General features: G+C 42.8%; 3 protein-coding genes, 1 long non-coding RNA gene and 2 pseudogenes across 6 annotated transcripts; 2 read left to right on the forward strand and 4 right to left on the reverse strand.

Annotated features, from left to right (window-relative positions):
* The first annotated feature begins 25,490 nt into the window (after positions 1 to 25,490).
* Positions 25,491 to 40,333, forward strand: LOC123067359 (uncharacterized). Its single transcript, XM_044490186.1, has 8 exons — positions 25,491 to 25,797; positions 26,168 to 26,241; positions 26,356 to 26,478; positions 37,379 to 37,417; positions 37,870 to 38,246; positions 38,462 to 38,620; positions 38,758 to 39,783; positions 39,873 to 40,333. The coding sequence occupies exons 1-7, from the start codon at positions 25,491 to 25,493 to the stop codon at positions 38,948 to 38,950; spliced, it is 1,272 nt and encodes a 423-aa protein (XP_044346121.1). The 3' UTR covers positions 38,951 to 39,783; positions 39,873 to 40,333.
* Positions 40,334 to 40,987: 654 nt separating this feature from the next.
* Positions 40,988 to 48,399, forward strand: LOC123067361 (probable LRR receptor-like serine/threonine-protein kinase At1g06840; annotated as a pseudogene).
* Positions 48,377 to 51,006, reverse strand: LOC123068844 (WUSCHEL-related homeobox 8). Its single transcript, XM_044491525.1, has 3 exons — positions 50,515 to 51,006; positions 48,841 to 49,371; positions 48,377 to 48,757 (listed from the first exon to the last, which is right to left on the reverse strand). The coding sequence occupies exons 1-2, from the start codon at positions 50,795 to 50,797 to the stop codon at positions 48,890 to 48,892; spliced, it is 765 nt and encodes a 254-aa protein (XP_044347460.1). The 5' UTR covers positions 50,798 to 51,006; the 3' UTR covers positions 48,377 to 48,757; positions 48,841 to 48,889.
* Positions 51,007 to 51,417: 411 nt separating this feature from the next.
* LOC123068845 (WUSCHEL-related homeobox 8) lies at positions 51,418 to 56,268 on the reverse strand. Of its 3 annotated transcripts, none has more exons than XM_044491528.1 (5): positions 55,972 to 56,268; positions 54,886 to 55,051; positions 52,549 to 53,080; positions 52,303 to 52,465; positions 51,418 to 51,697 (listed from the first exon to the last, which is right to left on the reverse strand). In XM_044491528.1, exons 2-3 carry the CDS (start codon positions 54,998 to 55,000, stop codon positions 52,602 to 52,604), a joined length of 594 nt encoding a protein of 197 aa, XP_044347463.1. In that variant the 5' UTR covers positions 55,001 to 55,051; positions 55,972 to 56,268; the 3' UTR covers positions 51,418 to 51,697; positions 52,303 to 52,465; positions 52,549 to 52,601. The 3 variants fall into 3 exon arrangements, with proteins under 3 accessions (XP_044347463.1, XP_044347461.1, XP_044347462.1); XM_044491526.1 differs by having other exon boundaries at positions 55,967 to 56,268; XM_044491527.1 differs by lacking the exon at positions 51,418 to 51,697 and having other exon boundaries at positions 52,113 to 52,465; positions 55,967 to 56,268.
* Positions 56,269 to 83,132: 26,864 nt separating this feature from the next.
* Positions 83,133 to 85,953, reverse strand: LOC123068846 (uncharacterized). The gene is made up of 3 exons (XR_006432062.1): positions 85,447 to 85,953; positions 83,618 to 83,706; positions 83,133 to 83,489 (listed from the first exon to the last, which is right to left on the reverse strand). It is a non-coding gene; the product is annotated as an uncharacterized lncRNA (long non-coding RNA).
* A 13,096-nt stretch (positions 85,954 to 99,049) lies between these two features.
* LOC123067362 (uncharacterized) lies at positions 99,050 to 127,521 on the reverse strand (annotated as a pseudogene).
* Between the last annotated feature and the right edge of the window lie 16,658 nt (positions 127,522 to 144,179).

The following is a 144,179-nucleotide window of genomic DNA, read 5'->3' on the forward strand; positions in this document are numbered from 1 at the left end:
CGCTTCCGCTTACAGTCTACGAGGGTACGTGGACAATACTCTCCCCTCTCGTTGCTATGCCATCACCATGATCTTGCGTGTGCGTGGATTTTTTTTTGAAATTACTACGTTCCCCAACAGTGGTATCCGAGCCTAGGTTTTATGCGTTGATGTTATATGCACGAGTAGAACACAAGTGAGTTGTGGGCGATACAAGTCATACTGCTTACCAGCATGTCATACTTTGGTTCAGCGGTATTGTTGGATGAAGCGGCCCGGACCGACATTACGCGTACGCTTACGCGAGACTGGTTTTACCGCCGTGCTTTGCACACAGGTGACTAGCGGGTGTCTGTTTCTCCAACTTTAGTTGAACCGAGTGTGGCTACGCCCGGTCCTTGCGAAGGTTAAAACAGCACTAACTTGACAAACTATCGTTGTGGTTTTGATGCGTAGGTAAGAACGGTTCTTGCTCAGCCCGTAGCAGCCACGTAAAACTTGCAACAACAAAGTAGAGGACGTCTAACTTGTTCTTGCAGGGCATGTTGTGATGTGATATGGTCAAGACGTGATGAGATATAAGTTGTTGTATGCGATGATCATGTTTTGTTGAAGTTATCGGCAACTTGCAGAAGCTCTATGGTTGTCTCTTTGTTGCATAAGATGCAAGTGCCAAATAATTGCTTTACTTTATCGCTATGCGATAGCAATAGTTGCAAGAGCAATAGTTGGCGAGACAACCATGTGACGACACATTGATATAGATCAAGATGCTGAAGATCATGGTGTCGTGCCGGTGACGATAGAGATCATGACAGTACTTCGAAGATGGAGATCACAAGCACAAGATGATGATGGCCATATCATATCACTTATATTGATTGCATGTGACGTTTATCCTTTATGCATCTTATCTTGCTTTGATTGACGGTAGCATTTTAAGATGACCTCTCACTAAAATTATCAAGAAGTGTTCTCCCTGAGTATGCACCGTTGCGAAAGTTCTTCGTGCTGAGACACCACGTGATGATCGGGTGTGATAGGCTCTACATTCAAATACAACGGGTGCAAAACAGTTGCACACGCGGAATACTCAGGTTAAGCTTGACGAGCCTAGCATATAACAGATATGGCCTCGGAACACAGAGACCGAAAGGTCAAATGTGAATCATATAGTAGATATGATCAACATAGTGATGTTCACCATTGAAACTACTCCATCTCACGTGATGATCGGACATGGTGTAGTTGATATGGATCACGTAATCACTAAGAGGATTAGAGGGATGTCTATCTAAGTGGGAGTTCTTAAGTAATATGATTAATTGAACTTAAATTTATCATGAACTTAGTCCTAGTAGTATTTTTCAAATTATGTTGTAGATCAATAGCTTGCGTTGTTGCTTTCATATGTTTATTTTGATATGTTCCTAGAGAAAATTGTGTTGAAAGATGTTAGTAGCAATGATGCGGATTGGATCCGTGATCTGAGGTTTATCCTCATTGCTGCACCAAAGAATTATGTCCTTAATGCACTGCTAGGTGACAAACCTATTGCAGGAGCAGATGCAGACGTTATGAACGTTTGGCTAGCTCAATATGATGACTACTTGATAGTTTAGTGCACCATGATTAACAGCTTAGAATCGGGACTTCAAAGACGTTTTGAACGTCATGGACCATATGAGATGTTCCAGGAATTGAAGTTGATATTTCAAGCAAATACCCGAGTTGAGAGATATGAAGTCTCCAACAAGTTCTATAGCTAAAAGATGGAGGAGAATCGCTCAACTAGTGAGCAGGTGCTCAGAATGTCTGGGTACTTCAATCGCTTGAATCAAGTGGGAGTTAACCTTCCAGATAAGATAGTGATTGACAGAATTCTCTAGTCACCATCACCAAGTTACTAGAACTTCATGATGAACTATAGTATGCAAGGGATGACGAAAATGATTCCCGAGCTCTTCGTGATGTTGAAATCGACGAAGGTAGAAATAAAGAAAGAGAATCAAGTGTTGATGATTGACAAAACCACTAGTTTCAAGAAAAGGGCAAAGGGAAAGAAAGGGAAAGTTCAAGTGTAATGGCAAACAAGTTGTCACTCCCGTGAGGAAGACCAAAGCTGGACCAAAGCCTGAAACTGAGTGCTTACACTACAAAGGGAATGGTCACTGGACGCGGAAATGCCCTGAATATTTGGTGGATAAGAAGGATGGCAAAGTGAACAAGGGTATATTTGATATACAGGTTATTGATGTGTGCTTTACTAGTGTTTATAGTAGCCCTTGAGTATTTGATACTTGTTCAGTTGCTAAGATTAGTAACTCGAAACAGGAGTTACAGAATAAACAGAGACTAGTTGAAGGGTGAAGTGATGATGAGTGTTGGAAGTAGTTCCAAGATTGATATGATCATCATCGCACACTCCCAATACTTTCGGGATTAGTGTTAAACCTAAATAAATGTTATTTGGCATTTGCGTTGAGCATGAATATGATTTGATCATGTTTATTGCAATACGGTTTTTTATTTAAAGTTAGAGAATAAATTGTTATTCTGTTTACATGAATAAGACCTTCTATGGTCATGCACCCAATGAACATAGTTTGTTGGATCTCGATCCTAGTGATACACATATTCATAATATTGATGCCAAAAGATGCAAAGTTAATAATGATAGTGCAACTTATTTGTGGCACTGCCGTTTGGGTCATGTCGGTGTAAAGCGCATGAAGAAACTCCATAAAGATGGATTTTCGGAATCACTTGGTTATGAATCATTTGATGCTTGCGAACCGTGCCTTTTGGGCAAGATGACTAAAACTCTGTTCTCCGGAACAATGGAACAAGCTACTGACTTATAGGAAATAATACATACCGATGTATGCGATCCAGTGAGTGTTGATGCTTGTGGCAAGTATCCTTATTTTCTGACCTTCACAAGATGATTTGAGCACATATGGGTATATCTACTTGATGAAACATAAGTCTGAAATAATTGAAAGGTTCAAAGAATTTCAGAGTGAAGTGGAAAAATCATCGTAACAAGAAAATAAAGTTTCTGCAATTTGATCGCGGAGATGAATATTTGAGTTACGAGTTTGGTCTTCAATTAAAACAATGTGGAATAGTTTCACAGCTCACGCCACCTGGAACACCACAACGTTATGGTGTGTCCGAACATCGTAACCGCACTTTATTGGATATGGTGCGATCTATGATGTCTCTTATTGATTTACCATTATTGTTTTGGGGTTATGCATTAGAGACAACTGCATTCACGTTAAAAGGGCACCATCTAAATCCGTTGAGACGACACTATATGAACTGTGGTTTAGTAAGAAACCCAAGTTGTCATTTCTTAAAGTTTGGGGCTACGATGCTTATGTGAAAAAGTTTCATCCTGATAAGCTCAAACCCAAATCGGAGAAGTGCGTCTTCATAGAATACCCAAAGGAAACTGTTGGGTACACCTTCTATCACAGATCCGAAGGCAAGATATTCGTTGCTAAAAATGGATCCTTTCTAGAGAAGGAGTTTCTCTCGAAAGAAGTGAGTGGGAGGAAAGTAGAACTTGATGAGGTAATTGTACCTTCTCCCTAATTGGAAAATAGTTCATCACTGAAATCAGTTCCAGTGATTCCTACACTAATTAGTGAGGAAGCTAATGATGATGATCATGAAACTTCAAATCAAGTTACTACAAAACCTCGTAAGTCTTCCAGAATATGGTCCACACCAGAGTGGTACGGTAATCCTGTTCTGAAAGTGATGTTACTAGACCATGATAAACCTACGAACTATGAGGAAGCGATGATGAGCCCAGATTCCACAAAATGGCTGGAGGCCATGAAATCTGAGATAGGATCCATGTATGAGAACAAAGTGTGGACTTTGGTGGACTTGCCCGATGATCGGCAATCCATAGAAAATAAATGGATCTTCAAGAGGAGGATAGACGCTGATAGTATTGTTACTATCTACAAAGCTAGAATTGTCGCAAAAGGTTTTCGACAAGTTCAAGTGTTGACTACGATGAGAGTTTCTCACTCGTATCTATGCTTAAGTCTGTCCAAATCATGTTAGCAATTGCCGCATTTTGTGAAATCTGGCAAATGGATAAACAAGACTGCATTCCTTAATGGATTTATTAAAGAAGAGTTGTATATGATGCAACCAGAAGGTTTTGTCGATCCTAAAGGTGTTAACAAAATGCGCAAGCTCCAGCGATCCATCTATGGACTGGTGCAAGCATCTCAGAGTTGGAATATACGCTTTGATAAGTTGATCAAAGCATATAGTTTTATACAGACTTGCGGTGAAGCCTGTATTTACAAGAAAGTGAGTGGGAGCACTACAGCATTTCTAATAAGTATATGTGAATGACATATTGTTGATCGGAAATAATGTAGAATTATTCTGCAAAGCATAAAGGAGTATTTGAAAGGAGTTCTTTAAAAGAAAGACCTCAGTAAAGCTACTTACATATTGAGAATCAAGATCTATTGAGATAGATCAAGACGCTTGATAAGATTTCAATGAGTACATACCTTGTCAAGATTCTGAAATATTTCAAAATGGAACAGTCAAAGAAATAGCTCTTGCCTGTGTTTGCAAGGTGTGAAGTTGAGTAAGACTCAAAACCCGACTATGGCAGAAGATAGAAAGAGAATGAAAAGTCATTCCCTATGCCTCAGTCATAGGTTCTATAAAGTATGCTATGCTGTGTACTAGACCTATTGTATACCTTGATCTGAGTTTGGCAAGGGAGTACAATTTTGATCTAAGAGTAGATCACTGGACAGCGGTCAAGAATATCCTTAGTGAGGACTAAGAAAATATTTCTCGATAATGGAAGTGATAAAAGAGCTCGTCGTAAAAGTTACAACGATACAAGCTTTTACACCGATCCAGATGACTCTAAGTCTCAATCTGGATACATATTGAAAGTGGGAGCAATTAGCTAGATTAGCTCCGTGCAGAGCATTGTAGACATAGAATATTTGCAAAATACATACGGCTCTGAATGTGACAGGCCCGTTGACTAAACTTCTCTCACGAGCAAAACATGATCATACCTTTGTACTCTTTGGGTGTTAATCACATAGCGATGTGAACTAGATTATTGACTCTAGTAAACCCTTTGGGTGTTGGTCACATGACGATGTGAACTATGGGTGTTAATCATATACAGATATGATTATTGGTGTTAAATCACATGGCGATGTGAACTAGATTATTGACTCTAGTGCAAGTGGGAGACTGAAGGAAATATGCTCTAGAGGCAATAATAAAGTTATTATTTATTTCCTTATTTCATGATAAATGTTTATTATTCATGCTAGAATTGTATTAACCGGAAACATAATACATGTGTGAATACATAGACAAACATAGTGTCACTAGTATGCCTCTACTTGACTAGCTCGTGAATCAAAGATGGTTGAGTTTCCTAGCCATAGACATGAGTTGTCATTTGATTAACGGGATCACATCATTAGGAGAATGATGTGATTGACTTGACCCATTCCGTTAGCTTAGCACTTGATCATTTAGTATGTTGCTATTGCTTTCTTCATGACTTATACATGTTCCTGTAACTATGAGATTATGCAACTCCCGTTTACCGGAGGAACACTTTGGGTGCTACCAAACGTCACAACGTAACTGGGTGATTATAAAGGAGTACTACAGGTGTCTCCGAAGGTACATGTTGGGTTGGCGTATTTCGAGATTAGGATTTGTCACTCCGATTGTCGGAGAGGTATCTCTGGGCCCTCTCGGTAATGCACATCACTATAAGCCTTGCAAGCAATGTAGCTAATGAGTTATTTACAGAATGATGCATTACGTAACGAGTAAAGAGACTTGCCGGTAACGAGATTGAACTAGGTATTGGATACCGACGATCAAATCTCGGGCAAGTAACATACCGATGACAAAGGGAACAACGTATGTTGTTATGCGGTTTGACCGATAAAGATCTTCGTAGAATATGTGGGAACCAATATGGGTATCCAGGTCCCGCTATCGGTTATTGACCGGAAACGTGTCTCGGTCATGTCTACATAGTTCTCGAACCCGTAGGGTCCGCACGCTTAACGTTTCGTTGACGATATAGTATTATATGAGTTATGTATGTTGGTGACCGAATGTTGTTCGGAGTCCCGGATGAGATCATGGACATGACGAGGAACTCCGGAATGGTCCGGAGATAAAGTTTGATATATGGGATAATAGTGTTTGATCTCCGGAAGGGTTCCGGAATTCATCGGAAGGGGTTCTGGATGTTTCCCGAAATGTTTGGGTACGAGAACACGTTATTTGGGCCAAAGGGGAAAGCCCACGAGGCTTATGGAAAGTGCAAAAGGAAGTTTTGCGGAGACCAGAGGCTAGACGCCAGGAACCCTGGCGTCTAGGGGGTAGACGCCGGGAACCCTGGCGTCTAGCCCTGGAGTCCGTGTAGGACTCTTGCCTTTCGGGCAAAACCGACTTTGAGGAGGCTTTTACTCCAAGTTTCGACCCCAAGGCTCAACATATAAATAGAGGGGCAGGCCTAGCACCAAAGACACATCAAGAAACACCAAGCCGTGTGCCGGCAACCCCGTCCCCTCTAGTCTATCCTCCGTCATAGTTTCGTAGTGCTTAGGCGAAGCCCTGCGGAGATTGTTCTTCACCAACACCATCACCACACCGTCGTGCTGCCGGAACTCATCTACTACTTCGCCCATCTTGCTGGATCGAGAAGGCAAGGACGTCATCGAGCTGAATGTGTGCAGAACTCGGAGGTGCCGTGCGTTCGATACTTGGATCGGTCGGATCGTGAAGATGTACGACTACATCAACCGCGTTGTCATAACGCTTCCGCTTACGGTCTACGAGGGTACGTGGACAATACTCTCCCCTCTCGTTGCTATGCCATCACCATGATCTTGCGTGTGCGTAGGAATTTTTTTTGAAATTACTGCGTTCCCCAACACACTGCTGGACAAGGCTCTCGACCAAGTCCTCACAAGAAGCAGGTCGCCTTCCAGGTGCCGTCTGATGAAGGCGAAGCTAATGATGAGGAACTTGCCGAAATCATCAGAGACAGGCAACTTAGGGCTGCTAGAGCCAAAGGCACAGATGTGCCTCTGCTTTTGGATCCAAAGTTGATACTTGACTACATTGATATCTGACACAAGGACCCCAACGCTCCTATGCATGACTTCAAGCTGACTCCTGGCCAAAGTCATATGCTGACTGCCTTCATTCAAGAAGAGAAATGGAAATTTGAAAAGGTCGGGCAGATCAAGAAAGCGCAATACAAGAAGGAGCGCTACCTGAAGAAAAATGTTGTCTCCATGTCAACTAATGAACTTGTAGCTATTCAAGCTGAGATCAAGCAACTCAGTGATGAATTTGACGTGTGTCGCGCTGATTGGCTGGGAGCCAAAGTCCGTTTTGTGAAACTTGCTGATAAGTTCACTTCAAATATGGCAGCCCCGACGCAACAAGCAATTCCTCAGGCTGAAGCATCTCCTCAGCCTACTGAAGAACATGCCAGCACCGCTGATGAAAATCAGGCTGCTGAAGAAACTCAGAGTACCGGGGCTGATGACTGCATTCTAGCCGCTGAAGATATTGCCACTGCTTCCACTAGTGTTGTGCCTGAAGAAAATGTCAGGACAACTGAAGCTTCAATGGTTGTGCCTGAAGAAAATGAAGAAGTCAGGGCAACTGCATCAGTTGTGCCTAAAGAAATTCAACCAAATTCCTCTGCTCCTCCTGTGCCTACCCCAACTCCAATTCTTCCATCTGCATCAGATGCGAAGAAGACCAAGGCTGCAGAGCGTGCAGCGGTGAAGAAGAGGAAGGCATCAACTTCATCAGATTCTTCGGCGCCGAAGAAGATGAAGCCACTGACTAGCTCATTTGACAACCCAATTGATGTTGTTCCTCTCTCAACCATGCCATCAAAGGCCCTAGTTCCTTTTGATGAAGAATATGTGATCCCCAGTGGATCAGATGATGACATTCCTTCTGCTGCTTCATCAGATCAGTTGGATGAAGAAATTGAAGTGGATGCAATCCCTTCAACCCCACTAGTCTCATCGCCCATGCCTCAGTTCACTGCTGAAGAGGCCGGTGTTGAAGAAATGAGCGAAGAAGAGGAACATGTGGACATTGGAAGCACTACTCCTATGTTGAATGATGACTTTTGGGAAAGTCAGCATCCCAACTCTCCACTGTTCACACCATTGCAGCAAATTCCTCAGTCCCCTGTTGCTACTGAAGTACAAATAGGATCTGAAGAACCTCGTGCAACCCCATCTGTCCATGAAGAAATTCCAGCCACTAGTGCTGATGAAAATGTAAATGAAGAATTGAAGACCCAGGCTGTCACTGAAGAAGAAGCTGAAATTCCTCAGCCTGTGGAACCTGAGATTACGATTCCTGAGGTGGTGATGCAATTGACTGACACTCCTCACCCTAAGCCAAAGGATCCATTCTCGAAGAAGCAGAAATTCAAGGTTGATGACTTCTTCTGTGAGCATGTGTTCTTCACTGACTATAATCCCCATGATTCTGCTCGTCTTAGAAGGAAGCATTTCTGGACCGCCAGCCAGGCCAACTTCTATTCTTCACTGCTCTTCAACAAGGACAAAGTCTTCGACCACGAGCATATTCCTCATGTGTATATGGAATCACTGCCATGCTTCTCACCAGTCCTCAGTGTGCTTCATGATGTAGGTGATTCTGCTCGTCTTAGAAGAAAGCATTTCTGGACCGCCAGCCAGGCCAACTTCTATTCTTCACTGCTCTTCAACAAGGACAAAGTCTTCGACCACGAGCATATTCCTCATGTGGATATGGAATCACTGCCATGCTTCTCACCAGTCCTCAGTGTGCTTCATGATGTAGGCCTCCTAAATGTTTGCTTAGATATTGTTGATTGGAATGAAGAACTCATTCTTCAATTCTACGCAACGCTGCACATCACAGGAGATGCTGACGATATGAACTCCTGGGTTTTGGACTGGATGACCGAAAACACGCACTATAAGGCACCAGCCTCTAAATTACTTCACGCCCTGCCCATCAGTCCTCCACCTGAAGGAGCTCGTTGCCTGTACCAAGAGCCTGAGTTGACTGCTCATTATATGCAAGTTCTTATGAAGCCTCTGAAACCTGGTCAAGCTCCAAGGACCAAATTCCTCGTGAGGGAATTGCTTTATGTGCCAAGAACAGTCTATCGCATTCTGACGAAGACTTTGAGTCCAATAAAAGGCCACGACTCGAATGATGAAGAAGTCATTGGCATCATGAAGAATCTGCTTTTCAATATCATGCATGGCATTCCTATCAACTATCATGATTTCATCATGAGGACTCTGGCAAATGTTGCACTCTCTTCGTTTGAGCTGAAGCCTTATGCTCCCTGGATTATGAGATTCCTCAGAACAAGGTCTTCACTCAACTACAAGGCTGATTTTCAGAATCACCTCAGCTACTTGCCCCCGATTGAAGTCCTCAAGCGGACCTATTCCTCAGCTGATGAAAAGGGCAAGGCACCTGCTGTCATTGATGAAGGCATTCGTCCACTGGATGGTCAGTTCCACAAAGCTGCATCTTATTCCACCAATGATGACTCTGCCACTCATGATTCTGCTGCCAATGCACCCAAGTCTACTCCTCAAGCCATAGCTCCAAGAGTGATGACTGACTACGAGCTGCTTCTTAGTCTTCACCAGAAGGTGGATCGAAACCATAAATGGGTTAAGCGTCAGTTTGGTTCTATTCTTCACAACATGACTGCTACACATAATCCAGCAAAGAAAAAACATTACTACCTCCATGAAGTCTTCGGTCGCACCTGGGCTATTCTGTCACATATATATGGTGAAGAAGATCTGAAGCAAATGGGTCTCAAGGAAGATTTTAACTGGTATGCTCCTCCACCGAAGAAATACAAGAAGGTCAAGGTTCCTTCCTTGGTGTCCATCTCATATTCTTCATCGCGTGAAACCGACGAGCATGAAGACTTGGACGACACTGCAGCAGGCCCTACTACGACAAACAACCCCAACAACGCTGGTGCTCCTCCATCAACATGATATTCTTCAGGGGCGTTAGTCCTCATTTTCAACCCTTTTGGTCATTCGATGACAAAGGGGGGGAAATTTGAGTTAGTCTTCAAGCGGGTCTATCTTATATGGGCGTTTTTACTAAGTTACAACTCTCGTTCTTTTGATGACTTTGCTGGATCGAGTTGTAAACTTAAACTCTATGGTGGCCTGATACTTTTGTTGTGTTCTTCTGCATGCTTATTCCTCGTTAATGTTAATGCACGCATGCTGAATTACATCAGTCACCATATTTCATCATGCATTTCACATTCTTCATATTATATGTCAAATGCGTGTATGAATTACAAGATATAGGGGGAGATCTCCATGATTCTACTCTTCAAGTCTGCATTGCTTCAAAAGAAAATTCCTCACTATGCACATCTTCAGGGGGAGTTCTTCTATATCTTGCAATCAAATTCCTTAATATCAGTATTTACACTTCATATGTTTATTCCCGTTGAAAACTTAACCTATATTGTCATCAATCACCAAAAAGGGGGAGATTGTAAGAGCATCTAGTGCCCCTTAGTGATTTTGGTGTATTGAAGACTTATAGGTTAAGGGACTAATGTGTTTGTGAGTGTACATAGGTCTATAAGTCTATGAGGAGTTTGATATTTACAGAGAAAGTCGACCCCTAAAAATGAAGTTCTTCGACTGAAGACTTTGGATTTCTGAAGACTTTCTGAAGACTTTAAAAGTGAAGAAATTGGTGTGACCTTGAAGACTTGGCATTCATGCGAGGAACATGAAGCGTGAAGACTTTTGTATTCGTAGTTTCATTTTATCTTTCTTGAGTCATAGGAAACACCGTATTGTTAACGGGGGTCGAGGAAATACTAAGGAAAAATTTCCAAGTGATGCTCAACTCAAAATCCTACACCTACCAATCCCTTCAAGTGAAGCCATTGGAAATCTCATATAGTTCAGTCATATTCTTCAATGACAGAGACGAAGTTCTTCTGGTCTCTGAGGAATTTGTTCTGACTGAGGAGTTAGGAATTCGCCACTGGGGATTGCCTACACAGTGAGGAACATGATAGCCCTGAGGAATTAGACACTCAAAATTCCGACCGTTGTTGTGCTAACACGCCAGCTGTCCCAAAATATCTACCCACCTAACGGTCATATCATTGAAGGGCATTTATGTCTTATCATGTCGGGCTGCTCCCTAGGCTATAAATAGCCGCCCCCTACAACCACTAGCTAGTTGGTTGCTCTGCAAGAAACTGACACTTGTCATTTGAGAGCATCCCATCCTCCGAGGACTCTGAGTGAAAATCATCAAGTGAGGAATACCAAAACCCAAACCCAAACACCTACAAACCCAAAGTGATTGAGCAACACTGAAGAGATTGATCCTGCGTGGATCTAATGCTTGTTACCTTTGAAGATTGTGCTTCTTCTAGATGGTTAGGCGTCATGGTCTGAGCATCCAAGAGGAAATTGTGGATCGTCGAGTGACCAAGTTTGTGAAGGTTCGGAAGTCACCTGAAGACTTACCACGAGTGATTGGACGAGGTCTGTGTGACCTTAGTTCAAGGAGAATACGGTGAGGATTGTGTGTCCGGGACTGTCTGTCCTCAGGTTTAAATACCTAGCCGCTCCAACCAGATGTATAACTGAGACATCAGTTGGAACTGGTCTACCAAATCATTGTCTTCACCGAGCTTACTGGTTCTATTTCCTCAACTCTTTCATTTCCTCATAATTGTGTTGTGTGCCAGTTCATATCTGTGTTTGAAGACTTTGACTAAAGACTTTCTCAATTTCCTCAGTTCAATTTCTTCAGTCTGTTTGTCTTCATCCTGTGTTATCCTATGTTTACGCTTTATGTACTCTGTGTTTGTCTTCATTTCATCATGATGACCATGCTTGTGTTCTGTTATGTTTACTTTTGAGTACTTATTCCGCTGCAAGTAGTTCTTCGCTAAGGAATTTCCTCACTCGCAAATTCCTCAGTGAAGAATTCTTAAAAATCGCCTATTCACCCCCCCCCCCTCTAGTCGATATAACGCACTTTCACCTGGTTCCTACAGACGATCTGCTCGGCGTCATCTAGGCCGCCACCAAGGCCGGCGCCGAGGTGTGTTTCAGATTCCCTCCAGATCCGCCGGAGGCGAGTCCGACGAGGATTGCATCGGATCCGTCGTTCTCCATCACAGGAGGAACCAGAGGACAGGAGGAGCCTTGGCCTTCCCATCATGGTGCCTTCTCCCCTCCCCCAACCCCCCTCATCGCCACTCCCATCATGGTGGCCGAGCTCAATGTCAGGCAAGCGCGTCCCCACCTTTTGACGAACACAGAGACTACAAAGGCAACGAACTCGTCGTAATGTTTCCATCCTGGACCGTGCTCCTCCTCTCCTTCCTCTGGCTGGCGGTGGACTATGATGCATGTCTTACCCCGAGCGCCATCTTCACCACACCTTGGCCTTGGACCCGCCTCCTCTTCCTCCAGGTCACCTCTACCAGCCGGTGGTGGTCTTGATGCAGCTATGTACTCATGTGGAGGAAGGTCACCTCTACTGTAAGCTTGAGCATAACACAAGGGCAATGAAGTAAAATATTCTATATTTCCAGGTGAGGTAGCTGCTGATTCTATTTTCCAATTAGTCTATTTGATACATAGTGTTATTCAGTGTAACATGGTTGGGACAGAGGTTCAAAGTTTTGTTTGTGTCCTGGTATATATGTACAAGCTTATTTTAATATCATGTTCTATTTCTCCCCATCGGTTGTGCAACTTTGTTGATATACGTCTCCATCGTATCTACTTTTTCAAACTCGTTTGCCCTTGTTTTGGACTCTAACTTGCATGATTTGAATGGAACTAACCCGGACTGGCTTTGTTTTCACCAGAATTGCCATGGTGTTGTTTTTGTGCAGAAATAAAAGTTTTCGGATTGACCTGAAAATTTACGGAGAATATTTTTGGAATATATAAAAAATATTGGCGTAAGAATCAACCAGAGGGGGGCCACCCAGAGACCTCCTCTAACCTCAACTCCAACTCTATATAACCCTATTCGGCGAGAAAAAATTAGAGAGAAGGGTTCATCGTGTTTTACGATACGGAGCTGCCGCCGCCTCTTGTTCTTCACCGGGAGGGCTGATCTGGAGAGGGGGATTCGTCTCCATCATCATCACCAACCTTTCTCCAACACCAATTTCATGATGCTCACCGTCGTGCGTGAGTAATTCCATCATAGGCTTGCTGGACGGTGATGGGTTGGATGAGATTTATCATGTAATAGAGTTAGTTTTGTCAGGGTTTGATCCCTAGTATCCACTATGTTCTGAGATTGATGTTGCTATGACTTTGCTATGCATAATGCTTGTCACTAGGTCCTGAGTGCCATGATTTCAGATATGAACCTATTATTTTTTCATGAATATATTTGTGTTCTTGATCCTATCTTGCAAGTTGTAGACACCTATTACGAGTTATGATCTGCATACCACAATGTGACAATAATTGGGATTCTTTCCGGTGATTACCTAGTCTGAGGAGTTCATGTATTCACTAAGTGCTAATACTTTGTTCTCATTCTCTATTAAAAGGAGGCCTTAATATCCCTTAGTTTCCATTAGGACCCCGCAGCCACGGGAGGGTAGGACAAAAGATGTCATGCAAGTTCTTTTCCATAAGCACGTATGACTATATATGGAATACATGCCTACATTATATTGCTGAATTGGACTAGTTCTGTGTCACCCTAGGTTATGACTGCTACATGATGAATATCATCCGACACAATTATCATTGCCGATCCATTGCCTACGAGTTCGTCTCATATTGATCTCTGCTAAGTTACTTTCGTTGCTACTACTGTTACAATCACTACAAAACGGCTACCATTACTTTTGCCACTATTACGTTTACATCCATACTACTTTGCTACTAAATACTTTGCTATAGATATTAAGTATTTCAGGTGTGGTTCAATTGACAACTCAACTGCTAATACTTGAGAATATTCTTTGGCTCCCCTTGTGTCGAATCAATAAATTTGGGTTGAATACTCTACCCTCGAAAACTGTTGCGATCCCCTATACTTGTGGGCTATCAAGACCTTTTTCTAGCACCGTTGCCGAGGAGCATAGCTCTATTCTCTGAGTCACTTGGGATTTATATATGTTGATCACTATGAAGAATATGAAAGATACCAAAACCAAGATATTTCCCTCTAGAACGAGGGGAGGTAAGGAACTGCCATGTAGCTCCGCACTTGATTCACCTTCTGTTTTGAGTAAGCTTGCAACACCTACACCTACTAATGATTCTGATATGTCGCATGTTATTGATGATGCTACTTCTGCTATACATGATTCTTATGATGATACCACTGCTTTGTTTAATAATACTGTGCCACTGGGTGAATTTCTTGATGAACAAATTGCTAGAGTTAATGATACTGAGAATGCTGAAAGTGATGACTGATAACCCACAAGTATAGGGGATCGCAACAGCTTTCGAGGGTAGAGTATTCAACCCAAATTTATTGATTCGACACAAGGGGAGCCAAAGAATATTCTTGAGTATTAGCAGTTGAGTTGTCAATTCAACCACACCTGGATAACTTAGTATCTACAGCAAAGCGTTTAGTAGCAAAAGTGGTACGATAATAATAGTAGCGGTAGCAAAAGTAAAGATAAATGTTTTTGGGTTTTTGTAGTAGTTGTAACAGTAGCAATGGAAAAGTAAATAAGCGAAGAATAATATGTGAAAAGCTCGTAGGCAATGGATCAATGATGGATAATTATGCTGGATGTGATTCCTCATGCAATAGTTATAACATAGGGTGATATAGAACTAGCTCCAGTTCATCAATGTAATGTAGGCATGTATTCTGTAAATAGTCATACGTGCTTATGGAAAAGAGCTTGCATGACATCTTTTGTCCTACCCTCCCGTTTTCAGCGGGGTCCTTACGGAAACTAAGGGATATTAAGGCCTCCTTTTAATAGAGAACCGGACCAAAGCATTAACACATAGTGAATACATGAACTCCTCAAACTACGGTCATCACCGAGAAGTATCCCGATTATTGTCACTTCGGGGTTGTCAGATCATAACACATAATAGGTGACTATAGACTTGCAAGATAGGATCAAGAACACACATATATTCATGAAAACATAATAGGTTCAGATCTGAAATCATGGCACTCGGGCCCTAGTGACAAGCATTAAGCATAGCAAAGTCATAGCAACATCAATCTCAGAACATAGTGGATACTAGGGATCAAACCCTAACAAAACTAACTTGATTACATGGTAAATCTCATCCAACCCATCACCGTCCAGCAAGCCTACGATGGAATTACTCACGCACGGCGGTGAGCATCATGAAATTGGTGATGGAGGATGGTTGATGATGACGACGGCGACGAATCCCCCTCTCCGGAGCCCCGAACGGACTCCAGATCAGCCCTCCCGAGAGAGATTAGGGCTTGGCGGCGGCTCCGTGTCGTGAAACGCGATGAAACTTTCTCCTTGATTTTTTTCTCCCCGAGACGGTATATATGGAGTTGGAGTTGAGGTCGGGAGGTGTCCAGGGGACCCACGAGATTGGAGGGCGCGCCCTAGGGGGGGCCCCTGTCTCGTGGACAGCCCGTGGGCCCCCTGGCCTTCATTCTTTCGCCAAAAATTCTTATTAATTCTGAAAAGTGCCTCCGTGGATTTCCAGGACATTCCGAGAACTTTTCTTTTCTACACATAAAACAACATCATGGCAGTTCTGCTGAAAACAGCGTCAGTCCGGGTTAGTTTCATTCAAATCATGCAAGTTAGAGTCCAAAACAAGGGCAAAAGTGTTTGGAAAAGTAGATACGTTGGAGACGTATCAACTCCCCCAAGCTTAAAACTTTGCTTGTCCTCAAGCAATTCAGTTGATAAACTGAAAGTGATAAAGAAAAACTTTTACAAACTCTGTTTGCTCTTGTTGTTGTAACATGAAAAGCCAGCATTCAAGTTTCAGCAAATATTATGAACTAACCATACTAACAATAACACATAGGTCTCACAATTACTCATATCAATAACATAATCAGCTAGCGAGCTATAATAATAAAACTCGGATGACAACACTTTCTCAAAATAATCATAACATGATATAACAAAATGGTATCTCGCTAGCCCTTTCTGAGACCGCAAAACATAAATGCAGAGCACCTTTAAAGATCAAGGACTGACTAAACATTGTAATTCATGGTAAAAGAGATCCAGTCAAGTCATACCCAATATAAACCAATAATAATGAATGCAAATGACAGTGTGCTCTCCAGCGGGTGCTTTTAATAAGAAGGGTGATGACTCAACATAAAAGTAAATAGATAGGCCCTTCGCAGAGGGAAGCAGGGATTTGTAGAGGTGCCAGAGCTCGATTTTAAAATAGAGATTGAATAACATTTTGAGCGGCATACTTTTGCTGTCAACGCAACAACTATGAGATGGCTGTATCTTCCATACTACATGCATTATAGGCAGTTCCCAAACAGAATGGTAAAGGTTTATACTCCCCCAACCACCAACAAGCATCAATCCATGGCTTGCTCGAAACAACGAGTGCCTCCAACATACAACAGCCCTGGGGGAGTTTTGTTTAATTATTTTGATTTGCTTTGATCTTTTTGGATCATGGGACTGGGCATCCCGGTTACCGGCCCTTTCTCGTGAATGAGGAGCGGAGTCCACTCCTCTTGAGAATAACCCACCTAGCATGGAAGATATAGGCAGCCCTAGTTGAAACATGAGCTGCTCGAGCATACAAAACAGAATTTCATTTGAAGGTTTAGAGTTTGGCACATACAAATTTACTTGGAACGGCAGGTAAATACCGCATATAGGAAGGTATAGTGGACTCATATGGAACAACTTTGGGGTTTAAGGAGTTTGGATGCACAAGCAGTATTCCCGCTTAGTACAGGTGAAGGCTAGCAAAAGACTGGGAAGCGACCAACTGAGAGAGCGACAACAGTCGTAAACATGCATTAAAATTAATTTACACCGAGTACAAGCATGAGTAGGATATAATCTACCATGAACATAAATATCATGAAGGCTATGTTGATTTGATTCAACTACATGCGTGAACATGTGCCAAGTCTAGTCACTCAATTCATTTAAAGGAGGATACCATCCCATCATACCACATCATAATCATTCTAATAGCATGTTGGCACGCAAGGTAAACCATTATAACTCATAGCTAATCAAGCATGGCACAAGCAACTATAATCTCTAAATGTCATTGCAAATATGTTTACTTCATAATAGCTGACTCAGGAACAATGAATCATCATATTTACAAAAACAAAAGAGGTCGAGTTCATACCAGCTTTTCTCATCCCAATAAGTCCATCATATATCATCATTATTACCTTTCACTTGCACGACCGAACGATGTGTATAATAATAAGAGTGCACGTGCATTGGACTAAGCTGGAATCTGCAAGCATTCAACTCAAGAGAGAAGACAAGTAATATGGGCTCTAAGTTAAATAAACAATCATGCATATAAGAGCCACTAAGCATTTTCAATATAGTCTTCTCGACCCCCAAAAGAAAGAAAAGAAAAGAAAACTATTTACACGGGAAAGCTCCCAACAAGTAAAATAAGAACGAGAAATCTTTTGGGGTTTTCATTTTAATTTCTACTACAGGCAAGGAAATTAAACTAACTAATTTTTTTTGGTTTTTATAAAGGTCTAACAAACACACAAGAAGAAAGCTAGAAAAAGAAATTTAAACTAACATGGATAATACAATGAAAGAGTATGAGCACCGACGACTAGTGTGTGAACATGAATGTAAAGTCGGTGAGAAATACGTACTCCCCCAAGCTTAGGCTTTTGGCCTAAGTTGGTCTAATACCAATGACCGCCGCTACTCTCCCCGGTGTAGTACTGAGATGAAGAGGCGACCGCCTCCTGAGCAGCAGTGTGTTGGCGAGCTGCCTCCATTCCCCTCTCATATTCAGTGGCTTCTTCCCTGGTGACAACATATCTTCCTTTTGTCTGATAATCACAAAGGTAGGGAGCAGAAAGAGTAACAGGGACGAAGTTGCGTCTGTTAAAGGTTAGTCGATAATGGAGGAATTGTTCATTCTTCTCAAGAAAATGATGATCAAACATAGCTTCTTTATCCAAATAAACAGGAGGTACAATCATATCCCCCTCTCGTGGAGCTATATTAAGAAAATTAGCCACGCGGGTTGCATAAATTCCTCCAAAGAAATCTCCCCTTCTATTATTATTATGCAACCTACATGCAACTATTGCCCCCAAGTTATAACCTCTATAACTTGACACAGCACTCTTGAGGACACAAAGATCAGGGGCGCACATGTGACATACTTCATCCTTACCGTTAATGCATCTACCAATAAAGAGAGCAAAGTAATGTATAGCAGGAAAATGAATGCTCCCTATGGTAGCTTGTGTTACGTCCCTAGATTCTCCCACAGTAATACTAGCAAGAAAATCTCTAACTTCAGATTTGGGAGGATCATTAATATTACCCCACTGCGGGAGTTTGCAAGCAGTTGTGAAATCCTCTAAATCCATGGTATAAGATGTATCATAAATATCAAACATAACACTAGGGGAATTTCGCGAAGAAATATATTCGAACCTCCGCACAAAAGAATCAGTCAATTGATAATATTGAGGACACTTATCTTGTAAGAAGTCCTCAAGCTCAGCATTATGCACATACGCGTCAAATTCCCCCTTGAAGCCTGCTTCAATCATAAAATCATCGGATGGCCACTCGCAAGCCCGTACATTTGCGTCCCCTGGCAAATTAACATCTTGTTCACGTATAGCGATCCTTGGCCCTTTCTTTGCCGAGGAACCACCTTGGTACATTCTTCTAAGCATATTTCTTTTTCTGAAAATTTCTGAAATTTTAGTAACTTCAAAATAAAAGTGAATAAAATTAAACAAGATTGATAGCAACTACGCCTACAAGTGCCTAGAGCCTATATCATGCATTGGAATTGCTTGGGACCTCAAAAATTTAACATGCAAGCTCAAGAACATGGTCACCTATGCAGCAAAAATTTGCAATGAATAAAGAACTAGAACAAAAACTAATTGGTCCAATGGAGGAGTCACGTACCAAGCAACAATCTCCCAAAGCAGTTTTGTGAATGGAGCTTCGAGCTAAGAGATCGAAAATCGTAGCAAAATGAGCTAGAACTCGGGCTTGAGCTGGATGGGGATTTTTTTGGGTAGAAGATGAAGTGTGTGGGTGCTAGCATAAGTGGAGGGGAGCCACCAGGGGCCCACGAGATAGGGGGCACGCCCTACAGGGGGGACGCACCCTCCTCTCTCGTGGCCTGGTGATTGCCCCTTTTGCAGTGTTTTCAGTGCCTAAAACCCTCAAATATTCTAGAAGAAAACATACTAAATTTGCAGGGTATTTGGAGCACTTTTATTTTTAGACTATTTTTTTAATGCACGGATAATTCAGAAAACAGAAGGATAATACTATTTTTGCTTTATTTATTCTAAATAACAGAAAGTAAAAAGAGGGTACAGAAGGTTGTGCCTTCTAGTTTCATACATCTCGTGATCATCAAAATGAACCCACTAACAAGGTTGATCAAGTTTTGTTAACAAACTCATTCCGAATAACACGGAACCGGAGAAATTTCAAATAACACTAAGTTACCTCAATGGGGATATGGAAATCCCCAACAATAAGAATATCATACTTTTTCTTGACAAAACCCCCAAAAATGATGGTTGGAACTTTTTCAATAGAATTGATGCTATGAACTTGAGATTGTTTCCTCAGAAAGTGTACTGTATGCTCATTACCATTAACATGAAAAGTGACATTGCCTTTGTTGCAATCAATAACAGCCCCTGCAGTATTAAGAAAAGGTATACCAAAGATAATAGACATACTATCGTCCTCGGGAATATCAAGAATAACAAAGTCCGTTAAGATGGTGACATTTGCAACCACAACAGGCACATCCTCACAAATACCGACAGGTATAGCAGTTGATTTATCAGCCATTTGCAAAGATATTTCAGTAGGTGTCAACTTATTCAATTCAAGTCTACGATATAAAGAGAGAGGCATAACACTAACACCGGCTCCAAGATCACATAAAGCAGTTCTAACATAATTTCTTTTAATAGAGCAAGGTATAGTTGGAACACCCGGATCTCCAAGTTTCTTTGGCATTCCACCCTTAAAAGTGTAATTAGCAAGCATGGTGGAAATTTCAGCTTCCGGTATCTTTCTTTTATTTGTGATGATATCCTTCATATACTTAGCATAAGGATTTACTTTCAGCAAATCAGTTAAGTGCATACGTAAGAAAATAGGTCTAATCATTTCAGCAAAGCGCTCAAAATCCTCATCATCCTTTGACTTGGATGGTTTAGGAGGAAAGGGCATGGGTTTCTGAACCCATGGTTCTCTTTCTTTACCATGCTTCCTAGCCACAAAATCTCTATATCATAATGTTGATTCTTTGATTGTGGGCTATCAAGATCAATAGCAGGTTCAATTTCTACATCATTGTCTTTGCTAGGTTGAGCATCAACATGAACATTATCATTAACATTATCACTAGGTTCATGTTCATCACCTGATTGTGTTTCAGCGTCAGAAATAGAAATATCATTGGGATTCTCAGGTGTGTCTACAGTAGGTTCACTAGAAGCATGCAAAGTTCTATCGTTTTTCTTTTTCTTCTTTTTAGAAGAACTAGGTGCCTCTAAATTGTTTCTCTGAGAATCTTGCTCGATTCTCTTAGGGTGGCCTTTAGGATACAAAGGTTCCTGAGTCATTCTACCAGTTCTAGTAGCCACTCTAACAGCAAAGTCATTTTTATTATTTAATTCAGCAAGCAAATCATTTTGAGCTTTAATTACTTGCTCAGCTTGAGTAGCAACCATAGAAGCATATTTGCTAACGCGGTGAAGTTCATCTTTAACTCTAGCCAGATTATCACCTACGCGTCCTATCTTGAAAGCATTATTCTTTAACTCTCTACCAACATAAGCATTAAAACTTTCTTGTCTAGCCATAAAGTCATCAAATTCATCTAAGCATGGGCTATGAAATTTAGTAGAGGGGACTTCAACTTTATCATATCTATAGAGAAAATTTACCTTTACTACCTGTGTCGGGTTATCAAGACAATGTGGTTCTTCAGGCGGTAAATTAAGACCATGTATTTCTTCAATAGGAGGTAAATTCTTAACATCTTCAGCTTTAATACCTTTTTCATTCATTGATTTCTTTGCCTCTTGCATATCTTCAGGACTGAGAAATAAAACACCTCTCTTCTTTGGAGTGGGTTTAGGAACAGGCTCAGGAGTTGGCTCAATTGGTTCAGGAATTGGCTAGGGAAGAGTCCATTTTTTTCATTAGTCAACATATTATTCAATAATATTTTAGCTTCATCGACTGTTCTTTCCCTGAAAACACAACCAGCACAACTATCCAAGTAGTCCTTGGAAGCATCGGTTAGTCCATTATAAAAGATATCAAGTATTTCATTTTTCTTAAGAGGATGATCAGGCAAAGCATTTTATGAGCAGGGAAATATTTAGCAGAGAAGTAATAAATCATATCCTGGGGACTACACACACAACGAGGAGCAAGAGAATTATACCAAGTCTTAGCATCACCCTTTAATGAGAACGGAAATATCTTAAGGATATATAAATAGCGAGACTTCTCATCATTAGTAAACAGGGTGGCTATATCATTCAACTTGGTGAGATGTGCCACAACAGTTTCAGATTCAAGGCCATAGAAAGGATCAGATTCAACTAAAGTAATAATATCAGGATCAACAGAGAACTCATAATCCTTATCAGTAACACAGATAGGTGAAGTAGCAAAAGCAGGATCGGGTTTCATTCTAGCATTAAGAGACTGCTGCTTCCATTTAGCTAATAATTTCTTAAGATCATTTCTATCATTGCAAGCAAGAATTTCCATAGCAGTTGTTTCATGCATAACATAACCCTTAGGAACAACAGGTAAAACATAATCATTGGGGGGGCCTTCATCATCACTATCATCAATAATAGGTTCTTCAATATTTTCATTCCCCCTAAATCTAGCAAGTTGTTCATCAAGAAATTCACCTAATGGCAAAGTAGTATCACGCACGGAAGTAGTTTCATCATGCATAGCAGAAGTGGCATCATCAATAACATGCGACATATCAGAATTCATAGCAGTAGCAGGTTTAGGTGTCGCAAGCTTACTTATAACGGAAGGAGAATCTAGTGCAGAGCTAGATGGCAGTTCCTTACCTCCCCTCGTAGTTGAGGGCAAAATAGTAGTTCGATCGTCTTTCAAGTTCTTCATAGTGATCAACAGATATAAATCCCAAGTGACTCAGAGAATAGAGCTATGCTCCCTGGCAACGGCGCCAGAAATTAGTCTTGATAACCCACAAGTATAGGGGATCGCAACAGCTTTCGAGGGTAGAGTATTCAACCCAAATTTATTGATTCGACACAAGGGGAGCCAAAGAATATTCTTGAGTATTAGCAGTTGAGTTGTCAATTCAACCACACCTGGATAACTTAGTATCTGCAGCAAAGCGTTTAGTAGCAAAAGTGGTACGATAATAATAGTAGCGGTAGCAAAAGTAAAGATAAATGTTTTTGGGTTTTTGTAGTAGTTGTAACAGTAGCAACGGAAAAGTAAATAAGCGAAGAACAATATGTGAAAAGCTCGTAGGCAATGGATCAATGATGGATAATTATGCCGGATGCGATTCCTCATGCAATAGTTATAACATAGGGTGATATAGAACTAGCTCCAGTTCATCAATGTAATAAAGGCATGTATTTCGTAAATAGTCATACGTGCTTATGGAAAAGAACTTGCATGACATCTTTTGTCCTACCCTCCCGTTTTCAGCGGGGTCCTTACGGAAACTAAGGGATATTAAGGCCTCCTTTTAATAGAGAACCGGACCAAAGCATTAACACATAGTGAATACATGAACTCCTCAAACTACGGTCATCACCGAGAAGTATCCCGATTATTGTCACTTTGGGGTTGTCGGATCATAACACATAATAGGTGACTATAGACTTGCAAGATAGGATCAAGAACACACATATATTCATGAAAACATAATAGGTTCAGATCTGAAATCATGGCACTCGGGCCCTAGTGACAAGCATTAAGCATAGCAAAGTCATAGCAACATCAATCTCAGAACATAGTGGATACTAGGGATCAAACCCTAACAAAACTAACTTGATTACATGGTAAATCTCATCCAACCCATCACCGTACAGCAAGCCTACGATGGAATTACTCACGCATGGCAGTGAGCATCATGAAATTGGTGATGGAGGATGGTTGATGATGACAACGGCGACGAATCCCCCTCTCCGGAGCACCGAACAGACTCCAGATCAGCCCTCCCGAGAGAGATTAGGGCTTGGCGGTGGCTCCATATCGTAAAACGCGATGAAACTTTCTCTCTGATTTTTTCTCCCCGAACGTGAATATATGGAGTTGGAGTTGAGGTCGGTGGAGGTCCAGGGGGCCCACGAGACAGGGGGCGCGCCCAGGGGGAGGGGGCGTGCTCCCCACCCTCGTGGACAGGGTGTGGGCCCCCTGGCCTTGATTCTTTTGCCAAAAATTCTTATTAATTCTGAAAAGTGCCTCCGTGGATTTCCAGGACATTCCGAGAACTTTTCTTTTCTACACATAAAACAACACCATGGTAGTTCTGCTGAAAACAGCGTCAGTCCGGGTTAGTTTCATTCAAATCATGCAAGTTAGAGTCCAAAAGAAGGGCAAAAGTGTTTGGAAAAGTAGATACGTTGGAGATGTATCAATGATATTTCTGAAACTGATAAAATTATTGAGACTGAAAACTTTGAAACACCTGACAAGACTAGCTCTCCTAGATATGAACTTCCTGTTATACCTAAGGGTTTATGTTATGGATGGAGAGGTAGCTAGGGACATTTTTGCTTGTAAGGATAGAGATGATCTTAAGAAATTATTATGCAAGTGGAAAGAAAAATCTTTGAATGCTAGAATACAATATGATCCTAAGTTTGCCACTTCACCTATCTTTGTTACTGATAAGGATTATGAATTCTCTATCGATTCTGAGTTGATTACTTTGATTGAATCTAATCCTTTCCATGGTTATGAATCTGAAATTGTTGCGGCACATCTTACTAAATTGAATGATATAGCCACCCTATGCTCATGAGGAAAAAATTCGCTATTACTATATTCTTAAGTTGTTTACTTTCTCATTAAAGGGTGATGCTAAGATATGGTTTAATTCTCTTGCTCCTGGTTGTGTGCGTAGTCCCCAGGATATGATATATTACTTCTCTGAAAAATATTTTCCTGCTCATAAGAAATAAGCTGTCTTACAGGAAATATTTAACTTTGTGCAAATTGAGGAAGAGAGTCTCCCACAAGCTTGGGGGAGGCTTCTCCAATTACTTAATGCTTTGCCTGATCATCCTCTCAAGAAAAATGAAATACTTGATATCTTTTATAATGGACTAATGATATGTCTCCAACGTATCTATAATTTTGATTGTTCCATGCTATTATATTATCTGTTTTGGATGTTTTATATGCATTAATATGCTATTTTATATGATCTTTGGGACTAACCTATTAACCTAGAGCCCAGCGCCAGTTTTTGTTTTTTTCCTTGTTTTAGAGTTTCATAGAAAAGGAATACCAAACGGAGTCCAAATGGAATAAAACTTTTGCCATGATTTTTCTTGGACCAGAAGATACCTAGGAGACTTGGAGCGCAAGTCAGAGGAGCCTCGAGGCGGCCACAAGGGTGGAGGGCGCGCCCAGGGGGTGGGGTGCGCCCCCCGACCTTGTGAGCCCCTCGAGGGTCTCCTGACCTAATTCTTCCTCCTATATATACTCTTGTACCCTAAAAACATCCAGGGGAGCCACGAAACCACTTTTCCATCAGAATGGAGAGCCATCTTAGTTATCTAAATATTCTTTAGGCACCTCATAGGTATCATGTTATGTTGTATTTTGCTTTGATAGCGGGTTGGGTATGGTTGTACCTGGCAGGGGTGCGGCAAGCCGCACTTGCTATCTATTGTTTGGAACAATTCACGAGGTCAAATATTTGATGAATTACTTTCGATGTCGAACAATGTACTACTGTATTGTTTTGGATTTTGTGGCTCTACCGGTCAACGCGCACCAAGGTGCAATACCTATCTAGTTGAATTGAATTGGAGAGAAGAGAAAGCACGGCCATCTACCTAATGACAACGACAAAATCCTTCTTTTTAAGAGACCAATGATCCTTTAACTACAACTGAGCTGAGTTTGATGCGTCCTGTTCCTACCCAACAACTTAGCTAGGCCAGGCGAGGAGGAGAGAATGAAAAATAGGAGCCATGGCTTGGCACAAGGGGTGAGCTTTCTCCTCCTCCTCCTCCTCCTCCTCCTCGATGTCACCGCACAGAGTGAGAAGAACAAGACCACTGTGGTGAGCCATCTCCCTCGCTTCCATGGCCCCCTTCCCTTCTCCCTGGAAACAGGCTATGTGCAAGTGGACGACCGCAATGGCATCCACCTCTTCTACTACTTCATGCAGTCGGAGAGGAGCCCGGCGGAGGACCCCGTCTTGCTCTGGCTCACTGGCGGCCCCGGGTGCTCCGCCTTCTCTGACCTTGTCCATGAGATCGGTGTAGAAGTGCATGCTCTAGACAATGCAACCAAAAAACTGATATAATGGAAGAGACTAGGCAATACATTTATACGTCAACAATCCCCCTCACGTGTGGCTCCCTCAGGCCTAAACATGGACCGAAAGTGGTCTGCAATTTAATTGCGCTAGTCGGGTCTTGAACTCAAGACCTCTTGGCTCCGATACCATGTAGAACTACATGCTCTAGCCAGTGCAATCAAAAGACTGGCCTGATGGAAGAGACTAGGCAATACATTTATATGTCAATAATCGGTAACTATTTGCTCAACCATTTTGCACACCCATCATGGTGTGATTGCTGCCCATATTCGTAAAACCAACCAACTTGTTGGCTATTGTTGTTGCAGGTCTCAGTTTTCAGACCAATTCCTATAATGGTGGTCTGCCAGAGTTGGTGTACAGACCAGATTCTTGGACCAAGGCTAGTATATATTCCTCTTCTTTCAGCCACCCATCCGGGACTTTATTCGATCACTAATCAATAATGTAAGCATAATTACATCTTCTAATTATGATTATGTCCAATGACCACTAGGTTGCCAATGTTATCTTTCTGGATTCCCCTGTTGGAGCTGGCTTTTCATACTCTGCAACAGACCAAGGGTACAAGTCCCGCAACACCAAAGTCGTTGATCAAATTGCCATCTTCCTTACCAAGGTCTGTCAAATCACATATTTATCACCGTCTTATCACTCATAGTAATAAGCTTTGCTTTACTCCGTCGTACGTGCTTCTTATAATACTACATGCCACTACTTCTGAAACTCCCAATCCTCAGACATTTCCTACTACTTTTACATGTTGTGCTGCATGTACACAATATTTTGAATTCATATCTATTTTTTAGGTAATTATTCTGAACTCCAGTGCTTATGATCATTATTTTCTCCATCTGCAATGGTATGAGGAGCACCCATATTTCTTACCGAATCCACTTTTCCTTGCCGGAGACTCGTATTGTGGCTTAATTGCGCCACATCTAACCTTTCAAATTGCTAAGGGTACGTAGAATCTTCCTTATTCTTGGTTCTTATTACAAATATTGCATATTTGCATTCTTCCTATAAAATTGGAAACTTTGGACTGAAATACTACATATCTCTACTCAAAATAACCCTTGACTTTAGTGCTAAACCCTCAATGTTCTGCTTCAGATTACCTATCCCGTGCCTCTTTTCTAGGTATAGAAATGGATGACAAGCCACTTTTTAATCCGAAGGTCAGACAACCTTTCTTTACTCTTGGAACAATTAACGCGGGTTATCTTTGTGTTGCCTTCTAAGTAGGTGCTAATGTTCCAACATATATATTTCCTCAGGGTTACATCATAGGTAACAAGAGGAAGCCTTTCCAAGGTGGAAAGGGCGGCCCCACGTGGTTGGACAAAATCTTGGATCAACCCTATGGCATCCACGACACCCCTGATAAACCAGCCACCCATACCAATCGGAACTGTTGGGTGATCAAGCAGGCCAGGAAGATCGTAACCGAGAACCAGAGCAAGGGTCAACCTCGTAACGAGGAGACAGGCCAGCGCGAGCCAAGAAACGTTGGGCAAAAGAAATTCCTTCCTAAAGTGAAGGAGGTGAATATGATTTACATCACCCTTCTCACAAAGGAGAGGAAGTGCGCTCTCCATGACGTCTATACCATGGAGCCTTACTAGCCAACATATAGCCCATGGTCAAAAATCACGATCATCTTTGACCGGCGTGATTATCCGACCAGTGTCCGCCAAGGCGGAACGGTGAATTTGGTCCTCGATCCCATAGTTGATGGCTTCCATCTAACCCAAGTTCTAATGGACGGCGGCGGCAGCCTCAACCTCATATACGAAGACACTGTGAAGAAAATGCACATCAACCAAGCACGGATGCAACCCAATGGTACCACCTTTAAGGGTATCATACCGGGCGTCGAGGCGTAGTGCTCGGGTCGGGTAAGCCTAGATGTGGTCTTTGACACACCCGACAACTTTCGAGGCGAGGAGTCGACCTTTGATATCATCCCTTTTAAAGAGTGGTTATCACACGCTCCTCGTCGGAATTGTGTTTGCTCATTTTCACGTTGTCCCGCACTATGCTTATGTAAAGCTAAAGATGGATGGGTCTTATGGCGTCAAAATGGTAAATGGCAACACAGAGTGCTCACTCCGTACCGAGGAGCAAACAGTGGCCATCGCAAGCGAGGTGCAAGCGTTCGACAAGAGGTCCAGGGCATAGGCTGGGACAGGCAACCTCAATCCTTCAAAATACCCTCATGCAACTCATGATGCATCCAACAACGCCTTCGACATACGTCACGCACATCACGAGGATAAGATGAAAGCCACCTCAGATGTTGTGTGTGACAACCCCAAATACGGACTGTAGAATTGTATTGAATAATTGTTGATGCAATATTGTGCCAGTACAAGAGGTATATATAAGAGCCAAGCCGCACTTGACCTAGCCCATTACAAACCGAGTAGGAGTCCTAATCCTATTACAAGCTGTATTCTAACATCCCCCCGCAGTGTCAACGGTAGGCTCGACGACGTTGAGACTGAAACGAATGTCTTGAAACGGAGTAGTCGCCAGGCCTTTAGTAAAGATATCAGCGAACTAAGCAGAAGTAGGCACGTGGAGAACACGAACTTGACCGAGAGACACCTTCTCTCAAACAAAATGAATGTCGATCTCAATATGCTTGGTGCGACGGTGTTGAACTGGATTCCCTGACATGTAGACAACTGAAATATTATCACATTAAACAATGGTAGCTTGCTCAATAGCACGGTGCAGCTCCGACAGCAACCGGTGCAACCAAACCGTTTCAGCAATCGCATGAGCCACAACGCGGTACTCAGCTTCAGCAGACGAGCGGGGGACCGTAACCTGCCTTTTTGAAGACCAAGAAACCAAATTGTTACCAAGAAAAACACAAAATCCGGATGTGGGCCTACAAGTATCTGGACAACCAGCCCAGTCTGCATCAGAGTAAGCTGTCAAGGAGGTGGGAGAGGATTTTTTGATATGAAGACCTAAGTCTAGTGTGCCTTTGAGATATCGAAGAATACATTTGACATGATTGTAGTGTGGAATACGAGGATCATGCATGTATAAACAAGCTTGTTGGACAGCAAAAGAAATTTCAAGACGAGTGGGAGTAAGATACTGAAGTGCACCGGTAAGACTACGATAAAGGATCAAAGAAAGGATCACCGTCGGCAGAGAGTTTGGAACCTGTATCAATAGGGGTACGAGAAGTTTGACAATCAAGCATACCAGCACAAGAAAGAAGATCCAGAGTGTACTGACATTGAGACAAGAAAAGACCAGAGGAGTCATGGATAACAGCAATACCTAAGAAGTGGTGAAGAAGACCCAAATCTGTCATAGAGAATTCGTGGCGAAGAAGAGAGATAATATGATCTAAAAATTGTTGTGAGGAAGCTATGAGGATAATATTATAAACATATAAAAGAAGGTAAGCAGTGTTGTTGTTGTGATGAAAGGTGAAGAGTGAAGTGTTAGAACGGGAAGGATAAAACCAATGGTTTGAGCATAAGTAGAAAAACGTTGGAACCAGGCACGTGGTGCTTGTTTAAGACCATAAAGAGATTTTTGAAGAAGACAAACATGATTAGGATAGGAGGAATATTCGAAGCCAAGAGGTTGTTGACAATAGACTGTTTCTTGAAGAGAGCCATGAAGGAAAGCATTTTTGACATCTAGTTGATGAATTGGCCAGGAAGAAGAGACGGTGATGCTAAGGACAGTGCGAATAGTGTTGGGCTTGACAACTGGAGAGAAAGTCTCATCATAATCGATGCCGTGTTGCTGAGAGTAACCATGACATACCCATCGGGCCTTATAACATGCAAGACTCCCATCAGAATTAAATTTATAGCGAAAAACCCATTTGCCCGAAACAATATTTGTATTGGAAGGACGAGGAACTAACTGCCACGTGTTATTCTGCAGAAGGGCATCATATTCATCTTTCATAGCTGCGACCCAATTAGGATCTAGGAGAGCTGATTTGTAAGATTTGGGTAGAGAGGAAGGAGATAAAGATGCATGAAGATTGAGATGATCTTTTGCAGGTAAACAAAACCCGGACTTGGCACGTGTGCACATGGTATGATCGTTAGTAGGAGCTAGAACGGGAATAGCATGAGAAGGAGGGGTGGGGAAGATGTGGTGGACGCGTCCGGCGCAGCGGAGGAAGCGGACGCGGGGGATGGTGGTGAAGACTGCGACTGCAGGAAGTCTGCCGCGTCAGAGTGTAATGTGTTTTCTTCTGCTGGGATAGAGGTGATGACAAAAGTGGTGGTGGCAGGATCTGCTACTGCGGATGGTTTCGCTGGATTGGTCGGCGGGTGAAAGAAGGGAAGATGATTGCGACGAGAGGGACTAGTGGACGGCGCGGGTGAGTTGGAATCTAATTGTTGACGCTCGGAAAAGGAAAAAATGTGTTCAGCAAATGTTACATGACGAGACACATGAACACGACCACTAACAAGATCTAGACAACGATAACCCTTGTGGTCGTCAAAAAAACCTAGATGGACACACGGGATAGAGCGTAGGGAAAGTTTGTTAGGAGAAGTGGAGTAGGAGTTTGGAAAACAAAGACAACCGAAGACGCGAATGTCGGAGTAATTTGGATGAGAGAGAAATAAAGAGAAGTAAGGAGTAGTTTGTGGGTTAACTTTAGATGGACGAATATTGAGTAAATATGTGGCCGTGTGGAGTGCCTCTGCCCAGAACATCGATGGCATAGAAGATTGAATAAGCAGAGTGCAAATGATGTCATTAAGAGTACGAAGAGAACGCTCGGCTTTGCCATTTTGAGGGGAGGTATAAGGACAGGAGAAACGTAAGAGAATTCCATATTGTAGAAAGAAATTTTGATTTTTAAAGTTGTCAAATTTCACGATCATTATCACATTGTATGAATCTTATAGGGAGGAAAAAGTGGACCGAGACATAGCGCTGAAAGCTAAGGAATATATTATGAACGTTGGATTTGTTTCATAAAGGAAAAGTCCAAACATAATGAGTAAAAACATCAAGAATCACGAGATAATACTTAAAGCCAGATACACTTTCTATTGGTGATGTCCAGAGATCACAATGAAGTAATTCAAAAGGAAAAGTACTAGAGGATTGAGAGGAACTAAAGGGAAGGTGAACATGTTTGCCCAATTGACATGACTGACACATAGAAGAATTATGAGAATCTCTATTACAAGGTATTGAAAATTCACTAAGAAGTGTGTATAACACATTTTTATTGGGATGGCCGAGACGTTGGTGCCACAGATCAATAGAGGCCACCATAGATGTTGGAGGAGCAGCGACCGGAGCACCATGGAGAGAATATAAATCACCGGAGCTATTGGATCGAGCGATCTCGGCCTTGGTCGGGTAGTCCTTCACAGACAAACCAAAGGGGTCAAACTCAACAGAAACATGATTATCAGTGGTGATTTGGCGAACAGAAATCAGATTTTTAATAAGAGCAGGAGCTACAAGAACATCACGAAGAAGCAAAGGCTTAGTTGGGGATTGGATTTGAGCCTGACCGACACAGTAAATAGGAATAGAGGATCCATCACCGAGAGTAATGGAGGGAAAAGGCGAAGGTGTGCAAGAAGAAAGCAAATTACTCGATGCAGACATATGACGAGAAGAACCAGAATCGAAAATCCAACCCGTACCTGAGTTCCCTTGTGCAACAAAGTTGTTCATGGCTTGTAGAAAAGCAGCTTGGTCCCATCTCGGAGTCGAAGTAGAGGCCCGTGTAGTCATGGGAGCTTGCGGGTGTGGTGGCGTCGGCAATAGGGCCGGCATTGGCGTAAAGAGAGAGGCACCATCATTGTACTGCTACATGTAGGGGGACGATGGAGCACCATAGGATGCATAAGGACGGGTGTTGTAGATCGGTGGCGCGTAGGCGGGAGCAGCGTGGTACGCGGTCGTCGGCTGTCGGGGCGCGAGGACGGGCGTGTCGGTGTGAGGGCGAGCACCGGGCTGCCAGCCACCGGTATAGGCAGGCGGGGCACCAAATGTCGTAGGGGCGGACCAGGGCATAGGCCACGCCTGGACTAGCCCTGTCCACGGATCAGGAGATGGGCGCCATCCGGGCGGCGGCGGTGGTGCAGTTGGTGGAGCCGGGGACGGAGCAGGAGCGGGCGCCGTGCGGAACTGCGGCGTCCTAGGGTTTTTGCCCCGGTAGTTAGGACTTGGATGCCAGCCGGATGGTTGAGGAGGTGCTATTGGTGGAGGTGGCGGTGGCGGCGTCGACGCAGGCGGGCGAGGAGAAGCAGTGAAGACCTAAGGACGGGAGTCCTTCGTAGTTAGGGCACGATCGGCCTATTGGAGCATCGAGCGAACTTGGGCGAAGGAGGGACGCGGACACATCATAGGGATGAAGGAGACTTGCTTCTCGAACCGCTCACTGAGGCCGACGAGGAGGACGTTGATGAGCTGGCGATCGTCAAGCGGATCACCAAGTTCGCGGAGTTTTCATCCGCGATCGCCTTGAGGCGTTGGCAGTAGACGCTGACTGGTGAATCACCTTGCATCGTATTTCGAAGCTCGGTGTGGAGATTGTTGGCGCGAGCGTCGATGTTTTCCTAGAAGAGCTGACGAAGGGTCGTCCATAGATTGGCGGTGGAGGCACCGTCATAGTGGACGAGATTGAAGATCTCTGTGGAGACTCACATGTAGATCCATTGAATAATGGCGAGATCATCCTTGACCCATTGCGGATCAGGAAGTTGAGGAAGAGAGTCGTCGGCAATGTGAGAGCGGAGATTGCATCGCCCAAGGTGGACGTTGAAGAGGTGACATCAATGGTAGTAGTTGTGTGCAGCAAGGTCTAGGGTTATGGGGGTGTAGGGGCTAATATCGGAGATGGTGTCGGTGAAGGAGATGGAAGGGGGTATTGGTGGGGGTAAAGCTAGAGTAGAGGTAGAGGTGGAGGAGGCCGTGGCCGCAGCGACCTTGCCAGCGATGATGGCGGCGTGCCGCTCGAAGTAGCCGGGCGGCGGTGGTGGTGGCGGGGCTAGCGGGTTAGCCATGCCCTAGGATCGAAAGTCTGATACCATGTAGAATTGTATTGAATAATTGTTGATGCAATATTGTGCCAGTACAAAAGGTATATATAAGATTCAAGCCGCACCTAACCTAGCCCTATTACAAACTGAGTAGGAGTCCTAATCTTATTACAAGTTGTATTCTAACAGGGACACACGCTGCACCTCCCCTGATACCCGATCGAGGACTATGTTCCTTGGGTCCACAATTTTTCTCTAGAAATTCCATAGGGGACAGTAGAGCATATACTAGAGGAGACACGTTGGCTTAACCAGCATCGTGCTAAAGTTCTCGGGCATCAAGCATATAGCTCGGAATTCACAACCCAATTTTTTAATCTAAATACTAAATCTTTTCTTGGAATTTCTTATTTGGCGCCTAGTTTTTCCCTAGCAAGCGCACACCACTGGACCTAAACCTAATCATGGACAACCGACCCAGCCGTGCTTGGGTTTCAATTTTTAGGCTGAAAGGATATTCGGGTGGGGCTCGGGCTTTCAATTTTTTTCAACCTTTTGGGTCGGTCTTAGACATTTTTTTTGAGTCCAAACATACTTGCTTTATTCAACTAAAATGTTCATGGGGATACAACTTAAATTTGAAGGATTTAAGAGCCACACATGGCGTCCTAAACCGAGTCTAAAAGCATGTTTGGTGAGGCTATGTGCCTCTTGATTAGTCTCATGACCCTCAAAGATGAAGGTACAATGCTGAAATTGCGTAGAAGTAGCCGTAATTTCCTTTACGATGCTAGCATACATTCCTCCGCAACCTTGGCCAATATCGCGAACCACCCCCTGGCAATCAGAAGCTATAACAATATGCAATAATGCAAGATCTTGTGCCAGCGCAAGTGCCTCTCTGCAAGCAAGAGCTTCGAGAGTAGCCGGGTCTGTAACTCCATGGCATCTGATGGCCGACGATCCCATGAAGATGCCTTCTGAATTCCTGCAGACGGCTCTAAACGCTCCTTCATTAACTGACCTGGCGACAACCCCATCAACTCTGATCTTAGCCATCCCGCTCGGCGGTGCAATCCACTTGCGCTTTTGTCGGGTTGCTGTAGGAGTATACACCGGTGGGGGTTTCTTCAGTTTGCACTCTTCGAGCTCATGCAAATACTTCATAATGAAACCATGTGTTGCTTGTGGGCTCTAAAAGATATTTTCATGGAGCACTTTTCGCCGAGAATGCCATATGGCCCATAAACTGATCAATACCTGATTAAATTCTTTGGATGGAAGAACTTCCATAAGCTAAAAAACCTACCGTTTAGCATCTAGTTGTCTGGTATTGTTGACGGCTTCCACAAGGTCAGGACTTTGGAGAGCCCATACACATCTCGCAACCGTGCAGTCCAGCAGAGAATGTTGCCAAGAATCCTTCGCTCTACATAGGCCGCAAGTAGATACCGTAGACATATTTCTATGATGAAGGAGGTCCGCTGTCGGAATTGATTGTTGGGCTAGACGCCACAAGAATATTTTGATCTTTGATGGAACCTCAATCTTCCACAGCTTGGACCAAGCCTTCTGCTCACCCTCCTCGTTAGTTGAATCAGATCGCCCCTCAAGCTAAGCTTCTTGTCTCAGTTTTGTAGCAACTAACATCCGGTAGGCCGAATGGACTGAGAATAGTCCATTTTTCTCATGCACCCACGTACAGAAGTCATCCATTTGTCTTGTACAGAGTGGTATCGATTGGTCTGCAATGGCATCCGTTGGTATGAAGATTTCTTCAATGGCCTCTCTGTCCCATTCCGCCGCTGGAAGAATGAGATCTCGCACTAGCTGGGGGGATTTGGGACTCTACTCATAATTGGACGCATGTTGTGCGGTCTAGGTAACCAATTCTGCTGCCATATGAGTGTACTTTGTCCATCTCCTATCCTCCGCACCAGTCCTTGGGTGAGCGTATACCGCCCGTCCAATATTGATCGCCACACATGTGATGGGGCCGAGCCCAACTCAGCTTGCAGGAAGTCACACGTAGGGAAATACTTTGACTTAAGAATACGTGCACTTAAGGAGTTTGGTTCCATCAATATCCTCCATGCTTGCCTTGCTAAAAGTGCAAGGTTAAATAGCTCAATATCACGGAACCCTAATCCTCCGCATTGCTTAGGCCTAGTCATCGTGCTCCAAGAAACCCAACTAGCCTTCCTCTTTCCCTCCTTGCTTCCCCACCAAAACTTTCGGATGAGCGAGTTGATATGTTCACAAAGTCCCCGTGGGAGTTTAAAACAAGACATAGAGTAAACTGGTACAGCCTGGGCCACTGATTTTGTAAGTACTTCCTTCCCTCCTGCAGAGAGGATTTTTTCCATCCAACCTTTTACTTTGCTCCACACCCGATCCTTAAGGAATTTAAAGGCTCCATTTTTGCTACTCCCAACATCAGAAGGCATGCCGAGGTATTTATCAGACAAGGTTTCATTGGCAATATTCAATGTAAGCTTTACCTCTGCTTTGAGATTGTTTGGACACCCCTTGCTGAAAAAGACTATAGACTTTGATAGATTGATCCTTTGCCTTGATGCATTGCAATAACTCTCCATCAAAGAGGATAGCTCATTTGCTCCATCAACACTAGCTTTTACAAACAGCAGGCTATCATCCGCACATAACAGGTCACACGTAGCCGATGAGGACACTCGTATTCCACTGAGGTGCGATGATTCATTGGTTGTTTTTAAGAGGCACGAAAGGCCCTCCGCTGCAAGCAAAAATAGGTATGGAGAAATAGGATCCCCCTGACAGATTCCCCTAGATGGCCTAAAACTTTCCAACTTGCCACCATTAAAGAGTACTGTAAATGTTACCAAGCTCACCATCCTCATGATCAAAGAAACCCATGATGGCGCAAAGCCCAGTTTCAACATTATTGCCTCCAAATACTCCCATTCAACTCTATCATAGGCCTTCATCATATCCATTTTAACGGCACAAAAACGGTTATGTTGAGCTTTGTTCCTCTTCATAAAATGCAGACATTCATAAGCCGTGATAATGTTGTCTGTTATAAGCCTCCCTGGAACAAAGGCCGATTGTTCTTCGGATATAATGTTTGGCAATATTTGTTTCAACCTGTTTGAAAGGACCTTCGAGGCAATCTTGTACAAACGTTACAAAGACTTATAGGCCTGAATTGACTTAGCAGGGTGGGATTCTTTACCTTAGGGATGAGGACAAGAATAGTTTCGTTATCATCTCCGGGCTCTCTTCTCCTCGCAAGATACGAAGAACAACTTATGTAACCTCCGTACCACATATCTCCCAGTGCCAATGGAAGAAGTGGGCAGGGTATCTGTCCGGACCAGGTGCCTTTGTTGGAAACATCTGGAAAAGAGCTCGCTTTATCTCCTTCCCATTGAAAGGAGCAGTTAGCATGGCGTTCATGTCTGGTGTAACTTTTGCTGGGATAGATTCGAGGACAACCTCCATGCTCGAAGTGCCTTCCCACGTAAACAGATTTTGATAAAAAGTATTCGTCATTGCTGTCATCTCGTTCGGATCTTGGGTCACAGACCCATCATTCCTTTGAAGTGATTTAATCAAATTTTTCCTCCGCCTCATGCTTGCATGCCTTTGGAAATACTTGGTGTGTTTATCCCCATACGTAAGCCAATCAACACGTGAAAGCTGCCTCAATAAAATTTCTTCCATATGATAAAGCTCAACTAGCCTTCGGGTCAGGCTTTTGGGCTTTAGAATGGGCTTAGATTGAGAACATGCATTTTTTCAGGCTTCATGTCAGTCTTGGCATTGCAGTTTGCCATTTGGGCTTTTTGATGCCGAGCACGAAACCCGACCCGACATATGATTACGTTTACCTGGAGCATTGTTTAGTTTGATGGCCGACCCACTTAGAGCTCGATTTGCACCGGTTTGTGAAGCTTGTAGAAGATTTTCCCGTGTTCTTTTGTTTTTATTTGATTTTTTGTTTGATTTTCTAAAAGCCGAGCGAGTGAGAGAAACGGACAACCGAGCAAGCATGTTAATGGGTTGCGGCCTGCCGAGCGTTCCACGCGAGCGCTATATGGCTTGCCACAAAAACCCTATGGTTTCTCTCGCTCGCGAGCGCCGCCACCCGGCTCGACGTTATATAACTTGCCACAAACAAATCATGTTTTTTTCTAAAATTTAGGGTAAATTTTAAAATTTATGATCTTTTTCTAGAAAAAAACAAGTTTTTTTTTGCAAATTCCCTAACATTTTCAATTTTGTAAACATTTTTTAATTTAAAAACTTTCTTTAACATGATGAACATTTCTAAAATTTGCGAACCCTATTTAAAATTGCGGGCATTTTACAAATTCGTGATTTTTTGTTCAAATGCATAAACTTTCTTCTAGCTATCACATTCTTTTTCAAATTCATGAATATTTCTTAAATTCATCAATATTTTTTAATTCACAATTTTTTCGAGAATTTTTCAAATTTGTAAACATCTTTTATTGGAATTTGCAGTCTTTCCATGGCAAGCGCACATCTTTGGAGCTAAACCTGGTCAGTTTATGGGCTCGAGTTTTGTGTTGCAGCCCGAAAGGCTCGCGTGGGGCTTGGGCTTTAATTTTTTAACTTTTCGGGTTGGTATGCGACGGCTGACAAGTAGCATTCATGGGCCGCGGCCCGCCGAGCGTTCCGCGCGAGCGGCTATACGGCTTGCCACAGAAACCCTATTTAGGGCATGTACAATAGTGCTAGCTTAGGAGTGCCATGTAGGATAAATAATGAGGTGGAGGAGAGAGAACTAATAAGAAAAGGCTTGTCTTCTCTTATTTAAGATAAGACAAGAGATGATATCTTAGCACAATATGTGTCACCACATTTTTAGGAATAACTAGTTATGAAGATAAGGCTAAGAAATGACCCATTGTAGACATCTTTTTTTGTCATCTCATAATTACATGCAAGACATAAGATAAGACTATCTTATCAACCATTGGACATGCCCTTAGTCTCTCCCAAGCGAGCGCCGCCGCCACTCAGACTTCCCCCACTCGACTTCAGAGGAGCGCCGCCCGCCGCCCGCCGCCCGCTGCCCTCTCCCCCGCCGCCCGCCGCCCGCTGCCCTCTCCCCCGCCACTATGTCTACGCCCGACGGCCGTAACAGGAGGTCCGTCACGCCACCTTCTGCTGATGAAGAGCTGGGTGTTGAGTTTAAGGATGAGGAATTTCCGACTCTGCAAAAGAGTCTGGGGAAAGTACGTTCCCCGGGAAGTAACAGGCCTTCTCCTCAGCGAGGTGTCCGTATCAGCCCTCCCCAACAAGTTCCTGCTCAGCCCCTCACGCCCGATGAAAGAAGGCAGCGCCAGTTCATGGATGTACTTTTGAAGTAAGTGTATTTCTCGTAACACTATCTTTTTCTCGCAACACTATCTTCAAATATCTGTTGATTCTTATCCAATAGCCACTGAGCAATATCGAGTTAGCCACTGTTTGTTGATAGCTTATTTAAAAATGCAAGAGTAATAAGACTCCATCCAGAATAAATACTCGTCTGCCTAAATGAAAGATCTTATGTGGCATTTTGTTCTTTTTTTGGTGCAGCTGCAATAAGAAGGGAAACAAAAGCTTGTATCAGATCAAGGCTCTTGCTATAGTTCCTTCCAAAGATTACACTTTCCACGTCCAATTTGAGCATGTTCTTGAGAGGGGTTATTTCGACTTGGCAATTTGGATCGTGGAAAGTCTCTCATCTCGCCTAGGGTGAGCGACTTTCTTGAAAACCATTTCCTTTTGTGTCTATGAATGATCATTCATGAGAGATTTGCTTGTGATTTTTTTCAGTTTAAGATCCCGCTCCATTAAATCAATATTCTTATGCCTTTTGTTTTTTGTACCAGTGTGAATTTGCTGAGGCTGACGCTAGCAGATTTCTTGGAGGCGGAACTTCCGGGTCAGATTCCCCGAGTGAGGGAGGATATCTTCTTGATGTTCGTGGGTACTCCAACATCCATGAAGCCATGGTCTCAGTTCTCATCAGAAGATGTGGTGCAATTGGATAGTACCGTGCTGGGAAACACAAACAGCTTGTGAAAGTTGTGTACTTGGGTCGCCTGGTATACTTTGCTGGCACTGATTATCTCTATGAGGAGTGGAATGCTGGAAAAAGCTGGGGCGGGAAGTTTGAAGCCAAGCATATTCACTTTCTGGAGTACAGAGATGGTAGGGTAGTATGCAGAATCAGTGCTACTCCTACTGCCACAGGAAAGGGTTGTACCTCAACAAACAAGGCACTTGATCTTCAGAAGCTGGTGGCAGAGCTTATCGCGAAGTACAAAATCGGTGATCAGTTGCCTGCAAATTTTGAAGCGCTGAAGCGTGACTTTGAGGCTTTAAATGGTACCTCCATCTCGACAACACCCGTTTTACAGTATCTGCCATATCACGTGGCTATGATGCCGCTTGCTGCAACTGAGTTTCTGACCACAAAGCTTCATACTGTTCTTCAAAGTGTCCGGATGTCTGCGGCAGAGTTCACCGTGTACAGGATTGTGTTTCTTGCACAACCAAATGGTGAACTTGATTGGAGGATTGAGTATTTCGACTCGCCTGACCAAGTTCTTCGGGGGGTGTATCGACATGATAGGAGGGGTACGGTACCTGGTGTGCAGAGACCGGGTCAAGTGAGGGAAGATCCAGCAGGTATTGAGAAGTTCAGGCAGACTAGAGAAGGTAAACTGGGCTACAAACGGCATATTAATATGCACGTGCATCAGCATCTGCCTGGCAGCACTCCAGGGCAGCAAAGGACCCTAACAGATGTGTTCGAGGCTTGAGCTGTTTTCCTCAAACAAGAATGATATCCTTGCTGAGATTTCAAGTGAGCTCTTCCGTGGTGAGGACGAACAGATGAGGCTGGCCTCCAAGTAAGTAGACCTCCTCCCTCAATAAACTTTGCAACTACATGTTGGATGCCACTGTTTTGTTAACAGTTTCATCTTTTGTGTGAAAACAGGCTTGGCATCATCTATGAGTCGTACCGGGCGATGAGGTACATTGAGGACAATGTTGCTGCTGCTGGTGCTGATGCTGGAACAGTATGATTGCGAGAAGAGGCATGACGTAGAACGTAGTGGGCGTAGGTAGTTGGTTGTAATGGTATGTCCATGTCTTCGGTGGAGAGGATGAGACTGACAGAGGGCCTTAATTTGTTCTTCTTGTAGTAACTAAGCTGGATCCTGGAGGATGTGCATGCTATGCACACAGCTGGTGGTCAGTTGTTGATTTTGGTGTGCGATGCTGTGGGTGTTTGATGTCTTGAATGGTAGCGCCGTGTCCCATGTCTTATTTTGCTGCCACTGTAGTAACTTGTGGATCCTGGAACCTGGATGATGTGAATGTTTGCACAAATGTTATGTACACAGTTGGTGACTGGTTGATTTTGGTCTGTGGTGGTGCTGGTGGCCATTTGGTCTTTCTTGTGGGGATCTTTTGTTGTTTCATTTATTGAAGTTAGCTGGATATATATCCTGATGATTTGCACGCATCCTTGCAATGAGATTAGTGCACACCATTGGCTGAGGGCTGCCTCGATGGTGCCTGACGTTGCCTTTTGAAACCTCTCGCCACCCATCAGACGCCGAGCTGCGGTGTGTCTGACCAGTGAAGCCTATGGGTGGGTGCCTTCGAATCGATTCATCAACCGAAGCCGGTGGCCAACAACCACATACGGGCGTACTCGTGTGTGTGGCTTGTCAGGTGCGTACTCGTGTGTGTGGCTTGTCAGGTGCGACTATGTGTTGCTTCTGCTCGTCCCGAGCGCCGCCCAGTTCACCCTCCCGAGAGCATGCGCGCCACGCTGCGTTCGCCTGGCCCCTTCCCGGTCTATTTCTTCATGTCTCAGGCTTCCCGTCGAAGCTTCAATCATCCCTCACTCTCATTTGAGTCCCCTAGGACACGCAAGGCTTCTCCTTCTTCCACCTTTCTTCTCCCGAGCTGCCAGTCTTTCTGTCGAGCACATTGCACGCGTTGAGCTCCGTAGCCACCCCCTCCTCCCCCCGCTTGCCTTGCTGCTCCCCTTGGATTTTAGCCGCGCCACCGTGCTCCTGGAGCACCTGAGGGAGCTCCGGCATGCCCTTATCCGAGTGCCTCTTCCTCTGCTTTGCACACGAGTCCAGCGCGCATGCAAACCACTCCGTGCCCGCACGCTGCACGCTGGCTAACGGCGTCCTGGCACCCTCCTCCCTCGCTGGTCTGAGCCTCGACCTCCTCCCGGGTCTTGGAGCTTGCCTCCGTCGCCCGGAGTCGACAGCCGCGTCCCTCTCTCCGCGGTGGACGCCGCGCATCGAGCGGACGATGTGATCGTCACCAGCCCGGACTGAGAGCCCCCGTGCTCAACTCATGCGTGGACACCATCCCTGCCTCGCGTCTGCACCTCAAGCCGTGCCCGATTCCACCTGAGTGAGACCGGCCGCGTCCAGGCGTCCAGCTCCAGCACATGACTGCGCCAACCGTCTGTGGTCCAGTCCGTCGCCGTGGCCAATTACCCATCCGGTTCTTCCTCTCCACGGCACTGGCGCGAGCTCACTAACCTCCTGGGAACGGCTCCGGCGGGCGCCCCGACGAACTCCTTCGCCGTCGCCGTACGGCCACGTCGCCTCCGCCGCTCCATCCGTCCCCACCAACGACGAGGGACAGCCCTGGACTAGAGAAGAAGCCCTCGTCCAGGACCTGCTACTCCTGCCATGAGAACCGCCGCCGTTCACCGCCGGCAACCACCGGCAAGGCTTCTTACCCTGTTCCCTTTGGCTTTCCCACGAACCGGTGATTAACCGAGCAGACAGGCCCCGTTTCCTTTCGGCCACTGACCTACGGGCCCCGCATGCTCGATTCATTTTTAAAACCAGACAGAGTCAGCTGAACAAGTTGTAAGTATTACTATTTGATTATAATAACAATTAAAATTGCTAACTGAATTTACTGCGTTCAAGTGGTTTTTCAATATTACCTGAAAACGAAAACGTGTTTTCTTCTTCAATATTGCACCTCATGGGCTCCGCTTATTATTTTCTTCTTGGACAGGAACCACTTCATGTTCTTTGCATATTTGTTTTTGAGCAACTACAAAAATGACATAACCAGACAGAAAAGTGATATATTTTTCTGCATCGGTGCTTTTCAGGTTGTGCCATTTGGTACCAAACATACGTGAGCTAACTGCTATATTTTTCTGCTTTGGAAGGAATTTTATGTGGAACAATTTGACTGGTAACATCCCGAAAGAGATAGGCAATATCACAACACTTCAATCTTATCATCTTATGTGAGTTCGTCTTATCTAAGCTAACTTTTGTACTCCTTTGTCAGTGTGGACATGAACCAATGGAACTGTTTGTCCTGTCAAGCCACAGAAGTTTAAGCACCGAACCCTGCATGTTGAAAACGACATAACATTTATATCATTTTCCAGCAAAAAAAAATAGAGGCCCATGTATCTGATCCAGCATTTGGGGTTAGCATTTGTGTTTTGGTCTCATCTTTTTAATGTTGACAGCACAGTGGTTCAATTCTATTTTTTATTTTTATCTAAAAGCTGCAGTAAATGGGCTTAAATAACGTGGCTTTGGACGTAGCACAAAACCGTCAAATGCATATTTTCTCTCGAATATATATGCACATAAGTTCCTATGCAGTTTTGTATATATCTGATTTTTACCTTGTCTTAGTTAGTGTAGCAGATCTTTGATTATTTTTCATCTTGTCGGCTTGTGGCAATATTTGGTGTGCGTTTTTCCTCGTCTTGTGGCAACATTTATTGTGTGGGTTACATTTCTTACCCTTCTACATTCCCCTTTTGTCGAGAGATAAATATATGTTCTTCAATTCTAGCGTGGAAGATGAGTACAATATCTCTAGATACAAGTAATAAATATTCATAAGATACAAGTAATAAATATTCATAAGAATCTTCATTGCTACTACCTCATTTTTTGCAGAGCTTTGAATGTAATCAACTATCCGGTTCCCTACCAGATGAGATTGGCTATCTCAAGAACTTAAACAGATCACAAATCGACCAAAATCAATTATCTGGACCCATACCTATGTCGTTTGCTAATTTAAAAAGCATGGAGCATCTGTAAGTTCAACAATATTCTCACTTTCATTCCGCTGCTGCCTCTTATTTAAGCACCGTCTTAATCTTGACTCTCCTTTTGACCTTTAGTTACATGAACAATAATTCATTAAGTGGGCAAATTCCATAGGAGTTGTCCAGATTGCCTTGGCTCCATCTGTAAGTGGACCACTGCTTCTATTTTAAGTTCGGCCTTTTCTTTCTCCCTGTTATGCAGTCTAGAGCATGGGTTGTGTTTAAAATTGTTTCATGCTGTTAACTTTGCTGTGCAGGCCTGTGGATACCAATAATTTATCTGGACCTCTTCCTCCAAAATTAGCAGAGACGACTAGTTTGAAAATATGGCACATTTTATATACCCAATGAGACTTCTTTGGCGTAGAGAATTACTTTATTTCAGAATGTGTTCTGGTTTCTTTCAGAGAATATCCGATGCTGGTTGTGTGATGACTACGTTAGTTTTGCTCGTCTGAGAATATTTAGTAATGCTACAAAATTCAGGAGTGTACTTAAATGTTACTTAAATATAATTTGGTTTTGCCTTTCTTGCGTTACTAAACAATACAGCAGCAAATATGTTTCACTCAGAATGTATCTCTTATTTAAGATTATTTTGATACTGCTGTCAGCTAACAGTGCTCATTTCTTATAAGTTATAAATGCATCTTTCTGCTTCTAGTCAGGCTGATAATAATAACTTCAGTGCAAGTTCCATCACTGCTGCATGCAACAACATACGGACACTTTTAAAGCTGCAAGTACAATGCCTTTCCTCATAACGTCCTATCCTTTATTTTAACACTCCCACTGGTGATCTTACATTTGCTTACAGAGAGAGCATTTGAGAAAGAGAGCGATCAAATTAGCACCTTTGGCGATCTTGGAAAACTCCAAAAGAGTAGTTGACAACACTGACACAACTGGCTTCTGCCTCTTTACAAAACTTCAACTCCAAATCTTATTTACACATGGTCAAACAAAGAGAGAAATCATGCTGTGGGTACTGGATAGGACCAAACTTAAAATTCTTCTGTGTATCTAACTATCGCAGCAGGATTGTAATTTCCGTTTCTCGATGTGGATAATTTAGATTTTTAAATCTTGGGCATGGTAGACCGGATCCAAACAAATGCAGACCGGATTCAAACAAATCATTCAGAGTTCAAAGCCGATCGGACCCAAAAAAGAATCCACAGGGGAGACATCTCCACTCACCATCCACCGGAGCGGGGAGGACATTATGCCGACTCTGGTACGTTGCCACCGCCACCACAGTCCCCCCCTCCCAACGTCAACGAGACCGACAGAGGAGAGGGGAGGCCGGCCGGTGATGCGATGGAAGGAGTGCCAGATCAGGACGCACTGAATCCACATCTCTAGAAACCTTTATAATTCTAAATTTCTAGTTACATACTCATCCAAACAGCCCTCAAGGGGAGTAGGTTATTATGTTTCCCTCGAGGGCTGTTTAGATGAAAGACTTTTCTTTTGGGTTTGTTGAGATTTAGTTTAAACAAAAAGTAAATCTCTAGTATTTTTTTATCATACTTAAATTCGAATAGAGATATATGTTCAAGTTCGTAATCCTTTTTCATGTCACCAGGAGTCTTAGGAATTGCAGTTTGCAAGGAGTTATTGGCATACCTGAACTTGGCTATTTGTAAGTCCAGATCAAGATGAATGCTGCACTTTCTCTTCATTCTTACTATTGTTGGCATCCTTCTATCAGAGATTATCCTTTGTTTGTTGTTCATAGCTTTGCTTAGAATATATTTCTAAGTAATTTTCTTTCAGTAAGAAAACCACCCCTCCTATTATATAGTTCGCCTTTTTCTTTCTTTCTTTTCTTTTATTGTTGTTGTACTTTCGTGTCATCTTGGCGATGCGATCTTAGATGCGTGTCCGAAAAAAAAGATATCCATGAGATTATTCTGCATCTCTTTGCTAATTCTGGCATGCACTTTCAGGGATCTTAGCTGGAACCAACTGACAGGATCTATAGCAGCCGATAGACTCGCTTCAAATATCACCACAATGTATGTGGCTCTTTGTAACCAAACTAACTTCTAGTTTCTGTCAGTGAGTTATCGCATAATTTTCTGAATGGAACTATTCCGGCAAACTTCTCCGGCTGCCTAATCTTCTATTCTGGTAAGTAACGTTTAACTTAAAGCACTGCTCGAATCCTTAACTCTGCTTTTCTGTAGTGCTAGGTAACTTTTCATGCCATTGAAGATGAATGCTTTCCCTATTGAACTATAGATTAGTACCATGTTCTTTCTCAAAACAAATAGCGAGTGAAAAAAACAAGTTTGCGAAAACTGATACTAGTGTGTCCGTGTTCTCCAGATTTGTGGAGGTTTTTCCTTACCTTGTGGTAAAAACCTTTTGTCATTTTCTTGTAAATTAACTTGCTTTTCTTCTTAACGAAGGTAAGCAAAATTTTGCACATCCTCTAGTTTGTTATACTAGTTTGCTACTTATTTTGTGAGAGATATATGAAGATGCCATTTTACAAGTCATTTGAAGCAAATAGTCTTGACGGTGCTGTTCCATCAGCAATATGTTTGTCATATGCATGTGTAATGTTTTTTTATATAATGCAGGAACTTTGAAAGCAACTTCCTTGACACAATTCCAGCTGCATCTGAGCCTCCAAAAGCTGTCATTGTACTGTATGTTCTTTGCCTTGGAAAATTTCCTTGTCAGTTTGCACTTGTATATTGAGCCTCCACAAGCAACTGTATTTGGATGAGCCTCCAGAAGCAACTGTATAGTTTGCTGGGAATATGCAAATTTCATTGCTATTACGAGTGCATAGAGAATAACCAATAATACGGAAAAATATAATATTGATCACAGGAGCTTCATAAATCAAATCATTTCTCTTTCTGGTGTGACAAATAACCGTTGCAATCATTATTCTGCAGGCTTTCTGGAAACCCCGCATGCGACAATCCAGCTCGAAGCGGGACTTTGTCAACCCCAATCTGGAAATGAAGCACAAGTTACTATAGAGTGTGCTTCTTTCTCAACGGATAAAATTTACGAATACAATCCATTATCTCCTATATACCTTGCATTTGTGCTGCGCCTCTTGGAGTTTGATATAGGCTGAAAGAGTCAAGGGATCTCAGACTTCCGCTCCTACAACCTATGTATTGGACCTGAGTATTTACTAGCTATACATTGAACGGTACACATGGGAGGCTGATCCTAGACTGAATATGTATTTGAAGCTATTCCCGAATAACACTAATTTATTCACCATGTCGGAAGTTGTGCGGCTCAGGAAATTACTTGCTGGATGGAAGATTACTCTGTTAGACATTTTCGGCCCTTACGAGCTTCTCAATTTTACGCTTGGTTTCTATGCAGATGGTATGTAGTATTTACTTTGCACCAAAGGATGCCATTCATAATTCTACCATATTAAATAAATAGTTGAAATGTGTGGTCCTTACGTATATTTATTTTGCCAAGACAGGTGATAGCAGAGCTTCTGTGGCTGTTTTAATGCTAGTAGAATCATAAATCCATGAATTATTAATTTGATTCTCCTAGCATATGGAATATGCGGTATATAGTTCATACGAGTTTAGTGTTATTATGTTAAAAATTGATAAACTATTGTACACAACATAATGATTCTTAGTTATTTCTTTGTCTTCTTCCAGCCTGTATGCCATGATTTTTTATTGTGTTTTTATAAGGTTTTTTTTGAGGAATTTTATAAGGTAATTTCTTAACAACATAATTTGAAAGTGCGACTACCCTTGTTCGTATCCCTAGAATTTCTCAAAGAGGGGGTCCTTCACAAGGGGCTCACGATGGTAAGGGGGATTGGGGAATTTACGATCCATACCCTAATATATGTCTCCTAGGGTTCATGGGAACCCAAACTCTCCTAAGAGATGGGAGGAACCAACCACAGAAATGGAAAATTGCCAAGATCTTTCCAAAGGGCATACTAACTTAAGGAGGAGCCAGTACATACTTTTTCTTACTTTAAAATTTACTACACGCATACTGGTACTTTAATACTCTATCCAGCTTTATGATCCACTTGTTCTTTTGCCGCTTATTTTATTTTATTTTTTCGCAGAATTTCCAAGAGAGGTGTCATCGGTTTTAAAAAAGGGCACACTAGCTGGGATTTTAGCAGGAACAATTATTGCTGCTATTGCAGTTTCTTTGCTTTCTACATTTGAGAAGACGTTCAAAACACGAACAGTTTCAAGGCCTTCATGTAAGTCAGTATATTCCTTTAACAAACAGTTTTTATGTGCTACACATAAAAACCTTGCTGTCTGACAAATTAGAAATGCCTTGCTGCTTTATCTGGTAACTAGTAGTAACATATAGGAACCCGTCAAAAAAGTAGTAACATATAGGAGCATCATTTTTTTTAAGTCGGAAGCTACTCGATCGGTCTTTCTGTAATACTGGAAACTGGATTTAAACTGTGAACATATTATATCAGCCTCATCCAAATACATTAGATTCGAGTTCTAAAGAGACATCATCTGATATGTTTCAACTCTACAGCAAAGTAAACTTTAAAGTTACAGTAGACATTAAATTCAATCTACAACAACTTAAGAAGTAGATAATTTTGCAGTACTGTTGAGGTTTTCTGTCAAGGTTGATGGTGTGACATCTTTCACGTTGGAAGAAATGGCTACAGCGACAAATAATTTCAATGATTAAGCTGAAATTGGTCAAGGAGGTTATGGGAAAAATCCATAAAGGAAATCTAGATGATGGAGCAACCATTGCAATCAAACGAGCACATGAAGATTCTCTGCAAGGCTCAAATGAATTTTGCAGTCCGGTTCCGGATGTGGAAGGAACATTGCCAGCTCATATCTCCACTGTTGTTGAGGGTACTCCGGTAAGTCTTATTACACCTAGTAATGTAGCAAGAACTGCACTCACCATGATCTAGTTACTGCTGTTCCATGCAACACAATATCGAACTTGTTTTCTTTTGGCAGGGCTATCTTGATCCAGAATACTTTCTAACAAATAAATTGACAGAAAAAAGTGATGTTTATAATCTTGGTGTTGTGCTTCTTGAAATATTAACTGGGATGAAGCCAATCCAGTTTGGTAGAAACATCGTTAGAGAGGTACAGAGATTCCCACCCTGATCCGTATTTGAATGTACATGATATTCACATTTGGGCTGTATGTAGACCACGGACAGGGTACATAATATTACATTTAGCTTTCGAATCTTTTCTGGCTGTTCGGTAAGAGTGTCAGCGATTCAGTAGAATTTTATCAGTTAACTGTTTTAACCTGATCCTTATTAATGTAGGTAAAGGCGGAGCAATGTGTGAACTCCGTGGATTTTTCTATGATTTCTGACCATATTCCCCGAAGAGCAATGTGTGTGCAATAATCACTGGTTCTTACAGGCTTACACTGTAACACTGAGTCTGACATAAACGAATACCCAGAACAGCTTACCTACTAAAACTGCAAACCGTGAGCGTGCATACAGACACCTTGAAGAAAATATATATAGGCTAAGGGCAAATGATACTATATCAGCTTCTCAAAACTATTTCCACGAGAAAATCAAACGAATTCCACTCGAGCTAAATTACTCTCAGGAGGAGGTCAACAAGACCGTGATAACCAACGCATGCTGCCTTTTTTTACAGGGGTATGTTGTCAAAGTGCGACAAACCAAACCACGTGTCACCCAGACATGTCGAAGCTTTCGCCCGTCTGGTACTGGAAGAACTGGTCGATTCCTGCACACACCAACCAATATCAGATCAAATTCAGTAGGTTTTTCAGTGGAGTTATACTGAGATATGGTGTTTGCTCAACATACTTGGATTCAACATGACATTCTCATAGAAGGACATCTAGACCAGACCACCCTACGACCTTGAGGTGTCGTTGCTGGACCCATACATCATTGGACCACGGACCTGCTCACGCTCTGCTGCGTCGAAGTGGCGGTGCATCTCTGAGATCCTCTCAGGGTTGTGAGCTCTCACAGCCATGTTCTGCTGCTGTGACCCATCTGATCTAGGCTTCTTGTCGGTCAGGGACTCCTCATCCCCCTCGGCTTCGGATTCAGCGTTATTTGGTAGAGAAGAAGCTGCTTGCTTCCGCTTCGAGCGTGCACGTCTGTTTTGGAACCAGTTGTAGACGTTGGTCTCCGAGATCTGGCCATGCTGCGAGAGCTCCGCTGTGATGTCTTTTATCTTCTGCTTGCTTGGTGTTCCATTTCCTTGGTTGAAAACGATCTCGAGGATCTGCAGCTGCATCTGGGTTGGTGTCCATCGCTGCCTCGCTGTGATCTTCTGGCCTCCATGAACCATTAGAGGATCACAGTACAGATTACCAAGACTCATACCTGAAAGAAATAAAGAGATCTTAGTTGACTACACAAAGAAAATAAACTAAATGCTAAAATACAATAGACCAAGAGAAAAAGTGAGAATGTGCAGAGGCTCAGCAAACTGTATTTCGGGAGCTTGTCTAAAACAACTCCTGCCATAGGTCCGTGTTTCAGGAGTGCCATAAAAGCACAATCTTTCAGCGGTACTTGTGAATTATCATAAAAATATATCCTAGGATGGTTCAAAAATTACTAATGTTTCAGTACCAAATGGGCAAGTGTGCAAATCGTATGTAAGTCGTAAAATTATTGGGATGACAGAATAAGAATTAGTGTTGGACCCAGTAGAAAGATAATTAGGTACGTAACATGCTATGAAATTCCTGCATGTCAGAATTGAGGAACCATTCGCGTGATGGTTGAATCTCTCACATCAGAGTATGGGAGGAGAGATGTTGTACTACTCCTCGCTCTTTTGTAGCTCAATGGATATGCAGGCAGAATTGAGGAAGAAAAAATGTGGGCCTTTTTGAGTGAGGGAGCTCGCTGGCGGAGTGCGGCTTGAGGTGAGGAGGTCCGAGATGTCATGGCGGGGCGAGGATGAGGTACGTAGGGCAACAGCAACTGCGGCGGGCGGCCGAGGACTGAGATGGTGGCGGCGGCGGCCAAGACGCACGTATGTAAGTACAATTCTGCGAGAGGACCCCATAGTCATAGACATCGGCGCACGCCGTTTCATATTCTCCTTCTCGTTTGAAATTTTGCACAGAAAAAGAACAGATTTTGTGAAAAATAAACCCTTTCCCTTCTCATTTGTTAAAATAAAAGCACAACTAACAAAGCCAACAGATAAAAAAGAGTCTACAACAACAAATTCTAGCTAGTTCTAGAATGAACAGACATGCATGTTAAGAAAAAGAAATTTGTCAACAGTTAGGAAATCTCGTTGTCACCAAGATAAAGGCGTCGGTCGGTCGGTTTTCAAGTCATATATGAACTTGTACTACTTATAATGAACCAACATATTGATTGACCTCATATGATAAGATTAAACTAGGCTCATGCCATGGTATACATCGATCTCAAATGAATTTGAGCAATACATATTGATCGACCATATGTTATCATTAACAGGGAGGGGAGGCGATGGTACAGTACCTGCAGCAGCTGGCATGAGATAGCTGGAGATGCTGGTGGCCATGTAGGAGCTGGGTCTTTGCATGTCGAATTCCTGCACGTCCAGCAGCGTCTTCTGGTTGAGGTCAAGAGCAATCACCTTCGACGTCCTGGTGTTGGTGTTTTCGCTGCTGGCATTGGTCAAGAGGTAGAGGACGCCATCACTGTGGGAGCTGAGGATGGGGTTGGAAACAAAGAGAGACTGGGGCAGGTTGTAGCCGTGGATATCTCCAGAATGGATCTCGTGCTCCTGCCGGAAAAACATGGCGTCCAGACCGCCATTGAGCCCCTCCAAGGTCCACGTGACCACCGTCCAGCCGCTAGGCGTTTGCGAGCGCGGGCTGGGTTCGGCGTGGACCTGAAGGTCGACGAACCTGATGATGCCCCGGAACGGCGGATGGTGATGACCTTGCTGGACACAAAGTCGTCAGGCGGCGGTGGCTGTGGAGAGGCAGTGGGCGTGCGTCTCCACCGAGGGTCCTTGGAGTCGTAGGTGCACAGGTAGTATCCGGAATGGCCGGGGTGGAAAGGGTCGTAGGCGAGCGCCGCGATCCTGTAGGCATCACAGGCATCATCCTTGGGGCTGTTGCTGTGGTAACGCAAGACACCGATACTGCCGGTAGGGAAGCAGCGAGTTCCAAAAGCTGGCAGCATGTCGGGTTGGGGCCGCGGGAGCCGGGTGAGCTCCGGCGACCCCGCCGGCGAGGCTGCTGCCTGGTAGAGGAAGTAGTCGTAGTTGCTGTTTTCGCCGTAGAAGGCACGGTTGTGGCCGTGGCAGAGGGTGAGGAGGGCAAGGTCGCCCGCCGTGGCGATCATCCAAGGCTCGCGGACGAACAGGCGGGGGGCGTCTTCTTGTTCCCGGTGCTCGTCGTCGGCGTCGTCGGTGCGGTTAGCGGAGCAGCAGAAGTAGGAGACGCGAGGCGGCGGCGCCATGAACAGGCTCACCTGCATCTCCACCTTCACCTCCCTGCCGCGCAGGTTCCTCCGGAATCGATGGCAGGCGGAGGTATGGTTTTTCTGGTGGTCTTTCTTGTCGACCATGTAGGCGGATCTGTCGAGGAGGGCTTCCCCCCAGTCCCACTCCCACTCCTCCGGCGCCGCCGCATCGTACGCGGCCGGCGGATGCAGCGAGGCTTCGTGGTAGCCTTTGAGCGACATGGTGGACCTGGATATCACACAGACGACACAGGGTATTTAGATTAGAGGGGAGAATAAGGAGGAGAATAAGGTCGTAGTCGGAGCCGGATTCAGGTACAAAGACGAGTCAGAGAGGAAACTGACTATTTGTGTTCCAAGTTCCTTGCAACTTAATTATAACTACTAGTACAAAGTTGATTTTGATAAAATATTACAAATGAGATATGCAGTGAGTTTTTGCCATGCAGTGTACTGTACAACACAATTTTGGCATGTTATGTACTCGTATATATAAGTGTTTGCCATGATGTATACTCCCTCCGTCCCAAAATAGGTGTCTCAAGCTTAGTACAACTTTGTACTAGAGTTAGTGCAAAGTTGAGAAACTTATTTGGGGACGGAGGGAGTGCAAAACAACAATTTACGATCTGCTACTATAAAAATGCCAAGAAAATCATGCCATCATAAAAATTGCCATGGGAAGTACTAGTAAAGAAGCAAAACTTAAGTTTTGCCGTATGGTTAATAATAAACATGATGGCAAATATATATGCTAAGGGCAAATGATACTATATCAGCTTCTCAAACTACTTCCACGAGAAAATCAAACGAATTCCACTCGAGCTAAATTACCCTCAGGAGGTCAACAAGATCATGATAACCAACGCATGCTGCCTTTTTTACAGGGGTATGTTGTCAAAGTGCGACACACCGAACCGCGTGTGTCACCCAGACGGATCCCACCCAGACATGTCGAAGCTTTCGCCCGTCCGGTACTGGAAGAACTGGTCGATTCCTGCACACACCAACCAATATCAGATCAAATTCAGTAGGTTCTCCAGTGGAGTTATACTGAGATGTGGTGTTTGCTCAACATACTTGGATTCTGACATGACGTTCTCGTAGAAGGACATCTGGCCCAGACCGCCCGACTATCTCGAGGTGTCGTTGCTGGACCCATACATCGTTGGACCACAGACATGCCCACGCTCTGCTGCGTCGAAGTGACGGTGCATCTCCGAGATCCTCTTGAGGTTGTGAGCTCTCACAGCCATGTTCTGCTGCTGTGACCCGTCTGATCTAGGCTTCTTGTCGGTCGGGGACTCCTCATCCCCCTCGGCTTCGGATTCGGCGTTGTTTGGTAGAGAAGAAGCTGCTTGCTTCCGCTTCGAGCGTGCACGTCTGTTCTGGAACCAGTTGTAGATGTTGGTCTCCGAGATCTGGCCATGCTGCGAGAGCTCCGCTGTGATGTCTTTTATCTTCTGCTTGCTTGGTGTTCCATTTCCTTGGTTGAAAATGCTCTCGAGGATCTGCAGCTGCATCTGGGTTGGTGTCCATCGCTGCCTCGCTGTGATCTTCTGGCCTCCATGAACCATTAGAGGATCACAGTACAGATTACCAAGACTCATACCTGAAAGAAATAAAGAGATTTTAGTTGACTACAAAGAAAAAAAAGTAACTGCTACAGTAGAATAGACCAAGAGAAAAACTGAGAATGTGCAGAGGCTCAGCAAACTGTATTTCAGGAGCCTATCTAAAACAGCTCTTGTCATAGGTCTGTGTTTCAGGAGTGTGTCATAAAAGCACAATCTTTCAGAGGTACTTGTGAATTATCATAAAAACATATCCTAGGATGGTTCAAAAATTATTGCAAGGCTTACAAGATGTTCACAGAAGTTGCTAACTAGAAGAAAAAAATACATGCTTGAGATTTGAAGGAATCTAGCTAGTTGACTTGAGAGTAAGGTATCAACTAATGTTTCAGTACGAAATGGCAAGTGTGCAAAACGTATGCAAGTCGTAAAATTATTGGAATGGCAGAATAACAATTAGTGTTGGATCCAGTAGAAAGATAATTAGGCAAGTAACATGCTATGAGATTCCTGCATGTCAAGCTTACATTCTGCAGAATATCAGAAGATTGCGGAACAAATGGTGGAGCACACGGGAACATGGCACAAATCATAAATGGTCCCACATGACAATCTTGTGTCCCTATTTCATTTATTTTGCAGCATTTAAGGTCCTCTCTGGATCTTATTGTAATGTTCCCACAGTCCCATTAATAAAAGTATAAAACTTAACACATACTGCCCACGCCCCATGGTGACTGATCATACAGTTTTGTACAGTGTGACATAAACAACAAGGCCATAGCCATAACCTAGAGCAAATAAATTCTCCCAATGTATGGTGTGAGCCCAACCTGTTGTCATCATAATAAGTTACAAAATTAATGATCTGGCACTTTCTTGTACTAATTTCTATGGTATTCAGCTTACTTTCACAGGAACATGGAAATAACAAATGCAAGGAGTATGGTTTCGCAACAAGCTGTGCAGTAAATTTTGCAGTCATTTCCGTAAGAGAATGCCAGTTAGTAAGACCTCAGAAAACTGAATTGATTTTGCACTGTGATTTAGAAAAATTAGGAGCCCCGCCCTCCCATGCATGCCCACTCGACAGCTAGTCTTATTTGGCACATCTGTTCTTTGCTCTTTTCATTCCTCTTTCTTGCAGTTATGTATTTATTGTAGGGTTTTGTAGTCGAGCTTTTGCTCTTGTTGGTCTGCGCCACCAATGGAGTGTTGCTTGCAAGTGGGTATAATTTAGGTAAGTAAGGGAGTGCTTTCAATGGCCTAATAACACAATCTCTCAAATGTCTCGTTACATTCATCAAGAGGATGCCAATTCCTATCTTGAGGAGTTATGAGTATGCTAAACAAAGAAGACACATTAACAGGACCCTGCATAATTAATGATAGAAGATGACACACCATGAACCATATCTTACCACCGGTCCCCTGCATTACCATCACAATCTCAACCAATCTATAACAAGTTAACAACACCAGATAATCTCAAAGGATGGTACATAGCCACAACTAAGCATCTACTAGCATGAATAGCAATGTGTGGGGCTTGCTCATGCATGAATTGGCAAACAGCTAAAAGCAGCATTCTCACCAAGAAATTGGTAAAATGGATAAACAGATCCTAATCATCATACTACCTATTCCATCAGCTCATAAGAAAGTACTACTAGTACTTTTACAGATCCGACAAAGCCTTGAACTTTACTCAGATAGAAACAACGCTGCGTCCTTGAAAGAAAAGGAGGGAGAGAGACAGAGAGAGAAAGCCTTTTACTCTCTTTACACAGAAAGAGTAAACCGAGCCGTCAAGTGTGTGTAGTTGGTGTACGGGTGTGCATACCTGCAATGGAATCCTGGTGCGCCGTGAGGGCGCGGTGCATCTCGACGAGCTGCTCGCAGATGGTGGCGTAGATGGAGATCTGCTTCCGGAGCACCTCCATCTGCTCGTCCGTCATCACCTTGACACAGTGGCGGAGCCAGGATTGGCTGATGCACCGGGCAAGAAACTAAGGGGGAAAAAACCAGTTTCAAGGCAACAAAAAGTCAAGCTATGTTGCATAACTCATAAGAAATCGTAACAAAAATGGTAGTTGAATCAGAATACGCTGGTAATGGAAAAGGAGTGGGGAAAACTCAACTTTGTTTGTTTTGCAATGTAACGGTATACAAGTACAGTGCAATGTTCAGTTTAGAAAACAGTTAGGAAAATCTTTTCTGAACAGCAACTCTGCATTACCTTGAAAATTGGATCCAAATCCAAAACAAATAGATGAAAAAGAACAGAATTGCACATGTAAATTGCCAGGCATCCAAGATTTGCATGGGAGAACCTACATGCGAGCGACTCGCTCGACCCGGTAAAGGTTTTTGATTCAGCTGGGGAGTGGGCGGTATCAACCATGAGCTATGATGTAAACAGATTACATGGGACCTGATTACAGGCCATGTGAAACAAACGCATGTGAAGCTTTCAAATTACGGTGTAATCAGTTAATGGGCCGAAAATCTCGAACCAAACATATCCATAGAACTGAAGATCATGTTTCAATCCAGGCAAATGGCTATATGTTTGAGGCCAGCAGCAACAGAAAAGAGATAAATGCATTTCTTTGTATTTCAGCATTTGATAAAGACATCAATCTTTGTTGTAATGCAAATATAAAGGCAATCACTGAAGAGACCACACTACACATACAAAATATAGCAGCAACCAGGAGCAACCATCAGTACTAGTGGTACTTTGCAAAATCAGGACAGAACACATCCAGATAAAAAATTATACTACTGCTCATGCTCGGAGGTGCCACTAGTACATAAAGATCAAAGCACATCCAGGCCAAAGCACAGCCACACTACCAGCAGCAGTGCAGCACCTAATAGCAAGTCTGAAAATTTTGCAAAGAATCGGAGAAGATCGTCACCTTACCGGACGAGCTCATGGCCACGGCCTGGGAGGTGGGGAGGGGAAACGGGGGGCCTTCCGCCGGAGTGGGGTCTCGGCCGGAGTAGGCAGTCGGCCGCCAGAGTGGGGCGTCGGCTGCTGCTGGAGACAGGGAGCGGGCGGCGCGATAGGGAGGAGCAGGGCGGTAGATGGGGACTACCCGCCGGCCATGCAGATTCGCCGGAGAGAGCCGCGGCGAGGAGCAGCGCAGAAGGGGACCGGCGGCGGCGGAGGCTTGCTGCGGAGGGCAGGGTGGGGTTCGCGTGTTTTTTCTTCGGCGTGGGGGTCGGGTGTGACCGCGGGCCTGGCAGTGGCATTAATATGATCATCAAACAATAGAGACATTTCACTATACCCCTTCGGCTTTAAGTTTTTTAGGGCAACCCCTTCGGGTTAAGTGGAAGTTGCGCGAAGCACCCTTGCCCAGCTTTTTCTCGTTGCGAAAGCGTGGTGAAAATAATGTAAGTTAAGTCATGCGCCTAAAACGAGTTTTTTTTTTCGACTTATGACTTATTTTCACAATAAACTCCTAAAAGCCTCAAATCGGGATTTGGGAATTGAGAGAGTATGAGATGTGAGCTACCTTTGTTGCTGCTACTAAGCGGAATGCCAAAGGGCGCAGGGCGCTGGGGTTATTCCTCCTCGAGACCTGACTAGAGGGACGTCGAACGAGGTCGACGCCTCGCTGTAAGCAGTGGCTCACAGGCGATCGGCGATGGAGCAACGCAGAAGGCAAGCAGCGCGCGCAAGAGAGGCAAGGAGATTTGAATGAAGCGTTACATGGGCCTAGGGATGTTGGGCTCGAGAGGGTGGGCCGGGGAGCCGTGTAATACTTGCGTTATATAAGCAAGCGTGTAAACAGTGACGGGTATGGAATTTGAAATCAAAGCATTCTGTCCTCTCGTTCTGCTCTTATCCCCTCTGCTCTGTATCTCTCCCTCTCCCTCGACTCCGTTTTCCCCTTGCTCCTCCTACCGCCACTCCGGCTCGCCGCCGTCAAACTCCAGCCGACCCTAGGTCGTGACAGTCTGGTATCAGAGCCGTCTCTCCGCTTCGCCGCGAATCGCCCGAGAAATTTTTCCCGACCCGTGCCCAGCAAATCCGAGGCGACGGTAGCGGATCACCCTCGGGTTCGATCTGCGTAATCCCTGACCTGAGGTGGGCTGTTTCGGGGAAATTCGGCGACCACGACGACATTCAAGCCAAACCTGCAGTCGCGCTTCATCGCGGACGAGATGGAGGCGTCTCGGGAGAGGATGTTGAAGGAGTTCGCAGAAATCCGTGCCATGTAGAGCAAATTGGCCACCGTCGACGGCCTCAACGCGCAACTAGCGGCCCTCGACGCCAAGCTGACCGAGCAATCAGCGCGCCTCGACCAAGTCCAGGTCAAGGTTGACCTCTCATGCAACACACTCAGCCAAGTGCAGCAGAGCCAGGCGCATGCGGCGCAGATGAGCAAGCAGCAGACAGTACCGGAGGCGTCGTCACCAACTGCGTCGGAGATCTCCGACGGCATCCTGGGTGCGAGACCACAACCGGTGGGGAGACCACCACCGCGTCCGCTTCAAATACCTGAGGTAGCCTCTGTTCATCTCCAACCTATACTTCCAGTGGCAGAGGAGAACACGAACAAGCGGCAATGGATGCCGAAGATGGATTTCCCCAAGTTTGATGACACAGATGTTCGAATTTGGCTCGACAAGTGCGACGCGTTTTTCAGGCTGTACAACATCCCAGAGAACTTCAAGGTCACGTCCGCATCTCTGTATTTGTCTGAAAATGCAGCCCGTTGGTACTAGGCCTTCAAACAATCGGGTGAGTTCCACAATTGGGAGCAGTTCTGTCAGGCGATACTGCTGGAGTTCGATGTTGATGTGTATCGACAGAAGATGAAGGAACTAATGCTCCTGAAACAGAGAGAAACTGTCGAGGAATACAAACAGCAGTTTCTGCAGCTGGTATACACGGTTAAACTGTATGAGCCAACAATCAGTGATACTTTCCTGGTTACTCGTTTTGTCATGGGTCTCAAGGAAGAGCTCAGGTCAGCTGTCGAGTTTCAGATACCGAGTACGATACAGATAGCAGCTCTGTATGCGTCAGTACAGGAGGGTCTACTGCTTCAACAGAAAAATAACAAATCTAGTTATGCCCGAACGACGTACAACAAATCAGACACACGATCTGGATTGGCTACAGGAGAGATATGGAAAGCAAAACAGTTGAAAAGAGTATCGTCGGGCAAATGGCCTGTGCTACGAATGTGGAGATAAGTTCGTGCCAGGGCACACATGTAACCAAGCAGTACCAGGGGGAGCACAGCTGAAAGCAACAGAGATGGTTGATCCACATGAGATTATTTCAGACGCAGTGTTGGATGCTCTAGTTACAGCAGATACTGAAGAGTGTGCTATGATCTCAGCTACAGCCCTGTTAGGTGCAGCCCATCCCAGAACAATTCAGCTTCGAGCACTGGTGGGCAACAAAGTTGTATTGATCCTCGTAGACTCAGGCAGCACCCATACGTTTGTGGATCAGTCACTATTGGACAAGGTTTCCCTTACTGCAGAGAAACTTGAACGACCTCGACCAGTAAAGGTGGCAAATGGGGAGATTATCACCTGCACTGAAATAGTTCCTCAGCTCACTTGGTGGATTCAAGGCCACAGTTTCTGCAACTCCATGCAAGTGTTACCATTAGGAGGACATGACATTATCCTAGGAATGGACTGGTTAGAACAGTGGGGGGTCATGAAATGCCATTGGGCTGACAAGTGGATTCAGTTTCAATATAAGGATCAGGAGATCAAACTGCAAGGTGTGCTGCCCAAACAACAAGAACAAATAGAGGAGGTGTCTGCAGAACAACTGTTGAAGTGGGAGAAGGGCAATGAAGTGTGAGCTACAGCTTTACTGAATCGCATAGTTATGGCACCTGTCACTGATATACCTCCAGTTGTGCAGCAAGTACTAGATAGGAACAAGGAAGTGTTCCAAGAGCCAAAGTCTCTTCCTCCCCACAGAGCTTTTGATCATTCCATCAATCTGCTGCCAGATATAGTACCTGTAAACTGCAGACCATATAGATATTCACCACAACAGAAGGATGAGATAGAAAGACAGGTTAAAGAGATGTTAGATGCTGGCCTAATCACTCCCAGTATGAGCCCTTTTGCTGCTCCAGTACTGTTAGTAAAAAAGAAAGATGGTATATGGAGATTCTGTGTAGATTACAGAAGGCTAAATGAGGTAACTATCAAAAACAAGTTTCCAATGCCTGTCATTGATGAGATATTGGATGAGTTGGGAGGCAGTAAGTGGTTTTCCAAGTTAGACCTGAGAGCTGGGTACCATCAAATAAGGATGAAGGAAGAAGATGAATATAAAACTGTTGGGGAACGCAGTAATTTCAAAAAAAATTCCTACGCACACGCAAGATCATGGTGATGATACAGCAACGAGGGGAGAGTGTTGTCTACGTACCCTCGTAGATCGAAGCGGAAGCGTTGACGCAGCGTAGAGGAAGTAGTCGTACGTCCTCCCGGTCCGACCGATCCAAGTACCGTTACTCCGGCACCTCTGAGTTCTTGACACGCGTACAGCTCGATGACGCACCCTCGATCTCCAATCCAGTAGAGGCTCCGAGGGGGAGTTCCGTAAGCACGACGGCGTGGTGACGATCTTGATGTTCTCCTGTCGCAGGGCTTCGCCTAAGCACCGCTACAATATGATCGAGGTGTAATATCATGGAGGGGGGCACCACACACGGCTAAGGAACGATCAATGATCAACTTGTGTGTCCTGGGGTGCCCCCTACCCCCGTATATAAAGGAGCGAGGGAGGAGGTGGCCGGCCCAAGGGGGGCGCGCCACAGAGGAGGGGGAAACCTACTCCAAGTAGGTTTCCCCCCCTTTTCCTTATCTTATTTGGAGGGGGAAGGAAAGAGTACTAGTATTAGGAAGTAGTACTAGTAGTAGTAATAGGAAGAGGGGGGAAGGAGAAAGGAAAGGGGGGGCCGGCCCCCCTCCCCAATTCGGATTGGGCTGGGGGGGCGCGCCCCCCTCCCTTGTTCCTTCTCCCTTCTTCCTATATGGGCCCAATAAGGCCCATATACCTCCCGGGGGGTTCCGGTAACCTCCCGGAGCTCCAAACTTCTCCGGAACCTTTCCGGTGTCCAAATATATCCGTCCAATATATCAATCTTTATGTCTCGACCATTTCGAGACTCCTCGTCGTGTCCGTGATCATATCCGGGACTCCGAACAACCTTCGGTACATCAAAATACATAAACTCATAACATAACTGTCATCGAAACCTTAAGCGTGCGGACCCTACGGTTCGAGAACAATGCAGACATGACCGAGACACGTCTCTGGTCAATAACCAATAGCGGGACCTGGATGCCCATATTGGTTCCTACATATTCTACGAAGATCTTTATCGGTCAAACCGCACAACAACATACGTTGTTCCCTTTGTCATCGATATGTTACTTGCCCGAGATTTGATCGTTGGTATCCAATACCTAGTTCAATCTCGTTACCGGCAAGTCTCTTTACTCGTTCCGTAATACGTCATCTCATAACTAACTCATTAGTTATATGCTTGCAAGGCTTAGGTGATGAGTATTACCGAGAGGGCCCAGAGATACCTCTCCGACAATCAGAGTGACAAAACCTAATCTCGAATTATGCCAACTCAACATGAACCTTCGGAAACACCTGTAGAGCACCTTTATAATCACCCAGTTACGTTGTGATGTTTGGTAGCACACAAAGTGTTCTTCCGGTACACGGGAGTTGCACAATCTCATAGTTGCAGGAACTTTGTATAAGTTATGAAGAAAGCAATAGCAGTATACTAAACGATCAAGTGCTAGGCTAACAAAATGGGTCATGTCAATCACATCATTCTTCTAATGATGTGATCCCACTAATCAAATGACAACACATGTCTATGGTCAGGAAACATAACCATCTTTGATCAATGAGCTAGTCAAGTAGAGGCATACTAGTGACTATATGTTTGTCTATGTATTCACACATGTATTATGTTTCCGGTTAATACAATTCTAGCATGAATAATAAACATTTATCATGATATGAGGAAATAAATAATAACTTTATTATTGCCTCTAGGGCATATTTCCTTCAGTCTCCCACTTGCACTAGAGTCAATAATCTAGATTACATAGTAATGATTCTAACACCCATGGAGTCTTGGTGCTGATCATGTTTTGCTCGTGAGAGAGGCTTAGTCAACGGGTCTGCAACATTCAGATCCGTATGTATCTTGCAAATCTCTATGTCTCCCACTTGGACTTGGTCCCGAATGGAATTGAAGCGTCTCTTGATGTGCTTGGTCCTCTTGTGAAATCTGGATTCCTTTGCCAAGGCAATTGCACCAGTATTGTCACAGAAGATCTTCATTGGTCCCGATGCACTAGGTATGACACCTAGATCGGAAATGAACTCCTTCATCCAGACTCCTTCATTTGCTGCTTCAGAAGCAGCTATGTACTCCGCTTCACATGTAGATCCCGCCACGACGCTTTGTTTAGAACTGCACCAACTTACAGCTCCACCGTTTAATAAAAACACGTATCCGGTTTGCGATTTAGAATCGTCCGGATCAGTGTCAAAGCTTGCATCGACGTAACCATTTACGACTAGCTCTTTGTCACCTCCATATACGAGAAACATATCCTTAGTCCTTTTCAGGTATTTCAGGATGTTCTTGACCGCTGTCCAGTGATCCACTCCTGGATTACTTTGGTACCTTCCTGCTAAGCTTATTGCTAAGCATACGTCAGGTCTGGTACACAGCATTGCATACATGATAGAGCCTATGGCTGAAGCATAGGGAACATTTTTCATTTTCTCTCTATCTTCTGCTGTGGTCGGGCATTGAGTTCGACTCAACTTCACACCTTGTAGCACAGGCAAGAATCCTTTCTTTGCCTGATCCATTTTGAACTTTTTCAAAATTTTGTCAAGGTATGTGCTTTGTGAAAGTCCTATTAAGCGTCTTGATCTATCTCTATAGATCTTGATGCCTAATATGTAAGCAGCTTCACCGAGGTCTTTCATCGAAAAACTTTTATTCAAATATCCCTTTATGCTATCCAGAAATTCTATATCATTCCAATTAACAATATGTCATCAACATATAAAACTAGAAATGCTACAGAGCTCCCACTCACTTTCTTGTAAATACAGGCTTCTCCAAAAGTCTGTACAAAACCATATGCTTTGATCACACTATCAAAACGTTTATTCCAACTCCGAGATGCTTGCACCAGTCCATAAATGGAACGTTGGAGCTTGCACACTTTGTCAGCACCTTTTGGATCAACAAAACCTTCCGGTTGCATCATATACAACTCTTCTTCTAGAAATCCATTCAAGAATGCAGTCTTGACATCCATTTGCCAAATTTCATAATCATGAAATGCAGCAATAGCCAACATGATTCGGACAGACTTAAGCATCGCTACAGGTGAGAAAGTCTCATCGTAGTCAACCCCTTGAACTTGTCGAAAACCTTTCGCAACAAGTCGAGCTTTGTAGACAGTAACATTACCATCAGCGTCAGTCTTCTTCTTAAAGATCCATTTATTCTCAATGGCTTGCCGATCATCGGGCAAGTCAACCAAAGTCCATACTTTGTTTTCATACATGGATCCTATCTCAGATTTCATGGCCTCTAGCCATTTTGCGGAATCTGGGCTCATCATCGCTTCCTCATAGTTCGTAGGTTCATCATGGTCAAGTAACATGACTTCTAGAACAGGATTACCGTACCACTCTGGTGCGGATCTTATTCTGGTAGACCTAGGAGGTTCAGCAGAAACCTGATCTGAAGTTTCATGATCAATATCATTAGCTTCCTCACTAGTTGGTGTAGTTATCACGGGAACTGGTTCTCGTGATGAACTACCTTCCAACAAGGGAGTAGATACAGTTATCTCATCAAGTTCTACTTTCCTCCCACTCACTTCTTTCGAGAGAAATTCTTTCTCTAGAAAGGATCCATTTTTAGCAACGAATGTTTTGCCTTCGGATCTGTGATAGAAGGTACCCAACAGTTTCCTTTGGGTATCCTATGAAGACACATTTCTCCGATTCGGGTTCGAGCTTATCTGGTTGAAGTTTCTTCACATAAGCATCACAGCCCCAAACTTTAAGAAACGACAACTTTGGTTTCTTGCCAAACCATAGTTCATGAGGCGTCGTCTCAACGGATTTTGATGGTGCCCTATTTAACGTGAATGCGGCCGTCTCTAAAGCATAACCCCAAAACGATAGCGGTAAATCGGTAAGAGACATCATAGATCGCACCATATCAAGTAAAGTACGATTACGACGTTCGGACACACCATTCCGTTGTGGTGTTCCAGGTGGCGTGAGTTGCGAAACTATTCCGCATTGTTTCAAATGTAAACCAAACTCGTAACTCAAATATTCTCCTCCACGATCAGATCGTAGAAACTTTATTTTCTTGTTACGATGATTTTCTACTTCACTCTGAAATTCTTTGAACTTTTCAAATGTTTCAGACTTGTGCTTCATTAAGTAGATATACCCATATCTGCTCAAATCATCTGTGAAGGTGAGAAAATAACGATATCCGCCACGAGCCTCAACATTCATCGGGCCACATACATCTGTATGTATGATTTCCAATAAATCTGTTGCTCTCTCCATTGTACCGGAGAACGGCGTTTTGGTCATCTTGCCCATGAGGCACGGTTCGCAAGTACCAAGTGATTCATAATCAAGTGATTCCAGAAGTCCATCAGTATGGAGTTTCTTCATGCGTTTTACACCGATATGACCTAAACGGCAGTGCCACAAATAAGTTGCACTATCATTATCAAGTCTGCATCTTTTGGCTTCAACATTATGAATATGTGTATCACTACTATCGAGATTCAATAAAAATAGACCACTCTTCAAGGGTGCATGACCATAAAAGATATTACTCATATAAATAGAACAACCATTATTCTCTGATTTAAATGAATAACCGTCTCGCATCAAACAAGATCCAGATATAATGTTCATGCTCAACGCAGGCACCAAATAACAATTATTTAGGTCTAAAACTAATCCCGATGGTAGATGTAGAGGTAGCGTGCCGACGGCGATCACATCGACTTTGGAACCGTTTCCCACGCGCATCGTCACCTCGTCCTTGGCCAGTGCTCGCTTATTCCGTAGTCCCTGTTTCGAGTTGCAAATATTAGCGACAGAACCAGTATCAAATACCCAGGTGCTACTACGAGCTCTAGTTAGGTACACATCAATAACATGTATATCACATATACCTTTGTTCACTTTGCCATCCTTCTTATCCGCCAAATACTTGGGGCAGTTCCGCTTCCAGTGTCCAGTCTGCTTGCAATAGAAGCACTCAGTTTCAGGCTTAGGTCCAGACTTGGGTTTCTTCTCTTGAGTAGCAACTTGCTTGCTGTTCTTTTTGAAGTTCCCCTTCTTCTTCCCTTTGGCCCTTTTCTTGAAACCAGTGGTCTTGTTGACCATCAACACTTGATGCTCCTTCTTGATTTCTACCTCCGCGGCTTTCAGCATCGCGAAGAGCTCGGGAATAGTCTTGTTCATCCCTTGCATATTATAGTTCATCACAAAGCTCTTGTAGCTTGGTGGCAGTGATTGAAGAATTCTGTCAATGACACTATCATCAGGAAGATTAACTCCCAGTTGAATCAAGTGATTGTTATACCCAGACATTCTGAGTATATGTTCACTGACAGAACTATTCTCCTCCATCTTGCAGCTGTAGAACTTATTGGAGACTTCATATCTCTCAATCCGGGCATTTGCTTGAAATATTAACTTCAATTCCTGGAACATCTCATATGCTCCATGACGTTCAAAACGTCATTGAAGACCCGGTTCTAAGCCGTAAAGCATGGCACACTGAACTATAGAGTAGTCATCAGCTTTGCTCTGCCAGACGTTCTTAACGTCGTCAGTTGCATCAGCAGCAGGCCTGGCACCCAGCGGTGCTTCCAGGACGTAACTCTTCTGTGCAGCAATGATGATAATCCTCAGGTTACGGACCCAGTCCGTGTAATTGCTACCATCATCTTTCAACTTTGCTTTCTCAAGGAACGCATTAAAATTCAACGGAACAACAGCACGAGCCATCTATCTACAAACAAACATAGACAAGCAAGATACTATCAGGTACTAAGTTCATGATAAATTTAAGTTCAATTAATCATATTACTTAAGAACTCCCACTTAGACAGACATCTCTCTAGTCATCTAAGTGATCACGTGATCCAAATCAACTAAACCATAACCGATCATCACGTGAGATGGAGTAGTTTTCAATGGTGAACATCACTATGTTGATCATATCTACTATATGATTCACGCTCGACCTTTCGGTCTCCGTGTTCCAAGGCCATATCTGCATATGCTAGGCTCGTCAAGTATAACCTGAGTATTCTGCGTGTGCAAAACTGGCTTGCACCCGTTGTAGATGGACGTAGAGCTTATCACACCCGATCATCACGTGGTGTCTCGGCACGACGAACTTTGGCAACGGTGCATACTCAGGGAGAACACTACTTGATAATTTTAGTGAGAGATCATCTTAAAATGCTACCGTCAATCAAAGCAAGATAAGATGCATAAAGGATAAACATCACATGCAATCAATATAAGTGATATGATATGGCCATCATCATCTTGTGCTTGTGATCTCCATCTTCGAAGCACCGTCGTGATCACCATCGTCACCGGCGCGACACCTTGATCTCCATCGTAGCATCGTTGTCGTTTACGCCATCTATTGCTTCTACGACTATCGCTACCGCTTAGTGATAAAGTAAAGTAATTACAGGGCGTTTGCATTTCATACAATAAAGCGACAACCATATGGCTCCTACCAGTTGCCGATAACTTCGGTTACAAAACATGATCATCTCATACAATAAAATATAGCATCACGTCTTGGCCATATCACATCACAACATGCCCTGCAAAAACAAGTTAGACGTCCTCTACTTTGTTGTTGCAAATTTTACGTGGCCGCTACGGGCTTAAGCAAGAACCAATCTCACCTACGCATCAAAACCACAACGATAGTTTGTCAAATAGACTCCGTTTTAACCTTCACAAGGACCGGGCATAGCCACACTCGGTTCAACTAAAGTTGGAGAAACAGACACCCGCTAGTCACCTGTGTGCAAAGCACGACGGTAAAACCAGTCTCGCGTAAGCGTACGCGTAATGTCGGTCCGGGCCGCTTCATCCAACAATACCGCTGAACCAAAGTATGACATGCTGGTAGGCAGTATGACTTATATCGTCCACAACTCACTTGTGTTCTACTCGTGCATATAACATCAAACCATAAAAACCTAGGCTCGGATGCCACTGTTGGGGAACGCAGTAATTTCAAAAAATTTCCTACGCACACGCAAGATCATGGTGATGATACAACAACGAGGGGAGAGTGTTGTCTACGTACCCTCGTAGACCGAAGCGGAAGCGTTGACGCAGCGTAGAGGAAGTAGTCGTACGTCCTCCCGGTCCGACCGATCCAAGTACCGTTACTCCGGCACCTCCGAGTTCTTGACACGCGTACAGCTCGATGACGCACCCTCGATCTCCAATCCAGTAGAGGCTCCGAGGGGGAGTTCCGTCAGCACGACGGCGTGGTGACGATCTTGATGTTCTCCTGTCGCAGGGCTTCGCCTAAGCACCGCTACAATATGATCGAGGTGTAATATCATGGAGGGGGCACCGCACACGGCTAAGGAACGATCAATGATCAACTTGTGTGTCCTGGGGTGCCCCCTACCCCCGTATATAAAGGAGGGAGGGAGGAGGTGGCCGGCCCAAGGGGGGCGCGCCATAGAGGAGGGGGAAACCTACTCCAAGTAGGTTTCCCCCCCTTTTCCTTATCTTATTTGGAGGGGGAAGGAAAGAGTACTAGTATTAGGAAGTAGTACTAGTAGTAGTAATAGGAAGAGGGGGGAAGGAGAAAGGAAAGGGGGGGCCGGCCCCCCTCCCCAATTCGGATTGGGCTGGGGGGGGCACGCCCCCCTCCCTTGTTCCTTCTCCCTTCTTCCTATATGGGCCCAATAAGGCCCATATACCTCCCGGGGGGTTCCGGTAACCTCCCGGAGCTCCAAACTTCTCCGGAACCTTTCCGGTGTCCAAATATATCCGTCCAATATATCAATCTTTATGTCTCGACCATTTCGAGACTCCTCTTCATGTCCGTGATCATATCCGGGACTCCGAACAACCTTCGGTACATCAAAATACATAAACTCATAATATAACTGTCATCGAAACCTTAAGCGTGCGGACCCTACGGTTCGAGAACAATGCAGACATGACCGAGACACGTCTCTGGTCAATAACCAATAGCGGGACCTGAATGCCCATATTGGTTCCTACATATTCTACGAAGATCTTTATCGGTCAAACCGCACAACAACATACGTTGTTCCCTTTGTCATCGGTATGTTACTTGCCCGAGATTTGATCGTCGGTATCCAATACCTAGTTCAATCTCGTTATCGGCAAGTCTCTTTACTCGTTCCGTAATACGTCATCTCATAACTAACTCATTAGTTATATGCTTGCAAGGCTTAGGTGATGAGTATTACCGAGAGGGCCCAGAGATACCTCTCCGACAATCGGAGTGACAAAACCTAATCTCGAATTATGCCAACTCAACATGAACCTTCGGAAACACCAGTAGAGCACCTTTATAATCACCCAGTTACGTTGTGACGTTTGGTAGCACACAAAGTGTTCTTCCGGTACACGGGAGTTGCACAATCTCATAGTTGCAGGAACTCTGTATAAGTTATGAAGAAAGCAATAGCAGTATACTAAACGATCAAGTGCTAGGCTAACAAAATGGGTCATGTCAATCACATCATTCTTCTAATGATGTGATCCCACTAATCAAATGACAACACATGTCTATGGTCAGGAAACATAACCATCTTTGATCAATGAGCTAGTCAAGTAGAGGCATACTAGTGACTATATGTTTGTCTATGTATTCACACATGTATTATGTTTCCGGTTAATACAATTCTAGCATGAATAATAAACATTTATCATGATATGAGGAAATAAATAATAACTTTATTATTGCCTCTAGGGCATATTTCCTTCAAAAACAACCTTCAAAACTCACCATGGACAGTTTCAGTCCAGGGTTGTCCCTTTTGGACTAGCAACTGCACCAGGGACATTTCAATGTGTAATGAACTTCATGTTTGCAGGTCCAAACAGAAAGTATGTGCTAGTGTTTATGGATGATATCCTGGTATTCAGTCTGACTCTGGAGGATCATTTGGAACATCTCCAGTTTGTATTCAACATTCTCAAGGAAAATCAACTATTTGTGAAAGAATCAAAATGTGTGTTTGCACAGCAAGCTTTGGAGTATTTGGGACACATAATTTCTGACAAGGGAGTAGCTACAGATCCTGCAAAGACTGAAGCAATGGTACAGTGGCCTACACCCACTAATGTCACTGAATTAAGAGGATTCTTAGGGCTGACTGGGTATTATAGGAAGTTTGTGAGGAATTATGGGTTGCTGGCCAAACCTCTCACTGTTCTTCTCAAAAAACAAGCATTTGAGTGGTCCACAGCAGCTCAACAAGCTTTCCAACATTTGAAGGAAGCCATGATCAACACTCCAGTTTTAGCACTACCTAACTATGACAAAACCTTTACTATAGAGACTGATGCCTGTAACACTGGAGTGGGTGCTGTTTTGTCTTAAGAAGGGCACCCTATTGCATTCTACAGTAAAGCTCTAGGAGTGGCAAATTAGAAGAAATCCATCTATGAGAAGGAGTTTCTGGCAATTATGATGGCAGTGGACAGATGGAGATCTTATTTGTCTAGAGCACCATTTGTGATCAAAACTGATCACCAAAGCCCGTGTCATTTGGGAGATCAGAACCTGACTTCAGATTTGCAGAGGAAAGCAATGACCAAGCTGGTGGGGCTGCAATTCTCTATTCAATACAGAAAAGGAGTGGAAAACACTGTTGCGGATGCTCTCTCCAGAGTAGCACACTTGTTTGTTGTGCAAAACATATCCACCAGTAAACCAGTGTGGGTACAAGAGATCATAAATTCTTATGCTGTTGATCCTGTGGCTTGTTCCATGCTACATAAACTAGCAGCGGATCCAATTGCTTGTCCAGGTTTTCAGTTACAGGAGGGATTACTGAAGCAAGATCACAAGATTTGGGTGGGAGCAAATGCTGGTCTCCAAACAAAGTTAATCCAGGCTTTTCATGCAAGTCCTGTGGGAGGACACTATGGTATTCTTCCAACATATCATAGAGTGAAGCAACTATTCAGTTGGGAAGGGATGAAAGTAGCTGTAGAAAACTTTGTCAAGCAGTGTGCCATTTGCCAACAGGCCAAGCATGAGTTATGCAAGAAACCAGGCCCGTTGCAGCCTCTGCCTGTCCCTGACAGTCCCTGGCAAGCAATCAGTATGGACTTCATAGAGGGACTACCTAAATCAGATGGTTACAGTGCTATATTAGTGGTGGTGGATAGATTGACTAAAGTAAGCCATTTCCTCCCTTTGAAACACCCTTTCACAGCAGCATCGGTAGCCAAAGTGTTTCTCAACAATATTGTCAGGTTGCATGGATTGCCACTGTCTATTGTGTCAGACAGAGACAAGATCTTCACCGGTTCATTTTGGAAAGAGCTCTTTAGAGTGTGGGGGACAGAGTTGCAGATGAGTACAGCATACCATCCTCAAACAGATGGACAGACTGAGAGAGTAAATCAGTGCCTAGAGATGTACCTGAGATGTGTAGTGCATGACTGTCCTGCTAAGTGGGCAACCTGGTTGTCACAGGCTGAGTTCTGGTACAATGCTACATATCATTCTTCTCTGGGATGTACACCATATCAAGCTCTGTATGGCCATGCTCCTAACATAGGTCAGTTAGCAGGGAATCCTGTATCTCCTCATCCAGATGTCAAGGCATGGATGGCCACCCACACTGAACACACAGTTGCCTTGAAAGATAACCTGGCAAGGGCCCAGAGCAAGTACAAGCACTTTGTGGACCGAAAGCGCTCAGACAGAGTGTTCATGCCAGGGGAGATGGTGTATCTGAGACTGCAACCGTATTCTCAATCAACTGTGGTTAACAGACCCTGTCACAAGCTGGCACTCAAGTACTTTGGACCTTACAAAATTGTGGCCAAGATTGGGACTGCAGCTTACAAACTGGAATTACCACAGGGAAGCCAGGTGCATCTGGTTTTTCATGTCTCTCAACTAAAGGGCCATGTGCCAGATCACACCCCGGTGTTCAACACACTACCAGTACCGGTAGATCTGACAGCACCAGGTGTCATTCCTGAAGAAATTCTCGATCGTCGCTTGGTCAAGAAAGGGAATGTCACGCATTTGCAAGTCCTAGTCAAATGGGCTACTGTTCCGGCTGCGTCAGCAACTTGGGAAGACTACGAGGTGCTAAAGACCAGGTTTCCCAGCGCACCAGCTTGGGGACAAGCTGGTTCTTCAGGGGCGGGTACTGTAAGCAGTGGCTCATAGGCGATCGGCGATGGAGCAACGCAGAAGGCAAGCAGCGCGCGCAAGAGAGGCAAGGAGATTTGAATGAAGCGTTACATGGGCCTAGGGATGTTGGGCTTGAGAGGGTGGGCCGGCGAGCCGTGTAATACTTGCGTTATATAAGCAAGCGTGTAAACAATGACGGGTATGGAATTTGAAATCAAAGCATTCTGTCCTCTCGTTCTGCTCTTATCTCCTCTGCTCTATCTCTCTCTCTCTCTCTCTCTCTCTCTCTCTCTCTCTCCCTCGACTCCGTTTTCCCCTTGCTCCTCCTACCGCCACTCCGGCTCGCCGCCGTCGAACTCCGGCCGACCCTTGGTCGTGACACTCGCCAGGGCAATTGCTTCAGGAAGCAACGAAGGAGTTGGAAGGGGGAGATTGCTGGCTTGCTGGGTAGAGCGAACGTCGAACGCCCAAAAGAGGACAGCCAGGCGAGACACGGCATGGGCGGCCGCCGCCCGATAGCAGCGACAAGGTAGGGTTTCCTTTCTTTCTTGTCAGCGGCGGCACCGTCCTGCTTCTGTTCTTTTCTCGATCGATAGCAATCCTTTGTTCGGTACTAGTATTGGGTTGTGATCTAAGGCCCAGCCACATGTTAAAGTGGGTTGCGCCCAGGCTGAAATGTTCTTTTTCCTACCCCACATCACAAGAGAATATATCAGGATCAATAGAAATTGCCCTCTCCACGGATCAACATCTACAATGTTCTTCAACATGGAAGGAGCTCCTGGCACTTCCTCATCCCTACGTACCTTCTTGCGCCAGGAATATAGAGATTATCAGTACTCTTATCATATGGAGGAGATAAGGTTAAAACAACTAAGCAGAATTTAATATTTATGACATGATAATTAATCCTTCAGAAATAGCTCCCCGTATTTCATCTTTCATGGCCCCGTTTCTTGTGTTCAAACACATGCAAATTATCCTTTGAAATTGCATTATAATCACTCGTATGATGCTGCCCACACTATGCATCGGAGGGAAAATCCCAACTCTCAAAATGGAACTAGGAAAATAATTACTCATGGCCCTGTTAGGTTCAGTACTAGCTATATCCTTACCCAACTTCTTCTAGATAGACAAACATGCTTAAGGTTGGCAACTCTGAATCATGTGCATTTTTTGTCTAGATAGACAAATATGTCCATGAACTAATTTGTACTAGGTGATACCCCGCGCGGTGCTGCGGTAAAGTATGCTATGAATTTTCTTTAAAGATCAAATAACATGTGAGAGTACATAGCATCAAAATGGATAGCTCAAGGTTGTGAACGGCAGCAATGTTTAGCACATTAGTGTTCAAGGACAAAGACCAATACGATCTAACAAAGAGTTACTATTCTATATACTCCACAGTGAATGCCATTGTGGTGAAACGGGTATGACATGGTGTCAATCCAGTCCTTTAAGATTACATGTGTGAGAGACCAAAAGAAGGACAAAAATGGTAAGCAATATTTAGCAGTCATCAAACGTAGACCTAAGAAAATCTAGAAAAGCATGTAATAATAAGTAATGTAAAATGTGGACCATATTCAGTTTCCATTTAAATTCAACATTTTTTGTTAAATGGAAGATCTATATTACCCAGCAAGTTCATTTACCAGCTGTACGTAGTTGTGACCTTCACAGCCAATAATGAAGTATGACAACCATGTTAAACTGCATATAGTACGTATGTGCCTTGTTAAATTGCAAAAAATATTTAAACGTTCAGGTTTAAGCTGGTAAGTGGTGGCTAAGTGTAAGTATGCTACTACTTATTTTTCAGTTCTGCTGCATTCTCCCATGATCCACGTTCCTATACACAGGAGTTAATTCAGAACAGCATAGGATTGTATAAACTGTTACATACGGGCCAGGAATGTTTAATCATGAAGGAAGATAGACCATAAGTTGAATATCCAGCGTGAGAACTAATACGGTGAGAATACATAAACTGGAATTCCTAAGGCATAGGTGATCAGCGATATAGAAAACTGATGGTGCTCCATGGGTGAGATCTTGAGATGACCACCAGTAAACTTGCAGTCGGCGACAATTCATACACATGCGGTCGGCGGCAATTCTTCAACATAGGCTTCACAATTTTCATTGATAAAGAAGAATGTTAGCATGCCAGTTTCATAAGTTGAACATGCTGACAGATATGGCCCTATATGGAGATAAAAAGGGTTAATTAACACGAGTGGCTGAAACTCCAAAGACATTTGGCAAAAGTGAAATAGGGTTCACATCTACTGGATGCCAAATTGTGTCTAGTCTTACCTGACAAATACAATGGCTCTTTTTCAAGGGGAAAGTAGTTCTCTGAATGGGACTGCTAGATATTGCATTGCTTGAAATTGTAACTAAGAAAAACGTGTCACACCCTGATTTTCATGGCACAACACTTAAGATGATAAATCATGATAAAATGTGGTTTGACAAAAACTTTTGCATTATTTGACCTTTTATTTTGAGTTGGTTTTCTCTATGTGTTTTTCAAGTGCTCTTTAAAGTCAACACAACTCCACCTTCTATACCTCATCTCCTTGCCCCAAGCTTCTGCCCAATGATCATGCCATGTGTATAGAGCAATATAGTATTTTCTTACAAAAATAATTTGGCCAAAAAGTATTTTCTAAAATTAGTTTTCCAAAAAACCCCTGAATTGAGGTTTGCACTGCAAGTACTTGATTTGTGGTGTGAAAAATATTTCAAAAGGTATATTTGAATCCTATGAGATATAGGACTCCCCAAAACCGCAAAAATATAATTTTAAAAAGTTATTTTCCTATTTTATTTAAAGGCTTTTTCTTTAGGCCAGAAATGGTCTTTAATAGGTTAAAATTATTTTAATACTTTAAAAATATTTGTGAAAATTTAGGGAATCTCAATGGACATATATTGTCCATATATAAGAGTTTCAACACATGGTCATGTTCAAAATATTGGTCAAACCCCTCAAAAACCCTTTCTAGATATTTCAAGCTTTTGAAATATTTACAAAGGAAACATTCTCTAAAAATTTCAAGAATATTCTAGCATGTCACGTATGACATACTAGATGATCTTGCCAAGTCTCACGACTTGGAGAATAATATAACATCATCCAATCCCCTCAAAACCATTTCTGTCCATTTTGAAGTTTGAGCAACTTTACATTGCCAAACATGTCCAAATGTTCTCAAACCTTGTGAACATGCTCAAATGGTCTAATAATTCATCTAGACCAAATGGCACAAGTTGGAGAAAATGTTATATTGATCAAAGTGCCCCAAAACCCTCTCTAACCAGAATCAAATTGGAACAACTTTGTACTACCAACTTTCTCTCCTTGATCCCAACTTTTGTGAGCATGTTAACATGGCCAAATGAGGCCACTACACCAAGTGGTGCATCAAGGAGAAGTGATTTCCTCAACTAGATCTACACAAGTTCATTTCTGCTAATTACTAGGGTTTACAAAAGTTGCATTGGCAACTTTGCCCAAATAAGCTCAAAATTGATGGAAGGCCCTATTTATATGTGTAATTTCACCCTGTGGAGTCTCATGGCAGTTGGAAGTCATCTGCTGGTCCAAACCATTATCAAACACCTTCTGCCACTTTTCAAAAATCACCATTTTGACCACTAACATTGTTCTCCTTGAGCTCAACTTTTTACCACAGTTCCTCCTAGTCCTCTCCTACCTCCATTAACCCTCCCCTGGCCATTGCTCAATGATTAAGGGGTGAAACACCCCCATTTACCTTCCTGGACAGCAACTTCTCTCTCTCTCTCTCAACCCCACCTCTCTCCCATTGGGTCACCAGGGCATCCAAGGCCACCACCCCTTTGTTTACTCCTACCCTGACCCCCTAGACACTAGTGGCCACGCCCTAGGCGCCAAAAAGATGCCAATGCCAGCCATATGCATGCTCTGGAGCACGCTACAGTGCACCAGGGCACTGTAGCCGCGTCCTGCCCGAGGCTTCTGACCACTTAGGGCCTTCCCCTTGTGTCCCCCGAGGCCGCCTCGGCGTCCGGGACACGCAAGACGGTCGGCCCCCTCCTCCTTCTCTCTCCGGCGACCTCTGACATGCGTGTCCGAGCGCCGCTCACGTCCGCCAGTCGCCACACTCGTGCGGGACCTCCTGGAGCTCGCCCTGCTCCCTCTCTCCTCTCCTCTCGGCCTGGACCACGACCACAAGCACCCTAGGCATGCACCAGAACGCCCTTTTGGCCTCTGGCAACGCCACGGGCCGTGGCCGTGCGCCCCGCCTACGGCACCTCCCGGCCGCGCCCGTATAAGGCCACCCCGAGCCTTCTCTCATCTCCAACTTCTCTCTCTCCCTCCCGTGCACCCCCGGACCAACCCACTCCTCCTCCCGTGCCTTCTCCCTCCTCTGCCGCCATTGCCGCCTCGGACCCCCGCTCAAATTCGAGCCGCCAGGCCTCCCTTCCTCCTCTGAACCGGTCCGTGGCACCCCCAAGCCTCCACTAACCTCCCCAACACCCTAGGACCCCTCCTCCGCAGCCAAAGCGGGCGCCACCACCAAGCCCGCCGCCGCCATCCGCTGGACCCGAAGCCCTGCTCAACTCCGAGCATCGGCGTGTGCATGCAGCACATGGACAGGTGCGCCTTGTCGCGCTGAGTCCGCCGGTGTGCCGGGCGCCATCGGAGGTGGCCCGTGCTGCCCGGGAGAGTGTCGTCGCCCACTCGGCCTCCCCTCCCCTGCCTCTGCTCTGTTCGAGCGGGAGGTAGGCGATGGCCTGAGCGCCGGGGCCCGCCGTTTAAGTGGAGACGAGCCGGGAGAAATGCGCCTCTGACATCACCCCTCCTCACCCGCGCGGCCGAGCCACTGGGCCGGCCCACTACTAAACTGCGCCCAGTGCGCTGGATAAGGGTAGAACCCTTTCCCTTTCCTTCTTCTTTTTCTGTAAATTTGTAAAATCCACAAATAAATCAAATGAACTCCAAATTTGATGATTCAAATTTCCAAAGACTCCATAAATCAGGTCCTATTTAATAGGCCACAGTGGACATTTTTGTTGTCCTTGGTTTTCACTGAACCTTTAAAAAAGGTCATTTATCCACATAAGTCCACTTCAAAAATCCATATTATATTCATTTCAACTCCAAATCCAGTGAAACCAATTTCTAAATGTTTCTAAAATCATGCCTGAATTAATGGGTACTTTTACTCATTTTTATAAAAAATGGCATTCTGTGGACAACTTGTGGATCCATCAAATCCATTGATTTCATCATATTGAAATGTTTAGAAATATTCATTGATCCACTTCCAATGAAATCACCTTGGTCATTCCTCATATGACCAGAGGTATCCTAGAAAAGTCCAACTCACATTTTTAGAGCACTTTTATTCTTGCCTTGTCGTGTTGCTTATTATGGTTGTTTTCGACGATAGTTGACGAAGTAGACGAAATGCCCGAAGTTGGACCAGAGATATTTGAAGACCTCGAAGACTTTGTTAAAACAGGCAAGCAGCCCTTTGACCATGTCTGTGAAACCCTTTTTATGCATGTCATATAGCACTCTTATTGCTTGCATCGGAGACATGATACTGTGATGACCATATGGGGTGGTTTGCCACCGTTACTTCCTCGTTGATACTTGCATTGAGCATGACCCTACCTTCTTATGAGGGTTATGCCGGTGGGAGTAGATAGGATGCTAAAGTAGATGCTACGCAAAAAGGAACGGGTATATGCATGGTAATGGAGACAAGGCATTTTCAAAAGACTTTTCGAAAACCCCGTCGGGTGCCACTTATGCCCGAGGGAGATGATGATATAGGTAACCACTTGATGACGAAGTGGTGTACCGAGGCAAGTGTGTGTTGTTTTCGAAAACGGATTAGATTTAAGATTTGTCGACTGTCCCAACCTTACATGCGCAACCACTCTACCCTTGTATGGGAAAGGGCATTATTGATTACCTAGGTCGATACTAGCTTGGAGCACGAATTACTAGTGACGAGGGAGAGTTGGTGCTCTCTCTCGGGACGGGGTCGTGCCAGGTAGGGCGGCCATGACTGTTTTCACAGGGCACCGGATACACCGTTGTGTCCCCTCTCGGATGTTACGATCTCGAGTGAGTCTCGTATGATGTACATCGTGAGGATACGGAGCAACGAGCGGACTCCTTGTTAGTGTCGCCTAGGGAAAGGTAGTGATCGGGTGCTTACCCCGGGTACTTAAGGTATCGCGGGTCGTGGATGACACGGAAGTTCCCCGGATCTTGTGGGTAAAGTGTGCAACCTCTGCAGAGTGTAAAACTATTCAAATAGCCGTGTCCACAGTCAAGGACAGTTGGGCGGTGCTGCTTAAACTACGTCCAGAGTTTTACAAACCATGTGTGTGTGTTGATAAAACTACTTGGGTCAAGTCAAGAGACTTGACATGATTGAGTTGGGTTGGTGCCCACTCTATTTATGTTGATATCTATAACCTGTCCTCATGGTTACTTTAATTCTCCTGATGCATGTCTTACAAGTTGTTGAACATGTCATTGCACTCAAAACTAGCTTTCTGCAAAAATTTACCTATATCATGCATTGTTGTATCTTGAACCAAAACATGGGTTGCTTGCGAGTACATTCAAAGTACTCATTGGCTTGCCACTAGTTATTTTATTGGCCAGGCATGAAAGAACAGGATATAATGAAGAGTACCTTGGTGACGAACATGCGAGCTAGGACGCTTCCCAGTCAGAATGCCTGTAGGGTTAAGGCAGATGGCATGGGTCCAAGTTGTTATTGAAGATATCCGCTGCGATGATACACTCAAGACTTGACCATAATGGTCCTACTTGTGTAAAACGGTATGTATGGATGTAAGACTCTTGTTATTCAGCTTGTTCAGTGAGCATTGATCTCTGGGATCATTGTACACGTGCATTCGGTGATCTCGACTTATGAGTCGAGGTCCCCACAAAACGCCTGCTAAATATTTCACATCTTCACAAAACTGAGAAAAACCATCACCGATAGAAAAAAGATCTTGTCCAATCCCTAATTGGATCATAAAGCACATGTTGCATCTTAAGATTAATCAAGGCAGGCTGAATATTCACTTGGCATAAAGATAGCAATATAGTGAATCTACATATGGCATAGAGCAGTATCGCCAAAAAAAATGTAGCACCTCATACCTGAAACTTTCATTCAACTATGCCCATTATCCGTGATGCCCATTTACAAACTGACACAATCGCATCATAAGCATTCATATCACAAGGAAATCATTGCTCCATATGACATAAAAACCATTAAATGAAAATGTGTAGAACATACATGGTAAATTAATTTGGTTACATCTATAGCAAATGGCCTGCCGACAAACAACCTTGGGCGAAGTGTACAGAATTTTCACATAAATCTAGCTAGTTATCGAAATCTTCATCAAACCTGACAGAGAGAAAGGAGATGGCAGATCAAGATGAGTGAGGTAATTGCCCCCTGAATCTGGTACATGAACAAAATGAATGGGTAGGAAGCAAGAGTCCGTGGATTGGGGATTAATAAACGCATCATTAGGCTAGAATATTGAGCAACTGGTAAGGGAGGAAGATGTACCTTGTACCCGTAGATGGATATTGGCGGCCATGGCGAGGCTCCAGATTTTTGCTGCACGACAAAAAGAGACAAAGAGGGGCGGAACCCTAGACCAGCAACGAATCAGATCAAATCAGGCCGGCCTACCCTGTGCATGGTTGGAGGGAGGCGGGATGGACGACACTTACGTGTAAAGCTGAACTGCAGCTCCAGCTTCCGCTCGAGGATGTTGATGAGCTTGTAGATGATGCCCTTCTGTTTGAAGCTCCACCCATCCTTCAGATCAATTGCCTTGCGCTCCTTCCCCTGCCCGCCATCGCCGCCGTAGCTGATTTCGGATGCGTCCGTCGCCACTTGGGTGTCGCTTGGGGGAGATAGACACGGGGAACGGGAGAGACGGGGCGACCAATTAATGAGGAGGGATTGAGTGATTCCATCGCACGTTCGCTTCCACTTCCGCTTCCGCAGGTCGAGGAAGGAGGAGTAAAACGAAGGGGCAAGGAGCACGGGGAATCAACCGCAGATCTGAACCGTACATACACAATCCAACGACTGAAATAATTGTAGTGACGTGGACACACGAGAACGCAGGAAAATCAGGTAATGGGGAGCTCCTATTTAGATATAGAAGATTCCCCCCGTCCGAAATTACTTATCGAGGAAATGAATTTATCGAGACATTTTTTTGCGGATATCTAGACATATTTTTAGTTCTAATTCTAAATACATCTATTTCTATCCATTTCTATGACAAGTGATTCGGTATGGAAGGAGTATATAATATTTTTTATGTTGTATGCATCATGAGACCAGAAATGTGGGAGAGGCAGCGGGAAACACAACCCCGAGCTGTATTGTTCAATTACAGGTCATACTTCCAATTTAAGTTTATGTCTCGCAAGAAATCATTTTCTTTGTTTTCCTAGGTCTTTGGTAGCCAATCAAGTCGTGTACTCCCTCCATCCGGAATTACTTATCGCAGAAATGAATAGAAATGGATATATATAAGACATCTTTTTTATACTCCCAAGAGCATGTACTCCCACACCAATGGATAAGGTAAACCGGTGTCAACACCCGGCAGCTGCTAACTAATCTGTGCGCAGTGCCGGTGGGAAGCTACCTATGCATGCATAACCACGTCCTAAAATCAAGGCACAAGCGACCACTAGCTTCACTTAGAATAATGGCCAGTTTGTGATTCACTTGTACGTGACGGCTAGACTATACCTTGGTCATTTTTTTAATAGTAAAACGGAGTATATTTTTAACTAAAAAAGGGAGTATATTTCATACATATACATATGAATTTTGCGCACAGGGATTAATAGTCTGCTCAGGGCCGGTCCCGAGATTTTGGGGGCCCGGGGCGAGACTAAAATTTGGGGCCCTTAATATAAACATCATAACAATAAAAATGAACATAAATATATATGAAATATTACCAATAACACTTGAATGCATCTAAAATCAGTATGCATATATCAAATAATTTATGCATATTACCTTAAACATTTCTTCTAATATTCCTTGATGCAAAGTCACTTCTGATGTGGTCGATGTCAGTGTCATCTAATAATTTCTTCTCAATGCGTAATGTTGTCAAACCATTTAAACATTGTTGCGTCATTGTTGACCTCAAATAATTCTTTAGTAATTTCAATTTCGAAAAGCTTCTTTCGACCGATGTGATAGTCACCTGCACAGTAAATAAGATGCGATATGTAATAATTAGTTTCTCTCACTTGGTAAAAAATCTACATAGTAGACGTTGCATCATCGCACAAAATGAATCTCATAATCTTCAATTCGTAAATAAGATCATATAACTCAACATCACATGAACCATCAAGAAAGAAAATTTCTGCAAACTTGATGCAACACTCTTGAAGTTCCATATCATCCAGTGATCTCAGGGTGCCCGAACTCAATAAAAATCCAAATATTTCTTTAAACGTCATGAGTTCTTTAAATCTATCTTTCAAAGAAGTGATCACCATATCAACCCCAAAAGAATATTTAACTTGAAAAGCCTCCTCGCCTTCTAGGATTTACTAGGAAACGCAATAAAACTATAGGATATACCTCGGATGGTCGAATTCTTTGATGGATGGAGAGGAAAGAGGGGTTGTGGCGACGGGGCCCGGGAATTTTTTGAGGGCAAACATTGCATGTATTACTCAACGGTGCTTGGGTAAATCACCCATAGCACAAGAGGCCACAAGGGCCGGTACATCAGACTCCCACTCAACATACTGGTTTGGTAAACACAAACGACCTATCTTAGCTACCTCAGGCGCTACTGTGTTTACATTGCGGCTACAGGCGTTGACACTTTGGTGCGAGAACCACACCTTCAGTTGGAATTTGGAATCCTCGATCACTACTGCGTAGGCCGATGAGTCCACCCTGCGGAAGTCTAGCGCATCCGTCAGAAGCTGGGAATCTGTCTCAAAGGCCACCCGAATCATTCCCAAGTCGGCAGCGAGCGAGATAGCCTGCGACATAGCACATGCTTCGGCACCGAAGGCGTCGGCGACATGATCCTGCCGTCCAGCACGGGCGCCCACAATATGACCCAACTCATCTCTTGCCACCATGCCCCAGCCTGCGTATGAATCACCCGGTGTGAATGCCCCATCTACATTGATTTTTATCACACCTGACTCCGGCGGCATCCACCTGCTCGCAACACCCTTGGACTTGGGTGAAGATGCAAAGGCCTCAGCATATTCAATCACATGAGCTTGTGCACGGCCCGCCACCGCACTGGCCGTCATTGGTAGCTCCCCCTCGCACAATTTGTTTCTGTTGTGCCACCACAGCCACCATGAGGTCAGAATGAGAACTCGAGCTTTTTCATCTAGCCCCCACAAAAAGTCGAGCATCACATGCACCGACGTAATGGTTTCGAGCTGGGCTTGTTCCTTCTCCAAGCCAAGTTCCCGCCACACCGGCTTCACAGACTTGCATTTGATGAATAGGTGCGCACCGTCTTCGTCCGCCCGGCCGCAGAATAGACATTTAGTATCAGCTATAGGCACCCCCCTCCTCGCCACATTCGTCCGGAGGGCCAATGACTCATGCCGCCGCCGCCAGGCAAACATTTGTATGTTCTTTGGGCATGGTAGCTTCCATAGCTGCTTCCACGAGTCATCAGCACACCCATCCAGGTTTCCAGCCACACTCGAGCTACTCCCCAGCCCTCCATTTCTAGCTTGCTTACCCAGCTGCACATGAAGCTTATAAGCACTTTTCACTGAGTGTTCCCCTTTGCTGTCAAAGAACCAAGCAATCTGAATTACGAAGGAAAATTCGATTGAGGAGAAAAGGGAGAAGGACCGCCGAGCGTGCAGTTGCGAAGACTACGCGTTCGATGTCGCTGCAAAATTGGGAACCGCGGCGTGAATGCGTGCGTTCCTTTTTTAGACTAGTAAGTGTGCACGTGCAACGCACGTCTCCATCCATACACATAATTTTTTGTGAGTATAAATTAAAGTTTATATTTCAAAAATTGTTTAAAAAAATAAAACAAGTCATGACCATAAAAAAATCAATGCTCAACAATATGTATTTTTAAAGCACACCACCAATAAATAGATAGATGATGTACATGGTTCAAAAACATAACATCAGATGAACATGGGTATAATTAGTAATAATGCACACAAAGCATGTCTCGGCTGATGTATACATTAAAACAAACACAAGAGACCTTACAAATTTTATGGTAAAAGAACCAAGAGCAAAAACTGAAGTGCTGCAATACAACCAAAAGAAACCCAAATATATCTTTTGTCTACTATATGCTTAAGAAAATTTTGCATAAAATAGGATGTTTTTTAAGATTGGTCTCTTTAAACTTTGATAAATATATCTAATACCGGCATAACTGGCATACAAATGACCCCTTCGTCTCTAAAGAAAATCAGGGGGTGTCTCAATCTATTCTGAAAACATAGTCATGGTATATAGAAAAAACGTGTGCATGTCCGGTGAGCACATCATTCATCGTATTAAACTCCATACTCTTACAACAAATCTAGAAGGATGGAAACGATATACCAACTCACACACAAAATAAGCTTAGCACTTACTTCATCTTCCTGTTCTTGGCTTGTTGTGCGTATTTTTGTCTTCGTTACTGAGAGGTCAATAGTCATCTCCTTATCAGCAGCTGCCTGCATTGAGTCTTCTTGTTTGCCAAGCCAGGGTGTTGTAGGAATGGACATTGTAGGGGTAATTGGTCTTCTTGCTGAACTGAACCCTGGAAGTGATGTCAGCATGTGTACCAATACCTAGTAATCATGGACGTCTCTCTATAAACATAAAAAAAAAACTAATTATACTTCAACAGTAAAAAAACACATTTTTCATAGCGTAGTTCATCAATAAATTTTATAAGGGCAGTGATATAATTTCTCTTTGGATTGTGTATATTTCTATAGAGCATGCAAATTTGTACCATAATTTTAAAGGAGAGAACACAAGTTACAGGAGCACCCCAAAGGGGGACGACATCCACGCTCCACCACCAACACATATCACAATGTCCAGCCATCCTATTCCCTCACACAATTAGGTCAGCAAGAATGAGAACACAGAGTGTTGCCTCGTTGACTTGAAGCTGAGCATTGTTGAACGCCCTAGCATTGTGTTGCTTTCATAGGCTATAGCACACAAGCATAACAAGAGAATCAAAACCACATTATTTAGCTTTGGGAATGAACTGGCTAGATCTCCCCACCAATCCTGAAGATTATCGGTGACAGAAGGGGCATGGACAACATAAAGATGAGTCGTTCGAAGACATTGATGCCATACCTGTCGAGTATTTACGCACTGAAGCGGGATGAGATCGCAGTGTCCTCTTCCTGCTCAGAGAAAACATGGCCAAATATGTACCTGCAGCTCTCTTCTGACCCAACGATTCGATGTGCATGCTTGATGCTGCGAAGCCAAGCAAAAGAAAATCTTGCAGTTCAATGGCACCCAGCTATTCCAAAGTGCCTTAGCACCAGCAAAGCAAACAGCTCCTTTCGAAAGAAGAATGTATTGGTTTGTCTATATAACACTTCACAAATTCTGCACCCTGACCTTCCCGCACAGCTGACACAAACTTGATGAATTCAGAACTCAACAATGCATTATGTCGGTCCCTTTAGCACAACAAATTCAACCCATAGTTTTGGTTGGTCTTACTCTGCTCAGTGAAAAGTCCCAAATGAATGATCTCATCCTAAAAAACACTGTGTCCAACGCAGGCACCACCTGAATGCTTCCTGGTTGGAGCACCTCCAATCATTAACATCATTCTTCAGCCACACGATCACCTATTCACAAACCAGGTATATCAAAGGAGGGCACCCTTACTTCTAGAATCAAACTACAAAACTGCAGCACGAAACTGAACACGAAATCCTCTTAGATGCTTAGAAGTTTAGTATAGTTATGTGATTACCTTCTCAAACATCCTGTTTGTAAAATTCATCCTCACAATCAGAAAGAAACCATGCTTGAGACTTGCAAAAAATATATCAGCATTGGTACCTAAAAAATAATTAATTTATGTTAGTTTTGCCCCTGAGAAACGAATGGCCAATTTGGTTCACAAAAAAATGTTATAAAGGAAAAAAATATTAATTAGCAACGTTGTAGCTTGCAGACTGTCCCGTTCATCGTAACTAATGTAGTAACTTAGATAATAATGTTGGCTTCGCAGTTGTAGTCATCCTTGGAATTATTGGACCTTGGAGAGGCATGTAGTAGCATTTCAAGAGCATATGTACTCTATCTACAGGTTATATGAATGCCAAAAATAGCTAGTGTCTTATCAATGCTGATTCCTTCTTGCCCATGGTCTCAGTAGCCTGTTTTGAAGGTATATTATGTTAATACAATATTATAGAAGTAAATACATTCATAATACAGGAAAATGGATCCCCTATGTTCAGGTGCTACCTCTAAAAGCAAGAATTTGACAGCCATTATGAGGATATATTGTCCATGAGAAGGTTCCCAATATGTTAGGTCCATTTGAATTATCAGTGTAGGAATCTTGTGATAAAATAGCTTGACATGTATTTTCATCAATCTATAAGAGCAAAACATATGAACAGAACCATACACCATACAATTAGCATATGACTAATTTTGGTATTGTCTGAGGAAAAAAATACGACCTAACATGACTATAGGTAGCAGATATTAAAAATCATGTGAGAAAATGAAGCCCTCTGCAGTTTAATCACAATAATTAATTGATTATTAGCATCAGATTATGAAACCATTCACCAACCTCTAGAAGGATAGAGAAGGTAGATAAACTACATCAGTAGTTTGGTGTGCCTTTCAAGCAGCTTTAATTCTACAAAAGATATGTCATGATAGCAATCTGCTACCATACTAAACTCCCCATCAGAAAAAAGAACCTCATTCCTATTCAATCAAACAAGGGACACAAACAAAAATCAATAGAAACACAGTACAAGCTCACTGACTGCTCCTTGTAGTGCAAATTCTACTGATATTACAAGCACAAACCCACCTTGTCTGATCAAAAAACACCACCCAACATCTGTTAACAGATGAATCAATAAGCTCGCAGGACAGAAAGACCAACTACCAACCTAGCTGAAAAATATTGTATATGGTACCATGGTACACCCACCTAAATAACATCTTAAAATAATTACAACTTAAATCGGGTAACTGAAGCACCAAGTGTAGGAAGATACGTTATTGATTCGGTGGTGGAAAAAAACTAAAAAAATCATGACTTGGTTTATCAGGTAATCGTGTTAAGTCTGAGATATACATCATGCCACACTTGAGTTGTAATATCACATTATCATTTCCATCGAACTAATTCAATACAATATATAATGCGTATGAGGACTCTAACAATGGATTTGCCCAACTGTAAAAATTAAAAGGGGTTCGTGTAAGAAAACAAAAATGATAAATACTGCAATCCAATGGGAGTCGAGAGCAGTATAAGCAAGAACTAAGATATTTCTCACTGTTCGTATGGAAGTAATTTCACAAAATCATATCCCACCGACCAATCAAAAATATTTGTTATGAAGTAAGATGGATCTAGGCCTACGGTATAAATTGATTCATAAATAGGCCTACAAATACAAGAGGATGAGTGAAACAAAACTTTCATGCCTGTGAGTTCCACAAGAACATATTTCTATCTAGCTCCTTTTTTCGAATGTATTTTTCTACTGATTAACAACGTGGCCATGGAATTAAGCACCCAAAGGAAGTAGAAAGGAATCGTACCAATACTGCTGGCCACACGGGTTGATCTTATCCATCACCAAGCAATCCTGAATCTGCCTCGCATGATCGGCCCTTTGGTGGAGTCCAGCGGCGGGTGGGCGGGCAGAGTGCTGCGCTGCAAGGTCGGCGAAGGAGGCGCAGTCGGCGAGGATCTGGCCGTGGAGCTCGCCGAGGCGCGCGGCGGCATCGTCGCGCGTAGTGGCGGAAATGACCTGGCCCTCGGGGTCCTTCCAGGATGCCTCGCGCCGGGACTCCTCGTGCCTGATCAGGATGTGCGACGCCCGCATCGTCTCCACCCCCGCCGCTGCCTACACCATCACCCTTTCCTCCGTCGCTCGGGTTGCTTCGGGTTGTTGGCTCCGTTTGCTCGGGCCCATGGGAAGTAGAGGAGCGGTGGGCTGCGGCAGCGATCCGCGCTCGCATCTGTGAGAAAATTACGGGATTGGGATAGTAGAGGAGGAGCGGCAAAGCTTTGTGGGCGTTGTGCAGAGAGAATTACGGGATAATAATCCCGCTAATTGAGGACGAAGGGATGCGCAGGGGAGCAGTCTGCTTCGGCAGAACATTTAATCTGGATTGTTTATTTATGCGGCAGACCCTTGATCTAATACAGACTGTTAGATGTGATTTAGTTAGATTGATCGAACGTCTCAGATAGTCCTGTGTACAGTTTGTGGTGTGTCCCTAGGTGAATTCATGTTTGCTCTTTTAATAGTAGTATAGATGCGCACGTACTAATCTTGGAACAAAGAAATCTGAAGGATCAAACACTTCCTTATTTCTCGACATGCACGTACAAACTAGGAAGAATCGATCGCTGGCTCGCTTTTTTTTTTCGATCGCTGGCTCGCGTGTGTATACGTTCTGTTGTGCCGCATGAGGCCCAGCCATCCAGCCCATATAATTTTTTTTATCACCGAAAATATGTTGGGCAAAAGCCTACCTGTATATCAGCGGAGGGGCCCCTCGATTTTGAGGGCCTGGGGCGGCCGCCCCCCCCCCTGCCCCCCTCAGGGCCGGCCCTGAGCCTGCTAGCAGTCAAGAGATATTTTTTTCCGGGGACAGAAAGAGGTATATATGAAATATACTCCCCTAGGCATATCTGACATCTGTAAGAAGTATACTGTATTTTTCAAGTGTACATGCTACTGTTTTTTCCAATTGGTATATACTGCCATCTCGCCCTTGAGTACATACATATGTACTTCATTTTTATGGAGCTTAAACTGCCGTTTTTCCAAGTAGTATATACTGCCCTTAAGTGTATATACTGCATTTCTTAAGTAGTAGATATTGACCTTTTTTAGACTGGGTATATACTGCATTTTACATACTTAGAGTATCTTTGCATACTTTTCCTTAGGTTGTAGTACATCATTTCAAGTGGTATATGCTGATTGCTAATTACTGCTTGCTAATTAGCATATATTGTTAAGAGTATATACAACTTTCTTTAATTAGGAGTATATACTGCCATTTGTAACCAGGAGCATATATACTAGTCTAGAATCAAAGGAGTGTATACTATTTTTATTATGGAGAATGCACTCCTTCTGTTTTGTTATATACAAGTTTTTTTAATGAGGTTTATACCTCATTTTTTTATGGAGTACATATTACTCTAAAACTTAGTATAACTGATATGAAAGATATTATAGACTAAAAAAGTGGTACAGTGCCGTTAGAAAAGAAGTACACAATATAATCGAGTATAATTCAAAAGGTATATTACAGAAATGAGTAGTACAATTAATAGATTAAGAATATAATATGGGAGCATAATTCATTTTTTATACAGGTATTTTCCTACGCAGATAACAAAACAAAATTTGTCTAATTTTGCATCACGTATGTTTCGTGTTGTTCATGCATGGCTGTTGCACAGTGGATCAATCATGCCAGATTGATCGAGATCGCCATGTCACATTGTCGAAATCCACTGCGTTGTGTAGGTGTACTCGTGTCAAGGAAAAAGCAAGCGGCTATGCATGCCATGCACGGAGAAGCGCCGGCGACGGGCGGAACACAGCTTGCATGTAGTCCAATTTCCGACTCAGATTACCTAGATCAGGCATGCATACCATATCAATTAATTAGTACAAATATTAGAGAAAACAGATTCATCTAATCTCATCCTGCAGCCATGTTTGTCTATGAATTAGCTGATGGATTGATGTAACTCGTTACCATCAATGCCGATTGGAAGAACATGCATGCATGCGAGGCACTCCGTTGATCTGCTCCGTGATGCAAGTCAAAGGTGCATGCATAAAAAATATATTCATACCTAGCATCTCGTCTCCGGGATGAGCTGGCTGCCGGTGGCATCTCGCCTCCGTCGTCGCCCTGCTGGTCCTCGTCGCCGCCTGAGTTTGCCGTCGAACCGCCCAGCTCAAATCTATATTTCCTTGCTATCCGGCTACATCCAGTTTTTGGGAAGATTCTGACGTAATCTGTAGCCTGTAGGTGGCTTATCCCTATAAATATGGAACAACTTTTCAAACTGCACATGGTCAGCAGATAATTAACTAATTATTAAAAGCTAAATGGTTTAACTTGGAGCCAACAAAGCAGCGCTGGAAAATCAAACGACACACGTGGCCTAGGAGTATGTACTCCTAGGTGTACCAACCCATTTTCCTATCTATATATATATAGGTGTACACACACACACACATCCATTTCTAAGACAAGTAATTTTGAACGGAGTGAGTACAAAATAAACATTTTAAATAGCTCTATATAGACTTATGTTTTTCAGGATTGCTCTACAAAACAATTACCTTGCAATGTAATACTTTATCTTACCATTCCTTTCCCTGTTAGATGCATGATTGTTGTATGCTCAAATAGAGATACATACGGTGTATGAATATTGATTAGTTGATGGTTATTCCTTTTGATATGACAGATGTATAACTGTGGTTTACATTTCCAGTTAAATTTGGTGTTGACCACTAAATTTACTCTAAAGCCCTTTCATCAATTTGTGATTTCCCGTGTGATTTAAAAGCAAAGAAGAGTGGATAGCTCGCATCCTTCGAGATTCAGTTTGCAAATGATCTTATTTTATGGAACGAAGGGAGTAATAGCTACTACTAGTAATAGCTTGCATACATATATACTTCTGAGAGCAGTTAGCTACTACTCCATTCGTTTCTAAATAGTACAAGTCTTTTAGATATTTTAATATGTACTACATATGGAGATATATAAACATATAAATTCACTCGTTTTGCTTCATAGGTACTACTCCCTCTGTCACATAATATAAAAACGTTTTTAATACTAGTGTAGTTTCAAAAACGTTCTTATTGGGACGGAGGAAATAGTTCATATTGAAATCTCTAAAAAGGAGTAGTACAGATGTGATCCTAACAGGAATTGAACCAAGTACTTCCTGGTACATAGTTGGACGTGATAACCAACCAGCCGACTTGAGCACTTGTGTTTAGATAGTTCTTTCTCGTCCTTTTCTTCTTTCCTCTTTCCTCTTTCTTATTTCCTTTTTTCTTGTTTTTTCTAACGTTTTTTTGGGTTTTCGTTTCCCTTTTTTTCTTTTTCGTTTTCTTTTTATTTTTATGTTCCTTTTTGTTTTACTTTTTCTTTTGCAATGTGCAAACTTTTTCAGTTTCCTTTATAAAAAATCAATGAACCTTTTTTTAATATTGATGATTTTTTTCAAAGTCGATGAACTTTATTCAAGATTGATGATTTTTTTCTAAATTGATGAACCTTTCTCAAGATGAATATTGTTTTTTCAAAGTAGATGATTTTTTTTCAAAAAATCGATGGATTTTTTTCAAAATTGATAAACTTTTGCAAAATCGATGATTTTAAAAAAATCATGAACTTTTTTCAAATTCTTGTACTTTTTTTTATCAAAGTCCATGGGTTATTTTTAATTCATGGAATTTTTAATTTATGGACATTTTGCAAATTGCTCGTGTAGTTTGGCCGGCCCATCAAAGGTGGTGTTCAAGCGATGCGTCCATTAAGTAGCGCAGAAAGCGGTGACTAGGTGCTCCCACTGTACAGGGAGTAGCGTCGCACAAACCGGCGCACACACCCCTTCGTCCATGGTCTGGCCCATTTTCCTTTTCTATTTTTAACCTTGAAAAAATAGGTGCATGAAGTAGGATTCAAACTATGGACCTTTGTGATTACTTCCACCCACTATAACAAACTAGGATAGCTCACTTCTTGCGTCTAATTACTTCTTTTTTAGAGCATCTTCTCAGTCTGTTTTTTCTTTTGCTTTTGTTTGGCCTTTTTTATTCTGTTTTATTCATTTTTTATTTGTCTTTGTTTCTTCTTATTTTCATTTTATTAAATTCATGATTTTTTAAATCTATGAGCTTATTTTAAGGATGTTGAGAAATAACATGCTCCCAGACGAAACCTTCTGGCCTACCGGATACTCTTTGTAGAACATGGTATAGTTTTGGACATCATTCAAATGATCCCAACTTTTGTAGGAAGGTGGGCATTGCCCATGGTAGGCATCAGTGACAGGTTTGAATGACTTCTGACACCGTATGCAAGTTGCGACACGTCCGATCATTTATCGGTCTTTTTTCACCGGAAAAACTCTAGAAAATGCAAAACTTGTTGAGAATCCAAAAAACTTAGCTTGGTGTCTTGAATTGGTCATACAAGGCCATGAAAAAAGTTGGGGCCATTTCAAGGATGTCAAGAAACAACGTGCTCTCAAACAGAGCCTTCTGGCAACCGAACACCCTTCATTGAACATGGTCTAGTTTTGGACATTCTTGAAATGACCCCAACTTTTTGAAGTAGATGAGCATGCCCATGGTAGACATCCATGTCAAGTTTGAATGATTTCTGACACCATATGCAAGTGGCGACACGTCTGACCATTTATCGACCTTTTTTGGCTGAGGAAACTCCAGAAAACGCAAAATTCATAAAAAAAAACAACTTGGCATGGTGCACTTAGTTGGCCATACAAGGCCATATAAAAATTGGGGCAATTTCATGGATGTCGAAACACAACGTGCTCTCAGACGGAGCTTTCTGACCTACCTGAACACCCTCATTTGAACATGGTCAGTTTTTAGATATCCTTCAAAAGACCACAACTTTTCCAAGAAGGTGAGCATGCACATGGTAGGCATATATGCCAAGTTTGAACGATTTTTGACACCGTATGCTAGTTGCGACACGTTCGGCAATTTATCGCCCTTTTTTGACAAAGAAATCTCCAGAAAATGTAACAAATTTAGAAAACCAAAAAACATTGGCATGGTGCCTTGAATTCTTCATACAAGCCAGTGAAAAAAATAGGTCATTTGATGGATGTCGAGAAAAAACATGCTCCCAAACGGAGCCTTCTTACCTACCCCTACACCCTACGTTGAAAATGGTGATTTTTTCTACACGAATACAAAAAAATGTTCGAGAAAATTCAAAAAAATTCTTTCAAATTTTTATTCGTATTTTTCTTGAAGTTCCAAATTTAATAGTGATTTTCCTAAAATGTTAAATCAAAAAATGTTCTTGTGGAAAATTTTGTTTGCTCTTTGTAAAAATGTTTGTGTTTTGACATTATGAGCAATTTGAAAATACAAATACATTCTGAGGAATTCATAAAATGTTCGCATTTTGAAGTAATTGTTCGTTGTTTCAGAAAATGTCCGTGTTTTCAGTTTTGTTTCTCTTTTAAGAAAATGTTCGTATTTAAAAAAAAATGGTTTGTAGTTTCAAGAAATGTTCTCGTTTTCAATTCTGCTCTTATTTTTCTAAAACAAAGTTTGAGAGTCTGAAACATTGCTCACTAAAGGTTTGAATTTTAAAAAATATGTTCACAGATTGTGAAATTTTTTGGGTCTAAAACATATTTACTTTGTCAAACAGAAATTCACATATGAAATTTTGAAGAAAAAAAAATCGTTTTTGAACTAGAGATGTTATGCACTCGCGGGAGCTTGTGTGTTAGATCCGAGCACCCATTTTAGTATTTGTAAATTAGTGTTAAAGTGTTGCCGCTCTTGCTAATTCTTTAGGAGTGACACTGCTATTGTGTCGGTTGAGTTAGGCAGGCGAAGTGGCTAGCAGCGTTAGGAATTATATACCTGGTTGTGAGTTCGATACCCATCTAGGGCGCAATTTTTGTTGATTTTCCAGCCCAAATGGGCCGGCCCAGGTTAGCTGTGCCTGTGTCGTATTCCAGCGTAGAGGAGGTCCTCCGAACGTATGGCACATTCCAGCGTACGTACGAAAATGGCTACGATTCGTCAAAAGTCTAAATTACCCTTTATACGCTTTGTGAGGGGGGTGTATCGAAGCAGAAGTGTGAATATATTTCAAGAAAAAATGTTTTTTGAATCTTAAAACATGATGAGACTTAATGAAACCACACAAAATCATAGACATTTGGCAAGCATAATGTATCGAAATGTTACATAATAATTTATTACGTCTCAATATCAGGGATCTTGGTAGCACTTGGTAAATTTGTTTCGAAAATAATATTACGAGGTTGTATCTAACATGTATTCTTATGAAGTTATAGTAGGGTCTTTCATGTTCTAGAGTGCATCACTACTTTGTCGCATAAAGTTTTACAAATATTCAAAACGTTTATGTACTAGACTCTCAGTTCAAAAGATAAAATGGATTCAAACTTGAAAATCAAATGGAAAAAACATGAAATTTTTGTTGATTTCGATACCCATCTAGGGCGCAATTTTTGTTGATTCAAACTTGAGTTCGATACCCATCTAGGGCGCAATTTTTGTTGATTTTCCAGCCCAAATGGGCCGGCCCAGGTTAGCTGTGCCTGTGTCGTATTCCAGCGTAGAGGAGGTCCTCCGAACGTATGGCACATGATGAGACTTAATGAAACCACACAAAATCATAGACATTTGGCAAGCATAATGTATCGAAATGTTACATAATAATTTATTACGTCTCAATATCAGGGATCTTGGTAGCACTTGGTAAATTTGTTTCGAAAATAATATTACGAGGTTGTATCTAACATGTATTCTTATGAAGTTATAGTAGGGTCTTTCATGTTCTAGAGTGCATCACTACTTTGTCGCATAAAGTTTTACAAATATTCAAAACGTTTATGTACTAGACTCTCAGTTCAAAAGATAAAATGGATTCAAACTTGAAAATCAAATGGAAAAAACATGAAATTTTTGTTGATTTCGATACCCATCTAGGGCGCAATTTTTGTTGATTCAAACTTGAGTTCGATACCCATCTAGGGCGCAATTTTTGTTGATTTTCCAGCCCAAATGGGCCGGCCCAGGTTAGCTGTGCCTGTGTCGTATTCCAGCGTAGAGGAGGTCCTCCGAACGTATGGCACATTCCAGCGTACGTACGAAAATGGCTACGATTCGTCAAAAGTCTAAATTACCCTTTATACGCTTTGTGAGGGGGGTGTACCGAAGCAGAAGTGTGAATATATTTCAAGAAAAAATGTTTTTTGAATCAATATCAGGGATCTTGGTAGCACTTGGCAAGCATAATGTATCGAAATGTTACATAATAATTTATTACGTCTCAATATCAGGGATCTTGGTAGCACTTGGTAAATTTGTTTCGAAAATAATATTACGAGGTTGTATCTAACATGTATTCTTATGAAGTTATAGTAGGGTCTTTCATGTTCTAGAGTGCATCACTACATTGTCGCATAAAGTTTTACAAATATTCAAAACGTTTATGTACTAGACTCTCAGTTCAAAAGATAAAATGGATTCAAACTTGAAAATCAAATGGAAAAAACATGAAATTTTTGTTGATTTCGATACCCATCTAGGGCGCAATTTTTGTTGATTCAAACTTGAGTTCGATACCCATCTAGGGCGCAATTTTTGTTGATTTTCCAGCCCAAATGGGCCGGCCCAGGTTAGCTGTGCCTGTGTCGTATTCCAGCGTAGAGGAGGTCCTCCGAACGTATGGCACATTCCAGCGTACGTACGAAAATGGCTACGATTCGTCAAAAGTCTAAATTACCCTTTATACGCTTTGTGAGGGGGGTGTACCGAAGCAGAAGTGTGAATATATTTCAAGAAAAAATGTTTTTTGAATCTTAAAACATGATGAGACTTAATGAAACCACACAAAATCATAGACATTTGGCAAGCATAATGTATCGAAATGTTACATAATAATTTATTACGTCTCAATATCAGGGATCTTGGTAGCACTTGGTAAATTTGTTTCGAAAATAATATTACGAGGTTGTATCTAACATGTATTCTTATGAAGTTATAGTAGGGTCTTTCATGTTCTAGAGTGCATCACTACTTTGTCGCATAAAGTTTTACAAATATTCAAAACGTTTATGTACTAGACTCTCAGTTCAAAAGATAAAATGGATTCAAACTTGAAAATCAAATGGAAAAAACATGAAATTTTTGTTGATTTCGATACCCATCTAGGGCGCAATTTTTGTTGATTCAAACTTGAGTTCGATACCCATCTAGGGCGCAATTTTTGTTGATTTTCCAGCCCAAATGGGCCGGCCCAGGTTAGCTGTGCCTGTGTCGTATTCCAGCGTAGAGGAGGTCCTCCGAACGTATGGCACATTCCAGCGTACGTACGAAAATGGCTACGATTCGTCAAAAGTCTAAATTACCCTTTATACGCTTTGTGAGGGGGGTGTACCGAAGCAGAAGTGTGAATATATTTCAAGAAAAAATGTTTTTTGAATCTTAAAACATGATGAGACTTAATGAAACCACACAAAATCATAGACATTTGGCAAGCATAATGTATCGAAATGTTACATAATAATTTATTACGTCTCAATATCAGGGATCTTGGTAGCACTTGGTAAATTTGTTTCGAAAATAATATTACGAGGTTGTATCTAACATGTATTCTTATGAAGTTATAGTAGGGTCTTTCATGTTCTAGAGTGCATCACTACTTTGTCGCATAAAGTTTTACAAATATTCAAAACGTTTATGTACTAGACTCTCAGTTCAAAAGATAAAATGGATTCAAACTTGAAAATCAAATGGAAAAAACATGGATGGGTAGAACATGATATAGACTCTCTGGCACAAAGCTAGCCATGAAAAAGCTGTCAGCATTGATGGAGAAAGTGAGGACGCGTATGCATGTAACCAAATCTTCAACTAGATCAACGGCTGCACCAAGCATGGGATATCCCGTGCATGGTAGATATCCTTTTCTCGTTAATTAAGTAGTACAATTTTCATTTATGACTTGAAAACCGACCGACCGACCGACGCCTTTAACTTGGTGACAACAAGATTTCATTCATGTGTTGACAAATTTCTTTTTCTTAACATGCATTGCTGAATTTGTTGTTGTAGACTCTTATGGGTTTGTTAGTTGTGATTTTATTTTAAAAGAGAAGGGCAAGGACTCATTTTTCACACCAAAATCTTTTCTTTTTCCTGTGCAGTTCTCGAAGGAAAAGGATAATATGAAACGGTGAGCGCCGATGTCTCTGGGATCTTCTTGCAAGAAGCCACCTTCCATCGCTAAATCAGCGGGGGGAGAGGGTGATGGCCAGGATGCAATGGACTTCTCACAGTAGATGGTTTGTTTTGGTATATGAGTGCATCTTCGAGCTTTGAGATGACCCTATATAAGGCTACCATTATGGATTCTTTGCTGTCACAAGTTTCAAACCATGCATCCCACCATCGTAGGAAGTAGTATGAATCAGAATTTTATTATTAAGGTTATATGATGGAGGTTAATTCAGGAGACGGTTATTAATATTTTTTTTTGCGGGTGACGGTTATTAATATTTTGATCTCCCTTCAGGTGGTGCTTGTTATTTTGCTTACTATTATTATTGTCTTCTAGCTAGCTAGTACAAAGATGATGTCCATGCATGGTTTGTAATCTCCTCCCTAGTTGTGTTGTTGACTTTGTATTTTTTTTGGGGAACACACATGAGCTTTGCGTGTTGATTCATTAAGATTTGTGAGAAAAAATAAACACAATACAAGGAAGAGTATGGCAGCAAGCAAAGCTTCGCTACCATCCACCACACCAATGTTAACAAACCTTCACTCTCGCCCACCCTATTTCTACCTCTACTCCTCTGCTCCCAAGCTAGCTTCCACGTTCACCATTGCTCCAGTATTTTGGCGACCACCAGGCTTTCCAATGATGCTTTTTTGCCGAATGTCCGGCTGTTGCGCTCTTTCCAGATGGAGAACATCACATGGTTTAGAAGTGCGTTCACTTTCTTCCTCTGCTTGCACGGCGTTGAATTGTGCACTGTATCCCACCATTCTACAATGGTCGAGTCTCCTTGCGACATAGGAAAGGATAGGTCGAGCTCCGGGGCAACAGAATGCCACACCGTTTTGGAGTAGGGGCACTGAATGAGCAGATGGTTAATGGACTCATCATGCTACGCGCAGAGGGTGCACATCATCTGGTGAGGGTGGCCTCTTGATGGCAAATGGTCTGCCATCCATCACCTGTTATGAAGAACCAATTATCCAAAGAAATTTACCCGAAGTGAAGCCTTTGAATGCCACAACTGCATGGCTCCAGGAAGACTTGTTTTCCCCTCGAAGGAGGCTCTATAGGCCGAGGTTATAGAGTAGGCACCCGAGCTCATCCAAATCCATCTGAATATGTCCGGGGAGTTGGACAAGTTTACCCGGATCCGCCCATGCGCGCCCATAATAAGATGCAAAATTGGTAGATCATAACTAGCGAGAAAACTCCTCTCAAGTGCCTTGTCCATACATTCCTGTTGAGTGCATCACGAACAGAGAAACCCGGATTGTTCGCTGGAGCAGAGGCGAAGCGGTCTGGCACAAGGTCCTTTGGTGCGCAACCCTCCAACCAACGGTCAGTCCAAAAAGAGGTCGTCCAGCCATCTCCAGTCGTGCACAGAGCGGTGGCGCGGAATAGGTTGTCTGCCAGTGGAGAGATTGAGCCAGGCAGTCCATGCCATGGATGAAGATTGTCCACCCTAGCCATCCAAAGCCATCGCACTTGTAGAGCGGCATTGAGCAGTCGCAAGTTGTGAATCCCTAGTCCACCGAGCTTTGTTGGTCTACAAACCATGTCCCATGCCCCCTTACAATGCCCTCCTCTAGCTTCCTCCATGCCCCGCCATAAGAAATCCCAACAAATCTTATCTATGCTTTCGATGACTCATGGGGGCAGATCAACAGATAACCTGTGGTATACGGAAGTGGCAGTCGATACTGCTTTGATCATGATGATCCTCCCTCCCTCAAAGAGGGGGCCACACTTCCAAGTCAGCAAGTGATTCGCCACACAAACCACCAGCCTTTGAAGATCCTCCTTGAGCAGTGCACCCGTCCGAAGGGGGAGTTCAAGATATGTGCACTTGTATATATTAAGGTTATTATGAATGTCTCGGCTGCGTTTTGACCTTACTTATTATGTTAACTAGTAGTAGTGGTTGGGGCACTTGTATATGTGGCTCAATAGTGATCACAACATCGTGCAAAGTGTCACACGAAGATCTGACTACATTACTAAAAAGTCATTCAGGCATCATACATACTGGTCACTTGCAAGCAACTTCAAAATGGGTATTCTTCAATTCTATGTATATGAGCCATGGCAAAAGTTTTTGGTTGCCTCCACCTGGGGCAAATTAATTTCTCTGTCTTACTCGATTAATTGGTGAATTGGGTCATCATTTCGAGGGCTCGAGCCATTCACACGCACATATGTGATGTCGATGTTTTGATCTTATACCAAAGGCCTCTGATGAAACCTCAACGATGATCTACTGGTTTTTGGGGGAGATGATGGGCACAAGATGCACCGGGTCTCCTAGGAGGAGATCATACTGAAACTAAAGAGGGATGTGGAGATTTGGGTTTGAGGAGGGACCTTTACGCCTTCAATATTACCAAAATTCTTGCATGCAGAGGCTTGGCGAATTCTGAGACACCTAAATTCCTATGTGCTAAAAAAGCTCCATTATATAGGCGATGGATGTTAGAATTTACAGTATATTTTCTCTTCATCAAATGAATTAACATAAATACCTGATGCACCTTCATATATACTAAAACAAGAAGAGATGCAGTCCATAATAACTTTACTGTACAATAACAAAATGGCAATAGTTTCCGCCATTCATCAACATGATCTAAACTATGTAATAAAGAGTAAAAGGAAAAACAACAACTTCATACTCTAGATTATAAGTTACACCCCACTCAAGCACTCCTTTCTTCTTTTGTTTGCTCAAGGTTAGTCGAACCTTGCTAATTCCCCTAGTATCGGGCGAGTTCGTTCCTCTCCAACCTTCCCTCGTCGAAGAAGGTTGCATGCACTACGCGTCCGCCAAAATAGCGACCTTCCAGTTGGATCAACACCTTGGTCAACTATTCTGTCCTCTCAAATTGTGGCGAACAATACCCGTCCTTTAACGTTTCCCCACCTAATAATATCTCCACTCTATTTGGTAACTGGTTAGGTGGGGTCGAGCCTATTATAGCGGCACAAATTCGTGCGGGAGTTTGTGCATTACTTTGGGCTATTTGGAACTCTTAGAACGATGTTGTATTTAACAGGACAACTACCACAAACTTTTTGCATGTTATATACCAGACATTTGGATAGATCCGTACGTGGTCTTCACTACACCCTGCGGAAGCGAGGGAGGTTATGGCCTTTGAGTGCAACCAATGAGAGACTATAACACGGGCTACATACAACCGGTTTGGATGTCAGTCCAACACTAGAATAGGTGTTTAGGGAAGCGAGGGAGGTTATGTCCATTGAGTGAAACCAATGGGAGACTATAGCATGGGCTACATACAACCGGTTTGGATGTTAGTCCAACAATAGGATATGTGTTTAGGAAGTGCATCCTATTTTCCCCTGTTGTGGCTATTTGGTTTTTCATTTGCTTTTGTTTTCGTACTTTGATACTTTGTTCATTTAAATAAATGGTTGTATGCATCGCTTGATGAAGGCCAGGGGTATTCCTCCTTTCCAAAAAATATGTAGGGCTCATTCCCACATCATCTCAACAAGATATTTAATTAAATTTTATGTTTCAATGCACACATTTCAATAGAATTTCAAATATGAATATGTGAAATCAAATTCAAATCACACAAGTTCACAAGTCGTACTGAAAGCAATAGTGCAGTTCATATGGTAGAAATAACATAAAACGAAGTTCATCTAAAAGAAACCAGAGGCAACATTGAGAATAGATCAAGCACCCGCATTGCTATCCAGTCCCCAAGTACATTTGATCTTGGTAAGGTTGATGACTGTTTTGGTGCTCCTAAGATCTCACATTGAGCTTGCTCCCAATATTGTTTTGACGTCTCATCCAGTATTGAAGCATCCATGAGCATGAGCACTTGCTCTCGCTCCTTAATATTCTTCGTCTCTATCATGGAGGTGATCATCAATCTTTCCTCCTCGAGGGAAATTTTCTTCTCCTAGGTCCGGACAATAGGATCTGAGAAATAACACCAAGGGGGTAGAATATTCTCATGGGATGTTGCACTACCATGGTTGGGAAGGGGTGGACTCCCCAATAGAAAATGATGATTGGTCTGTGAGTTTGGAAAATCCTCGTACCTGTTTTCATATGGCAATCGATCTCCAACATTAGCTACAGGTTTTGGCTTGTGCTTGAATGATATGTTGAATCTTGAGTTGTATTGGTCAAATTTACTGCAAAATTAGGGAAATCTTGAGCTTGTAAAGAGAAACAATAATGTTCTTGTGGTAAGGAAACATTTGCCCTAAGATATTCATCGGTGGAAGTTAATTACCTGTGTGTTTCTGTGCAGTTTTAGCAAATGATTCACCACTGGTCTTGCAAACTACAAGATCGTTACCCATCAAACGAATTGTTTGTCGTGCAGAACGACTACCCTCTTGCAAGTTCAACTCAGAACCACCATGATTCAGATTGGTGGAGAAGCACCTCGTATTCATAGTATCTTTTACTGAAACATTACCGGAACCATGATGAATCTCACTGGGTTCCCTTGAACTCAATGGAGGACCAACTACATCTATGTTAGGAACTTTGATTGCCTCATCATGCAAACATGTGCCTATGGAACTTGAATTCGTTGCATTTTCTAAGTCAATAGCGGGTGGCTGGCTCCAATTTTCTCTGCATGAGGGACACCATGATTTAGAGTTTCATTTGTCACAAAAATAATAATTTAAAGTTTCATCACATGTATGCTCAATATTGGGATCTCTAAATTTGAAACATACCTGCAGTCAAAACCAGTCCATTCTGGTAATGCAATATTTAGATCAATCATAGCAAGCATCTCTTTGTTAGTAGGCTCGATAGAGTACTCATGATGGCTATGCTTATTTGCTTCTGTAGTCTTAGTGAAGGCTTAATTGGGAATATTAGAACTACTTCTATTGTCCATCATGCATTTGTCTTCTTCTATAGATGAAGATGATGAAGAAGCCATAGCATCCAAGAGGAGCTTACGGAGAGTTCCTCGTTTGGGCAGCTCATGTCTTTGCATCTTACTGCCAAGTGCAACATCTCTTTCTGAGAATTTGACACGCTTTACTGAGTTGCGGCAGTGTTCTGTTACTTCCTTGCCTTCTGAATTGACATCCTTATCCTTGGCCAATTTCATAGATGTATGCTTCATGTACTTTAGAATACCCTGACGAGGGGGAGATTTTCCCAAATCTCTTGGTTTTCCCACTTTTTCAAGTTTATCATTGTTAATAAAATTTTGTGTATCCACCTTCTTCTTCTTCTTCTTCTTAGTATTATTCATCTTCCCATGCTTCCTTCTCCCAGATATATTTTCTCTCTCTTTTCTCCGATGTTGTAAAGACTCGGTTCTCTCTGATCGGTGAGTATCTAGTTCATCAAGCAAATTTGGATTTTCAAGTGCTTCCTACAAAATTGAGCAACATTATTAAGATACATATATAATTGCGAATACAAAAATGAACTGTAAAAATGAACAACAAACATCACATTTCCACATGTATACCATTTTCAAATAAATCATCATGAAGGAATGGAAAGTTCTATAATAGATACTTTTTCTTATTTTCGAAACAAAGCATCATATTCTTGTTTTTTTCCAACACTTGATCAGGAACCGGGCACAGAAATTCCTTGAAGAGAAGGGGATGCCTATAAATGAGTAAATAAAGGCATATGTTAAAAGGTTCAAGTACTAATAGATTTGATAGAGGAAGGCCAAGAAAGGGCTGAGCTACTACCCGAAATAGAAGAGGACGACTAGAGTAGAGGATCCTAATTCCAATCCAAATAATTGATGAGGGAGTCTAATTATTTTTTCCGTTCTTGATTGTTACAATTCCACTTTCTTCATTTACGTTTTGCTTGGAATGTGTGACAGTTATGACACGTGGAGTATGTGTAGCGATAATTGTTTGATCAAACATGATCATTATCTAGATAGTCAAATGAGACATAGTTATTGCAAGGCTTTTATGTAATTTTTAGTTGGACTTGAAGGGGAGATCAAAATCACAAAGATTAAGTTGCTTCTTGATGAGATTTCCCAACAAGGAAAAATTAGTTGAACTGACTAAATCTGGACAATTATTTTGTTGGGCACTATCCATTGATATATGTGTCGAGCTAGACCAGAGAGTGTCTAGCTAACAACAAACTTCATACATCTTGGCAAAACCGAGTAGAATGTGAGATTCCCTGAGACACTTCATGGGCCTATGTGAAGTGTGATAATCCCTTGGTCTAGTATTAGAGATTGACATGGATCATATTGGAAATGACGGTGTTATTAGGTTACTAATGAGAGTTAGATATATTCAAAATATTCATGGATTTATTGATATCACTACCAAATAGTTGCTCTTGTATGACATTGTATTTGAAGTGGAGTCAATGGTGAGCAATGATGGTACAGGGGAATAGATGATATGAAGAAGCAAGTGTGAAATATCTTAATGTGGAAAATGTGGTAGTTGTTAAACATGACGATGGAGCAGAAAACGGGGGAATTAGTGAGGTTTTGCAAACATGGCTTCTATTGGGGAGCACGTTCTTGAAATGGTATGAAGATGTGCTAAAAGACGGACAGACAACTAATATTGTTAATATTTCCTCCAATAACACACCTAATGACATGGAGAGTTCTAGTATGAACATAAATGAAGACCTTTAGCCCAAATTGTGGCAAGCTAAGGAAGTGTTGCTAGACATGCATGACAACCTGCTTTTGAGGGAAAAAGTCCGACCAAACGGAAGCAATGAAGAAATTCATAGAGTTGTAAGTTTAGGGACAATGTGAGTTGTTACAGCAAGCTCCGAGGAGCTCTATTGAATGGATTAATTAATGTTGAATGGTTTGGCAGTGAGACTAAACCAATGAAAAATGATGATTTAGTTGATGATTGCAGTGGGAAAATTGATTCGGATTACCATGAGTCTGTTGATTCTTCTGCTACAAAAGTCAAAACAATAGCTACATGGAGAATTAATGTTGGGAAAATGTGCAATTGAGAACCTGAGAATGTGTGTCAGAATCAAGGTTTAAGAAGATACTAGAGTTGATATTGTTCCTGATATGAGAAATTCTTTTAGTGCAAATTTAGACCATATTGCATCCCATGTTGGGATCACTCTTGGATGCTCCATAAAATTGTAGAAGACAATATCAGCTTATCAACTCATTCAAAGAAACTAGATTTGATCTGATGATGCAAGTAAATAAACCTTGTATTGTACCTTCTCATGAAATTCAAAGTCATTTTAAATTAATACTAGAGAAAATGGTTTTGTTGAATTACTTCCTAATGGAGAGAATAGTAACATGGGTAGAGAAGAAACTCATCGGGAACAAATAAAACAAGCTTTTACGGATAGGAACGATAGGAAACATGTATCACCAACCAATTGTTATTTGAAATATGTGATTTCCATTTAAAAGGCTTGTTAAGAAAACGAATAAACATGGAACATATGTTCTAGAATATTAGAGAACTTTATGGCAAGGCCAAAATTATATTTCTTTGAAATTAGATAAACACATTGATTTCCTATGCATAAATGAAACAGTGGGGAAACATTTTCTAAAACTAACCTTCACAACATTTGCATTGGCTAAGATTTTTATTATTGTAATATCCATCTAGTGGTATGTTACTAGGCATTAATGACACTGCTAATGAATTAGATATTCAAGACGGCCCATATTACATAAAAGTTAACTATGTATGAAGATTATATATGAGATATATGTTAAGTTTACGGAGATGCTCAGTTAGAAGGCAAGGCTTCTTACTAGCAGACTTGTCTAGAGTCCTACATGTCTGTAAAGATCCCTTTATGGTTGCTGGGGATTTTGATATTTATCAGGAATGCTTCTTGAAAATATAAATATGGTAACCCAAACACTAGGTCTTTATTTCTATGCAATTAAGAAGAACCTTGCCTTATGGAACCAAAGTCGAATGGCAGGCTTTATACTCGAGCAATAATTTACAGGAACTCATTTTTAAAAATTGGACAAGATCATGTTTTTCCATTATTGGGAACAAATGTATCACTGGTTAGAAAGGAATATGAAATTTAATGTCTTCAAAGAGCTAAAGAAAATGAGAATTTGGAAGGTGGTAGAAGCATCAGATATTTTCATGCTAAAGCAAATGGTTGGCATAGAAAAAGTATAATCACTTATCTTGATCTAAGGAAGGAAATATTGATGGAGGGGAATAAATCCTTGATTATAATACTAAGTACTATGAAAACCTTTTGGTCATCCAGATAGAAAAATATAACTCTAGATGTGCCTAGAGAAACCTTAGTACATTAACTAGAGTTTGTTCAATGGATGAACTTAAAATTGTTGTTTTTGAATGACACATGATAAGTGGCGTAGTCCTGATGGTTTACCTCAATAACACTATAAAGGAAATTGGAATTTAATTATGTGAGATTTGGAAGCTTTATTTAACTACTTTATCGTGGGAAATTGGATCAACCTGGCCTTAATTATGGCCTTGTTACTTTGGTCCCCAAATGTAAAGAGGCAAACCAAATTGAAATATTAGATCTATATGTTTGCTCAATGTGAGCTTCAAACTTCTTACATATATTTAGGGAATGTTTTATATCTTCTCTAGTGTTATGGTTTCCCCTATATCACCTATGTATAAGGGAGATATATTATGGAAGGAGGATTAATTTTACATGATACTCAAAATACCATTCATACTATGAAACAAAATGTCATTTTCCTCAATATTGATTTTAAACAAGCTTGCGCCACAATAAAATGCCTTTTTGTTTTAAAATTATAAAATATGATTTATTTTTTCTGTTAAATGGTGTGACTGGGTCATCTAAATTATGAGAGGGATACATGTGGGGATTAAAAAGAATGATTGTATAGGTCTCTACTATAATATATTTAGATGGTGAGGGATTAGAAAAGGAAATTCCTTATCTCCCATGCTGTTTGATTTGGCTGCTAATCCCTAGCTTTATTGATGAAATTTTAGGTATACTAATATTATTAAAGTTGTTATGGGAGAACATAGTGAGGGTGGTGTTAGTATGCTACAATATATTGATGATGCTATATTTTTATTACAAGAAGATTATATGAGTGCACATAACTAGAAAATCATCCTTTGTTCTTTTGAACAAATGTTTATTTTAAAAATAGTTTCCATAAAAAGTGATTTTTACTTTTATTTTTGAACGTGCTAGAGAAAAGCTAAGCACTATAAAAGATTTTTACTTGCCCCGTTGTTGATTGGCCAATACTGGTTTGGGAATACTTTTTTTGTGTGGTGGATCTGGGAATCCATGTTGATGTCAAAAGGATATGAAACAAAAATTGGAAAAATATTGAAGATAAGATAGAAAAAGCAATGTAATAGTTAGCAAAGAAAACTTTAGCTATAGGTGGTAGGTTGTATTGGTTCAATCTTTTCTCTCTAACGTAGCAACTTTCATGTTGTTCTTCTATGATCTTCCTATGCACATAGAAAAATGAAGTATTTTTTTAGGCTAGCCTCCTTTGGAATGAAAATTTTCATAAAAAGAAAAAGGCAAGAGGAAAAACCATTTCCTCAGCCACAATCATGCCCGCCATGGGACTAATCACCCGCCCTCATTCACTTCTCGCCCATAGTAACACGTAATGTAGAAAATATTGAACAAGGCCATGTGTTATTGGAAGATGGACCAACCCAGATAGGAAACAATGTACAACAGTTGATAGTGTTGTCCAAACACTCACCACAATAATGATCAAGTAGAGACCTCTGTTTACTGGGAGCTTGGAGATTGTAAAGAGTGATTGAGTCATGTTAACTATGAGAGAAGGGCATGTGGGTATTACCATGAACGTTTATATAGGTCCCTACTGTAATATAGGGTTGAGATGAGAAGATTACTTATGTCCCCAGTTGTTTAATTTGGTTGTTGATGTCTTAGCTTTATTGATGAGAAATGCTTGGGTAATAATACGGTAGAATATACTGAGGGTGTTGTCAATATACTACAATATGTTGATGATGCTATATTTTTATAAAAAGATGGTTATATGAGTGTGCATAACTTGAAATTCATCTTTTCTGCTTTTGAACAAATGTTGGATTATAAATTAATTTCCATAAAAGTGAATTTTTTCCTTTCTGGAAATGCTAGAGATAAACTAGGCTATAAAAGATTGTTACTTGCTTATAGTGATTTGACAATGAGATATTTGGGCATCCTTTTTTATTTGTGCTGAATTTGGGAATCCTTGTTGATGCCAAAAGGATACAAAACAGAACATGGGGACATTTTGAAGAGAAGATAGCAAGGAGATGTAGTGGTTGATAAGGAAGACTTGTAGCTATAGATGCCATACTTATTTGGTTAAGGATTATATCTCTATTGTGCTAGCTTTCATGATGTCCTTCTATGATCTTCATGTGGGGCAAGGAAAAGGACGGATTTGTTTAGGCTAGTCCCCTTTTGCAAGAAAATTTTTATGAAAAGAAAAGGACAAGAGGAGAAGTGTCACCTCAGCCTCATTCATGACTGCCATGACACTGATCAGCCCTCTACACTCCCTTCTCACCCACAGTGACTTGTGATACGGATGATGATAATGTAATTGTAGGCAAGTGGGCCAACTAAGCCAGGAACAATGTGCATTTGCTGATAGTGTGGTCTTGCATGTTCACATTACTAGTAGGTGGGCAACTAAGCTAGTAAACAACATATGCCAGCTGACAACACGGTCCCACAAGCTCACCACATACACGATGAACTAGAGAGCTCTGTTTCCAGGGGCTTGGAGATTGTAAAGTTGTTGTAGCACCAGCCAACCTCTCTCTAATACAACCATTGTTGGTTTATAGGACATCATAATATAGTCTATGCTTATGGGTTCTTAGTCTTAGTTAAGTGTATGAGTAGCATCTTGTATAGAAGTCAGCAAGTTCTGTGAAATATTCATAGATTCTCTTATGAATCTATCATGCAACTCCTCACTCAGAGTGATCCTAACCGATCACTTTGGACAATTTAAGCATGAAATTACAATATATATGTATACCAAATAATATTAGAGTAGAAACTGTGTTAATGCCCAAGAAACAAAACACAAGGATCACCCTAACTAGAGCTTAATACAAGCTCATACAACTTTAACCATAAAATCATCATGGACATGCAAGCAACTATCGACCCCTAGAACCTTGTTCATGAATTAGTAAACATGGATCAGAATTAGAAACTAAGTTGGGCAGGGTACCTACAATCCTTACATAAAACATTCTACAAGGGTGAGACAACCACCATGTAAAGCTACAACTAATGCCCCCACCATACACAATATGCATGCTCCAATTCTTCGTCTTATGGAGATGCAAATTTGACTAGTTATACCATCCATCTCAAGTAGGTTAAAAGTAAAATAAAATCACATTAAAAACATATGAATGATTATACTGAAAGATAGGCAGGGTTGGGATGCAATTTGGTGGATCTCATACCTTTCTTGCCGAGAAATTTCCCTTGTGCGCTTGCCCTCTACTGCCCTCCGGTGTGGCAGTCGTTGCCGCCTCTGCCTCCCGTAGTCTTTTCTTTCTCTTCTTGTCTTCCTTAACCCGACTCACAATCATGCGCAGAGCCTCATCATCATCCGCCTCAGTTTGCTTGTTGCATTCGGTATCACCGGTGGGGGGGAATTCCTAGTGGGGTCTCATGGAGCATAGGTCAGATATGGATCTCATATGTAGTGGATTTTCCCTCCCCCGTGTCCTCCTCAAGGACGGTGCCGCCGCGGCATCAATAACAGCCATGGTGGAGGCAAGCTCGTCTTCCCACCATGAGGACCTCAGAGACTTCATAGGCGACAGATCTACGATTCCCAAAGGACGTTGCCCCTCCGCCGGTGCCTCAGCCCTTGTGCTCGCCACATAACCCCTATGGATCACAAAAGAAGATCTGAAAGCATAACAGACATGACTAAAATGATGATATGAGGCCCCTCTTACACACCAACCTTATGGAGAACACATTAGTGACCATGGAAGCATCGTCGACGTGGTCTCTCTGCATAGATCTAACTCAATTTCTAAATGAAGGGGGTGGAAGAGGATGAGAGGAAAGGGTGGGTGTTTGAAAGGAAAGGACATGACCTCGGGGTGAGGTTTTAATAGCATCCAAGGGTATCCCCTTACTCTTACCCATCCTACCCACCGTATATTTAGTAATTATTAATTTCAATATGCATATTTAATGTCATGGACGAAGTATTTATCACTGGGGACTATAGCCAAATATTTCCCCTATGATTCCCTGTGCTGGTGATGTGGCACCCTCAATGCATCATGTGACAAAAACTATTAGTTTGTGTAAAATGGTAGGCACACAATGGAGCCCCCACTCACACCCCACAACACCCCAACCCAACATGGAAACCAAAGTTTTGGTTGTAGCTTTTAGCGCCAAATTGGAAAATTAGCTGATGGTGTCGCTGAAGGGAAATTGCAAGTGCATTTAGTGCACCCTTTGAGGTTCACTACTGTAGGATGCTGCTAACATGACACATGAATCAGAGACCCTTTGACGATACTGTGTGCGATGCATGAATCGCAAATGGAATCATAATAAAATTGCAACAATAAGACGAATTGAGTGTGAGGGTGGAGACATCAATCATGATTCAAATTAGAGTTGCATGTCCAATAGGTGGCATACATTTGATCCATATGAACTGTCTACGATGAGCCAGAACAACATAAGCGATCAGCCAAATCAAGGTGTGTGTAATATATTGTATACATTTCACTTGGATTAACTATTTGCCATTACCCAACACAACAGAAATGGTCAGCCAGATCAAGGTGTGTGCGATAGATGACATAGTGAAAACATGAACTCCTCAAATTACGGTAATCACCGGAAAGAATCCCAATTATTGTCACCTTGGGGTATGCGGATCATAACACGTAATAGGTGCCTATAACTTGCATGGTAGGATCAAGAACACAAATATATTCATGAAAACATAAAGGGTTCAAATCTAAAATCATGGCACTGAGGCCCTAGTGACAAGCATTAAGCATAGCAAAGTCATAGGAACATCAATCTCCAAACATATTGGATACTAGGGATCAAGCCCTAACAAAACTAACTCCAGTACATGATAAATCTCATCCAAACCATCACCGTCCAGCAAGCCTACAAAGGAATTACTCACTCCCAGTTATGAGCGTCATGAAATTGGTGATGGAGGATGGTTGATGATGACAATGGCGATGAATCCCCCCTCCGAATCCCCAAACAAACTCCAAATATGCCCTCCCATGAAGAACAGGAGGTGGCGGCAGCTCTGTATCGTAAAACGTGATGTAAAATTTCTCTCTTATTTTTTCTCAGGAAAAATGAATTTATAGGCTTGAGATTGGGGTCACCGGAGCCACATGGGCCTCACAAGGCACCAGGGCGCGCCCTGGTGGCTCGTGGGCCATTGGTTGCTCCCCTCCTCTGGGTCTTGGCTCCCGTATTTTTTATATTCCATAAAAGTCTCCAAAAAGCTTCATCCAATTCAGAGAACTTTTATTTCTACAAAAAAATAACACCATGGTAGTTCTCCTAAAAATAGTGGCAGTCCAGGTTAGTTTCATTCAAATCATGCAAATTAGAGTCCAAAACAAGAGCAAAAGTGTTTGGAAAAGTAGATACAATGGAGACGTATCAACTCCCCCAAGCTTAACTCATTGATTGTCCTCAAGCAATTCAGTTGACAAACTGAAAGTGATAAAGAAACACTTTTACAAACTCCTTTGTTCTTGTATCAATATATATACTTAAATAATACCCAGGTCTTCAGCAAAGATCACAACTAACCATGTAATTGATAACTCTTAAAAATTATATTTACTCATATCAATGGCATAATCAACTAGCGAGCAATAATAAAATATCTCAAATGCCATCACTTTTGTCAAAACAATCATGATATAATATGACGACATGGTATCTTGCTAGCCCTTTCTGAGACCGCAAAACATAAATTCAGAGCACCTCCAAAGTTCAAGTAGCGACTAAACATTGTAATTCATGGTAGAAGAGATCCAATCATGATGCACACAACATTAACTATACACAATGCATGAGAATGACAATAGTGCTTTCAGGACTGGTGCTTGTTTGATAAGGTGACGACTCAACAATAAAAGTAAATAGATAGGCCATTCGTATAGGAAGCAGGGTGTCAATGTATTAAAAAATGGTCGTAATACCCTGACTTATGCACAGACGAGTAACAGCTTCCCCGACAAGGATAAATTTTCAAACAAAGATTTCAAAAGCTGAAAGAAACAACTCTTTGTGAGATCAAGGGGTGCATCAAGGAGACCAAGACAAGCTGCAGAGATGAAGTACTAGAAGTTGGCCCTTGACGGCAAGGCAGGACCGGCAGGACGAAGGCCCGACAGGCCTTCACCAACCACCAATGCTCCATCTCACCGAGCAGGTAGTCACCCATCGATGAGGTGTCGAGCCCGCAGATGGTTTGGTGGAGCTTTTCGAGCGCATGGCATTCCGCTGGAAGAGGATTTAAATTTATTGACACCCGTCCTAATGGCGTGTTAGCATAATAGAGAGGCGGTTGGGTAAGCGGTGTAGTAGCCTTGCCGAGATCCACCCTCCTCACGACACCTAGCAATGCATTTAATGCATTTTGTCCTAGCTAGCAGAGTTAGGTATGAGAACACTGTTCCTATATAATCACCTTGTAATGACCCTTTTGCCACTGTGGTCACCCCTTGAGCTATAAAAGGAGGGCCAGGGAAACCATTACAAGGGTTCGTACCCATAGAAACCCCACGCATACGTACCTGTGTAGCAGCCTCTCCTTGCTCCTTGTCAGGGGAGAGCTCTCTGTGTACTTGTGCCCACTGTTGGGAATCATTGCATGGAAAACAAAAAAAATTCTATGCACACGGAATGATCTATCCATGGAGATGCATAGCAACGAGGGGAAGAGTGTGTCTACGTACCCTCGTAGACCATAAGCGGAAGCGTTTGACAATGCGGTTGATATAGTCAAACTTCTTCATGCTTCAACCGATCAAGTATCGAACGCATGGCACCTCCGTGTTCTACGCACGTTCATCTCGGTGACGTCCCTCGCCTTCTTGATCCAGCAAGATGTTGAGGTAGTAGATGAGTTTCCTTAGCACGACGGCGTGGTGACGGTGATGGTTAAGTGATATCCGCGGGGCTTTGCCTAAGCACTACAAAAATATGACCGGGGGTGTAAACGGTGGAGGAGAGCACAACACACGGATAACAATTGATCTGGGGTGTGCTAGGCGCCCCCTCCCACATATATATAGGTGAGAGGGAGGGCGGAGCAGCCATAGGAGGCGCCCAAGTAGGAGCGTCGTAAGTCTGTATAAAACCATATGCTTTGATCACCTCATCAAAGCATATATTCCAACTCCGAGATGCTTGCACCAGTCCATAGATGGATCGCTGGAGCATGCACACTTTGTTAGCATCATTAGGATCGACAAAACCTGCTGGTTGCATCATATACAACTCTTCTTTAATTAAGCAATGCAATTTTGACGTCCATTTGCCAGATTTCATAATCATAAAATGTTGTAATTGCTAACATGATTCAGACAGACTTAAGCATCGCCACGGGTGAGGAGGTCTCATTGTAGTTGATGTCTACTACACAACCTTCTTCTTGTAGACCTTGTTGGGCCTCCAAGTGCAGAGGTTTGTAGGACAGTAGCAAATTTCCCTCAAGTGGATGACCTAAGGTTTATCAATCCGTGGGAGGCATAGGATGAAGATGGTCTCTCTCAAACGACCATGCAACCAAATAGCAAAGAGTCTCTTGTGTCCCCAACACACCCAATACAATGATAAATTGTATAGGTGCACTAGTTCGGCGAAGAGATGGTGATACAAGTGCAATATGGATGGTAGATATAGGTTTTTGTAATCTGAAATTATAAAAACAACAAGGTAGCAAGTGGTAAAAGTGAGCGAAAACGGTATTGCAATGCTTCGAATAAAGGCCTAGGGTTCATACTTTCACTAGTGCAAGTTCTCTCAACAATGATAACATAATTAGATCATATAACAATCCCTCAACATGCAACAAAGAGCCACTCCAAAGTCACTAATAGCGGAGAACAAATGAAGAGATTATTGTAGGGTACGAAACCACCTCAAAGTTATTCTTTCCAATCAATCCATTGGGCTATTCCTATAAGTGTCACAAACATCCCTAGAGTTCGTAGTAAAATAACACCTTAAGACACAAATCAACCAAAACCCTAATGTCACCTACATACTCCAATGTCACCTCAAGTATCCGCGGGTTTGATTATACGATATGCATCACACAATCTCAGATTCATCTATTCAAACCAACACAAAGAACTTCAAAGAGTGCCCCAAAGTTTCTACCAGAGAGTCAAGATGAAAACTTGTGCCAACCCCTATGCCTAAGTTCACAAGGTCACTGAACCCGCAAGTTGATCACCAAAACATACATTAAGTGGATCACGTGAATATCCCATTGTCACCACAGATAAGCACATGCAAAACATACATCAAGTGTTCTCAAATCCTTAAAGACTCAATCTGATAAGATAACTTCAAAGGGAAAACTCAATCCATTACAGAAGGTAGAGGGGAAGAAACATCATATGATCCAACTATAATAGCAAAGCTCAAGATACATCAAGATCGTGTCGAATCAAGAACACGAGAGATAGAGAGAGAGATAGAGATAGAGAGAGAGAGAGATCAAACACATAGCTACTCGTACATACCCTCAGCCCTGAGGGTGAACTACTCCCTCCTTGTCATGGAGAGTGCCAGGATGATGAAGATGGCCACCGGTGATGATTCCCCCCTCCGGCAGGGCGCCGGAACAGGGTCCCGATTGGTTTTTGGTGGCTATAGAGGCTTGCGGTGGTGGAAGTCACGATCTTGGTTCTGTTCTGGAAGTTTGTGGATATATAAGAGGTGTTGGCATCGGGAACAAGTCAGGGGGTCCATAAGGCACCCACGAGGTAGGGGGCACCCCAGGGGGGAAGGGCGCGCCCTCCACCCTCGTGGTGGCCTCGAGACTCTTCTGGCCCATCTTCGATGCTCCATGGGCTTCTTCTGGTCCAAATTAATCTCCGCAAAGTTTCAGGTCAATTGGACTCCATTTGATATTCCTTTTCTGTGATACTCAAAAACAAGGAAAAAAGAAACTGGCACTGGACTCTAGGTTAGTAGGTTAGTCCCAAAAATCATATAAAATAGCATATAAATGCATATGAAACATCCAAGATGGATAATATAATAGCATGGAACAATCAAAAACTATAGATACGTTGGAGACGCATTAGTAGTCAACCCCTTGAACTTGTCGAAAACCTTTTTGGGATAAGTCGAGCTTTGTAGATAGTGACATTACTATCAGTGTCAGTCTTCTTCATGAAGATCCATTTATTCTCAATGGCTTGCCGATCATCGAGCAAGTCCACCAAAGTCCACACTTTGTTCTCATACATGGATCCTATCTCTGATTTCATGGCCTCAAGCCATCTGTTGGAATCTGGGTCATCATAGCTTCTTCATAGTTCATAGGTTCGCCTTGGTCAAGTAACATGACTTCCAGGAAAAATTTACTGTACCACTCTGGTGCAGATCGTGCTCTGGTCGACCTACGAAGTTCTGTAGTAACTTGATTTGAAGTTTCATGATCATCATCATTAGCTTCCTCTCTAGTTGGTGTAGGCATCACGGGAACGGTTTTCTCTGATGTGCTACTTTCCAATTTGAGAGAAGGTACAACTACCTCATCAAGTTCTACTTTCCTCCCACTCACTTCTTTCAAGAGAAACTCCTTCTCTAGAAAGGACCCATTCTTAGCAACAAAGATCTTGCCTTCAGATCTGTGGTAAAAGGTGTACCCAATTGTTTCCTTAGGGTATCCTATGAAGATGCACTTCTCCAATTTGGGTTCGATCTTATCAAGCTGAAGCCTTTTGACATAAGTGTCGCAACCCCAAACTTTAAGAAACGGCATCTTAGGTTTCTTGCCCAACCATAGTTCGTATGGTTTTGTCTCAACGGATTAGATGGTGCCCTATTTACGTGTATGCATAACCCCAAAATGATGGTGGTAAATCAGTAAGAGACATCATATAACACACCATATCCAGTACGGTTACGACATTCGTACACACCATTACGCCGTGGTGTTCCTGGTGGCGTGAGTTGTGAAACAATTCCGCATTTTTAAATGAAGGCCAAACTCGTAACACAAATATTCGCCTCCACGATCAGATAATATAAACTTTATTTTCTTGTTACGATGATTCTCTATTTCACTCTGAAATTCTTTGAACTTTTCAAATGTTTCAGACTTGTGTTTCATTAAGTAGATATACCCATACCTACTCAAATCATCTGTGAAGGTTAGAAAATAATGATACCCAGCACATGCTTCAACACTCATCAGACCACATACATCGGTATGTATTATTTCCAATAAGATATTAGCTCGCTCCTTTGTTCTGGAAAACGGAGTTCTAGTCATCTTGCCCATTAGGCATGGTTCACAAGTATCAAATGATTCATAATCAAGTGATTCCAAAAGTCCATCTACATGGAGTTTCTTCATGCGCTTTACACCAATATGACCTAAATGGCAGTGCCACAAGTATGTTGCACTATCATTATCAACTTTACATCTTTTGGCATCAATATTATGAATATGTGTATCACTACGATCGAGATTCAAGAAGCCATTTACATTGGGTGTATGACCGTAGAAGGTCTTATTCATGTAAACATAAAAACAATTATTCTCTGACTTAAATGAATAACCGTATCGTAATAAACATGATCAAATCATATTCATGCTCAACGCAAACACCAAATAACATTTATTTAGGTTCAACACTAATCCCGAAGGTAGAGGGAGTGTGCGATGGTGATCATATCAACCATGGAATCATTTCTAACACACATCGTCACCTTGCTTTTAACTAGTCTCTGCAACTCTTGTTTTGAGTTAGTAATCTTAGCAACTGAACCGGTATCAAATACCTAGGGGTTACTATGAACACTAGTAAAGTACACATCAATAACATGTATATCAAATATACCTCACTTTGCCATCCTTCTTATCCGCCAAGTATTTGGGGCAGTTCCGTTTCCAGTGACCATTCCCTTTGTAGTAGAAGCACTCACTTTCAGGCTTAGGTCCAGCTTTGGGGTTCTTCATGGGAGTGGCAACTTGCTTTCCATTCTTCTTGAAGTTCCATTTCTTTCCCTTGCCCTTTTTCTTGAAACTAATGGTCTTGTTAACCATCAACATTTGATGCTCTTTCTTGATTTCTACCTTCGTCAATTTCAGCATCGCGAGGAGCTCGGGAATAATTTTTGTCATCCCTTGCATATTCTAGTTCATGTTGAAGTTCTAGTAGCTTGGTGATAGTGACTACAAAACTTTGTCAATCACTATCTCATCTGGAAGATTAACTCCCACTTGATTCAAGCGATTGTAGTACCCAGACATTCTGAGCACATGCTCACTGGCTGAGCTATTCTCCTCCATCTTGTAGGCAAAGTACTTGTCAGAGGTCTCATACATCTCAACATGGGCATGAGTCTGAAATACCAATGTCAGCTTGTGGAACATATCATATGCTCCGTGGCATTCAAAACATTTTTGAAGTTCCGGTTCTAAGCCGTAAAGCATGGCACACTAAACTATCAAGTAGTCATCATATCGAGCTTTGCAAAATGTTCATAACGTTTACATCTGCTCCTGCAACAGGTCTGTCACCTAGCGGTAAATCAAGGACATAATTCTTCTATGTAGCAATGAGGATAATCCTCAGATCATGGACCGAGTCCGCATCATTGATACTATCATCTTTCCACTTAGTTTTCTCTAGGAACACATCAAAAATACGAGAACTACATCATGAGTTATTGATCTACAACATAGATTTGTAAATACTATCAGGACTAAGTTCATGATAAAGTAAGTTCAATTAATCAAATTACTAATGAACTCCCACTTAAATCAACATCCCTCAAGTTTTCTAAGTGATACATGATCCATATCAGCTAACCTATGTCCGATTATCACGTGAGATGGGGTAGTCATCAATGGTGAACATCTCTATGTTGATCATATCTATTATATGACTCATGTTCAACCTTTCAGTCTCCAGTGTTTCGAGGCCATGTCTGTACATGCTAGGCTCGTCAAGTTTAACCTAAGTATTTTGCATGTGCAAAACTGTCTTACACCCATTGTATGTGAACGTAGAGTCTATCACACCCAATCATCACGTGGTGTCTCGAAATGACGAACTTTCGCAATGGTTCATACTCGGTGAGAACAGTTGTATCTTGAAATTTAGTGAAGGGATCATCCTTATAATGCTATCGCCGTTCTAAGCAAAATAAGATGCATAAAAGATAAACATCACATGCAATCAAAATATGTGAAATTATATGGCCATCACCATCTTGTGTGTTTGATCTTCATCTCCAAAGCAACGTCATGATCTTGTCACCGGCTTGACACCTTGATCTCCATCGTAGCATCATTGCGTCGAGGTCGTCACGCCAACCATGCTTCTACAACTATCGCTAACATAGTGATAAAGTAAAGCAATTACATGGCGTTTGCATTTCATACAATAAAGAGACAACCATGAGGCTCTTGTCGGTTGCTGATAATTTACAAAGCATGATCATCTCATACAATAACGTATATCACATCATGTCTTGATCATATCACATTACAACATGCCCTGAAAAAACAAGTTAGACGTCCTCTACTTTGTTGTTGCAAGTTTTACGTGGCTGCTACGGGCTTCTAGCAAGAACCGTTCTTACCTATGCAAAAACCACAACGGTATTTCATCAAGTTTGCTATTTTAACCTTCTTCAAGGACCGGTCGTAGTAAAATTCGATTCAACTAAAGTAGGAGAAACAGACACCCGCCGGCCACCTTTATGTAAAACTAGTTGCATGTATGTCGGTGGAACCGGTCTCATGTGCGTGGACATGTAAGGTTGGTCCAGGCCGCTTCATCCGACAATACCGCTGAATCAAAATAAAATGTTGGTGGTAAGAAATATGACTATCACCGCCCACAACTCCTTTGTGTTCTACTCGTGCATATCAGCTACACATAGACCTGGCTCTGATACCACTTTTGGGAATTGTTACATGGAAAACAAAAAAATTCTACGCACACGTAATGATCTATCCATGGAGATGCATACAACAAGGGGGAGAGTGTGTCTACATACCATCGTAGACCGTAAGTGGAAGCGTTTCACAACGAGGTTGATGTAGTCAGACTTCTTCGTGCTTCAACTGATCAAGTACCGAACGCACGACACCTCCGTGTTTTGCACACGTTCAGCTCGGTGACGTCCCTCGCCTTCTTGATCCAGCAAGATGTCGAGGTAGTAGGTGAGTTCCGTCAGCACGATGACATGGTGACGGTGATGGTGAAGTGATCTCCGCAGGGCTTCGCCTAAGCACTACGAAAATATGACCGAGGGTGTAAACGATGGAGGGGAGCGCCACACGCGGATACAAATTGATATAAGGTGTGCTAGGCACCCCCCTCCCACATATATATAGGTGGGAGGGAGGGAGGAGCAGCCATAGGAGGCGCCCAAGTAAGAGGAATCCTACTTGGAGTCCCTCCCAAGCCACGCTCCTACCATATATAATCGAGAGGGAAGGAAGTGGGAATCCTAATCCACACTTTCCTTTCCCTCCCCCCTTTCCTTCTACTTCTAGTCCGGCCTGCTATGGGGGGCGCACCAGCCCCTTGTGGCTGGTTTGTTCCCTCTCTTGGCCCATAAGGCCCATATATTTTGCCGGGGGTCTCCGGAACCGCTTCCGGTGACCCGATAAGTACACGGTACCCCCCCCAGAAACACTTTCGGTGTCCAAATATCATCGTCCTATATATCATCTTTACCTCTCGACCATTTCAAGACTCCTCGTCATGTCCGTGATCTCATCCGGGACTTCGAAAAACATTCGGTGACCAAATCACATAACTCATATAATATTATATCATCATCGAACATTAAGCGTGCGGACCCCATGGGTTCAAGAACTATGTATACATGACCGAGACACCTCTCCGGTCAATAACCAATAGCGGAACCTGGATTCCACACTGGCTCCTACATATTCTACGAAGATCTTTATCGGTCGAACCATTATGACAACATACGTAATTCCCTTTGTCTGTCAGTATGTTACTTGCCCGAGATTCGATCGTTGATATCTTAATACCTAGTTCAATCTCATTACCGGCAAGTCTCTTTACTTGTTCTGTAATACATCACCTCGTGACTAACTCCTTAGTCATTTGCTTGCAAGCTTATTATGTGTATTACTAGGAGGGCCCATAGATACCTCTCCGATACTCGGAGTGACAAATCCTAATCTCGATCTACGCCAACTAAACAAACACTTTCAGAGATACCTGTAGAGAATCTTTATGATCACCCAGTTACACTGTGACATTTGATAGAACACAAGGTATTCCTCCAGTATCCAGGAGTTGCATAATCTCATTGTCAAAGAAATATGTATTTGACATGAAGAAAGCAATAGCAATAAAACTAAATGATCATTATGCTAAGCTAACAGATGGGTCTTGTCCATCACATCATTCTCCTAATGATGTGATCCCGTTATCAAATGACAACACATGTCCATGGTTAGGAAACCTTAACCACCTTTGATCAATGAGCTAGTCTAGTAGAGGTATATTAGGGACACGGTATTTGTTTATGTATTCACACATGTATTTAAGTTTCCAATCAATACAATTATAACATGAATAATAAAATTTTATCATGAATAATTAAATATAAAATAGCAACTTTATTATTGCCTCTAGGGCATATTTCCTTCACCCACTTCCATCCATTAATACAACAAAGCAGGAGTAGGGTTTTACGCTTCTCAATGGCCCGAACCTGGGTAAAGACCGCGCCCCTTGTTGTTCTTGCTCTTTGCGTCGGGTGCATTCCCCTCGCCGAACTAGAAAGGGGCAGCCTTGCCCCATATATCACCGTCTCCCCACACTGACATCTTTGCGAACCAGGCAGGGGCTACACGGGCGTGAACCAAGGCGACGAGCGGCGCATCAACCTCATCGAGTTCAACATCTTATTCACCATCTTCATCAACTTTCATGGCACCAAGAAGAGGGGTTCCATGATGACTAAACCCTCAATGTCCAAACTCCCACCACACGCGTCTGTGGGTGGCGCAGGCGGCGCCTCCACCGCAAACAGTGCGGACGCCACTGTGGGCACGGCCGGCACAAGAGGTGCGGTCATCGTCCCGACTATGGCAGAGATGGGCGGAGGAGACGCCAGAGGCAGACATCTGTCTTGACCCTCCGGCGGAGGCAACAATAATGGCACGGGCGAGCGGCTCGCGCCTCCTCAACGCACCGGTGAGCGCAGCCACTAGAGCGATCCCGCCTGGTCAGGCGTGAGCCGCGACTCTCCCGCGATGACCCCTGTGGTGGCGGCAAGGGGAACAACATCGAGACACACATCGCGTCCTTCGGAAGATGGGCGCGATATGATGCCGAGTGGTGTTGTTGTACCTCCACAACAACACCCACACAGAAAGACGCCACTCGATCAGGTCCAAGATCTTCAGGCACCACTCCCGCCACGCCATGGATATGTTGAGTGAGTTCGTGCTTCCTTGCTTTCAACAACCAAAGCATAGATATTTGGTGATGTAGAGATTGCTCAAGATGTGATTGATTTGCAATCTCATAGATTTTTTTGACTGGATACTGTAGGGAAATCCCCTACAACCTTATTTATTAAAAAATGGAATTATAGAATGTACAAAGGTTACCAGAAGTAACCAAGAGTAAAGGGAGGAGACTAACCTAATACAAACTACAAAAAGAAGAAAACATTTATGGGGGGAGGAAAGAGACCCATCTAACCAGATCCTATTTATGCCTCACCTTAATTTTGTGAGAAAGAAGATACATGTCATGGATAAAAGCCCCTCTCCATTTGTTAAAACTTGGCCTCTCTTGCCTGAAAACTTTCCCATTCCTGACGAGCCAAATATTCCAACAAGCTGTGGAAACCACCTCAGCAAAGAAAGGCTTTGCAAAGTTCCTTTTAACATTTAGGGTAATCTAGCCCATTTCATTCCCAGCAGACCAGTCAATCTGTAAGTAGTTCCAAACCCTGTGACTGAAGTTGCAATTAAAGAATAGATGATCCCTGTCTTCCCTTGTGTGTGTTGGGAAGAGCACACAATTAACTCCATCATCAATATGCCAATGCCTTCTTTCTACCATATCCTTGGTGTTTAATCTATCCATAATGAGCATCCAAGAAAAACTTTTATTTTCATGGTGCAGCAACTCTTCCAAATCCAAAGCAGAAGAGGGTTGAAAGTATGGTGTAAAAACCTAGAAGTATAGAACTGCTTGGGAGTGAAAGGTTTACTAGTGCCATGCCAGGACCAAACATCCTTCAAATAAGACTGTCTCTCATGATTCTAAATTAGAGTTTGCAAAGATTGAAGCTCTTGATAGGCTTGCCCGGAAAGGGGCAAGTGAAACCATGACAGTAAGTTGTGGCATTCTAAACCTTCTTTCACTGGCACCAAAGTTTCCTTAACATGGGAAAACAGCCTTGGGAATCCGTGTTGTAGAGGCAGAACAGAATCACCAACCTTCCATTTATCCTCCCAGAAAAGTGCAGTATCTCCTTTATTGCATATGTCCTTCCACCAAAAAGATCCACATGAGGTTGTTCCTTGGGGCACAAGCTCATGATATTATGACTCCAAAAAGCTGTACCTAAGGAATATCTGCTTTATTAAGAAACTTGCTAACATGCTTCAACATCAGTGCCACATTCTGAAAACCAAGGTCAAGAATTCCCAAACCACCTTTATTCTTGGGCCTGCAAATTAAATACCAAGAAGACAATAATGGGGCGGGCTCTTGCATGTTCTTCCTCCAAAGACATTGCCTATGAATTCTCTGTAGTTTCTTCAAAATTCTAGGTGGGATGAACAAGATACAAAGGAAGAAAATTAGCAGAGATGATAATGCAGAATTCAAATATTGCAATCTTCCACCCTGAGCAAGGAAAGATGAACTAGCAGTCATTCTCCTCTCCATGCAGTCTACCAGAGGCATCAAATCAGACATAGTAGGACTTGCAGTTCCCATAGGCAAGCCCAAGTATCACTACTGCAGGATGCTGCTAAAGTGACACTACGATCAGAGACCCTTTGATAAAACTGTGTGCGATGCATTAATCACAAACGGTGATGTAAAATAATCTGTGATGCATTAATCACAAACGGTGATGTAAAATAACCGTCAAGAAAGATGCAAAATGTTTGTGTACAAGGATACATCAAACACGGTTCAGATTTTAGTTGCGTGTGCTATGAGGGACATACGGTTCAGCTCAATGAACTATTTGCGATGAGGCAGAACTAAAGAAACGGGCAGCCAGATGAAGGCGTGTGTGATATATATCATATAGTTCACTCGGATAAACTGTTTGTGATGAGACGGAACAACAGAAACGGGCAGATAGATGAAGGTGTGTGTGATATACGACATATAGTTCACTCAGATGAACTATTTGTGTTGAGCCAAGAGAACATAAATGGTTCAACTTAACAAGATGTGTGTGATACGCGGCAAACAGGTCTGTAACCGGAAATGTGTGGGAAGACCAATAACAACACAGACGATTCCTGTTAACAAGTCATGTGTGTTGTGAGCAAACGATTGCTGATATACAATTGTCAGTGATTGATGAAATAATCACCAACGTGTTCCATTTTTAGTCCGTGTGCGTTGTGATTTGCTCTGCCTATAGAGCGTCAACATATATACTTAAAAAGACAGCATTGCAAAACCAAATTAAGCATACAATTACACAAGTGACCACACACATAAAAGTTTCACACACCAAAGTAAGCAATTACATGTATACAAAACTAGGAGAAACGAGGATCTAATCATCTACTTATTGTTGCGACGACGCTTGCCATTGGTTTCCTTCCGGCAGGATCCCTGGCCATTTTGGGGAAGCAGACAGTTCCTCATGTGAACGATTCGCCTATACATGTCGTAGCTCATGTACGCCTCCTTGGCCGCATACACGACGTGAGATTTGTCGAGTTTCTCCATCCAGGGTGACTGCTAGGCACGCTTGTCCTTGTTGCAGGAATCCTTCATGCCTTTGTTGTAGGGTCGATGATGGCCTCGGCTATGTGAACCAGTGAGTCCTTCTCATGCTCGTTGCTGCCCTAGATCTTGTATTGGCCCTGGATGTCGACAAGATTCTGGCAGGCGATGCCCGAATTCTTGAGAACCTTTACATCATTGGTGATCTCCACAGTAGTGAACATGTAGTGGGGGCTGTTGACAAACCTGGCGAAATGCTTGCAAGGCCTTGTGGCCAGGCAGTAGTGGTAGACGAGGACATGGTTGCGCACGCACATCTGGGTGACGGCGACCTTGGAACGAGACCCGGCACGAGCGCAGGTGTACTCGAGGTCGAACCCGAACACCTTGTACTTCTCCTCGACAAGCAACAACTCCATGATGTGGATGGAGTGCTCCACCCAGACGGGGTTGTTGGTGTACACCACCGAGAGCTTCGTGAACCTTCTGTGGGTGTCCACCACGGCATGCATGGTGAACTGCTGCTCGTCGTCGGCAGCCGCTCGGAGCGCCATTGGAGCCGCGCATGATACCCTCTAAGAATTTGTCGTGGTGGGTGTGCTTCTTGCAATGGTGGGGCACGATCGAAAGGTTGAAGAGACACAAGGGTTAAATGGCTGTTGTAATAAATGAGGGCCGACCGGCCTGTAATCATCACGTCTTGTCACCGCGTTCATAGCGGATGATTCCAGTGAATGCTTGACAACACCGCACCACACGCATTTTGTTTGACCATGCGTGGGCTCCAAGAGGCGCCAAATGTATCGTTGGTGAGCCTGTTCCTGTGCTACCATGCAGCTTACCATGCAAGCTTCCTGTCCGGCTAGTTTGGCCACGCGTCGGCTAGAAGAGGGAAAAATCATGGGCATTCATTGGCAAAAGCTTTGTAAAAACGAAGTGTGTGGAATGACTTCGGTCATAAGTTTACCCGTGGGTGATGAGGTCAAAGTTACACAGAAGGGTGATGATGGAAACTCGAGTGTGATAATTAATTATGCGCTCTACAGGGCACGCGGTTGAAGAAATCAACTGTGTGCAATAATGTCGAAGATCGCAATCGAGTTAGCTATACAAATCGTGTACTATGAGATCGACAAGGTAAACAGATTTGAGAATGGTTAATAAAATCTAAGTCCATTGCATATTAAGGTCAAAATAGTGCTACCAATATACGAATCTCATATGATGCCATTTCAACGGGTGTACCACAAAAGTTCGAAATATTACAAGGTTCAAATTCCAGAGTTATATGGCTCAAATTCAAAGATTACAAGGTTCAAACTGACATTACAAATGAAATTCAGCTCATCATCTGCAAACGCTCGTGCTGATCCACTAAACATGGATATCAGAGAGGTACAAACTAATATTACCACTTCTAAGTCTGGTTTCAAAACCTCATAATTTTTGCAAAGGGGTCAGCCACTGAAAAGTCACGTATGGGGTTGACACGGTGACTTCCGATTACTCTATCATCTGAAGTTCCAAAATGAAATTCAGCATTTTCGGAGCCTATTCCATTCTGCCGCAGCCACCGGCGCTGATCAATAAACCATTCATTTTTGTGAAATAAATGTAGGGCAAACCTCATTACCTTTAGCACCCTTGCTCTGACAACAAAGAACCTGGCGAATATAATCTCTGGTAAGGTCCCTATGTAGGAGTTCAAAGTAATTTCTGAGAGATATAGATCTAGGCATTCGATGTGATTATTATATTTTATCACATTATCCACCACCGGGACTAATCTTATCTGCAAAATATGAAAACATGTTAGTGCCTACATGCAGTTTTGAACACTACTACAGGCCTATTTGGTTTGCAGGATTTGGTAAAAGCACTAACATGCCACCTTTGATCTGAAATGATTAACATGGGCATCTGATTACAATCTAGAAAAATGTAGCCTTTTTCAAAAGAGGTTGGAGTGGATGAAAAGTTCCCTAAGAAAATTAGCACAGATGAATCCAAAGGAGAAATGCTTATGGATTGTAACCATATGAATCAAGCAACCAATATGGTGGGGGGGGACATGTATGTACTGAAATCCTCCAAAAAATCCTTTAGAAATCATAGTACATTGTCATTGTAAACTTGGAAGAAAGTGTAACAAATTGGACTCACTTATGGTTAACATTTAATAGGAAAGGAACATCACCTCGATATATAGCTTCTCCAGGCACTAAAAGCATATCTCAGGAAAATGACAACTTGATCCAGGTTGGGGCCGATAGATTCTAGTGCCAAGACCTTCATTGTGCGCAGTTTCGGGGTCAAGCTTGTTGGAATCATTTTCTGGATGACAAATGAACATATATCTTCAAATTAGAAATAACCTTAATTTCTAGAAGGAGAGGTAGAAGGCGGCTATTGTACCTGAACGGGTGTGGATCCAATAACAAGTTCGAAGTATTTGTCAGACGAGTATCCCACCGCTGTCAATTTTGATGCAGAAATGACATTGCTTCTTATTGGACCCTCTTGATCAACTACAAGTAATCTCTCAAGTGAAGGTGTGTCCTCAATGACCATATCGTGGTACACATCTTGTGATGTCTTCTTGCCGCACCAGCAACACACATAAATATTCCAGAGAGTCATGGAGGTGATGTGGAAGCTACTCAACCCATTGATCACCTAAAGACGAAGGTACTCGAGTGCAGTATAGCCATGGAGCAGGCACTCCATGTCACTGTTTGGCAGGCAGACGACAATGAGCTCGAGGTGCTTCAATCACGGTAGAATAAGAGCGGACGTGTCATTAAGGTGGGAGGATGGCAGTTCTTGAACTTGGCGGTGCGCAGCATGGGTGCGAGGCAGAGCGCGGACGTTGGCAGCAAGTGCATATGCCCATCATCAAAAGTGAGATCCTCGAGCTGATCTAGGGCGGGGGATCGGAACCAGTGGTCAATCATGGCTCGAGCCTTTCCGTTGGAACAGAACTTGCCCATTCTAAGGCCTCTGGTTGGGCCAGGGTTACTGTCGAGGATCTTGGAGAACACATCCAAGCTTTTGCAACAGCCATGGCAGAGCTCGTGGGTGTCAATGAGGTCTAGAGGGGTGGAGTTCCATAGTGGGCACCACGGCTAGGAAAGGACAGTTGTCCGTGCCCCATATTTGATTGGAAGGAGGGAGATGATGACTGTCAACATATCATCGGGGAGTCTGCTGATGAAGTCTAGGCCTGCTGGAGTCGCTTGTGGTTCTTGCTCGCCCCACCTCTGCTAGTTGGCAGTCCCGTTCTCCACCTCTGGAGTCTCCTTTGTCAGCGATGCTTTCTGATAGAAGTGGGAGTACAGGGAATATTTAGTTAAAACAAGGCAATAGAAAAGTGTATTGGTAACTAGAACTTAGTAGGTAGGAATAGAGTAAGAAAATGGAATAACAATTGGTTGCTTAAATACTACACAATTCATTTGACATTGCTGGGTAAGTCAACATGCAAATACTTGAAATAAAACTTACTTCAAACAAAGTCTGGATGGATGATATCGTCGGGGAAGTTAGCATATATCTCATGACCATGCTCTTTTATGTGCAGTGCAATTTTAGTGCCAGCTTTCAGTACATAAAACTTAGAAATTTCTTTACAAAGGCTAGTTCCAAAATAGGAGTCACCACGTTCATCAAGTCTTACAGTAGCAATGATTGTAAATCCATGGTTTGTGTTCAGTATGACATCCCTGTAGTCTTGATTTATGTAAAGGGAAAGATTGTGTACTACAGATTCTGTTGCATAGCAAGGGACGTGCTACAGAAAATGGTAGGATTGTTCAAGAAAATATGGTAACATGCAAATATGGGCCAAATTTAAATAATTGTACAGTAGTTGAAATCAATGAAAAAATTGCGCGCTATAGCAAAATAGCGGCGACCTCAAAATATGCTATTAGCATGCTATATCGTGCTATAGCGTGCTATTAGCGAGACATTGTACACCGATATATTTAACGAGGCAATGCTCAATACGCTATAGCATGCTATTAGCGACGCTATATCGTGCTTTTATTTCAGTGGTTGAAATCGAAGGACAAAAATCTATGATGTCATGGAAATATGACAGTAATTGAAAGAACAATACATCATTAATTTGCCTAATATAGAAAGAAGAGGAAAACAAAATCCCCTTTGACGTATATGGTGCATGTGTCACCTTTTATCCAAATGTAGCAATATTTAGTATATGTTCAGAAAAGTAGGCCATGCCAACCAATTTAGGGTGAGATTGAACATACCGTGTGCATCCTCAAGTCATCTCGTACGGTGAGATGGAACTCCATGGATGTCTGCCGGAGGCCGCAAAGTCCTGATGTGTCCATGCACTGTAGACTCTATTTATGGAAGAAAACCCTCAAGTCAGCTCGAATAAAAATGAATTTACGGCGATTTCGGTTGGGTGATTAAAGGAGGCAGATGAACCAGGATAACAGATGAGATAATATATCATTAAGTTAGTTACCTTGTTGTTCATGAGAAAAAACCCAGTACAATGGATTCCCCAACCGGGCGAAGCTGGGTGGACCGCGAGCAGCATCGAGAAAGTCGATGGCAATAGGCGGCGGGAAGCAGAAGTGGCGAAATGCGGTGGGGTTTGCCAACAGCCTGGCGGCAGCAGCAGGCGTCGAGCTAAGTGGTTGCCGCCGCGATAGACGGTGCCATGCATAGACACGGAGGAGCTTCTGCAGGTGTGAATGGGCACCGGAGGGGGTGGCGGGCGGGGTGAGGGTATTTGTGACATGGGGATGGTGAGGGTTTTCTTTTTTCTTTTTTGAATTGGGTGGTGTGGGTTTTCTGTCCCACAAAGAGCTTCAGAGGCAATGGTTTGCTAGAGCCTACCGTGTGTGATTGACGTAACAGGCAAAATAAAAGTCATTATACACGGTTCCAATTTTGGGAACCATGTCTGATCGACGTACTATCTCCGTCCTGGTTTATTGGTCCCCTTTGTAATTTGTACCAAATTTTGACCAAATATTTAACTAACAAATGTTTATGCATGTCACCAAAGATTATATCATTGAACACTATGTACAAATACGCATCCTATATAATTTTTGCTGACCTGCACTAACATTTTGTCAGTTAAATCTTTGGTCAAAATTTAACCCAAATTACAAAGGGGGCTAATAAACTAGGACGGAGGTAGATTCCATCAATCGGACTGATTGCATCCATATCCCACATTTAGACATAAGTAAACATAGATTAAACATACTCAGACATAGATAATAAGCGTACACAAGCATAGTTCAACCATAAGTACATAGTTCAACCGTCATTAAGACACTACATAGTCATACATAGTTCGATCCCACATCTCATCTCATCTCATCTGTCGGCACGATCCTCAAGCTTCTCCAGGTACTCGGCATATGCGGCATGCGCCACCCTGCGAGAATACTTCTGCTTGAAGGAACCAACGACCCGTCCTCTTGCATGCGCTAGAACACTTTGATACGTGTCATGAAGCTTTTGGTTGCAAAATGGGCATCAATAGCCCCAGTTTCAGGTCCTAATACGCATGTTATGCATTCCCGCATAAAGCTCCCTTAGGATTTTCCTCTTGTACCTCCTCTTGCCATCTTCATCCTCGCTGTCCACATTGTCAGACAACACCTATACAAATTATAAAAAAATATGGCGTCAAATTAATGTTTACAAACTAATCTCTAGCAAACATTTGGTAGTTGCCAAAATTTGGCATCAAATCAATTTTTACATGCCGTGAAGTAGGATTAGGAATTTATGGCTATTTTTTTATACATATCCAGAGATTATGGTTCGATTTTTAAGCACAGTCGTCTATGTATAGACCAATCTTGAAGAAAATAATGGCACAAACATATATGTAGGTCATTCAAAATCAATTGTCAAGTCCTGGCTAGGAATTATTAGCAAGAACACTAACCCTAGTCGGATTACTAGCAAAATCATTTGCACACATGAAACAACTAATCACTTATCATTTGTACCATTCAAACAATCAATACACTACACGGATCTAACGAAACTTACTCAGATTTCATGGATTGGGAGAACATAACCATAGGATTTTTATTCCAAAAAGGGGGAGGCTGGACTAACCAAAGAAACCCTAGGATCTATTTGACACATAAATGGGTATAGATGACTAACCTATTGTGCCTCGTCGTCCAAGTCGTCGCCGAAGTGGTCGTCAGAGTCGTCGCCGAGGTTGTTGCCCAAGTCGTCACCGGAGTCGGTGTGGACCTCCACCTCCGGTTGTGGAAGCTTGAGGTCGTCGACGACGTCAGGGTACAATGGTACCTTGCCATCGCTGACGGCAACCTCTGTATCCATCTCCAGGTCATGCTTTGGTGCTTCAGTAGCCCCGGCATTGACATTCCCTCTGATGGGGCGCTTCAGCGGCATCCTCATACACTGACAGCTTTGAGGAATGAGAGCGGCATCGAGGATGCAAGCAACGAGAGAGGATTGTGTGTGTGGCGCGGATGGGGGGTGCGGCCGCTCAAGCGCGCCATTAATATGGAGTAGTGGGAGAGAGGCGATGGCGGTTAAACCGCTGGCTTGCCTACCGGTGAGTCTGCGAACCAGACTGCTGGCATGCCTACCGTCGTTTCACACAGCTACTCGCACGCCTACCGATGACACTACGCAGCGAGCACTCCTCCCGTCAATTCACACACCTGCACGCACGCCTCCCGGTCTGCCTACATGGAGGACTGCTCACATGCGTCCCGTCAACTCACGCCTACTCGCACGGCACACGGGTCGCATGGCGGCATGTATATTGTTCTTCTATTTGGATGATTAATGATGCCGCTTTATTGCTTAAATAAAGCATGGCACGTATCCATTGTTGGTCTAACGCCCACGGTTCGAATAAATAATCTGTTTGGGATATTGGTTCCAATTATTAATAATCTCCCATTTGTAAGAAGATAAAGATTACATCAAAACTGGTCTCAAATTTGACAAAAAAGTACAATGCCACTTTGTATTGGTGTCCATATGACAACACAATAATTTTCATGAATTTCAAATAAGTTTTGGATGTACTAGAATTTAAAAATCAATATTCTCAATGTTTGAAATTTCTTGCACGGGGAGTAAACATGCACCTGGTGAGACACATGTGTTTTTGCAATCCATTTAGGTGCAGTCACGTGTGCATGTAACTCAAATTTGATTTTTGCACATTATACCCCTAGAAAATCAATCAATGTACTAAAACATCTTAATGATCTTTGTTTTTTTTCAGAATTAAAACATCCCTCCCTCCTTTGGTAACATATGTTCATCGTGGGATAATTTAACATGCATCGTAGTTGCGGTGGAGTCGCGGTGTGTGTGTGTGTGTGTGTGTGTGTGTTTGCGCGTCTGGGGGTGGCGGGTGGCTGGCAGTACACTACGAGTCATGAGCCACCAAGTGGGTTGGCCGTTTTTTGAGGCAGGTGCCACATTAGAGTCGTGAATTCGTTATTTAAAACATTACACAACCCTTTCATACATATATGTTTTGGCCACATGCAGTCGATGTTTGTCCTACATGACACTCGATACTTGCGTGTTACACTTTCCGTGGGCCCACGAGGTTATCATCCATCACTTTGATGAACAACCGGCAGAGAGGTTAATTTGACTAGCAAGGTAGAATCTTTTTTGTTTGTGTGATGGTGGGAGTATATAGTACGCGTCAAAGAGGTGGGAGGGGACTAGCATATATACTATACGTACGCGTCCGTGAAGAAGTACACCTCACTCAGTGTCGGGACTTTTCGGTTTCCGAGGCACGTGCCACATCAAAGTTGTGAAATTGGCTATTCAAACATCACACAACACCTCTTTGGGCCACATTCATGCAGGCGGTGGTTATCCTAGGACACTCATGTGTGACGTTTCCATCTGTGGGACCACGAGGCCATCATCGATGCATGCATCACTTTGACCAACATTGGGAGAGCTTAATTAATTTCACCATCAAGGAGGATTCTTTTTGGGTTGTATTACGGTAGGAGCATATAGTATGCGTCGAAGAGGGGGAAGGGGGCCATCATATGTAGTACGCTTCATGAACCTCGCTCTATGTGGGGACTTTACAGTTTTCAAGGCATGTGCCACATCAAAGTTGTGCATTTTGGGTATTCAACATATGTTTGTCCCACATGCAAAGCGATGGTGGTTGTCCGCCTGCACCCACTTAAGCGGTTATCTGTGATATCGATGCTTTCCATCTGTGGACCCGCTTGGTCCATCACAACTTTGCCTGACAACAAGAGAGGTTAATTTGACTTAGGAGGGGGTTATTTTTTGTTTGTAGTATGGTGTATATATATAGGTCATGCTCTGGGATGACATGATATAGTTTGAGCACACACATGCATGTGTAGGCATGAATCCCACCAATCGAGTCGAAGTGGCTAGTACCACAACACGTCACGAACTGAGCTCGCTCTGTGTGGGGACTATACGATTTTCGACGCATGCGCCACATCAATTGTGAAATGGTATTCAAACATGCATGCACGCATCACCTCTATACATATGCATGTAGTGGTTGTCTTCAAACAGTACACTCCCTTGCGTGGTTATCGGAGACAAGCCTATATATTTGTGGGCCCTCGTGGACATCCATGATCACCTTGACCGACAACAAGATAGGTTACCATGGCGGATTTTTCCTTTGGTTCGTGTTATCATAGTATAGGTAATGGTGAGATTCAGACCTAATTAAGTTTGAGCGCATACTATGCACGCATGCATGCATAAATCCCCATCATCGGCTTGAAGTGTGGTGTGACATACATATGCATCGTGAACTAACTAGGATGGCAATGGGTCGGGTTTGGGGCGGGTGGAGCTAGTCCAAATCCAACCCATGACCCATGTTCCTACCCTCTGCCCATCCACCCAATTATCCATGGGCACAACTTGTTCCCATGCCCAAACCCGCTGGATACCCACATACCCATTGAGCTCCATGGGCATAGAAAAGTCAGCATGAAGCCTTCCCAAAGATCAAATTAACTCATCAACATTCACTCAAAAATGTCACCATAAGGTACATGCATAAGTAGGCAACAAGTAGTACAATGAGTCCTTAAGTGTGACATACCAGAGGTTGATTTGCAGCATATAGATTATGGCACCAGTTGCATATTGCATGCCATTTCCCATTCATCCGTTCTTTCTATTGTCCCTAGCATATGGCCCCACATGTCATATGGGTATCCATTGGATATCCATGGAGCACAAACTACAACCGTGCCCAACCCGGCTGTTCGTGGGTATCCATATCCATGGACCCATGGGCACAAATGCACTCCATACCCTTGCCCAACCAGGTCGAGTATCCATGGGTATCCAGATCCATGGATAAAATTGCCATTCCTACAACTAACCCTCACTCAGTGTGGGGATTTCTGGTTCGAAAGCACAGTGCCACATCAAAGTTGTTCCATTGTGTATTCAAACACACCTCTCCATACATATGTTCAGGCCACACGCCAGGCAGTGGTTGTCTTTGGGGACTAGCTACTTGCGTGATTATTGGCGAGCTAGCCCATCTTCGGGGCCGCATGGACAACCATCACTTTGACCAACAACAAGAGAGAGGTTGTATGACCAAGGTGGATTATTCTTGGTCCGTTTTACAATCCATCTTGGTGAGATGCCTCTCTGGCCCGCCGACTAAAACTGGGTGTGTGTAGGGGGCTGCTACTTCACACTTTGCTTGGTGAACCTCCATGGGAGGCATGCATTCATAGCTTAGGATCCCTTCCCGCCGACACGAGGGGGCAAGCAATACCGTGCGCTTTGCGAGATAGGTGCCACATCGAAGATGCATTTGGTATTTTAACATCAAACCACCCTTTTCATACATATATTTGGTTTACATGCAAGTGTGTTCGTGTTCTGACCCTCTCCCGCGTCATTTTTTGCCAAATTTATGAACATTAGACAAGTCGGATGACGCAACAGACACAGTTCACTCACACTAGCCGTGTGCCATGCTGGTGCCCCTGTCACGCGCATCCGCACTATACATTGGCCTCCATGAGGCTTTCCCTCTCAAAAATATCTCCCCGCCTACAGTTTTTTCTATTTGATAACACACGGTTATTATGTTTCGAGCATGTGTGACGTTTCTTGTTCCCGCTCCTGCTTGTATCCCTCAAAAATATCTGCCCGCCTCGAGGGTATTTCTGTTTCATAACACACAATTGTTATTTACGGACAGTGTGCGATGCACCATCATCCAAATTCTCAACAGCCCTGGCATTTCACTCCCGCGTTTGACTCCGGCGGAGTAAACTTTTCAGTAGCTATGTCATTTCCTCAAACACCCCCTCCACAAACACATACACACACACACACACACCTCCCTCGCTCGAAACTCTAGAATGGTCATCGCCGCCGCCGCAAGGCCTCCATTGTCAACATCTGCTGGTTTTCCCGTGCAGCTTACCCACCGACATTCATACCCAGGCCGCTCTAAGTTTTTTAAATGACGCCTGCCAATTGCAAACACCCCCTTTCCCTAAGATCCCCACCCCCACTCCAGAGCGTCACAGGCTAAACCCGGCTACGCTTCTCATGGAGCTTGAGGAGCGACCGACCTAAAAGAGGTGTATCGTGGTCTCTTCACCCGACGTCGCCGAGGAAGCTTATGACTATTACTGGCCACAGGCACTCAATCAGCGAGCTAGAGTATGCGGGTATGTCACGAACGCCGGCTATGACATCGAGGTCGTCGACAGCGACGGCCTTATGCGGGCTATGTCAAAGTGTCCCACCCCCAACCCCTCGGGTTCAACCGTCGTTGATCTCATCCATGGCCCTGCCGCTGATCTCCTCTCGCTCGCTATCAAGAATTTGCCATCCTACATCTCCATCGAGCCCCTTTTGTCATTTCTGAAGGACATGTTCTGTGGCGCTAGCTTGGGATCCACATCTTCCAAGTCAGACCTCATCGACGGCGACCACGAGGAGGGCACCCTCTCCGGCTCTTCCAAGGGGAAAGAGCCCGTCTGCAACATCAGGGAGGGAACCCTAAAGCCGTGCTCTTCCAAGGGTAAGGAGCCCAACTGCGACAACATGGAGCACATACAGGGTCCATGCTCTTCCCACGGGAACGTGCCCCATCTGTGACAAGTAAGGAAACCCATGATTTTTTTGTCGTGCCTTTTCACAAGGGGGAACTCATGATTTGTCTTGTCGAGTCCCTTTTGTAGTTTTAATTGCTATATTTGGTTGTTTGCAGTGTGCCTTGTTTATTTCAATGTGATGCTCTATATGTGCAATTATTTAGTGTGCTGTACATTTCATCAATCCAGTTTTAAACATACCGATAGGAATGCATATATTTGCTTGTTGTTAAGCCTGTTATAGCTAACATATGCCTCTTTTAAAGTTTTTTGATTGTTCGGTTCTTTGTAGTTAGCATATGTCCAGTTTCAAATGATATCTTTTGTTGTTCGTAGTATGCCTTGTTTATTCCAGTTATTCACAACGTGATGTTCTATATGTGCAAGTATGAACTCTGCAGTTCAATTTCATCAATACCAGTTTCAATAATACCACTATGAATGACTACATTTGGTTGCTGCATCTTGTAGTTAACACATCTTTCCATTTTTATTTAACAATAACCAGTGTACTTAGACCAACACAATAGCAGTTTGAATGACTATGTGTTCTTGTTGTTAAATGTTAGGCCTGTTGCAGTTAACACACCTTTCCACTTGTTTTGTTTACTAGCGTGCTTAAACCTTCACACTAAAGCTATCTTTTGGAGATTATTTTGTCTGCCATGGATATATTTGGTTGATGTTTAGCCTGTTGTGCTTAACATGCCTCTCTATGTACCTACACATGACAATTTTTGGAACGAATGCTATTTTCCATCGAGGTTAGTTTGATCCCATGGCTTATATATACTCACTGTTCAGGATATCGGTAGCTGGTACCATACAGGTTGGGGGCTGATAAGGGACTAACCGGCGAATCAGACTTTTAACTGAATATATCTGGAACCTATTTATCATTAGGTTAACTAGGGACATATGTAATATATATGAGGCTACATAGCAACATGCACTGTACTTAATGTCTAAATATGCAATCCTAGGCTACATAGCGATAAGGAAGAGTGTTACCTTAATGTTCTGATGATGTCTAGATATACGTAGAAGAGCAGCAGCGGCAACAACAACAACAACACAAACCTATTTGGATACTCAACTTAGCTAGAGTTTAGAGTTAGTTTCTAGCTCATGACTGACCCTGAACTATTCCATCCAAAGAGGTGTTTGGATGACAGGGTTAGATTGACAATAAATGCACCAGCAGAACTAGTTCCAATTAGCACCTCTTGGGTGGGATAGTTTTTTTTGGTGGATTAGATGCAACTAGCTCAAACTAGCCCTCATGTTTGGATATACTTTAGGGCTATTTGAGCCCGAACTAGCTTAAACTAACTCTAACCCATGGATACAGCAGCAGTTAATCAGCCGATAATTTGTAAAAATGCAATAAACTCCTTTCGGCCCATAATATAAGATGTTAATTCATCTAATATGTGAGTATATTGGATGTTATAAGATATTATAAAAGAGTGTTGTACTACATCATTGTGCAATTGTTGTTTAGCTTCTAATATTAACTTGGTGCTTTTAGGTACATATGTCATTGGTAAAGATCCATGCTTTGACCCTTTCTGTGTATGGGGCAATGAGATATCGATGAACCAACATCAAGTGAGGAAGCTGAAAAGATTGTTAGTAAAATGGGTCAAAAGATGGCAACTAAACTATTTGTTTACACTTTATCCAAGACAACAACAAACTGCAGGACCGTAAGTAAGAGGTCTGCAGCCTTCTTTTTACTACCCATAATGAGTTGTGTTAGATGACAATGTCTGGATTTCCTTTGTAGTGGTACCCAAAGCAGTTTACTCAAGATTACCTCTCAAACTACATGATTGGTGGGCATGCAAAGGTTAAAGTATTTCTACCAAAATACGATGATTATCTAGACGTTTCCATGAAGACCGTGAAGGATGGGCGGTCGACCATCACAAGGGGTTGGACTAGAGTCATGCGTGCCTTCTACATGGAGGAGGGAACAATATGGGCATTCTGCTTCACCTTGTTCAGCAACCAGAATGTATTTCACCTCTTTCTTTACTGTCTTTAATAGTACAAAGTATACAACTATGGTTCATCATTCTTCATTTGGTTCTTATGTAATTCTTGAACATATGTACCTATGAATCGAATAACGCATTGGCTGTTTGAACCTGATGGTTATGAATAAAGCTATACCATACATTCAAATTCAAATCCAGTACAATTTGAAATAGCAGCAATTAAATTACTGTGAAATTACACTCTCCAGGTCATTACGGCACACACGGTTGGTAAAACACAAACGTTTGCGATATACACCATAATGTGACACGGTTCACAGAGAGGAAACGTGTGCAAGGATGCACACAATTGCCGTTTGCAAAGCGTGTGCGATGTCAGACAATATCAAAAATGGTGCGGGAAAACTAAACGTTTGTGATAGTTGCCTTATCGTACACGATTCGCAACCATGAATTGTTTCTAATGTGGTATGCATCGTACACGTTGCACCACAAAATAGCCTGTGCGATAGTTGTCATGTACGACGATGTTACGACGGTCCCTATCCCCGACGTTTTCTGGGTCGTGTGGGAAGGACCCCCCTATCACAGTCACTCACTTGGCAATGTTTCCAAATGCCGTCACGAAAAGGGGTTAAAAACTGTTTGTATAGCACCTCAATGTACCAGTGTATGTGAAGGGCATCTTCCCCACCTGGCAACCAAAAATTGAAGCTATCCTCTCAGTTTCTTCCTGTGAGACATTAATGAGAACCATAGATGATTTATGACAATTAACATCTAGGCCAGTTGATTGTGAAAAGACCAACAACATTCTCTTAAGAGCCAATAACTGATGCTCATCTGCTAGAACAATTATCAATGTGTCAACCGCATACCGCACAATTGGGTACTCTTTGTTATGGCAAGGAATGGGCAATTGTAACTCCCCCTTTTGATGCATATCATTAACCACAAACTGCAATAAATCTGCAGCCAAGACAAAGAGTAGGGGTGAGACATGATCTCCTTGCTTCACACCTTTTTACAGACAAATTGCTTTCGAGGCACTCCATTCAAAAGAACTGAAGAAGTTCCAGAAGTCAACAAATCCTTTACCCAGTTGATCCATTTAGCATTAAAACCTTTATACTTCATGATCTCAAAAATTGCAAAATGTTCAATGGAATCAAAGGCCTTCTCAAAATCAAGTTTTAAGATTAATATGGGTCTCTTAGTCTGATGACATTGGTGTAGATACTCAAGAGTCCAGCTAATGCAATCCTGAACGGTCCTTGATTTAATAAAAACATACTTATTTTTGTGAATGCACTTCATGATCCACTCCTAGAATCTGTTGGCAGCCATCTTGGACAGAAACTTGATTCCCATACCAGTCAAAGATATTGACCTGTAGTCACCTACAACTTCAAGTGAAAGCTTCTTAGGTATGAGAGTAATAAAAGACCCATTAATATTTTCCAACTTAGCTTTTCCATCATAAAAGTCTTGAGCCAAAGCATAGAATTCCTTTCTAATGACGGGCCAACATTTCTTAAATAAGAGTCCATTGAAACCATCAGGACCAGGGGCTTTATCAATAGGCATATGCTAGACTACAAGGTCCATTTCCTCCACGGTAAATGGCTTGGTTAGATCCTCTAAACTAGGCACATGTTTTAACAGAGAACTGAGATCAAAACCCATATTAATACCTCTTGAAACCCCCATTCTCCCTTTAAAATCAGACCAAATCATCCCTTCCATTTTTGAATGTTCGTAAATGACAGTGCCATTTGTTTGTTGCAAACTAGCAATAGAATTCCTTCTAAAACTTTCAGTGGCCATGGCATGAAAGAATTTAGTGTTTCCTCCCCCACTTTGATGTGCCTAATGGTGCACCTCTTTTTCCAATACAGGTACTGTAGATGTAACAACTTCTCCACATGAAGCTTAACAATTTTCCTAAAATTAAACTCATGTCTAAACAGTTGCCTAATTTCCTCCAAGTTGTCCAATAGAACAATAACCTTGTTGCATTTAGGAATAAGCAATTTCATCTTAGAGAGACTAGTTTGCCATTCTTCTTAGGTCTTCCTAAGAGTTTGAGCTTGTCAGCAATGATAGCAGAAAAATGTGTCTTGTAAGATGGTTTATTCCATGATTTCTACACACACTCAAAAAACCCTCCATTTGAACCCAATAGTTCTCAAACATAAAAATCTTGCACTTTGGCATTGTGGTTTTAATCACAACCACACATGGCACATGATTAGAAGCAGTCCTAGCCAAAGGAAGTGCCTCAGTGAAAGGGTAAATAGTGATCGAATTGGTGGATGCGAAAAACTAGTCCAGTTGTTCTAACAAGGGGGAATCTTGCATGTTAGACCAAGTAAACGATCTACCCTTAAGAGGCAATTCGAGTAGACCAAGGTGCCTAATGATCTCATTAAAGATAAAAAATATCATTAATATCTCCCCCAGGCAGATATCTATTTTCAGAATATCTGGTAAAATTAAAATCCCCAATGATCAACCAGTTATCATTAATTGGGATATTTAAATTATATAACCAAGACACAAAATTATCCCTGGCCTCACCCTGACAGGGCCCATAGAGAGTCACTAGTGTCCATTGCTCATTATTCTACCGGGAAGTGAAGTGGATAATAAAAGCAAAAGGTTGCAATTCCACCAACATACCAAATAACACAGTAGAATTCCAGATCACCAGGATTCCCCCTGATGCACCCACAACTGGTGCAAAAGCAAAAGTATCAAACTGTTTGGGACAAAAGGCCCTAAATTCTCTAATATCAAAGGTGTCACATTTGGTTTCCTAGAAACATGGTACGACACATTAGCTTTAATCAATTTTTTGCCTGACATCACATTTCCTAGCAGGAGAATTGTGTCCCCTCACATTCCAACACAACACACTCCATCTCTTACAATTGATATTACTCATGATAAACTGCAGCTGATAAAAAGCAAAGAAGCACTACTTAATAGTACCTCAGATAGTTCAGACACAAAACACATAAAGGTTTCCAACCTAAATTATTACAAAGATCATATCGAGCCAATAGTTCAAAGCAAAATGACACGGCTAATTTTTGGGCTTGCCAAACCCAGAAGATCATATAGCAACTAATCATATGTTGTGGCTGGCTTGTTATCATTGGGATTAGCCATAAGCTTCTCCACAGTGAGTTGATCAACAGGGATCTCAAGATCCTGGCCAACCTCTTGAATATGCCTGATTGGAGTTGGGGGTGGCACATTGTTTGAGCCCTCTGTACCATGATCTTCCTCTAAAAGTGATGCAGTCATGGGCTTGCACTTTGGTTTTTTCTTCCTGGGCTACTGCTGGAATTCGTGAAGATAGGTTTGTAGCCATCTCGCTTAGCTGAACCATGAGTGCACCTTCGAACTGATGTGTCCACTATAGGTGTTGGAGCAAACGTCTTCTGATGCCGAGTCTTCTTCCTGTCACATTGCACCGAGAAGGAAAAACTTCATCAGGCTCGGTTGAAGGAGGAGCAACAAGCTGCGCTTGGCTGTCTGCAAGGGGTTCTGATAGAGTCCTGTTAGGGTTAGAGCTCCTGGCCAGAATTACAACTGGTTTAGAGAAGAGGGCATGAGCGACAGGTCGAAGCTTGCTGGTCAATTGGGCCTCCCTCCACTGCAGGTTTGTGAGGACTGGAACATTATCAAAAGCAAGGGCCCAACTCCGCTTGGACAATGCAATGGGCTGTAAAGCCAACACAGTCATCTACTGGGGGATTTTATAGGTGGGGTAGAACTGCATAAGAGATTCAAAAGACCTCTTCCACGCCATATCTGGCAGCAAAACTGGCCCATAAACAAGCTTGACTGAACCCAGAACAATTATGTCATATTGTATAGCTGGCGGTTGGTATGGGACGATTGCCCAAGCATTAGCATCAATAATGTTGAGGAGGATCACACTACTAGGGAAAAGCCTATACACAAAATCTTACGAGCATCGCTGCTCAAAATACAACGCTACTGCTACTTAGCAGCAGCGCGTGATAGCAAAACGCGTTGCTAAAAGAAAAATAGCAGTAGCGCATCCACCGCAAAACGTGCTACTGCTCTAATTGCCATGACTTCGCCCCCCCCGCTAGTTATAGCAGCAGCGCCCTATAATGAACCGTGCTACTTTTATGGAAGTTAGCAGCAGCGCGCTTCGAAGAAAACCACTACTGCTAAGATCAGCCCACAAGTATAGTCCCACCTCGCTCCGTGAACAGGGTGTTGACAATTTAGATTGTACACAAAAAGATCATTGATGGGCAATGTATTTTTGCATAGACGTATTTTTGTATAGTTACACTTAGCAGTAGCGGTTTATATGCAAAGCACTAGTGCTATTCAGATTAGCTGTAGCGCATTTCAGCAAACGCGCTACAACTATCCCTACCTTATCCCGACGCGCACGACCGACCCTCTCTCTCACTCACACTCTCACTCTCGCCCGCATGCCGATAACCATCGTCGTGCGTCGCCGCCACCGCCTTCGTCCGTCCGCCGCCGAGGTACTCCCCTCCTTCCGTCCCTTCTCCCTCCTCCTCGCACATCCTCCCTCCGCCTGCGGCCACCCCTCCTCCCTCCGCCGCCGGCAGCCCTCCTCCCACCGCCCTCGACCTCACCGCCGCCACCCAAGCCCACCCAGCACCGCCGCCTCCCGATCCCGATCCCGCCCTCGCCGCCCCTAGCCACCTCTCCGTCGCCCCCACCCCCAGCCACTAGTTAGTACTAAATTTAGTAGTAGTAGATGTTAATTCAGGGTTCATAGCTAGTACTAGATGTTGCTTAGTTAGTACTAGATTTTTAGTAGTAGTAGGTGTTAATTTAGGGTTCACATTAGTACTAGATTTTTAGTAGTAGATGTTAATTACTAGTAGTGATGGTACTAGTTAACTAGGGCAGTATGATTAATAGTAGTTGTAGTTGAACTACTTTAGTTGTAGTTGAACTAGTTTACTAAGTAAATTAATAAACTAGCTGAATTAATAGAACTAATGCATTTTTAGTAAGATAATTAATATAACTAGTTGAACTACTTTATTTTTAGAAAGAACTAGTTTTTTTCTATTTATAGTAAGTTTATATTTAGTAAGAACTTGTTGAATTAATAAAACTAGTTGAACATGTCATAATTGTTGTCATTTTTTAGTTTAAGAAATTATTCGGGATGTATTAGTGATAACTTATACGGTTTCAGGTTGTGTTGTTGCTCAAATAGGATATGTGGTTGCCCAAGTGGCCGTTCATGTTCAGTTTACATCTTCGAGTGGCCTATGTTTTATCGGAGTGTTGATTAATTTCCGTTCCGGCAAATTTTAGGCGCTCGATATGTCCTTTTTTAGCAAAGGTCATGCCGGATTTTTTCGTGAATTCTGGCATGACCTGTGATAGAATATGTACATGTTTAATATTTGAATTATGAACATAGGAAATGTCGTACTCGGACGACGATAGTCTCCCGGGGGAGTGCAGCTGGTGCCACGACGATCGAGGTATGTGCGACAGGTTCGTTGAGCTGGACAAAGATCGACGCTTCAACATTAAGCTCGAGGAGACCTTCGATGTTGAAACGGTACGCAACAATGACAAGTGTTTTTTTCGTAATTAAGCATGACTTCAACTATTTCAACGTCTAATTTTCATATTTTACAATTTGACTAGCTTATTCCATGCCATGCAAGACGCTTTGTCTTGGAGAGGATGGGTTTTGAAGACCATGAAAATTTTGAAACAAAGAAAATACACCTAAGGACCCATCATGATATGGATTTTGAAGTAAATCTGTGCAATGCTCAGAGCGTAACCCATTTTGGTTGCCAAAACTGGGAAGCACTTTGCAAAATGTATGGTTTTTATGAGGGTATGATTGTCACCATGGATCTTGGTGATCCTGACATCGAGCAAGACAATATGGACATTTGGGTCCTTGTTGATACACTTCCGATTGTACCACTATGTGAGTTTCTCAAACATAGTTATTAACTAATTTATATTGTTTATTTCAAAATAGTTGATAGCTTATTTCCATTGATAGCTTATTTTGATTCTTCAAAGACTATGTAGAAGATGGTAGATAAAACCCACTACACCGACGACACTGAATTAACGTATAAGGAGAAAAATCATCTGATCGCATTTTGTACTCTTCTTGAGAATTACAATAACTATTATCGAACTTCTCCAAATTATGGTGAATACTTGCCACTAGTGCATGTGTTGAACCACGGTAACTTCTCTGGAGATACCCTGGTAAGATTTTTTACTATTACGACATCTGTGCATCTTTTGCATACTTCTAAAACTAGTACATCATTGCTAACTACGAAGTTATTATTATGATTTTCAACAGAAACTCCCGATGGATTGTGTGCCTCATCTGATGTCTCTGAATGGCCGCCTCTCGGTTCTGAATATACTGCCAGGTAAATCTAGGGAGCTCACATGTGCATATCGGATTTCTAAAACCTGTGAACACATGATCATCAAAGAATGGAAGAAATGTATGGACATTCGCAAGGAGGTTCTTGGAAGTAACATTCAGAGAAAGGCAAGAATTGGAGACAGGCTAATCTCCATTCTCCATAATGGAGAGTCAGGGGCTATCTTGTTTTTTGCTATTTTACCTTAGAAAATGTAGTAGGTCTTAATCGAATGTAGTAGGTCCTATGAGGTACAATATGTTTATTATGTGGTAATGTGTTAGAGTTGATAATGAGGAGTACTTGTGATTACGACTAGTGACCAATTTGCTATGTGATGTCATTGATGAAAACGATGATCTTGAGGAGGTGTTATATGACAATGATGTATTATGATGATAAGTTATTAATGATATGATGATGATGATGATATTATTATATCATTGGGTGAAAGAACCGCGGATTAGTTTCAAGTGGATGGACATCCACTTGAAACTAGTCCACAGTTCTTTCACCCCGTGATGTAATAACTCATTATGATGTAAAAACAATCTCTAAATTCCTGTTGTATGAAAACTTGTGTAAAGGTGTATGAATACAACATGAAATAAAAAAGAAATAAAATACTAAATAATAGTAGTAGCGCGGGAAAGGAGAAGCGCTACTACTAAGTACCAGTAGCGCGGTTCTGAAGAACCGCTACTACTAAGTCAATTTAGCAGTAGCATGGATATAGGCGCGCTATTGCTAAGGTTTAGCTGTAGCGCCTTATCAGTAGCGCTCCTTCCTGCGCTACTGATAGGCCTAAAACCCGCGCTGCTGCTAGGCTTTTCCCTAGTAGTGTCATGCAGTTGCACTTCAAAGTCAGATTGCATCAAATTGTCTATCACCATAGACTCTTGATCTTGAACAGGTTGATCATGAGGAATCTGATTATCCTGCTACTCCTCATCGTCATCTCCTGCCTTTCATGTGTCCAAATGGAATCTCTATTCCAAGTTTGAGGCATCAATGATGTTCAATTCACCTCTCAAACGGCAAAATATCTTTTCATCAAGCGGTTTAGTGAATATATCCGCCAATTGCTTGTCGGTACGAACATACTTAATATTGACGTCTCCTTTAGCAACATGATCACGCATGAAATGATGACGAACTTCAATATGCTTAGTTTGAGAATGTTGCACATGATTGTGAGCAATCTTAATGGCACTCTCATTGTCACAAAGCATTGGAACATGTTTCACATGTATCCATCTTTAAGAGTTTGGGTCATCCAAAGTAATTGAGCACAACATGATCTGGCGGCAATGTATTCTGCTTCGTCGGTGGACAAGGATACCGATTTTTGTTTCTTTGAGGACCAAGAGACAAGCGATCTACCAAGAAATTGACATGTACATGAATTGGACTTCCTATCAACCTTGTCACCGACATAGTCCGAGTCGGAATAGCCAACAAGATCTAAAGATGACCTCTTAGGATACCAAATTCCAAAGTTTGGTGTATGAATTAAATATCTCACTATCCTTTTCACGGCCTTACTGAACCCGAGCGATTGATCGATGGCTGTTAACTGAACCTGATCGAGTGATTCTTTCACTACTACTGCTAGCTGAAGCCGATCGATGCTGCCTCTCTGGATGAATAGTGAGTGTTGCGGGGGGGGGGGGGGGGTGGATGAATAGTGAGCGGTGGCGTTGCCTATGGATGAACAGGACCCCGTGGTGTGGAGGGCTGGATGAACAGGACGACCCCGTGGAGGGCTGCATGAAAAGTAGATGGTGGAGGGGTGCCCGTGGAGGGGTGGTTGAACAGTAGCTGGTGGAGTAACGCACGGTGGAGGCTGGATGAACAGGAGCCCGTGGAGGATGGAGGAGGTCGACGGTAGCCCGTGGAGGCTGGAGTAGGTCGACGGTGGAGATGAACAGTATCCCGTGGAGTCCCGTTTTGCGGTACGCCACACCCCTCCCGATGAATAGGACCCCCATTTCGACTGTAGCGCTCCAATAGAAGTCCGTTTCGTCTGTTTTGCGGTACGCCACACCCCTCCCGATCAACAGGACCCCCGTTTCGACCGTAGCGCTCCAACACAAGTCCGTTTCGTCCGTTTTGCGGTATGCCACACCCCTCCCAATCAACATGACCCCTGTTTCGACTGTAGGAGGTCTGTTTCCTCCGTTTTGTGGTACGCCATACCCCTCCTGATGTGACACCCCAAAAATTTGGCCTTGTTTTAATGAATTAAATTTTTTGCCAGGAATTAAAACTTTGGATTTCTGAGCTCCATTTTGATTTTTAAATCATTTCCTTCCCTGTTATGATGAGTTTTTCCCAAAGAGAAAACTTTTCAAATATGTTATTGGACTTGTTTAACCTCTCAAGAAAAACTTTCCTTTTATCAGTATAACTAATTAACTAATTTAATTGCTTGATCTTTACTTTCTTGGAAATGGTTTTTCAAGGTTAAATGGCCATATTTGAACTACAACCATTTGATAGATTCACTTAAAATTTCCACAAAAATTTGGAGATGTCATGTGATGTTTTTAAATCACTTTTATGCAAAAATATATTTCATTCATGAAATATTTTGAGCCCTACACTCAATTTTTCTTCTCTGGTCCAGAGTGCATTTTGCACTACAACCCATTTAAATATTTCTTTCTGGCCTCCACCAAAATTATGGGATATTGTTAGTAGCATATGATTCAACTTTATACAAAAACCTAGTGCTGTTCTTTGAAAAATTTGAGTGAATCAACCTCATCTTCATTCTGGACCAACTGGATGGTTTGTACAGCAACCATATTTTTGCTTGCTCTTTAACCCTTGATTCTTTCTCCTACTTGTAGTCCTCCATGTTAAACCCTTAAGTCCAAGAGCATGCACCCTTTGGATCATTTTTGGTTCATGAAATAATGTCATTTATTTCCTGTCCAGAAATGTAGTTTTGTAAAACTTGCACTAACAAGTTTGTGCTTTTCACAAACTAACCTCACCACTCTCTCTTGCATCTAAAGAGACCCCAACCTGGAAGTTTTGGCTACCCCAAGAGATGCCTAGGTGCATGTGGCATTCTACCGAGCACCCTGTAGGCATGACCAGTTTTGACATGAGTTTTGGCATTTCACTGTGAGCTTGCACCTCTGATCAAACTAGCATGTCCACTAGACTCCCAGTTACTCCTAACCTCGATCTGGTAAACCCCAACCTCACCTGCGACCTCTAGCATGCTCTGGCATTGTGTCGAACATCTCCTGTGCGTGCACTGGACGCGCCAAGAGCGCGCGTATTGCACGATGCCGCGCCCGAGCCGACACGCTGGCCCCCTGGCTTTGGCCCACACGGCAGCACCTCGCCACGCACTCCCCGCCTCGCAGCATCGCGCCAAA

This window comes from Triticum aestivum, chromosome 3B, assembly GCF_018294505.1.
Source record: "Triticum aestivum cultivar Chinese Spring chromosome 3B, IWGSC CS RefSeq v2.1, whole genome shotgun sequence".
NCBI classification, from domain to species: Eukaryota; Viridiplantae; Streptophyta; class Magnoliopsida; order Poales; family Poaceae; genus Triticum; species Triticum aestivum.

Bases quoted from the DNA above. Each gene is read 5' to 3' on its own strand.
- LOC123067359 (XM_044490186.1), top strand. From the start codon at position 25,491: ATGAAAAATAGGAGCCATGGCTTGGCACAAGGGGTGAGCTTTCTCCTC. The intron at 26,242-26,355 runs GCTAGTATATAT...AATGACCACTAG, and splicing joins GACCAGATTCTTGGACCAAG to GTTGCCAATGTTATCTTTCT. The intron at 26,479-37,378 runs GTCTGTCAAATC...TGGAATTTGCAG, and splicing joins TTGCCATCTTCCTTACCAAG to TCTTTCCATGGCAAGCGCAC.
- LOC123068844 (XM_044491525.1), bottom strand. From the start codon at position 50,797: ATGTTTTTCCGGCAGGAGCACGAGATCCATTCTGGAGATATCCACGGC. The intron at 49,372-50,514 runs GTACTGTACCAT...TATTTCTTTCAG, and splicing joins TCTCATGCCAGCTGCTGCAG to GTATGAGTCTTGGTAATCTG.
- LOC123068845 (XM_044491526.1), bottom strand. The intron at 53,081-54,885 runs GTATGCACACCC...TATTTCTTTCAG, and splicing joins GCACCAGGATTCCATTGCAG to GTATGAGTCTTGGTAATCTG.